General features: G+C 40.0%; 7 protein-coding genes, 1 long non-coding RNA gene and 5 pseudogenes across 8 annotated transcripts in view; 8 read left to right on the top strand and 5 right to left on the bottom strand.

Moving 5' to 3' along the window:
- The window catches only part of LOC143847833 (beta-xylosidase/alpha-L-arabinofuranosidase 2-like), a 9,681-nt gene extending 9,445 nt beyond the window's left edge, over positions 1-236 (top strand). Inside the window, exon 7 of the mRNA XM_077356620.1 lies at positions 1-236. This exon is cut by the window's left edge and continues 590 nt beyond it. The gene's annotated coding sequence lies outside the window, so the exon portion shown is untranslated.
- A 639-nt stretch (positions 237-875) lies between these two features.
- Positions 876-2,630, top strand: LOC143848926 (pentatricopeptide repeat-containing protein At5g66520 pseudogene; annotated as a pseudogene).
- A 2,867-nt stretch (positions 2,631-5,497) lies between these two features.
- Positions 5,498-8,266, top strand: LOC143848748 (putative oxidoreductase At4g09670). The gene is made up of 2 exons (XM_077357779.1): positions 5,498-6,142; positions 7,463-8,266. Exons 1-2 carry the CDS (start codon positions 5,681-5,683, stop codon positions 8,081-8,083), a joined length of 1,083 nt encoding a protein of 360 aa, XP_077213894.1. The 5' UTR covers positions 5,498-5,680; the 3' UTR covers positions 8,084-8,266.
- Positions 8,267-12,758: 4,492 nt separating this feature from the next.
- LOC143848033 (putative oxidoreductase At4g09670) lies at positions 12,759-21,200 on the top strand. The gene is made up of 2 exons (XM_077356806.1): positions 12,759-13,289; positions 20,397-21,200. Exons 1-2 carry the CDS (start codon positions 12,828-12,830, stop codon positions 21,015-21,017), a joined length of 1,083 nt encoding a protein of 360 aa, XP_077212921.1. The 5' UTR covers positions 12,759-12,827; the 3' UTR covers positions 21,018-21,200.
- Positions 21,201-38,136: 16,936 nt separating this feature from the next.
- On the bottom strand, positions 38,137-38,589 carry LOC143848927 (putative oxidoreductase At4g09670 pseudogene; annotated as a pseudogene).
- A 1,244-nt stretch (positions 38,590-39,833) lies between these two features.
- LOC143848687 (F-box/kelch-repeat protein SKIP6 pseudogene) lies at positions 39,834-41,253 on the top strand (annotated as a pseudogene).
- Positions 41,254-41,847: 594 nt separating this feature from the next.
- On the top strand, positions 41,848-45,376 carry LOC143848417 (putative oxidoreductase At4g09670). Its single transcript, XM_077357361.1, has 2 exons — positions 41,848-42,423; positions 44,573-45,376. The coding sequence occupies exons 1-2, from the start codon at positions 41,962-41,964 to the stop codon at positions 45,191-45,193; spliced, it is 1,083 nt and encodes a 360-aa protein (XP_077213476.1). The 5' UTR covers positions 41,848-41,961; the 3' UTR covers positions 45,194-45,376.
- A 2,931-nt stretch (positions 45,377-48,307) lies between these two features.
- On the bottom strand, positions 48,308-51,588 carry LOC143849076 (putative oxidoreductase At4g09670; annotated as a pseudogene).
- Positions 51,589-52,989: 1,401 nt separating this feature from the next.
- Positions 52,990-61,205, top strand: LOC143848930 (uncharacterized; annotated as a pseudogene).
- Positions 61,206-65,385: 4,180 nt separating this feature from the next.
- Positions 65,386-73,307, bottom strand: SKIP6 (SKP1 interacting partner 6). The gene is made up of 2 exons (XM_077357445.1): positions 72,049-73,307; positions 65,386-65,728 (listed from the first exon to the last, which is right to left on the bottom strand). The coding sequence occupies exon 1, from the start codon at positions 73,142-73,144 to the stop codon at positions 72,065-72,067; it is 1,080 nt and encodes a 359-aa protein (XP_077213560.1). The 5' UTR covers positions 73,145-73,307; the 3' UTR covers positions 65,386-65,728; positions 72,049-72,064.
- Positions 73,308-84,603: 11,296 nt separating this feature from the next.
- LOC143848391 (cytochrome P450 78A7-like) lies at positions 84,604-87,098 on the top strand. The gene is made up of 2 exons (XM_077357329.1): positions 84,604-85,663; positions 86,204-87,098. Exons 1-2 carry the CDS (start codon positions 84,674-84,676, stop codon positions 86,834-86,836), a joined length of 1,623 nt encoding a protein of 540 aa, XP_077213444.1. The 5' UTR covers positions 84,604-84,673; the 3' UTR covers positions 86,837-87,098.
- An 11,942-nt stretch (positions 87,099-99,040) lies between these two features.
- On the bottom strand, positions 99,041-104,939 carry SEP2 (stress enhanced protein 2). The gene is made up of 2 exons (XM_077357508.1): positions 104,568-104,939; positions 99,041-99,666 (listed from the first exon to the last, which is right to left on the bottom strand). The coding sequence occupies exons 1-2, from the start codon at positions 104,847-104,849 to the stop codon at positions 99,397-99,399; spliced, it is 552 nt and encodes a 183-aa protein (XP_077213623.1). The 5' UTR covers positions 104,850-104,939; the 3' UTR covers positions 99,041-99,396.
- Positions 104,940-119,850: 14,911 nt separating this feature from the next.
- On the bottom strand, positions 119,851-120,319 carry LOC143848765 (uncharacterized). Its single transcript, XR_013235466.1, has 2 exons — positions 120,186-120,319; positions 119,851-120,095 (listed from the first exon to the last, which is right to left on the bottom strand). It is a non-coding gene; the product is annotated as an uncharacterized LOC143848765 (long non-coding RNA).
- Between the last annotated feature and the right edge of the window lie 23,860 nt (positions 120,320-144,179).

The raw sequence follows: 144,179 nt of genomic DNA on the forward strand, positions 1-144,179 counted from the left end.
TGAAGAGATATCAAATGGGTCTCTTCAGGACTGAAGAGAAATGAAATGGGTCACTTCAGAAATTAAAAGGAATGGGGTCTGCAAGTTTTCAATGTGATAAACAATAAGAGCTCATATGGAACAAAATGTTCCAGTGAAGCTGAGAGAATTGTAACACTTTTCTCAATTGTTTCAATGGCAAATGTGATCTCAATTTTTTTTTTTTGAAATTCAATGAAGCAGTTATTTTGCGATTATCCTTGTCCATTTCATTTTAATGTGGATTAGTTTTGTTATTATCACAAAGCAAATAGTAAAACTTAACAATTTGACTTGAAACTCAGCCAAGTAAAGTCATTAAGACAAAAAGATCAACTTAACTAGTCCAGGGATGAGATCACGATCTTCCACTATGACACAAAAATAAACAAAAATTACAACATATTAACCCGAAACCTAGAAAACATAATCCTTTCGATCCCTTCTTCTCAACCAAGAGTAAGAAAAACTCTTATCTCTCCAAGAAATCCAAAGAAGACAACTCTTTCTTTTGACTCACCATATCTCCTTAGGTTCGTTGGTGGCTCACCTTCACTCCTAATTCAATATCTTAGGTAGATAAGTCTTTCTCCATTCCTAGTCCAACTAAGATGCAAAAAGGGAGTCTCCATGACCCGAATAGGCGGAATAGTCCCACTAAATTGGGAAACAAGGCATTTATTATACCAACAAGTGCATGTTTCATAGTAAACAAACTCGACGTACAAACGCGAGAGAGAATAAATAGGTCTGCAAAAGGAGGAATCGTGAGATTAGTTACATTCATGGCTTCCCTCCCTCCCAAAATGACAGCTATATCAGTTTTTAAGAGGTGAAAGGAGTTAGAAGATATCAAAATGACTACCCATCTCAAGAATCCCCTCGAGTATCAATGTTTAGTAACACTTATCAAGAGGTGCACCTCTCTCAAGGCACTAAAGCCCATTCAAGCCCACATGGTCCGAACCGGTTCGAACCATGACTCGTTCCTGGCGAGCAAGCTCATAGAATCCACGGCAATATCATTAACTGGACACGTGGCATACGCCCATCTCATCTTCTCACAAACCCACCACCCAAACACCTTCATGTGGAACACCATGATAAGAGGCTACTCACTCAGTGAATTCCCACTCAAAGCAATCTCTCTCTACCAAGAAATGCATTTCAATGGTTTTTCACCCAATAGCTTTACTTTTGGATTTGTTCTAAAGGCATGTTGCCGTTTCCTAAGGTTAAAAGAAGGGAAAGTATTCCATGGGCAGATTAAAAAGATGGGTTTTGATTTTGAACTGCCAGTTATAAATGGGTTGATAAGATTGTATGTGAGTTGTGGGTGTATTGACTTAGCTCGTTGCTTGTTTGATGAAATGCCTGAAAGAGATGGCATTTCTTGGAGTGTAATGGTTGCTGGATATGCACAGAATGGGAGCCCAAGAGAGGCATTGGCTCTCTTTAGAAACATGCAGTTTACAAATGTGGAGATTGATGGGTTTACTTTGGCTAGTGTTTTGGGGGCTTGTGGGGATTTAGGGGCATTGGACTTAGGCAAGTGGGTGCATTCATATATTGATAGGAAAGGTGTGGAAATTGATGTTGTTTTAGGCACTTCTCTTGTGGACATGTATGCAAAATGTGGGGGGTTGGAGGAGGCCTTTGAAGTTTTTCAAGGGATGGATGAAAAGGATGTTTTGGCATGGTCTACTATGATTGGAGGGTATGCCATTCATGGGTATGGAAAAGAAGCCCTTGAGGTTTTTGCCCACATGAAAAATGCCAGGGTGAAACCCAATTGTGTCACTTTCACTAGTGTCTTTTGTGCATGTAGCCACTCGGGATTGATCGATGAGGGCCGACGTAATTTCGATAGCATGCGGATAGAGTACAAAATTGAGCCACAGATCGAGCATTATGGGTGCATGGTTGATCTACTTTGCCGCGCAGGGCTCGTCCAAGATGCGCATGAGTTCATCGCGAACATGCCGATCGAGCCTAATGTTGTCCTCTGGCGAACGTTGCTCAATGCCTGTAAGATCCATGGCCATAAAGAGTTGGGGGAGCACATTAGTGAAAGGATTCTTGAGTTAGAGCCTCATAGTGGTGAGAATTATGTTCTTGTTTCTAATATGTATGCTTCACTTGGTAGATGGTCAAGTGTAAGTAAAGTAAGGAGCTTAATGAAAGATAAGAAGGCCAAGAGAATGCATGGCTGGAGTTCCATTGAGGTGAATTTCATTGTTCATGAGTTTGTGATGGGAGATGATTCCCACCCGGAGAAAAACGAGATCTATCGGATGATTGATAGGATGTCTAAGAGATTGAAGGAGGAGGGACATGTTTCGAGAACTACCGAGGTCTTACATGACATTGATGAGGAAGAGAAGGAAAATGCCTTGGGTCTCCATAGCGAAAGATTGGCTATCGCTTATGGGCTCCTCCGAACATGTGATGGATCACACATTCGTATCGTGAAGAACCTTCGTGTGTGTGTCGATTGTCATTCGGTGACGAAGCTAATCTCAAGTGCTTACAAGAGAGAGATAACCATAAGAGATCGTGTTCGTTTCCACCATTTCAAGGATGGAAAGTGTTCCTGTAACGATTATTGGTAAAAATTTATCGCTTACCCGTATGAGCCCAAGATATAAAAAAGGGGTCAGATGATTAATGTATCATTAGCCTGAAATCTCGTAGAGTTTGGGATTTAATTTGTTTTATGGAATTCAATCATGAGAACACATAAGAATTATGATCATTTCATTTCTTTTAAACTCTTTGTTTCCAGTAAGACAAGATGAAAGCTTGTATTACTTGATAGAAACCCTTCATCAGTGAAATTTTAATCACTAGAAATATGTGAAGTGTATATCTAACCCAATTGTGGAATTTCTGAACATAAGTCTCTTGAAGAAAATTTTGATTATTCGAACATAATTCAGAGCACATATACAACTTTTCAAAATTTTCACAGTAGGAAAAAACCGAGGGATCCGGGTCCCATCTTATACTTTGAGGGGAGAGCAATTTATAATTTTCTTTATTCACTTTCGTAGTTCACTCTGTTTCTATTCTATGTATAGGTTAATTTCATTATTAGTTCAAATCTTTACAAAATTCATTACATTATTTACATTTATCTAGTTAGTTAAAGGGCGCTGATATTTTCACCCCCCCCCCTGCATTACTTGCACGTAGAGGTGGACATGGTTCCGGTTCGAACCGAGGAACCGAACCAGCACATATGGTTCGGTTCGGTTCGGTTCCATATTTATATGGTTCGGTTCCGGTTCTGATATCCTGGAACCGATGGAAATTCGGTTCGGTTCTGGGTTTAGGATCCCGGAACCGAAAACCGAACCGAGAACCGACCCTCACCTTAAAACCCAATGCCTCATCGCTTTGCCTTTAAAATTTTAATTCACCCCCCAAATTTGTGCATGATTATTCCAAATCTGTGCATGTTTGTAGGTCATATATAATTTTTGCATTGCTCAAATTTGTGCAAATTTGTCCTGATTATTTCAAATCCGTGCATGTTAGTGTTTGTAGTTCATATATAAACAGGACCGAACCGATTATAAATACGATTAGGCAAAATATCTACATTTGGTGAAGGTTGGGTAAACCCAAAACCGAACCGAACCGAACCGATTATATATGGTTCTGGTTCGGTTCGGTTCCAAACATATATGGTTCGGTTCTGGTTCCAATTTCAGGGAACCGATTATATATGGTTCGGTTCTGGATATACCCCAAAACCGAATCGAACCGAACCATGTCCACCCCTACTTGCACGCTCCCTTATAACTTGATTTATAAGGAGAGTGCGACGTCAAAAAGCATTAAAGTTGCCCACTTTACACGTCAAATCAAGTTATAAGAGGAGTGCAAGCCGTGGGTGGGGTGGTGGGTTCAAAATATCATCTCTCATTTTAAATAAGCTTATTTCTAGGAAACCGAATAAATTAGTTATTGCAATCACATCGCCAGTGATCCTACAACAGTTGCTTTGGTTTGGGAAACTCACAAAAAAAGTGATTATATGTGCACATGACGTATTCTAATTGTTGGTTTCTCACCGTATCGTTTTCCTTTCCAAAAACCAAATATTATAGATGATTGTAGTAGGACAAATATAGGGCGCTGATACCCCCCCGGGACGGCTGGCTAACGTTTTCGTATTCTAATTGTTGGTTTCTCACCATTTCGTTTTCCTATCCAAAAACCAAATATTATAGATGATTGTAGTAGGACAAATATAGCCGTCCATGGTTTGGAACTTTGGATAATCCTATGGAGTTGGTCTTACAGTAACATTAAGGACCAATCGTAGGCCCCACTGATATTTTTTCAAATTGAAGCGTACCGTCCACAACATAGGATGATACAAGCCGTCCATGGTTTGGATCATTATATGGTGGGTTTGTACAGTAACATTAAGGCCCAATTTAGGCTCTACCCAAATTTTTTGAAAATGAAGTATACCGTCCAGACCATAGGATGATCCGAGCCGTTCATTTGATGGGCCACAATGTAAATAGGTTGTGCCCCAAAATTCATTTTTGTAGGATGATCACAACCCTAGAGGTTGCATAAGATGTAGTTTCTATTTAGATCGGAGGGCTAGGATCAGCCTATGGAAATAATATTTTAGGACACAACCTATTTACGTTTATGGCCCATAAAATGGACGGTTTGGATTATCCTATGGTGTGGTATGGGCGGGGCCTACGTTGTTCAAAGATGGGCCCACCATTTCACCAACGGTTTCTGTTGGGCCCACCAACTGTTCCTGTTGTGTGTGAGTGGAGAGAGAGAGGCCAAATGGTGGGAAAACGAATATATTCTAATATGTAATTCTTCCACTTTCCAACAAGGGATTTGCTAGAAGGCATTTCTTGGCAATTCTCATCTCAGGTGGCTGCTCTTTAATGCAGCAGCTGGTCTGCGAAATGCCTTCTGGGATGGTCCCTAGCAAATCCTTTCCAACAATGGTTAGATTTGTCATTTCCTATCACCCTTGAGGCCCTCTGTGGGCCAAGTGATCATGATTTGTTCAGAATAAATTTGCCCATGATTTCAGCCCCGGTGTCAATTTCAACCCCAATTCCATTTATTTATGTGAACTAAATGCCAGAATCAAGTGGACTCAGAATGGAGATGCGAATTTCGATTCTTGATTCCTCAATCCCAACAGTCTAAAATAGGCCTGTGGAAAGAAAAATAATGCTAAAATGACGGTAACTGCTACCCTCTTTACTCATTGACACTTTTCTAAGCCTGATTTTGCCATGTGTTCTGCTCTCTGATTTTGCCATGTGTATGTGATCTACCTGACCAACATGGACCTGCCACCTAAATAACCTGGGTTGGGTTTAGAAATCATGGCCTTATGGGTCTTGGGTAGGCTCAGGTTTTACGTTGAAATACCTGACCGGTTTATTTGTGTCAACTCATCTATGTGTACAATAACTTCCTTAAATATCTCTTGAATAATACGACGAATTGAGAAATTACGTCGGAATTGAGAAATTACCAAAAAAAAGCGTGTGGCAGTAACATTACCCATTTTATCCGATACTAAAACCCATAAATCTCCTTTGCCCTTTTTGTCTTCTACATTTCTACTTCAGTTCTTCTTCTTCTTCAGAAAAAAATAATAATGGCTAACAATCCGATACGTTTCGGCATACTGGGTTGCGCCGATATCGCCCGAAAAGTATCCCGAGCCATAATCCTGGCTCCCAATTCGACTCTCTACGCAATCGGCAGCCGTTCGATCGAAAAGGCGAAACGATATGCGGCTGAGAATGGATTTCCCGATTCGGTGAAGCTGTGCGGGAGCTACGAGGCCGTGCTTGACGACACGTGCGTGGATGCGGTGTACGTGCCACTCCCGACCAGCTTGCACGTGCAGTGGGCGGTATTAGCCGCGGAGAAGAAGAAGCACGTGCTTCTAGAGAAGCCCACTGCGTTAAACGTGTCGGATTTGGATTTGATCTTGGAAGCCTGCGAATCCAACGGTGTACAGTTCATGGATGGGACCATGTGGATGCATCATCCGAGGACTCAGAAGATGAGGGAGTTTCTTTCTGATTCCGCCCGTTTTGGGAAGCTTAAATCGGTAAGCTCTAATCGGTTTGTATAAAAATTTGACTCGGACAGGTTGACTCTGTGACTCGGGCTTGAATTTCATTGGTAGTAGGGCTGTCAACGGGTTTATTTAGGATCGGACCCAAATGTGTCTAGGTCACCACCTGGGTTTTTTAATTTTGATTTTGGTTTCGAATTCAGACGTCAGTTTTGGTTGGAAATTTTGGTGGAAATCCTATAAAATCACTGAAGTTTATAAATGCAGATAAATTATATGATGCCCGACCGTGAAGTCCCGTCAAGTTGGTACGTCAGAGTATCACACGTGATATTTGATCCAACAGCAGCCTCTTAAAAAGTGGTCTGCTGTTGGATCAAATATCAAGGGTGGTACTGTTTTGACGGTACTTCACGGTCAGGCATCATATAAAAACTCACATATGCAAATGATAGAATTTCAAAATGAAACTTTAGGAAATGCTAGGATAAGCACAAATACACACTTAGAAATCGTTATATAAGCAACGCAAGCTTCCATAATGGTTTAACAACATTAACACCAAGTGATATTTACTGATGTGCGTGTCTGATAACTCAGCGTACATGCCATGTTTCACATGTAATTCATATGAATATTTATACATAATATACACATGTAATTCACATATACTAATATAATATACCACTAATGAACCTACGATTTGGATTTCGATATGGAAATGGGAACTTTTGGTTCATTTCGTGTTGGTTGATGTGGAAATTCAAAACCATGGGACTACCATGTAAGGATGATGCCCCTCGATCATGGCCCAAAAATGGCGACCGTCAGCTTTTAGGAGTTGTGGATGGTATTATTTCTGGTAAAATGCTCAAGGATGTAATTCTTCTCTGCTTTTATATTTATACCACTGAACCTTTATGTTCTATATACAGAATAGTACACACATATTACATTTCTCTTTTCTGTGCTAATGTTTGGTATCCTTACATATAATTGGTTGGTTGATCTTGTGGTATTTTTTTTCCCAATGCGGTTAATTCAGCCAGTCTACTTTATCTCATTTTCATATTTTATGTTCTGATTTATATAATTTCTACTGTCAATCATCCAATTCCCTATGATATGGGTGTTTTTCTGTACTCACAATCAGTTGATTGTCTAACAAATCTAATCTGGGATGGGCATGCACCATTGTTCCTGTGCGGAGTTCCGGCATTGGAAGCATTGTTGTCGACCATAATTTTGTTAGAATTTAAATCTTTTACTCTGCACAAAATTTTAATTTCTCTGTCTTTGTTATGTACGTGATGATCTCGAAGTTGATATAATGACATTATTTTTGGGCCTCAGATGCATAGCACATTCACATTCGCTGCTGGTCGTGAATTTCTCGAGAATGACATTCGTGTGAAGCCAGATCTTGATTCTCTCGGAGCTCTTGGCGATGTTGGTTGGTATTGCATTAGGTCAATCTTGTGGGCCGCTGATTATGAACTTCCTAAGACGGTAACTGCCATTCGCGATCCTGTTCTCAACAAGTCAGGTGTAATTCTCTCTGCTGGGTCATCATTACTATGGGAAGATGGAAAATTAGCAACTTTCCATTGCTCATTTCTATCTAATTTGGCAATTGATTTATCCGTTCATGGCACAAAGGGGACCCTACATTTGCACGATTTTGTCGTTCCTTTCGAAGAGAAAACCGCATCGTTTTCCTTTGCCTCCGAGACTGGGTTTAAAGAACTAGCGACTGGCTGGGACCAATTGCCTAGCGAGCATATTGTCACCACAGATTTGCCTCAGGAGGCTCTTATGGTCAAGGAATTTGCGAGACTGGTAGGGAGTATCAAAGAGTCTGGTTCCAAACCTGATAAAAAATGGCCTACCATATCCAGAAAGACACAGTTGGTGCTGGATTCTGTGAAGGCTTCGATCGACAAGGGTTTTGAGCCCATTAATATTGCGAGTTAATTTAGTCCACTTCATCGTCTGTTCTGCACTGTGAAATAAGATATTGTTTGTCCCTCTGGTGTGATGTTAGTCTATATTATGAGTATTGCTTGTCATATCAACTATTCTGTTTATATGATGCTTAAGACCTACATACCCGCTGTTTTCTTATAAAGATTTTGATGCCATGCTATGTTTTTCACATATTTTGGGTAGCTTACATTTATCTTTATTGAACATATCTTCAATGCATCATATATGATATATCTATGGCCTCATAACTGAGAATTAATTCATGTATATTGTCATTAAATGATTTCATTTCTTGGCAGCTATTTGTGAAATCAAAGTTAGCAAAAATTGAATGCAAATGAATAAAACTTGATATGTTCTTTTGTAAGATATTCTTAGCTGGTTTTGGAGTTCCTTTTTTCTTTTTTGAATGGTTTGCTTGTTTTGGAATTCTTAATCTTATTATATATATTGTTTACTTTTTGCTCATAGAATTTTAGCTTTGCAAACACTCTAGATGGGTTGAGTTTCGGAAATCTAGGAATGGTGGTATGAGGTATGAATGTAAGGAAGTATGAAGAGGTAGAAAAATTATTATTCTCTTGGGCGGTAGGGGTGAAACATTACAATGAGTCAGAGATACTGGTTCTAGGAACAGGGACTTGTTAAGAGTCATCACCGACTCTCTACACTTGTGCCGGAGGGATTGGGCCGGCGCGGCACGATGCGGGCCCACATGAACGTTGTTGAATCCTAGTTAAACTAGGATTAGTATGTGTTTTAGTTATTTTTGGGTTATTGAGTCCTTATCAAGTAGGAGTTGCTATTATTTAGGATCATTTTTAGCTTTTGTTTATAAAAGAGAAAGCCCAAAACGTAACAGTTAGAGTTTGAGTTGAAATAGGATGACAAGTGTCTTGTTTTATAAATACAGTGAATTGCAAAAAGTGTGCATAGAGTAGAGAATACAAAAACGTCAGAGAGGGTGCAAATCTTGAGCATTGTAGACCAGAGAAGAGTCACTGACGTGAGAAGAGAAGAATAACGTAAGGGTTATTTGTGTATTGTTTTACTTTCTTGAATAGATTATCAAGAGAAAATTCTCTCTCTATTCATTCATCCCTTTTGTCCTTTGTGGGTATTGCTTCTTGCTTTATTTGCTATTTGTGTGAAGAGGTATCAAAGCCTTATTGCTTTGATCTTTTGTTTTCTACAGGACTCAGGCTTTCACAGCTTGTGATTTGTTTATTTATTGCTCCACAGTTCATTCATTCACTAACTCGTGATGTGTTATTCTGGACATGCTTTCATGAGGGAGGGAGGTTTCTTCTAAAATTCTACTGAAAAAAACCAGAGGAAGTGATGACAGTCTGCTAATCAGGCCACCTTTCTTAGACCATGATCTGTTCAAATATCTGAACCCACTTTTAGGAATTATGATCTGCATTGCCTTGTCCCTTCACTGTAATAGTTTTTGATTTTAATAAAATTGTTATCTTTAAAAAAATAAATAAATCTGCATTGCCTTTACCATATTCTCTTACTCTTCTGTACGTTTTGAAATTTCATCTGCAACATTTTTTCTGTGTGCAATAGTTCATTTACCTGACATTGATATTTGGTAATATAGATATGTTCAAAGTATAAAACAGATCGATAGATCAGGACATAAGATCTGAATGAACAGCTGTAAACATCGAATAATCTGTTTTGGGTCCCTTGGTAATTAAGGCACGGGGGAGGAAGTTGAAGATGAAAGATGAGGAGTTTGTCGAGAAAAATGAATCCCCAATGGTGGAACTTTTTCTTGCTTTCAACAATTATGTGCTTTCCAATTTTTCTTTTGAGACAAGCACAAAGGAGTTAAAAAAGGAAATTTGAAGAACACCTATGAACTGAAATCATTATGTGAATAAAACCTTACAATGTAACTCTGCAATTTGAAAATGAAATTTGGGCATCTTTTATTGGAACACCTAAACGAGTTCAGCACCCTAATCAATAAGTTGACGGCGTCCAATGGTAAAATAGTTGAACAGGTGAAGACCCACATTTTTCTTTGTTCGATGGCTGAGTTATAGGGCAGTTAGATCATAAACTTGAGCCAAATTATCTTGACATGGATACAATTGTAGCTTCGCTTATGCTCCGTTTCTTTCGACGAAAATTAGATGCAAAACAAACTTTATGCCCATTTTTAAGAGTAAAGACAGCTGTAAAATATGTTTTTACGCACAATTTATGTCGGAGTTATTAAAAAATAGTAGGGCTGCAACTCGAGCCGGGTTTTACTCGACCCGCATCGACCTGACCCAAAAATAACCTGGGTTGGGTTCAGGCTTCATGGGTTTCGGGTCGAGCCGGGTTCAGCATTCAAAAGCCCGCATGAATCTCGGGTCGAGCCGGGTTTGAAGGGGCCCGACCCGACCCGACCCGAGTTACATAAGTTATAGTATGTACATTTTTTTTCTATTGTTAGTTAAAAGTTAAAAGTGAAAGCCCACGCACCCACTGTTATTGTATGTGAGTGTAATTTCTGCTTCTATGAGTTGAGTTGATTCAAGTGTTTGATTCAGCATTGTTTGATTGTAATTACAACATTGTTTGATTACAGCATTGTTTGATTCAAGTATAATGTGAGTGTAATTACATCATTGTTTGATTCAAGTGTACTGTGAGTGTAATTTCTACTTCTATGAGTTGAGTTGCTTGCCAAACAAGAATTTTCCTTAAAAAATTGCGTCAACGTGAAAAAACCCGACCCGAGATTTATCATGGGTAGGGCCGGGTTTGGGAATCGTGGGTTTTCCAAAAAAAAACCCAACCCGACCCGCCCGACCTGAGTTGCAGCCCTAAAAAATAGGATAAATTCCCATCTGAGACAAAGTGACGCAAAGCTCACCAGGGGTAGGACCGTAGGAAGGTATGGTCAGAACGGCTGAAGCAAGAGCCAAAAAAGATGGAAGTGTTGGGGTTGCGATGAGTGGAACAATGTGAAGGACTGTTGACATTTTAAAAAAAACGCAAAGTTGTGCTTTTATTGTGAATCAAGGGTAGACATTTTAAATTCATAAAGTAGGGGCTGTCAGATACGAAAATTTTGGTTTTGGGACAACTATACCCCTTTGCTTTTCCCACCCTTTTTAGAGGCTCTAATCCCTATGTTTCTCACCTACCCATATCACCTTTTTGTTTTCTTCTTCCCTAAGCCTTCCACAAGCCTTCTAACGTGAAACTCCATTCGCAACGTTTCCAAGCCCCATTGCCATTGTAGTTTTGAAAAAAAAAACTCCATTACTAACATTTTCAAGCTCCATTGCCATTGTAGTGTTGAAAAAAAACTCCATTTGCAACGTGATAAAGCTCCATTGTCATTGTAGTTTTGAAAAAAAACTCTATTGCCAACGTGATGAAGCTCCATTTCTATTGGTCTTCGTCGGATTTCCGACGGAAAGTCCGAACCAGACTCGGAAGTCCGAACCAGCCTTCGGATTTCCGACGGAAACCAGTAGATTTGCCATTTCTACTGGTTTCCATTTGGAAGTCCGACCATTGGTTCAGACTTCCGACTCGGAGTTTAAGCCAAGGTTCTCTAATGGTTTCTGGGTAAAAATGTGGTTCCCTAGTGGTTCCGGGGTAGAAAATGTGGTTCCCTAGTGGTTACGGGGTATACAATGTGGTTCCCTAGTGGTTCCGAGGTATCAAATGTGGTTCCCTAGTGGTTCCGGGATAGAAAATGTGGTTTCCTAGTGGTTCCGGGATATAAGATGTGGTACCCTAGTGGTTCCGGGGTTTAAGATGTGGTTTCCTAGTGGTTCCGGGGTAGAAAATGTGGTTCTCTAGTGGTTCCGTGGTATAAAATGTGGTTCTCTAGTGGTTCCGGGATATTAGATGTGGTTCTCTAATGGTTCCGGGTTATAAAATGTGGTTCCCTAGTGGTTCCGAGGTATAAAATGTGGTTCCCTAGTTTGGAACAAACTTAGATGAACCACTTGTTTGATAAAGGGTCTAGGATAATCTAATCAAACTTATGGATCCCATATTTCTTAGGTAGGACACAGGTGGGGCCCAGTGAACACAAACTATTTATTTGTTTGGGCCCTGGTGTAAATAGATAGGACTTGCTTCCAAATTGGTCTCCATAGGATGATCTGAACCATTAGGATTATAGAGGGTTAGAATAAATGGATCCCATAAAAACAGCCTTAACAAATCCATCATGTAGAGAAGATTTTATGGCACCACGTGAAAGGGCCCAACTAAATGCTTTAGATCACTGAAATAAGCAGGCCCCACTATATTTTTCCCTCAGATCCCCACCGCCTGTCTAACTATAATATGGGATTTGGTAGGAACTTTCGCATGAAGGCATTTCATGGGTGGAGTTGCATGAGAGAGCAGCTAGTATGGTAATGGAGTGGGTGGAGTTGCATGAGAGAGGAGCTAGTATGGTAATGGAGCTCTTTCACTATGGCAATAGAGTTTTCACGTTGGAAAGAGGAAGGCTGAGGGAAGAAGAAAGAAAAAGTTCAAACCGTTATTTTAGGCCGAATAAGCCAAGAAAATCTAAACCGTTATTTGTAGCTCTGATCTTACGCACGGAATTGAGAAATTACCAAAAAAAGCGTGTGGCAGTAACATTACCCATTTTATCCGTTACTAAAACCCATAAACCTCCTTTGCCCTTTTTGTCTTCTACATTTCTACTTCGGTTCTTCTTCTTCTTCAGAAAAAGAAAAAAGAAAACAAAGTAATGGCTAACAATCCGATACGTTTCGGCATACTGGGTTGCGCCGATATCGCCCGAAAAGTATCCCGAGCCATAATCCTGGCTCCCAATTCGACTCTCTACGCAATCGGCAGCCGTTCGATCGAAAAGGCGAAACGATATGCGGCTGAGAATGGATTTCCCGATTCGGTGAAGCTGTACGGGAGCTACGAGGCCGTGCTTGACGACACGTGCGTGGATGCGGTGTACGTGCCACTCCCGACCAGCTTGCACGTGCAGTGGGCGGTATTAGCCGCGGAGAAGAAGAAGCACGTGCTTCTAGAGAAGCCCACTGCGTTAAACGTGTCGGATTTGGATTTGATCTTGGAAGCCTGCGAATCCAACGGTGTACAGTTCATGGATGGGACCATGTGGATGCATCATCCGAGGACTCAGAAGATGAGGGAGTTTCTTTCTGATTCCGCCCGTTTTGGGAAGCTTAAATCGGTAAAAGCTCTAATCGGTTTGTATAAAAATTTGACTCGGACAGGTTGACTCTGTGACTCGGGCTGGAATTTCATTGGTTAGTAGGGCTGTCAACGGGTCTAATTAGGATCGGACCCAAATGTGTCTAGGTCACCACCTGGGTTTTTTAATTTTGATTTTGGTTTCGAATACTGACGTCAGTTTTGGTCGGAAATTTTGGTGGAAATCCTATAAAATCACGGAAGTTTATAAATGCACAAAAGTTATATGATGCCCGACCGTGAAGTCCTGTCAAGGTGGTACATCAGAGGTATCACGCCTGATATTTGATCCAACAGCAGCATCTTAAAAAGTGGTCTGCTGTTGGATCAAATATCAAGGGTGGTACCGTTTTGACGGTACTTCACGGTCAGGCATCATATAAAAACTCACATATGCAAATGATAGAATTTCAAAATGAAAGTTTAGGAAATGCTAGAATAAGCACAAATACACACTTAGAAATCGTTATATAAGCAAGGCAAGCTTCCATAACGGTTTAACAACATTAACACCAAGTGACATTAACTGATGTGCGTGTCTGATAACTCAGCGTACATGCCATGTTTCACATGTAATTCATATGAATATTTATACATAATATATACACATGTAATTCACATATACTAATTTAATATACCACTAATGAACCTACGATTTGGATTTCGATATGGAAATGGGGACTTTTGGTTCATTTCGTGTTGGTTGATGTGGAAATTCAAAACCATGGGACTACCATGTAAGGATGATGATCCCACTGTAAATAAAACAGAGCAGAAAACAGAGACTTGAAACTAACTTTTCTTGCTTAATAAATCGAGTGAAATGAATTACAAGTAAATAGACTAGAAAACTCCTAAAAAATAGCAACAACTTTAACAAACATAAAATATCTAAAACTGCTTCACTAAAGTCTTGGTCTTCCTCTTTTTATTCTGACTGAAGATAGCAAAAGATTTCCCATGCAACAGAACCTGAAGACTCAGTCAACATTCCTTATTTCTTTGGTGAGCAGTTGGTGATGATCTTCAACACTTCCCCTCAGCACCAACTCTCTTTCTATGACACCAAACTTCTTCCTGAATTTCACAAATTTCTTCAAACACAAACCTTTTGTTAATATGTCAGCTATTTGCTCATCTGTATGAACTGACATGAGGGAAATTTCTCCACGAAGAACCTTTTCTCTTATGAAGTGATAATGTACTTCTACATGCTTTGTTCTAGCATGAAACACGGGATTCTCAGCTAGTTTAATTGCACTTTCATTATCACAATAAATACTAACCACACAACAAGTGATTTGATTCAAATCTTTCATCAATTGAACTAGCCATACGCTTTCCTGCGCTGCCATTGCTGATGCTCGATATTCTGCTTCAGTTGTAGATAGCGATACAGTGGGCTGCCTCTTGCTGCACCATGAAATAGCACCGGATCCTAGGTTGAAAATATAACCTGTTGTAGACCTTCGAGTTGATAGATCTCCAGCGTAATCCGCATCGCAGAACCCAACAATTTCACATTTCTTCCCTGCTTCATAAAGTATACCAAAATTCAATGTTCCTTGAATATACCTTAGAATTCTACGAATTGCATCGAGATGTGGCTTCCTTGGTTTTTGCATGAAACGACTTACAACCCCAACTCCTTGGGCTATGTCAGGCCTAGTTAGAGTTAAATAGATTAAACTCCCTACTAGTTGCCTGTACATGATTGGATCATCTAGTTCCTCTCCATCATCTACCTGAAGCTTTGCATTAATTTCAACTGGGGTTGTAATGGTGTTGCAGTTTGTCATTCCAAATCGATCAAGTAACCTTCTTGCATAACTTTGCTGACCGAGAAATATCCCGTGCTTGCTCTGATCGACTTCAAGTCCTAGAAAGTGTTTGAGCTCTCCTAATTCTTTCATTTGAAACCGAATTCCAAGATTTTTTCTGATTCTAGTAATTTCTGCAACATCATTCCCTGTAACTATCAAGTCATCGACATAAACGGAAATGATTGAAGTATTTCCATCAGTGATTCTTACAAATAAACTAGAATCAGATGAGGCTAGTGAATACTCATTTGCTTGCAGAAATTCAGCAATCTTACCATACCAGGCTCGTGGAGCCTGTTTTAAGCCATATAAAGCTTTTCTGAGTTTGCAGACATAGCGTGGGTCTTCTTCAAACCCCTTTGGTTGTTCCATAAAAATTTCTCTATCCAACTCGCCATGTAAAAATGCGTTCTTAACATCCAACTGCCACAATTTCCATGACTGACTTGCAGCTAGAGCGATAAGAACTCGAACAGTCGTAATTTTCGCCACGGGACTGAAAGTTTCGTCATAGTCATGACCAAACTGTTGAGAGAAACCTCGAGCCACTAGCCGAGCTTTAAATCTTTCTATTGATCCATCTGTTCTAGTCTTGATTTTGTATACCCATTTGCATGAAATGGGTGTTGCTCCTGTTGGTCGAGGCACAAGATCCCAGGTTTCATTTTCTTTGAGAGCCTGGATTTCTTCAGCCATGGCTTTCTCCCATTCTAATTTTCCTTGAGCTTCTTCGAATGAAATTGGTTCATTGATGTGAACTTCATCATCTATTGTGACTGTCCATGCTGCAGTTAAGGCTGAATTTGCATACCTTGGATTCGGCTTTGGAGTTCGAGATGGTCTTCTAGGTTCTGTATTGTCTTCTTCAACTTCTGGTTCGTTCCATTGAGATGGTCTCAACTCTTCTGCTGTTCTGGTTTGATGCACAGCTGTTTGCCATGGGCTAGATGATGTGGTTGCTTGATTTTTTTCATTTTGTATCTCCTTTTGACAAGATTCAATTGGTTCTTTGTCTATTTGTTCGAGCATAGCATCCGATCCTATCTTTTCAAGTAGCTCTACCTCGAGCTCTCTGCTGTCTGGAAGGGTTGCATGCTCTAGTGACCACCACGAAGATGCCTCATCAAAAACAACATTTCTCGAGACATGAGCACGTCCAGTAGATGGATCTACACACCTCCAACCTTTCCTTTCTGAATCGTAACCGGTAAAAATGCATCTAACAGCCTTCTTTTCTAATTTGCTGCGTAAATGATCAGGTACAAATACATAGCAAACTGAACCAAAAACACGTAAATGACTTACATTGGGCTTAACACCAGACAATTTTTCAACAGGTGAAATGAAATTGAGCTTTGGTTGAGGAAGACGATTAATAACATATGCAGCGGTCTTCATACATTCAGCCCAAAACCTGGTTGGGACATTTTTTGCATGCATCATGCTTCTACATGCTTCAGCCAAATGTCTGTTTTTCCTTTCGGCTACCCCATTTTGCTGGGGTGTATTGGGGCAAGTAAGTTGTCTGCGTATCCCATGCTCTTTCAGATAGGATGAAAACTCATTTGATGAGAATTCACCTCCATTATCAGATCTTAAACATTTGATTTTATAGCCAAGATTATTTTCTACTTGTTTGTGAAACTCCACAAACATTTTGAATACTTCCAAGTTTTTCTTTCAGAAAATATATCCAAACATATCTTGAAAAATCATCTATAAATGTTAATAGATAACTTTTACCTCCAATGGATGGAATTTTCACTTTGCCGAGGACGTCAGAATGCACTAGCTCAAGTGGCTCTTTTGCTTGGAACGCAGATTCGGTGTATGGTAGCTGATGTGCCTTCCCATATTGACATCCAGAACAGACAATGTCATGTCTAACTTCAAGTTCGGGAAGCCCTCTTACCAATTGTTTTTTCATCATAACTTTCAGCTTCATATATCCAACGTGTGCAAGATGAGAGTGCCATAAATCAACAGTCTCATTTTTTCGAGTTCTATCAACATATGCATCTTGGGCTGTCATAACATAAATTGATTCTACCCTCTTTCCTTCCATGCAAGGCGTCCCAAAAATCTGCAATTCTTTGTAGATTTTTACATCATTTGGACCAAAGATGACAAAATTACCTGAGTTAGTAATTTGAGATACTGACATCAGGTTCTTCTTCATGTTGGGAACGTGATAAACATCTTTGAGCAGGATATGCTTATTGCTGGATCTTGGAATGCAAGCGGCATCTCCTACATGAGCAATTGGCAACTTTGCATTGTTTATTGTCACTACCATCTTCTTTCCAGTGTACTCTGTCTTTGTGAGGAATTTTTGCCCATCTCCTGCCATATGGTTTGAACAGCCTGAGTCAACGATCCAATCTCTAGAATAGTCTGGTTGATCTGAGACATTTTCCTCCATAGAGCTTGTAGATACCACGTGATTAGAGGCTGTTAAAGCCATCTCAATTAACTCTTAACGGTTTTTCATCAGAGATAAGGAGATCTGCCCGTCCTTCTAACTGATCTTCATCAATGACAAGAAAATCTGCCCATTCTTCTTCATTGTCCTGAAAATTTTTCTTTTCAGCCACCAAGGATTGGTCTTCAACAATGGAGACAAAGGCGCTCCATTCGTCCTCGCTGTCATCATTCTGTTGAACATCATTCGATGTAGCAGAATTTCCTTCTTCAGATTTCTTCTTTGGTGCATGGCAATCCCTGGCAAAATGACCAGGCTTGCCACAGTTGTAGCATGTCCATGTTTTCTTTGAACTTGAGCCTGATTCACGATTTCTGTAAGCTTCCCCTCCTTGAGTGCTCCCTTGCCAAGGCTTTGATTTTGATTTGGGCTTGCTTCCCCGACCTGTGAAGAGTACTTCTTCATTTTCTTTCAAGGATATACCTGCAATTTGTTTAGCCAAACTCTCTTGATTGGCTAGAAGACTTTCCAATTCAAGTAGAGATGGATGAACTGGCCACCCTTGAATAGCTGTAATGAACCCATTGTATTCAGATTTTAAACCTCGAATAATTATCCTCCGTGTACGTGCATCGGTGATTTTGGATTCTGCATCAAGTTGGGTGATATCATGACAAATACCTTTTACTTTCATGAAGTATTAGGATATTGTCATGTTCCCTTGAGAGACTGATCCAATCTCATTCTCTAGCATCTGGAGTCTTGCATCATTTGTTTTAGAAAACAAGACGGCAAATGACTCCCAGGCTTCCTTAGGCGTCTTGACTTCACGAATATGGTCTAACATATCCTTCTGAATGGTGGCCTTCAGAACAAACAGAGCTTTCTCTGCTTTGATCTTCCACTTACGTGAAGCATCCTGGGAATCGGGTGTGCAGTTGGGAGGGACGGCATCAGCTCCATTCACAACCTCTCAAAGATCTTGACCCTGAAGATACGACTCCAGGCATGACTTCCAGTAGTCATAATTCGTGTTATTTAGCTTCTCGATTCCACCTGCTGAATTGGTGAGATCCATGATTGCAGCCAAACAGCAGGTCTTCGATCACAGCTAGACACGATCGCAGCAAACAACAGGTCTTCAAATCTCCAAAACCTCAGCAACTCTCCCAGAAAATCGCCTCAGCTTTGATACCAATTGTAAATAAAACAGAGCAGAAAACAGAGACTTGAAACTAACTTTTCTTGCTTAATAAATCGAGTGAAATGAATTACAAATAAATAGACTAGAAAACTCCTGAAAAATAGCAACAATTTAACAAACATAAAATATCTAAAACTACTTCACTAAAGTCTTGGTCTTCCTCTTTTTATTCTGACTGAAGATAGCAAAAGATTTCCCATGCAATAGAACCTGAAGACTCAGTCAACATTCCTTATTTCTTTGGTGAGCAGTTGGTGATGATCTTCAACCCCTTGATCATGACCCAAAAATGGCGACCGTCAGTTTCATCTAGAAAAATTCTAACAAGTTTATTTATGTTTTGAGGGCGTAGGGATTCAGGATCATCTTCTAGCCTTGTTGCATTGCCTATTTAGTTTGTTGGGGACCCACAAATCAATGGTTCTGATCGCTACACATACATTCAATTTGTGTTCGGCCTACAAATAGAATGAGACAAAGAAGGTGAGGTGGAGAGTAACCTGAGCATTTCTCATGAGCTTGGCGTCGGTAGAATTTTCTTGTCATTGACATTGCTTGGTTTAATGAGGGGTTGTTATCTAGGCAATTTGCTTTGTATTTGATTTCTAAAGCATTCTTTACACATAATAATGTTTTGATATTCACTTAGAATTCAATGTCATGTGCAATCTGATCGAAGCAATATTTGCTATATTTTAAAGCCTGAACTCACTCAAGGCAAAATTTGGTTGACTTGAGCTAGTCAATGATTGACCTAGTGAGTTTTTTGTTGACTTGAAGGAGTTGAATGAGCTTTTAATTGTCTTGAGTTTCTTGACTCTTGATAAGGCCGAAACTCATTTGACTTGGGCTAGTCAGTGATTGACCTAGTGAGCTTTGTGATCTTGATGTTGTCTTTTGCTGTCTCATGCCTATGTTTTCTAATTATAAGAGCATATTAATTGTAAGATCACTAAACATATTGAAGTAAACTGCAATTTCATCAGTAAAAAATTTGCATATTGGATCATTTGTCTTCCTTATTTACAGTCCTTTTTACCTACTTTGATTGGAGGGCGACATGTTTTCTTGGATGACAAGCTGTTCCTTGTCGAGCTATATATTACAGCTTTTAGGAGTTGTGGATGGGTTACTTTATTATTTCTGGTAAAATGCTCAAGGATGTAATTCTTCTCTGCTTTTATATTTATACCACTGAACCTTTATGTTCTATATACAGAATAGTACACACACATTACATTTCTCTTTTCTGTGCTAATGTTTGGTATCCCTTACATATAATTGGTCGGTTGATCTTGTGGTATTTTTTTTCCCAATGCGGTTAATTCAGCCAGTCTACTTTATCTCATTTTCATATTTTATGTTCTGATTTGTATAATTTCTACTGTCAATCATCCAATTCCCTATGATATGGGTGTTTTTCTGTACTCACAATCAGTTGATTGTCTAACAAATCTAATCTGGGATGGGCATGCACCATTGTTCCTGTGCGGAGTTCCGGCATTGGAAGCATTGTTGTCGACCATAATTTTTTTAGAATTTAAATTTTTTACTCGGCACAAATTTATCATTTCTCTGTCTTTGTTATGTACGTGATGATCTCGAAGTTGATATAATGACATTATTTTTGGGCCTCAGATGCATAGCACATTCACATTCGCTGCTGGTCCTGAATTTCTCGAGAATGACATTCGTGTGAAGCCAGATCTTGATTCTCTCGGAGCTCTTGGCGATGCTGGTTGGTATTGCATTAGGTCAATCTTGTGGGCAGCTGATTATGAACTTCCTAAGATGGTAACTGCCATTCGCGATCCTGTTCTCAACAAGTCAGGTGTAATTCTCTCTGCTGGGTCATCATTACTATGGGAAGATGGAAAATTAGCAACCTTCCATTGCTCATTTCTATCTAATTTGGCATTTGATTTATCCGTTCATGGCACAAAGGGGACCCTACATTTGCACGATTTTGTCATTCCTTTCGAAGAGAAAACCGCATCGTTTTCCTTTGCCTCCGAGACTGGGTTTAAAGAACTAGTGACTGGCTGGGACCAATTGCCTAGCGAGCATATTGTCACCACAGATTTGCCTCAGGAGGCTCTTATGGTCAAGGAATTTGCGAGACTGGTAGGGAGTATCAAAGAGTCTGGTTCCAAACCTGATAAAAAATGGCCTACTATATCCAGAAAGACACAGTTGGTGCTGGATTCTGTGAAGGCTTCGATCGACAAGGGTTTTGAGCCCATTAATATTGCGAGTTAATTTAGTCCACTTTATCCTCTGTTCTGCACTGTGAAATAAGATATTGTTTGTCCCTCTGGTGTGATGTTAGTCTATATTATGAGTATTGCTTGTCATATCAACTATTCTGTTTATATGATGCTTAAGACCTACATACCCGCTGTTTTCTTATAAAGATTTTGATGCCATGCTATGTTTTTCACATATTTTGGGTAGCTTACATTTATCTTTATTGAACATATCTTCAATGCATCATATATGATATATCTATGGCCTCATAACTGAGAATTAATTCATGTATATTGTCATTAAATGATTTCATTTCTTGGCAGCTATTTGTGAAATCAAAGTTAGCAAAAATTGAATGCAAATGAATAAAACTTGATATGTTCTTTTGTAAGATATTCTTAGCTGGTTTTGGAGTTCCTTTTTTCTTTTTTGAATGGTTTGCTTGTTTTGGAATTCTTAATCTTATTATATATATATTGTTTACTTTTTGCTCATAGAATTTTAGCTTTGCAAACACTCTAGATGGGTTGAGTTTCGGAAATCTAGGAATGGTGGTATGAGGTATGAATGTAAGGAAGTATGAAGAGGTAGAAAAATTATTATTCTCTTGGGCGGTAGGGGTGAAACATTACAATGAGTCAGAGATACTGGTTCTAGGAACAGGGACTTGTTAAGAGTCATCACCGACTCTCTACACTTGTGCCGGAGGGGCTGGGCCGGCGCGGCACGATGCGGGCTCACACGAACGTTGTTGAATCCTAGTTAAACTAGGATTAGTAGGTGTTTTAGTTATTTTTGGGTTATTGAGTCCTTATCAAGTAGGAGTTGCTATTATTTAGGATTATTTTTAGCTTTTGTTTATAAAAGAGAAAGTCCAAAACGTAACAGCTAGAGTTTGAGTTGAAATAGGATGACAAGTGTCTTGTTTTATAAATACAGTGAATTGCAAAAAGTGTGCATAGAGTAGAGATTACAAAAACGTCAGAGAGGGTGCAAATCTTGAGCATTGTAGACCAGAGAAGAGTCACTGACGTGAGAAGAGAAGAATAACGTAAGGGTTATTTGTGTGTTGTTTTACTTTCTTGAATAGAATATCAAGAGAAAATTCTCTCTCTATTCATTCATCCCTTTTGTCCTTTTTGGGTATTGCTTCTTGCTTTATTTGCTATTTGTGTGAAGAGGTATCAAAGCCTTATTGCTTTGATCTTTTGTTTTCTACAGGACTCAGGCTTTCACAGCTTGTGATTTGTTTATTTATTGCTCCACAGTTCATTCATTCACTAACTCGTGATGTGTTATTCTGGACATGCTTTCATGAGGGAGGGAGGTTTCTTCTAAAATTCTACTGAAAAAAACCAGAGGAAGTGATGACAGTCTGCTAATCAGGCCACCTTTCTTAGACCATGATCTGTTCAAATATCTGAACCCACTTTTAGGAATTATGATCTGCATTGCCTTGTCCCTTCACTGTAATAGTTTTTCATTTTAATAAATTTGTTATCTTTCAAAAAAAAAAAAAAAAAAAAAACTGCATTGCCTTTACCATATTCTCTTACTCTTCTGTATGTTTTGAAATTTCATCTGCAACATTTTTTCTGTGTGCAATAGTTCATTTACCTGACATTGATATTTGGTAATATAGATATGTTCAAAGTATAAAACAGATCGATAGATCAGGACATAAGATCTGAATGAACAGCTGTAAACATAGAATAATCTGTTTTGGGTCCCTTGGTAATTAAGGCACGGGGGAGGAAGTTGAAGATGAAAGATGAGGAGTTTGTCGAGAAAAATGAATCCCCAATTGTGGAACTTTTTCTTGCTTTCACCAATTATGTGCTTTCCAATTTTTCTTTTGAGACAAGCACAAAGGAGTTAAAAAAGGAAATTTGAAGAACACCTATGAACTGAAATCATTATGTGAATAAAACCTTACAATGTGACTCTGCAATTTGAAAATGAAATTTGGGCATCTTTTATTGGAACACCTAAACGAGTTCAGCACCCTAATCAATAAGTTGACGGCGTCCAATGCTAAAATAGTTGAACAGGAGAAGACCCACATTTTACTTTGTTCGATGGCTGAGTTATAGGGCAGTTGATTGAAACAGGGTGGAATCATGAACCTAAATTAAGTTCTCATGAAGGTAACGCTACTAACTTTTCTGAAAAGGCTGATGTGTTGTATGTATTAGAGAATTTGGATATGTCGAACCACTGGATTCTCAACTCTATGCATCTTTTCATATGACACCACATAGATAGTGGTTCAACAGTTATGTTAGGGCAATGTCGTTTACATGGCTGACAAAGGTGAGTTTCAAACGGTGGGAACTGGATGCACATGAAAGCAAATATCCCACATAAGATGACTGAGAGGATGTGGATGGGCTTATAAGGATTCGGGCATCCTCCCTTCAACAGCTAGCTTTTGAGGGCGAGTTCTATCTGGGTCCCAACATAAGGATCGTAACGTTTGATGATGTGTGCGCACCATATCTGATGTTAGACATGTTCTACCTTCTGAAGAGCGTATCAATGTGAAAATGTGATAAGCATGAGCTAAAATACTCTCCCAGAGGCACTCAATTGAAAGTAGGTAAAAAGAGATTCTTCATCGACAACCGAACACCCTACTTCACACTATTTCACTTTTACTTTATTTCACGTTTCATCTCACTTTGAATGCCATCTCATCAAGTTCTTCGGATTTCTTCCTTTTTTTTACATGGCGGCAAAACAATCAGACAGAACCTTATGATTTGATTTTGGGCTATTCATCTGGTGGAGTTAACGCCAAAAGAACGCTGGGATTAATATTTTTAACTGTCCACTTGTTGTGTTGAAAACTTGTCTGAGTTGGAATGCTCGTGACAACTCTCTGAGTTAAGCTTTGATTTTTGAATATATGATGAACATATATTTTTTCAAGGAAAAATACGAGCAGGCAAAACTACTAATGGGTCCCACTTGTTCAATGATCCAAACCGTCTATTTGTTACGCATTGGTATGGATGTGCTGTGTATCAAAATTCACTCCTACTGGATGATTTCAACCCTTGAAATGAGAGGAGAGGGATACCATTTCCCTTCATGAAAGGAAAATGATATCAGCACAACCATGCTGTAATAATTGCACCAACTCAGCTTGTCTTTTCTTATAGGACCAATTACCAATGGGGGACAAACATTAGGCAGAATTATCAACTGGACCCAGGCTTTTCAGAAATTACGAATGGGGGACGAAATATGTACGGAAGGAAAATTGGGGTCGAAAATGCCCTTTGCCTTTCTTAAAGACCACGTTGCTTTTACTTTTGTACTTTTACCTTTTCCCTCTTCTTTACTGTATCATTTTCTACTTTGGGGGTTTTTTAACGTAGCATTGGACGTGGGAAAACTCAACAAACACGTGAGTAGTATTTTTGCAATGTTTTTGTTTTCTCATATCTGTATTATCTTGTTTAGGGTTTTGTATTTTGTTGATCTCTAATGATTTGTAGTGGAAAACCCTTTTTGAGAGTTGAAAACCCGATTTCAGGTGGCTACCCTATTTTGAGGTTTTGTTTTGAGAGTTGCAAACCCTGTTTAGATATTTAGTAAGCCCCATTTAGATACTTGAAAACCCCTCTTTTATAGGCCTTAAAACCTTTAACAAACCCCTTTTGGAGAGTTAAAAACCCCTCTATTATAGACTTTAGAAGCTTTGAAAACCCTCTCCTAGAGAGTTGAAAACCCCTGTTTATATATAATCCAATTTAGATAATGGATAACTCCCTTCATAGATTTGAAAAGCCCCGTTCTATAGTCTTGAAACCCATCTAGATACTTGATACCCCCAATTAATCACATGATAAGCCTTTTTGTCCTTGAAAACCCTCCCTTAGATATCTGTTAACCCCAATTTAGGTACTTGATAATCCCTTTGGGACCTGAGAAGCCCTCTATAGACACTTGAAAACCCCAATTTAGTTACTTGATCAGCCCTATTTTAGACTTGAGCCCCCCTAGCCAACCATGTTTATTGACTTCATAACCCTCCTTCTTGAGACTTTAAAACCCCCATTTAGAGTGTTGACAACCCTGTTTAGAGATTTGAAAACTCCCTTTTTTCAACATTGTTCTTCTGACATCTTGTGTGTCTTTGCAGGTGTTTAAAAAAACCGAAACAATGGTTTCTCTTCTTTTACACTATGATGGAAAATTGAAGGATGAAGTTTCGTGGGAATATATCGGTGGGAGGAAGACATTCTTATCGATTGGACGACGAATCAATTTCCAACAATTTAAAGTTCTAATCCAGAAAAGAATCGGAACTATAGAAGGGCAGGTGATTGAATCCATAAAGTGTCGATACGTTGTTGATCCATATATATCCACTTTAATGGATGTCGATAATGATGATGCCTTCCAAACCATCATGAGGATGTTTGACAAAGATGTGTTTAATTCTATGATGATATACATATTCAAAAGCATTACTGACAATAGTAGAAATTCATTGTATTCGTCAATGCTGCCTCCAAACAATGTTTCTATTACGGGACCCTCTAATAATGTAGCCATTCCGTCTACTTCGAATCCACCCCAAAATCTTCCTCGAGAAGCAGAAAATGTCAATCATCCCCCGCGTTTTGAAGTGGATTTGCAAAGAGACTACGATGATGGACTTGATGGTACCAATATAGGAGGTAATTCAACACAACCGACTGTAAGGTATTGTCCTTCTTTACCAATGGTTTTTCCCCTTCAATATTTGAAATAAAAAATTAATCAATCTACTAGCCTGATTATATATTGTTCAACTATGCAGGTCTCGCATTGTCCTAAATGAAGAATTTACACATGATTTGACGGATCATGCCATTGAAGATATCCACGACAGACAAAGTGATGGAGACTTGGAAATGCACTTCAATAATGAATTTCAAGATGATTTTTGTGTCATGAGTGGTTATTTTGAAGAAGATAGGAATGATGATGATCATAGTGACGATGACGAGGATCATCATGATGGCATTGATGATGATCATGATGTTGATGATGGAAATCTTGGTGTCCCTCATGACAGTAGGCTGCAAATGGAAGTAGATGATATGTTTGTTGGGGCTCATGAGGTAGATGCTGATAATGTTGAGATTGAGAAGTTAACTTGTGGGGCAATGTTTGCAGATATGAAACAGTTCAAGCAGGTAGTTCGAGAGTATGCAATTCGGCAAAGATTTAAGTTTGTGAAATCAAAGTCAACACCAAAAAAATATGCCGTTCGATGTAAGGAAGAAGGTTGCAAATGGCGTATATCTGGCATTAATAATATGACTTATGTGTTAGTGAAGACGTTTGTTCCCGACCATACGTGCACAACTCAACTAAGGGGCAATGATCACCCTCTTGTAACATCAGCTTGGGTTGCTAAGACATGCTTACGCTTATTCGATCGCCCAGAAGAGATCGGGACAAGGATCATAAGAGAATATATTAAGATGCATTGGGGTATAACTATAAGCTATCGAAAAGCGTACATTGCGATGAACATCATCCTTGAAATTAAGTGTGGGAATGTTGAGGACTCTTACCGCATATTGCCTGCACTTTCAGTTGAGATGATGAGAAGAAATCCTGGCACCTATATGCGTGTTTTCCGTGGAAGAGATTTACGTCCAAGGGGAGATGATAGGTTTGTTCGGTTATTTTGGACATTTGGTCCCAGCATACGTTCCTTTAATCGAACACTCAGACCTATAGTTTTGGTCGATGGTACACATCTACGAGGAAAGTATCTAGGAATCTTATTGATTGCAGTCGGGGTTGACGGTAACAACGGATTATTTCCATTAGCGTTTGCAGTTGTCGAGACCGAGAACGAAGATAGTTGGAGGTGGTTTCTTAGGTTGGTGAGAGAAAACGTAATGTCAGCGGAGACGAACGTATTCACCATATGCTTAGATCGACAGAAGGGGTTGATGCAAGCAGTACCTATAGAATTACCTAATGCAAATCATAGTTATTGCATGCGTCACCTCGCCGCCAATTTCTATTCTGTGTTCAAAGATCTTTTACTAAAGAAATTGTTTTGGAGAGCTGCACGGGCATTGAGAGAGTGTGTTTTTAAAGAAACAATGGAGAAGATTAAGGAAATTAATGAAAATGCACACAAGTGGATAAGTGACATCCCCAAGGAACATTGGGCTAGTTTTTATTTTAAGGGGGATAGATATGATGTATTGACGACCAATAGGTCGGAGTGTTTCAATGCTGTCTTGAAGGATGCGAGAAAATTGCCGATTGCATCATTGGTAGAACACACTCGATGGAAGACTTCTGACTTCTTGCAGAAACGTCAAGAAATGGGTCAAGGTTGGCAGACAAAGTTGACCCATTACGCAGAAGAACATATGACATTGGCAAGGGAAGAAAGCCGCCAATATACAGCTTATCGAATAGGTGTTCATGATTATGAAGTAAAGTCCCTTCAAAATGTTGATGATGTGAACCTACACCTGCAAACATGAACCTGTCGTGCTTTCCAAACGATTGGACTACCGTGCGGACATGCCATGGCAGCTATTGGCATCACAGATTTTGATCCTTACGATTACTGCAAAGAATGGTATCATGTACAGAGGTATCGAGATACATACGATGAGGTGTTGCACCCTACACTTGATCGGACCCAATGGCAAGTTCCTGCAGAACCTTTAATGACACTATTACCACCACGTGCAAAGAGGCCACCTGGAAGGCCGCGTACGAGAAGAACGGATCGTGAATTGCAAAGCGGATTACATTACAATTGCACCACATGTGGACAACTTGGTCACAACAAAAGAAGTTGCAAAGAACCTCCCATCGTAAGACAACCTGTTGACGAAACTGCCATTGAACCTTCTGCACCTATTTTCAACAGGTACGTGGTACACATTATATGAATTATTCTATTTTTATAAAAAAATATTTTTCAAGAATAATTAACTGTGGTGCTGGTATTTTTTAGGTCTGGTGTACCTTGTGAACCTCCTTTCTTCTTGTAAAAGTGTGTTCCTGAGACAATGCATCGACGGCTTCACTCTCTTTTTTGAAACACAAGTGGATTAGTTGTATATGATGGATGACTTCGGTCTAATTTTTTGGAAGACAATTGGATTAGTTGCATACGATGGATGACTTCAGTCTCTTTTTTTGGAAGACAAGTGGATTACTTGTAAATGATATATTTTTGATGTACTTAACTAGACAAGGTGGGTACAAAAATATTTTTTTGTGTACTTAACCATTCTAATTTTTTTGTACTAAGTGAATTGGGATGTAATACATGAAGCACATTGAATGAATACAACATCCATTTCTTTGGATCCATATCTTTTGTTATTCCATCATGAGTAGAATTGTAATTCCATTGGAGGATTATCAAGTTACTGGTAGAGGATTATCAAGTCTACAAAAAAGGGTTATGTGAAGCTGGGGGTTTTGAAGTCCTTATTTTTGAGTTATCAAGTATAAAAATTGGGGTCACCAAAATCGAAATGGGATCATCAAGTCCATGTGTGTTGGCCAAAAGTTACTGGGCGATCCACATGGGGTTTTCAAGTCTTCGGTTTTGGGGTCATCAGGTATAAAAAATGAGGTCACCAAAATCAAAATGAGATCATCAAGTCCATGCGTGTTGGCCGAAGTTACTGGTCCATCCACATGGGGTTTTCAAATCCTCGATTTTGGGGTCATCGGGTATCAAAAATGGGGTCACCAAAATCGAAATGGGATCATCAAGTTAATGTGTCAGGCAAAAACTACTGGCCGATCCACATGGGGTTTTCAAGTCATGGGTTTTGGGGTTATCAGGTATAAAAAATGGGGTTACCAAAATCGAAATGGGATCATCAAGTCTGTGTGTGTTGGGCAAAGTTACTGGCCGATCCACATGGGGTTTTCAAGTCATGGATTTTGGGGTTATCAAGTATAAAAAATGGGGTTACCAAAATCGAAATGGGATCATCAAGTCTGTGTGTGTTGGGCAAAGTTACTGGCCGATCCACATGGGGTTTTCAAGTCATGGGTTTTGGGGTTATCAGGTATAAAAAATGGGGTTACCAAAATCGAAATGGGATCATCAAGTCTGTGTGTGTTGGGCAAAGTTACTGGCCGATCCACATGGGGTTTTCAAGTCATGGGTTTTGGGGTTATCAGGTATAAAAAAAGGGGTTACCAAAATCGAAATGGGATCATCAAGTCTGTGTGTGTTGGGCAAAGTTACTGGTCGATCCACATGGGGTTTTCAAGTCATGGGTTTTGGGGTTATCAGGTATAAAAAATGGGGTTACCAAAATCGAAATGGGATCATCAAGTCTGTGTGTGTTGGGCAAAGTTACTGGCCGATCCACATGGGGTTTTCAAGTCATGGGTTTTGGGGTTATCAGGTATAAAAAATGGGGTTACCAAAATCGAAATGGGATCATCAAGTCTGTGTGTGTTGGGCAAAGTTACTGGCCGATCCACATGGGGTTTTCAAGTCATGGGTTTTGGGGTTATCAGGTATAAAAAAAGGGGTTACCAAAATCGAAATGGGATCATCAAGTCTGTGTGTGTTGGGCAAAGTTACTGGCCGATCCACATGGGGTTTTCAAGTCATGGGTTTTGGGGTTATCAGGTATAAAAAATGGGGTTACCAAAATCGAAATGGGATCATCAAGTCTGTGTGTGTTGGGCAAAGTTACTGGCCGATCCACATGGGGTTTTCAAGTCATGGGTTTTGGGGTTATCAGGTATAAAAAAAGGGGTTACCAAAATCGAAATGGGATCATCAAGTCTGTGTGTGTTGGGCAAAGTTACTGGCCGATCCACATGGGGTTTTCAAGTCATGGGTTTTGGGGTTATCAGGTATAAAAAATGGGGTCACCATGGGGTTTTGGGATCATCAAGTCCATGCGTGTTGGCCGAAGTTACTGGTCCATCCACATGGGGTTTTCAAATCCTTGATTTTGGGGTGATCAAGTATAAAAATAGGGTTACCAACTTAGAAATGAGACCATCAAGTCTGGTGAATGTGAGCGGTGTTCTGGAGTCTAAAAATAGGGTTACCAACTTAGAAACGCAGTATACAACCTGTTTACTCAACAACCTGTTTGCAGAACAACCCATTTACACAACAACCTGTTTACACAATAACCTGTTTTGAACAACAACCTGTTTACACAATCACATCATTTCTCCTATTGAAGTTCTGAACAACACAGTATACAACCTGTTTACAGAACAACCCATTTACACAACAACCTGTTTACACAATCACATCATTTCTCCTATTGAAGTTCTGAACAACACATACACATGCCATTTAAGTTTTGAACAACGCAACAACTCAAACACAACAATCACATCCGTCCACAACATTTCTCCTATTGAAGTTCACATTTCCCAAACTCTCCTCGTATAAATCGTTGACATAGTTCCAGTCGCATCTGAGGAATGTCATCTGGACCAAAATTGAAAGCGACCCCACTATACATATGCTCCATCCCTTTGATCACAAATAGTCCACAGTCAAATCTGCAAAACAATAGGTAGTGTAAATGGAATAGGATTAAACTCTGAATAACATAAAGCATTCACATTTAAAAGGTTTATAGGCTGCCTTACCCATTATCTTGTTGTGGGAAGTCTGCCACTTGGGCATATGGAAAGTGGTCTATGTCACAACCATGGGACTTGAAATATTCTTTTATCAAGGCTACCTGGAGAAAAAATCAGAAATGAAATATAACTGTTTGACATATCTAAGAATCTTAGACTATCACTGAAAATGTTAATGTAATTACCGTATGCCTTGCTAGTTCGTCGAATTTAAGCTCTTTTGAGGAGTTGCACTCGAAGAAGGATTTTTTAACCATGTCAAGCACAAGCAGAACCCAGTGGTTGTTTTGACATAATGGGATCAAGACCATATTAATCTCTTCCCACGGGATATCTATAAGTCTAGCATTCAATATCCCTTTCGCAAGTTCATAATCTTTGACCTTTGTTTTCTCATCCGTGGTCTCATCCATGGTACGAAGTCTAGAAGTAAGATTTCCCTGTTGAAGGAAAGTCCTCGATTGAAAAAAAATGCTTCAACCACCAATGAAGGAAAACTAGCATTCTTAACGTAGAAAAATTTACTCACATGTACCAATGAAGGAACAAATATAATTTTGCTATGAAGAGTTGTTGATCTGTCCTTGTAGGAGTTCTGAAGAAACTTTCCGTATATATCCAATACCTTCAATAAAAAAAGTTGAAGAGAAGATTATTCATATCGTTATTGACTTACATATATTTTCTTAATCACCTTTAAACAAAAGTCACTTACATTATTACTGAGGTATCTTCTACGTCTCCACAGGCATACCAAGTCGTCAACAAATATCGTTATACCTTCTTCCTTCATGATACAACGACTAGAAAATGATATAATTGTTAGAAAATGACACAACTATAAACAAAATAAGGTTATACATTTTGCATCTACTTACCTTGTCTCATTCTTTAACAATTTTTTAATCAATTTAGTCCTCCTATCCTTCCCATTCTCCTCCTCTTCTTTCTCTTCTTTTTCCTCCTCTTTCTTCTCTTGTTTATTCTTCTCCTCCATCTCTTTAACTTTCTCCTCATCTTTGTCCTCCTCTCTCACCTCCTCTTTCTTCCCATTCTTCTTCTTCCTTACTAGCTTCCTCTTTTGGGGTAAAAGTGGTCCGTAGGGGCTCATCACGTTGTGGCTTGGTTTCCTAATGCGTGCCTCCATCTTCACGCATCTCTCAATGCTCCCTACTTCATTTTGTTGGTCAATGGTAACAGTACATGTTGTTTCTTTTCGCTCGTCCTCTTTTTTCTCTTCTACCTTCTCTTTCTCCTCCTCTTTGTCATCTTCTTCCTTCTCTTTCTCCTCCTCTTCGTCCTCTTCTTCCTTCTCTTTCTCCTCCACTGCCTCAAACCCTTCGAAGTGTCCTGAGCCTATTTCTTCTTCGACTTCTTCAACTTTTTCGTCTTCTTCCAAAATAAGTGTTCTTACTTTTTCTAACCTTTTTCTCCATCTCTCCTTCTCCCTTTGAAAGTCCTCCCTCTCTTTTCTGACTGCCTCCTTTGCCTTTCTTATCCTCATCCACGATCTCCTCTTCCTTTCATCCTCTCCACCCTCCTCATCCTGACTATCCCCATCTCTCTCTATGTCTTCATCCATATCAAGGTTGGGCAATGTTGAGGTTGTAGGGGAGTGACCCAATATTTCTTGGCCCTCTATTGCGGGTTCCTACCCATACAAATAAAGCAAACGATGATGAGTTTTTAAACATGGACCAATTACCAATGGGGGACAAACATTAGGCAAAATTATCAACAGGACCCATGCTTTTCAAAAATTATCAATATTTCTTGGTCTTCTCAGTGAAAGCTGGACGAAAATGCCCTTTGGCATTTACAACACGTTTTCACCTTGGTTTTTCCTTCTTCCCTCTTCTTTTACTTTTCCATTATCATCTCTTTTTTTTTTACCCTACCAGTCATCTTCCTCCTTGTTCAGCCACCATTGTTGTTGGCAAATCTATACATTATCTCTAGAACTCACCCTAAAAAAATAGTGGAAAACCCTAAAAACAAAACCTAAATACAAAGAGATAGATGGTAAGAACTTAACATTCAAGTTTTTAAGATTTGCCACCAACAATGGTGGCTGAACAAGGACGAAGATGACTGGTAGGGTAAAAAATTAAAAAGGTGATAATGGAAAAGTAAAAGAAGAGGGAAGAAGGAAAAAGCCAAGGTCAAAACGTGTTGTCAATGCCAAAGGGCATTTTCTTCCAGCTTTTATTGACAACACATCTTTTGTCCCTCTTTGATAATTTCTGAAAAGCATGGGTCCTGTTGATAATTCCACCTAATTTTTTCCCCCATTGGTAATTGTCCCTTTAAACATTAATCAATAACAAAAAATGATATGCTCTATTGGGATACCTGATCGTTTATATATTCTACTTCCTCCTCTCCTAGCGTCAGTGCGACCACCACCTGATGATTGAATAAGTTAATTCCTCAATAAGAAATTACAATTGATATAAGGACATAGGGTATCTAGTTTTATGTCTCACCTGAGATTCATCTATTTTTTTACTCTCCACAAGAGCATACTTACTCGCCTCCTTTGCTTTCCAATCCCATTTTAGCATACGAGGACGGGCATTTGGATCCTTCGGAACCCATAAGTTCGTATGCTCATATAACCACACCTGCATAGACAAGAGAAAGTTTCTTAATCATCACAAAAATTACAAAGTTTAAACTTTAACGGGTTCAATCCATCATACATGCATTGCCAACGAGCACCCTCCAAGATATGTGCCGCCATGCAAGCTGACTTTGTTAAGATATCCTATCAACCAATCATAAACAGCTTGGCTCCAGTTGTAGTTACCAATATTTTTTAAATCATCCACAAAGGGCCAGAACAACTGATCGACTCGATGGGCACTCTGAGTAAATAGGACGGTGGCAAATAGGTGTAAAAGTACATATGTCACGGTTTTATTTATGTACTCTTCCTCGATTCTCCCAACTATTTCCTTGATTTCCTGTAGAATCACAGATGCTACGACATTTGCTTTATGAAATGGCCAGCCATCAACAAGAGGAGGAGGGTTTCTCTTGTCAGTTGATATAACCCTGTTCACATTTATTGCCTCCCCTCTGACTGGTAGGCCTAACGCCAACGCTACATCGTTGACCTTAAAAGGAACTGAAATACTGCCTAATCTGAATGATTTAGTGGCAGGATCCCACTTATCATGTAGTGCTCTGATAAGGGGCTTGTGCATCACAATTTCGTCAAGGTGGATCAGATGTTTGAACGGGGTCTTCTCTAGTCTCTCGTAATGGTGTTGCTGCAACCCCATCTTAGCCAATGCACTCTTGAAACATGAAGGCGAACATCTTGCAGGGACATAAGGAGCCTGCAAATCAATTAACATCATCAAAACATTAAATGGCATATGAAAACTGAATGATATTGAAAACATAAATATGAAATACACTTACATGTTGCTTCCTCCCTTCAAATTTTCCCTTCCCCTTCCCCTTCCCCTTCCCCTTTTGCATTTTCCCCCTCCTCTTAAGAATCTTCCCCCTTTGAATCTTAGCCTTGCTCCCCCCTTTTTCTGTCACCTTTGCCATTTATCAAAACAGACACAATATATAGATCTGTGAAAAAACAAACAAGGTTATCAACTACATAATAAGGTTATCAAAACTCATATTATTTTAAATCAAAGGCAAGAGAAGAAAGAAGACAAGGTTATCAACTACCTTGTGATGACAAGAATGAACACAATTAGAAATTTTGAATTTTAGAAAAACCTATTTTTTAAGAGGTTTGCATTTCAAAAATAATCATATCATGATTAAGTTGTATCGGGGGCTATTGCTTTTGATATGACATGTATTCACTATTCTTTATCTTCTATGCTTGCAAGTGTTGGAGAGGTTGGCTCTTTTTCATTTATAACGAAATGGCAGATTGAAGCCATTTTATGACCACTACCTCAATATAACTTTCTTTCCTTTCTTATTCTTACTTTTTTTTTCAAGGTGTGTGAGCAAGATATAGTAATTTCGTGGTAATGAAGTATACAACATCAGGGACGATATGGATTCAGCTAGCCAAGACATGGCTGCTAATTTTATTCACAGAAAAAGACCAAGATGGTCAGGACAAGAGAAATAAATTTGTAGCACCCTTGAAGTATACAAGAAGTTCTTTGAACCCTTTTTTTCTTTTTTTAAAAAATTGATAGCAACTCACATATTCCTCTATAAGTTAGACAATCCTAACACCAAACATCATGAGGAGACAACTAAAGTATTTAACACTAACCAACCTTGAGAGGAAATCTTCATACAAATAACCAAAATAGAACAGGTAGACCATTCAAATAACTGAAATAAAAGATCCGAAAATAAACATTACAATTTAGGATAAAAAACACTCTCACAAAATATGAAAATCAATTTTCACATGAAAGATCATTCAATCACTTTCATAGTCATCATTTTCCAAAATTGCTTCTGGAAGCTAGTGTCCTGTTTCAAACCCCTTCTAATACAAACTGAAATTTCTTCTTTTTTTTTAACAACCATCGTAATCTAGCTTTAGTCTCTATATATATTTTCATTTCACACCTCATTTTTAAATACATTCAAATCATAGTAGGGAAAGGCACACACGCACCTTTTTTTTATATCAGTTTTCACATTTTGTTTACTAGTCTCTTATTTATACATTCGAGTATGTTCGTTACAGCTCCAACCTATCAGTTCTACACCTTAGAACCAACCTGAATCCATATAAAGGCTCTATTTACTACCTGACTAAAGAGGGGTTTTCAAGTCTCAAAACAAAACCTCAAAATATAGTTATCCACCTGAAATAGGGTTTCTAACTCAGGGTTTTCAAGTCTCTAAACAGGGTTTCCAAGTCTCTAAATGGGGCTTACCAAATATCTAAAGAGGGATTTTCAAGTCTCTAAATGGGGCTTACCAAATATTTAAAGAGGGGTTTTCAAGTCTCAAAACAAAACCTCAAAATAGGGTTTTCCACCTGAAATCGGGTTTTTAACTCTCTAGGAGGGGGTTTTCAAAGCTTTTCACCTCTCTAGGAGGGGTTTTCAAATCTCTAGAAGGGGGTTGTCAAAGGTTTTAAGGTCTATAAAAGAGGGGTTTTCGAGTATCTAAATGGGGCTTACAAAATATCTAAACAGGGTTCCCAACTCTCAAAACAAAACCTCAAAATAGGGTATCCACCTAAAATCGGATTTTCAACTCTCAAAATAGGGTAATCCATCAGAAATCATTAGAGAGGAACAAAATACAAAACCCTAAACAAGATAAAACAGATATTGGCAAAACAAAAGCATTGCAAAACCCTAAAAAAAATTGAAAAACAAAACCGAGATAGAGAAAATGGGAAAAGAAATAAAAAACTCACGTGTTCGTCGACTTTTTCCACCTCTAATGGTGGCTGCAAGTGAAGGAGATGACCGGTAGGTTAAAACCCCAAAGTAAAAATATAGAAACAGTAAAGAAGAGGGAAGAGGCAAGAGGCAAGAGTAAAAAAGTAAAAATGAATGTGGTAAGAGGGAAAAGGGCATTTTCGACCCCAATTTTCCATCCGTACTTTTTTCGTCCCCCATTAGTAATTTTTAAAAAGGCTGGGTCCAGTTGATAATTCTGCCTAATGTTTGTCCCCCTTTGGTAATTGGTCCTTTCTTATATAATTGGCTTGTGAGAGGAACTGTAACAATATTTGACAGCTCTTTACAAAATAATAAAAGACGAGAGATCAGTGCAAATATAAAAAAAATGGCTGTGCAGATATCACTTATCTCATTCATTAATAAAAGGAAAATTATTAAAAAAACGCAAAGTAGTACTTTTATTGTGAATCAAGGGTAGACATTTTAAATTCATAAAGTAGGGGCTGTGAGATACTAAAATTTTGGTTTTGTGACAACTATACCCCTTTGCTTTTCCCACCCTTTTTAGAGGCTCTAATCCCTATGTTTCTCACCTACCTATATCACCTTTTTGTTTTCTTCTTCCCTAAGCCTTCCACAAGCCTTCTAACGTGAAACTCCATTCACAACGTTTCCAAGCCCATTGCCATTGTAGTTTTGAAAAAAAACTCTATTGCTAACATTTCCAAACTCCATTGCCATTGTAGTGTTGAAAAGAAACTCCATTTGCAACGTGATAAAGCTCCATTGCCATTGTAGTTTTGAAAAAAAAATTACATTGCCAACGTGATAAGGCTCCATTTCTATTAGTCTTCGTCGGATTTCCGACGTTTGTTTCAGACTTCCGACTCGGAAGTCCGAACCAACCTTCGGATTTCCGACAGAAACCAGTAGATTTGCCATTTCTACTGGTTTCCATTCGGAAGTCCGACCATTGGTTCAGACTTCCGACTCGGAGTTTAAGGCAGGGTCCCCTAGTGGTTTCTGGGTAAAAATGTGGTTCCCTAGTGGTTCCGGGGTATCAAATGTGGTTCCCTAGTAGTTTCGGGGTAGAAAATGTGGTTTCCTAGTGGTTCCGGGGAAGAAAATGTGGTTTTCTAGTGGTTCCGGGATATAAGATGTGGTACCCTAGTGGTTCCGGGGTATAAGATGTGGTTCCCTAGTGGTTCCGGGGTAGAAAATGTGGTTCCCTAGTAGTTCTATGGTATAAGATGTGGTTCCCTAGTGGTTCCGTGGTATAAAATGTGGTTCCCTAGTGGTTCCGAGATATTAAATGTGGTTCTCTAATGGTTCTGGAGTATAAAATGTGGTTCCCTAGTGGTTCCGGGGTATAAGATGTGATCTTTGAAACAAACTTAGATGAACCACTTGTTTGATAAAGGGTCTAGGATAATCTAATCAAACTTATGGATCCCATATTTCTTAGGTGGGACACGGGTGGGGCCCAGTGAAATAAACCATTTATTTGTTTGGGCCCTGGTGTAAATAGAGAGGACTTTCTTCCGAATTGGTCTCCATAGGATGATCTGAACCATTAGGATTATAGAGGGTTAGAATAAATGGATTCCATGAAAACAGCCTTAACAAATCAGAGGGTTGTGATCATCCTGTAGAGAAGATTTTATGGCACTACATGAAAGGGCCCAGCAAGTAAATGCTTTAGATCACTGAAATAAGCAGGCCCCACTATATTTTTTCCCTCAGATCCCCACCGCCTGTCTAACTATAATATGAGATTTGGTAGGGACTTTCGCATGAAGGTATTTCGTGGGTGGAGTTGCATGAGAGAGCAGCCAGTATGGCAATGGAGCTTTTTCACTGTGGAAATAGTGTTTTCACGTTGGAAGGAGGAAGGCTCTGGGAAGAAGAAAGAAAAAGTTCAAATGGGTATCCGAATAACATCGGGATTAGAACCACAAAAAGTGGTGGGAAAGAGCAAGGGGGGTATATTTGTTCTAAAAGCCATATTCTCTAACTGACAGCCCCTTTTTTATAAAATTAAAATGTCTACCCTTTGTTTACAGTTTAACCAAAACTTTGCATTTTTTTAATAATTTTTCTTTAATAAAATTGTAAATACATCTAATACCTACCGATTTTAGCTATCCGAAAAGCCTCGAATCAGATAGGATCTCCTTCATCTTTTGGGTCCTAGGATGGTGCATCCACATGGTAGCGTCCATGAATTGTACACCGTTCGATTTACAAGCCTCCAATATCCGATCTAGATCCGTCACGTGGAGGGCCGTGGGCTTCTCAAGAAGCACGTGCTTCTTCTTCTCTGCAGCTAACACAGCCCACCGCAAATGGAGGCTCGTGGGAAGGGGCACATAAACGACATCCACGCATGTGTCATCGAGAACCTCATCGTAGCTTCCGTAGATCTTTACGGACTCTGGAAATCGATTCTCAGCCACAAATCGCTTCGCCTTTTCGATCAAACGGCTGCCGATTGTGTAGAGGGTGGAGTTGGGAGCGAGAAATATTGCTCTCGATACTTTCCGGGCGATCTCGGCGCACCCTAAAATGCCGCAACGGATCGGTTTTTCTCCCATTTTTTTTTTTTTTTAGTGTTTTTTTCTCAGTTTGTAATGAGAAGAAAGACCAAAAGTTGTAGGAGAAAGGATGAGAAGGGGAAGAGTGATTGAATTAGCTTTTGGCCACTAAGGATGGAAAATAAATGCCACTAATGTTTCTTGGAATTACAACTGTGACACTATAGTTTACTGGTTAGTCACAGGTGAGAGGGGTGTTTGTGTGAACGGATCCAATTCGGACCGGATCTTTGCTCTGTCTGGGTCACGATCCGTTTTGGTCTTAGCTAGGTTGATTGTGTTATTGGGATCTACTTTTACAATGTGAGTTTGTCAGTTTCGAATTGGAACATCCATCCGAGCGTCTAGGTCTTAGCTAGGTTGTACATAGTTAAAAAAATTTATAAAATAAAGTTTAAATATTTTATCCAATATTAGTGTGTATCGACCCTATTTGTCATCAACTACTACTAATCTTTATATTTAAATAAGTAAAATAATAGTTTGAAATAAAAAATTAAGCTGGACCACATAGAGGTGCAACTTTGGTCGAGCTTAACCCGAACCTCTCGTGTTCAACCCGATTTCAACTTGGGTTAGGTTGGCATTTTCTTATGTTGGGTTGGGAAAAGCCAACATGAATTAATTTCGAGTGGGGTCAGGGTTGAGGTCTTGGGCAGCCCAAATCCGGACGATTTCCATCCTCTATTTAATTTCATCGGGATTTTAAAAATATTTTTTTGGATTGCCATTGTGATTTTTAAAATATTATGGTTATATTTTCTATATTTTTTGCTTGAGGCTAACCCGAACCCAACTAGACTTGATTTGGAAAAAAAGCAGGTTAGATGGGTCAGTTTGGTTAGGCCGGTTGACTATTCCCAAGCCGAGGCTTGGGTTAGGTTGGGTCAGGTAAGGTTAGGGTTGCACCTCAACCCACCCAACCCAGCCCGAGTTGCACCCCTAGAGCTGCGCACACACATCTAACCTACAAGATTAGGTTAATGCCTAAGGTAGGGCTTAAGATTAGAGGAAGATCCTTAAGACATCGTTCCAATGGAGGGAAAATAGTTTTGATTATGGGTTTTATATAACAAAATGGCCTTCGTAAAAACTTTTCATTTGCAATATAAGGTTTTCAAAGGGTTAAGATCATCATGTGGAGATGATTTTTGATGCAAACTATATACATTGGGGCAAACAAATGAATGACCCTTGATTAACATAAACGACCCTTTGTGGGACAGAGAAAAATGCTATGAAGATGTTGGGCGTTTGGCTCTATAGTAACTAACAACTTTGTGAGTCCACATGTGCCATGTGGACGTTGTAAATTACGTCAGGCTCCATTGGCTTTTGTCACACCTTTTGGAATGATCCCATTGGATATAGTGTAATCAGACATACAAAAAATAGGAATCTTCTTCTCTCTCGATCTTCTGGTAGGAAGCTAAAAAAATCCCTTATGATCTCTCTTATCCTGCATTAAAACAGCTGAGAAGAGACATGGACGAGGTCTCTGATCAATCTTCTATCAATTCTACGTTGACCCTTATACCAAATCTCCCTAATGAAGTAGCTCTGCAATGCATAGCTCGAGTCCCTCGGTTCTTCCACCCCGATCTCTCCCTTGTCTGCCAATCATGGCGCTCTCTCCTTCACTCCCCTCTCTTCTTCACCACCCGATTCGATCTAAACTGCACCCAGAAATTCCTCTACGTTGACATTCCAAACCACGGCTCTTCTTCCAAATGGTTCCTCCTCGATCTATATGGTGGAAACCCCTTAAAACTCTCCCCACTGCCTCCCATCCCTTCCCTCCTTATTGGATCTACTGGGGTGGTATTGGGTCAATCTCTCTTCATTTTGGGTGGTTCAGTGGAAGGAATTCCTTCATCTAGCGTATGGGTTTTTGACGCCCGTGCCAATAGTTGGAAAACTGGCCCTAGGATGAGAATGGCTAGGGCATTTGCTACCGCGGGAGCTGTGAATGGGAAGATTTACGTTATCGGAGGCTGTTTGGTTGATCCGTGGGCCGAGGTTTTTGATCCGGATCTTGGATCGTGGATGGCTGTACCAAGCCCGGTTGAGGTCCGATCAAAATGGATGTACGGGTGTGTAGATGTGGGAGGGAAGCTTTTTGCAAAGGCAGATAGTAGAGTGGTAATTTTCGATCCGGAGCAGTTTACATGGAGTCATATTTCGATAGAGCTTGATTCGGGGTGGAGAATGAGAGGTGCTGTTGTTGACGGGATTTTGTATTGCTATGATCTTTCCGGGAAGATAAGGGGTTATGATTGGGAGGAGAATAAGTGGAAAGAGTTGAAGGGAATCGAGAAGGAATTGTCAAGGTTCTGTCATACATCTTTGGCGAATTTGGATGGGAAGTTGTGTGTGTTTACAGAGAGTATGGGGGTTTCAGTGTTGGACATTAAATGTGCAGAGGTTGAGATATGCAAAGAGAGCGATGGAGAGTTGCAGGGTTCGGCCATTTCGTCGAAGGTTATTCTGACAATTCCGAAGGGGTCTTCAATCTTTCAGTGCTATGCATTTGAATTTTGATCTTCATAGGTGATCTTCATAGGAAGATCAGTATGTTGAATTTTGAATTCTGTTTATATTGTTTGAAGACTAAAAATTTGCCCTTTTTTGTGTGTCGGAATATGTAGTTGATTATTTTGCCTAGCATGAAATTGTAGAAGCTTTTATTATTATTATTATATGGTACAATGGTTAAATTATATTAGCTATATGGAGAAACTTTTCAAGCATTTTCATCTTAATTGGAGTTTATTCCATGGCATGACCTTTCCTCTTAATTTCTGGTGTGCTGTTTCAAGTGGACTAGAATGGAGATGCGAATTTCGATTCTTGATTCCTCAATCCCAACAGTCTAAAATAGGCCTGTGGAAAGAAAAATAATGCTAAAATGACGGTAACTGCTACCCTCTTTACTCATTGACACTTTTCTAAGCCTGATTTGCCATGTGTATGTGATCTGCTCTTTGATTGTGCCATGTGTATGTGATCTGCTCTTTGATTGTGCCATGTGTATGTGATCTACCTGACCAACATGGACCTGCTACCTAAATAACCTGGGTTGGGTTTAGAAATCATGGCCTCATGGGTCTTGGGTAGGCTCAGGTTTTACGTTGAAATACCTGACCGGTTTATTTATGTCAACTCATCTATGTGTACAATAACTTCCTTAAATATCTCTTGAATAATACGACGAATTGAGAAATTACGTCGGAATTGAGAAATTACCAAAAAAAAGCGTGTGGCAGTAACATTACCCATTTTATCCGATACTAAAACCCATAAATCTCCTTTGCCCTTTTTGTCTTCTACATTTCTACTTCAGTTCTTCTTCTTCTTCAGAAAAAAATAATAATGGCTAACAATCCGATACGTTTCGGCATACTGGGTTGCGCCGATATCGCCCGAAAAGTATCCCGAGCCATAATCCTGGCTCCCAATTCGACTCTCTACGCAATCGGCAGCCGTTCGATCGAAAAGGCGAAACGATATGCGGCTGAGAATGGATTTCCCGATTCGGTGAAGCTGTACGGGAGCTACGAGGCCGTGCTTGACGACACGTGCGTGGATGCGGTGTACGTGCCACTCCCGACCAGCTTGCACGTGCAGTGGGCGGTATTAGCCGCGGAGAAGAAGAAGCACGTGCTTCTAGAGAAGCCCACTGCGTTAAACGTGTCGGATTTGGATTTGATCTTGGAAGCCTGCGAATCCAACGGTGTACAGTTCATGGATGGGACCATGTGGATGCATCATCCGAGGACTCAGAAGATGAGGGAGTTTCTTTCTGATTCCGCCCGTTTTGGGAAGCTTAAATCGGTAAAAGCTCTAATCGGTTTGTATAAAAATTTGACTCGGACAGGTTGACTCTGTGACTCGGGCTTGAATTTCATTGGTTAGTAGGGCTGTCAACGGGTTTATTTAGGATCGGACCCAAATGTGTCTAGGTCACCACCTGGGTTTTTTAATTTTGATTTTGGTTTCGAATTCAGACGTCAGTTTTGGTTGGAAATTTTGGTGGAAATCCTATAAAATCACTGAAGTTTATAAATGCAGATAAATTATATGATGCCCGACCGTGAAGTCCCGTCAAGTTGGTACGTCAGAGTATCACACGTGATATTTGATCCAACAGCAGCCTCTTAAAAAGTGGTCTGCTGTTGGATCAAATATCAAGGGTGGTACTGTTTTGACGGTACTTCACGGTCAGGCATCATATAAAAACTCACATATGCAAATGATAGAATTTCAAAATGAAACTTTAGGAAATGCTAGGATAAGCACAAATACACACTTAGAAATCGTTATATAAGCAACGCAAGCTTCCATAATGGTTTAACAACATTAACACCAAGTGATATTTACTGATGTGCGTGTCTGATAACTCAGCGTATATGCCATGTTTCACATGTAATTCATATGAATATTTATACATAATATATACACATGTAATTCACATATACTAATATAATATACCACTAATGAACCTCCGATTTGGATTTCGATATGGAAATGGGGACTTTTGGTTCATTTTGTGTTGGTTGATGTGGAAATTCAAAAGCATGGGACTACCATGTAAGGATGATGCCCCTTGATCGTGGCCCAAAAATGGCGACCGTCAGTCTCATCTAGAAAAATTCTAACAAGTTTATTTATGTTTTGAGCGGGTAGGGATTCAGGATCATCTTCTAGCCTTGTTGCATTGCCTATTTAGTCTGTTGGGGACCCACAAATCAATGGTTCTGATCGCTACACATACATTCAATTTGTGTTCGGCCTACAAATAGAATGAAACAAAGAAGGTGAGGTGGAGAGTAACCTGAGCATTTCTCATGAGCTTGGCGTCAGTAGAATTTTCTTGTCATTGACATTGCTTGGTTTAATGAGGGGTTGTTATCTAGGCAATTTGCTTTGTATTTGATTTCTAAAGCATTCTTTACACATAATAATGTTTTGATATTCACTTAGAATTCAATGTCATGTGCAATCTGATCGAAGCAGTATTTGCTATATTTTAAAGCCTGTACTCAATCAAGAACTCACTCGAGGCAAAATTTGGTTGACTTGAGCTAGTCAATGATTGACCTAGTGAGTATTTTGTTGACTTGAAGGAGTTGAATGAGCTTTTAATTGTCTTGAGTTTCTTGACTCTTGATAAGGCCGAAACTAAGTTGACTTGGGCTAGTCAGTGATTGACCTAGTGAGCTTTGTGATCTTGATGTTCTCTTGTGCTGTCTCATGCCTATGTTTTCTAATTATAAGAGCATATTAATTGTAAGATCACTAAACATATTGAAGTAAACTGCAATTTCATCAGTAAAAAATTTGCATATTGGATCATTTGTCTTCCTTATTTACAGTCCTTTTTACCTACTTTGATTGGAGGGCGACATGTTTTCTTGGATGACAAGCTGTTCCTTGTCGAGCTATATATTACAGCTTTTAGGAGTTGTGGATGGGTTACTTTATTATTCTGGTAAAATGCTCAAGGATGTAATTCTTCTCTGCTTTTATATTTATACCACTGAACCTTTATGTTCTATATACAGAATAGTACACACATATTACATTTCTCTTTTCTGTGCTAATGTTTGGTATCCCTTACATATAATTGGTTGGTTGATCTTGTGGTATTTTTTTCCCCAATGCGGTTAATTCAGCCACTCTACTTTATCTCATTTTCATATTTTATGTTCTGATTTATATAATTTCTACTGTCAATCATCCAATTCCCTATGATATGGGTGTTTTTCTGTACTCACAATCAGTTGATTGTCTAACAAATCTAATCTGGGATGGGCATGCACCATTGTTCCTGTGCGGAGTTCCGGCATTGGAAGCATTGTTGTCGACCATAATTTTGTTAGAATTTAAATTTTTTACTCTGCACAAAATTTTCATTTCTCTGTCTTTGTTATGTACGTGATGATCTCGAAGTTGATATAATGACATTATTTTTGGGCCTCAGATGCATAGCACATTCACATTCGCTGCTGGTCCTGAATTTCTCGAGAATGACATTCGTGTGAAGCCAGATCTTGATTCTCTCGGAGCTCTTGGCGATGTTGGTTGGTATTGCATTAGGTCAATCTTGTGGGCCGCTGATTATGAACTTCCTAAGACGGTAACTGCCATTCGTGATCCTGTTCTCAACAAGTCAGGTGTAATTCTCTCTGCTGGGTCATCATTACTATGGGAAGATGGAAAATTAGCAACCTTCCATTGCTCATTTCTATCTAATTTGGCAATTGATTTATCCGTTCATGGCACAAAGGGGACCCTACATTTGCACGATTTTGTCATTCCTTTCGAAGAGAAAACCGCATCGTTTTCCTTTGCCTCCGAGACTGGGTTTAAAGAACTAGTGACTGGCTGGGACCAATTGCCTAGCGAGCATATTGTCACCACAGATTTGCCTCAGGACGCTCTTATGGTCAAGGAATTTGCGAGACTGGTAGGGAGTATCAAAGAGTCTGGTTCCAAACCTGATAAAAAATGGCCTACTATATCCAGAAAGACACAGTTGGTGCTGGATTCTGTGAAGGCTTCGATCGACAAGGGTTTTGAGCCCATTAATATTGCGAGTTAATTTAGTCCACTTTATCGTCTGTTATGCACTGTGAAATAAGATATTGTTTGTCCCTCTGGTGTGATGTTAGTCTATATTATGACTATTGCTTGTCATATCAACTATTCTGTTTATATGATGCTTAAGACCTACATACCCGCTGTTTTCTTATAAAGATTTTGATGTCATGCTATGTTTTTCACATATTTTGGGTAGCTTACATTTATCTTTATTGAACATATCTTCAATGCATCATATATGATATATCTATGGCCTCATAACTGAGAATTAATTCATGTATATTGTCATTAAATGATTTCATTTCTTGGCAGCTATTTGTGAAATCAAAGTTAGCAAAAATTGAATGCAAATGAATAAAACTTGATATGTTCTTTTGTAAGATATTCTTAGCTGGTTTTGGAGTTCCTTTTTTCTTTTTTGAATGGTTTGCTTGTTTTGGAATTCTTAATCTTATTATATATATTGTTTACTTTTTGCTCATAGAATTTTAGCTTTGCAAACACTCTAGATTGGTTGAGTTTCGGAAATCTAGGAATGGTGGTGTGAGGTATCAATGTAAGGAAGTATGAAGAGGTAGAAAAATTATTATTCTCTTGGGCGGTAGGGGTGAAACATTACAATGAGTCAGAGATGCTGGTTCTAGGAACAGGGACTTGTTAAGAGTCATCACCGACTCTCTACACTTGTGCCGGAGGGGCTGGGCCGGCGCGGCACGATGCGGGCCCACATGAACGTTGTTGAATCCTAGTTAAACTAGGATTAGTAGGTGTTTTAGTTATTTTTGGGTTATTGAGTCCTTATCAAGTAGGAGTTGCTATTATTTAGGATTATTTTTAGCTTTTGTTTGTAAAAGAGAAAGCCCAAAACGTAACAGAGAGTTTGAGTTGAAATAGGATGACAAGTGTCTTGTTTTATAAATACAGTGAATTGCAAAAAGTGTGCATAGAGTAGAGAATACAAAAACGTCAGAGAGGGTGCAAATCTTGAGAGAAGAGTCACTGACGTGAGAAGAGAAGAATAACGTAAGGGTTATTTGTGTATTGTTTTACTTTCTTGAATAGAATATTAAGAGAAAATTCTCTCTATTCATTCATCCCTTTTGTCCTTTGTGGGTATTGCTTCTTGCTTTATTTGCTATTTGTGTGAACAAGAGGTATCAAAGCCTTATTGCTTTGATCTTTTGTTTTCTACAGGACTCAGGCTTTCACAGCTTGTGATTTGTTTATTTCTTTCTCCGCAGTTCATTCATTCACTAACTTGTGATGTGTTATTTTGGACATGCTTTCATGAGGGAGGGAGGTTTCTTCTAAAATTCTACTGAAAAAAACCAGAGGAAGTGATGACAGTCTGCTAATCAGGCCACCTTTCTTAGACCATGATCTGTTCAAATATCTGAACCCACTTTTAGGAATTATGATCTGCATTGCCTTGTCCCTTCACTGTAATAGTTTTTCATTTTAATAAAATTGTTATCTTTCAAAAAAGAAAAAAAAAACTGCATTGCCTTTACCATATTCTCTTACTCTTCTGTATGTTTTGAAATTTCATCTGCAACAGTTTTTCTGTGTGCAATAGTTCATTTACCTGACATTGATATTTGCTAATATAGATATGTTCAAAGTATAAAACAGATCGATAGATCAGGACATAAGATCTGAATGAACAGCTGTAAACATAGAATAATCTGTTTTGGGTCCCTTGGTAATCAAGGCACGGGGGAGGAAGTTGAAGATGAAAGATGAAGAGTTTGTCGAGAAAAATGAATCCCCAATGGTGGAACTTTTTCTTGCTTTCAACAATTATGTGCTTTCCAATTTTTCTTTTGAGACAAGCACAAAGGAGTTAAAAAAAAGGAAATTTGAAGAACACCTATGAACTGAAATCATTATGTGAATAAAACCTTACAATGTAACTCTGCAATTTGAAAATGAAATTTGGGCATCTTTTATTGGAACACCTAAACGAGTTCAGCAACCTAATCAATAAGTTGACGGCGTCCAATGCTAAAATAGTTGAACAGGAGAAGACCCACATTTTACTTTGTTCGATGGCTGAGTTATAGGGCAGTTAGATCATAAACTTGAGCCAAATTAAGTATCTTGACATGGATACAATTGTAGCTTCGCTTAGGCTCCAGGGGTAGGACCGTATGAAGGTATGGTCAGAACGGCTGAAGCAAGAGCCAAAAAAGATGGAGTGTTGGGGTTGCGATGAGTGGAACAATGTGAAGGACTGTTGATTGAAACAGGGTGGAATCATGAACCTAAATTAAGTTCTCATGAAGGTAACGCTACTAACTTTTCTGAAAATGCTGATGTGTTGTATGTATTAGAGAATTCGGATATGTCGAACCACTGGATTCTCAACTCTATGCATCTTTTCATATGACACCACATAGATAGTGGTTCAACAGTTATGTTAGGGCAATGTCGTTTACATGGCTGACAAAGGTGAGTTTCAGACGGTGGGAACTGGATGCACATGAAAGCAAATATCCCACATAAGATGAGTGAGAGGATGTGGATGGACTTATAAGGATTCGGGCACCCTCCCTTCAACAGCTAGCTTTTGAGGGCGAGTTCTATCTGGGTCCCAACACAAGGATCGTAACGTTTGATGATGTGTGCGCACCATATCTGATGTTAGACATGTTCTACCTTCTGAAGAGCGTATCAATGTGAAAATGTGATAAGCATGAGCTAAAATACTCTCCCAGAGGCACTCAATTGAAAGTAGGTAAAAAGAGGTTCTTCATCGACAACCGAACACCCTACTTCACACTATTTCACTTTTACTTTATTTCACGTTTCATCTCACTTTGAATGCCATCTCATCAAGTTCTTCGGATTTCTTCCTTTTTTTTACATGGCGGCAAAACAATCAGACAGAACCTTATGATTTGATTTTGGGCTATTCATCTGGTGGAGTTAAAGCCAAAAGAACGCTGGGATTAATATTTTTAACTGTCCACTTGTTGTGTTGAAAACTTGTCTGAGTTGGAATGCTCGTGACAACTCTCTGAGTTAAGCTTTGATTTTTGAATATTTCAAAACTATAGAAATATTTAAAAATAGTTATTCGTAAGCACAATTTACATAAAAATAACAGTTCTAATCACAATTTTACCGGCTTGAAACCGAGTTCGATCGATTGCTTCACGGCATCCACCACCAATTGAGGTTTTCTACAAACGTCGGCCCATATCGGATCTGGGTCACACCCACAATCTAGAATACTCGCAGCCAGCTTAGTGAATTCTTGAACCATAATTGCTTCTTGAGGTAGTTCCAATTCAATGCGAACCTCTTCGGGTTTCTTATTCCACCCCAAATGGAGCTCGGAGAAATGTGCGCCGGTAGAGAAGGTGAATGCAGCCGCAGTCTCCTCGTAAGGGATGATGAAATCTCCCAATCGGAGCGAGCCCATGCTCCCTTGAATTTCGAGGTCCATTGATTCATGGGCGATGAAGGAACAATGGAAAGTTGCAACCTTACCATCCTCCCAATGGAGAGAGGAGCCACATGACAAGATGATTCCCGATTTGTTTAGATCAACGGCGGGTAGAGCAGCGATTATTTTGGGTAATTGGTAATCTACGGCCCATAAGATGGCCCTTATGCAATACCAGCCAGCGTCTCCAAGGACCAAGGGCACCAAGGGAATCCAAGTCTGACTTCACTCTTATGTCATTCTCAAGGAATTCTGTTGAAGCTGCGAATGAGGATGTGCTGTGAATCTAGCATGAAAGAAAGAGTATATTTTATTGTTAGTTTTCTACTTTTCAACCCACTATATTTGGGGTTCAGATTATGATGATGAACATATATTTTTTCAAGGAAAAATACGAGCAGGCAAAACTACTAATGGGTCCCACTTGTTCAATGATCCAAACCGTCTATTTGTTACGCATTGGTATGGATGTGCTGTGTATCAAAATTCACTCCTACTGGATGATTTCAACCCTTGAAATGAGAGGAGAGGGATACCATTTCCCTTCATGAAAGGAAAATGATATCAGCACAACCATGCTGTAATAATTGCACCAACTCAGCTTGTCTTTTCTTATATAATTGGCTTGTGAGAGGAACTGTAACAATATTTGACAGCTCTTTACAAAATAATAAAAGACGAGAGATCAGTGCAAATATAAAAAAAATGGCTGTGCAGATATCACTTATCTCATTCATTAATAAAAGGAAAATTATTAAAAAAACGCAAAGTTGTACTTTTATTGTGAATCAAGGGTAGACATTTTAAATTCATAAAGTAGGGGCTGTCAGATACGAAAATTTTGGTTTTGGGACAACTATACCCCTTTGCTTTTCCCACCCTTTTTAGAGGCTCTAATCCCTATGTTTCTCACCTACCCATATCACCTTTTTGTTTTCTTCTTCCCTAAGCCTTCCAAAAGCCTTCTAACGTGAAACTCCATTCGCAATGTTTCCAAGCCCCATTGCCGTTGTAGTTTTGAAAAAAAACTCTATTGCTAACATTTCCAAGCTCCATTGCCATTGTAGTGTTGAAAAAAAACTCCATTTGCAACGTGATAAAGCTCCATTGCCATTGTAGTTTTGAAAAAAAAATTACATTGCCAACGTGATAAAGCTCCATTTCTATTGGTCTTCGTCGAATTTCCGACGTTTGTTTCAGACTTCCGACTCAGAAGTCCGAACCAACCTTCGGATTCCCGATGGAAACCAGTAGATTTGCCATTTCTACTGGTTTCCATTCGGAAGTCCGACCATTGGTTCAGACTTCCGACTCGGAGTTTAAGGCAGGGTACCCTAGTGGTTTCTGGGTAAAAATGTGGTTCCCTAGTGGTTCCGGGGTAGAAAATGTGGTTCCCTAGTGGTTACGGGGTATAAAGTGTGGTTCCCTAGTGGTTCCCGGGTATCAAATGTGGTTCCCTAGTGGTTCCCGGGTATCAAATGTGGTTCCCTAGTGGTTCCGGGATATAAGATGTGGTACCCTAGTGGTTCCGGGGTATAAAATGTGGTTCCCTAGTAGTTCCGGGGTAGAAAATGTGGTTCCCTAGTAGTTCTGTGGTATAAGATGTGGTTCCCTAGTGGTTCCGTGGTATAAAATGTGGTTCCCAAGTGGTTCCGGGATATTAGATGTGGTTCTCTAATGGTTCAGGAGTATAAAATGTGGTTCCCTAGTGGTTCCGAGATATAAGATGTGATCTTTGGAACAAACTTAGATGAACCACTTGTTTGATAAAGGGTCTAGGATAATCTAATCAAACTTATGGATCCCATTTTTCTTAGGTGGGACACAGGTGGGGCCCAGTGAAATAAACCATTTATTTGTTTGGGCCCTGGTGTAAATAGAGAGGACTTTCTTCCAAATTGGTCTCCACAGGATGATCTGAACCATTAGGATTATAGAGGGTTAGAATAAATGGATCCCATGAAAACAGCCTTAACAAATCACAGGGTTATGATCATCCTGTAGAGAAGATTTTATGGCGCTACATGAAAGGGCCCTGCAAGTAAATGCTTTAGATCACTGAAATAAGCAGGCCCCACTATATTTTTTCCCTCAGATCCCCACCGCCGTCTAACTATAATATGGGATTTGGTAGGGACTTTCGCATGAAGGTATTTCGTGGGTGGAGTTGCATGAGAGAGCAGCCAGTATGGCAATGGAGCTTTTTCACTGTGGCAATGGAGTTTTCACGTTGGAAAGAGGAAGGCTTAGGGAAGAAGAAAGAAAAAGTTCAAATGGGTATCCGAATAACATTGGGATTAGAACCACAAAAAGTGGTGGGAAAGAGCAAGGGGGGTATATTTGTTCTAAAAGCCATATTCTCTAACTGACAGCCCCTTTTTTATAAAATTAAAATGTCTACCCTTTGTTCACAGTTTAACCAAAACTTTGCATTTTTTTAATAATTTTTCTTTAATAAATTTGTAAATACACCTAATACCTACCGATTTTAGATGTCCGAAAAGCCTCGAATCAGATAGGATCTCCTTCATCTTTTGGGTCCTAGGATGGTGCATCCACATGGTAGCGTCCATGAATTGTACACCGTTCGATTTACAAGCCTCCAATATCCGATCTAGATCCGTCACGTGGAGGGCCGTGGGCTTCTCAAGAATCACGTGCTTCTTCTTCTCTGCAGCTAACACAGCCCACCGCAAATGGAGGCTCGAGGGAAGGGGCACATAAACGGCATCCACGCACGTGTCATCGAGAACCTCATCGTAGCTTCCGTAGATCTTTACGGACTCTGGAAATCGATTCTCAGCCGCAAATCGCTTCGCCTTTTCGGTCGAACGGCTGCCGATTGCGTGGAGGGTGGAGTTGGGAGCGAGAAATATCGCTCTCGATACTTTCCGGGCGATCTCGGCGCACCCTAAAATGCCGTAACGGATCGGTTTTTCTCCCATTTTTTTTTTTTAGTGTTTTTTTCTCAGTTTGTAATGAGAAGAAGACCAAAAGTTATAGGAGAAAGGATGAGAAGGTGAAGAGTGATTGAATTAGCTTTTGGCCACTAAGGATGGAAAATAAATCCCACTAATGTTTCTTGGAATTACAACTGTGACACTATAGTTTACTGGATAGTCACAGGTGAGAGGGGTGTTTGTGTGAACGGATCCAATTCGGACCGGATCTTTGCTCTGTCTGGGTTACGATCCGTTTTGGTCTTAGCTAGGTTGATAGTGTTATTGGGATCTACTTTTACAATGTGAGTTTGTCAGTTTCGAATTGGAACATCCATCCGAGCGTCTAGGTCTTAGCTAGGTTGTACATAGTTAAAAAAAAATTATAAAATAAAGTTTAAATATTTTATCCAATATTAGTGTGTATCGACCCTATTTGTCATCAACTACTACTAATCTTTATATTTAAATAAGTAAAATAATAGTTTGAAATAAAAAATTAAGCTGGACCACATAGAGGTGCAACTTGGGTCGGGCCGTGTTCAACCTGATTTCAGCTTGGGTTAGGTTGGCATTTTCTTATGTTGGGTTGGGAAAAGCCAACATGAATTAATTTCGAGTGGGGTCAGGGTTGAGGTCTTGGGCAGCCCAAATCCGGACGATTTCCATCCTCTAATTAATTTCGTCGGGATTTTAAAAATATTTTTTTGGATTGCCATTGTGATTTTTAAAATATTATGGTTATATTTTCTATATTTTTGCTTGAGGCTAACCCGAACCCAACTAGACTTGATTTGGAAAAAAAGCAGGTTAGATGGGTCAGTTTGGTTAGGCTGGTTGACTATTCTCAAGCCGAGGCTTGGGTTAGGTTGGGTCGGGTAAGGTTAGGGTTGCACCTCAACCCACCCAACCCAGCCCGAGTTGCACCCCTAGAGCGGCGGACACACATCTAACCTACAAGATTAGGTTAATGCCTAAGGTAGGGCTTAAGATTAGAGGAAGATCCTTAAGACATCGTTCCAATGGAGGTAAAATAGTTTTGATTGTGGGTTTTATATAACAAAATGCCCTGCGTAAATACTTTTCATTTGCAATATAAGGTTTTCAAAGGGTTAAGATCATCATGTGGAGATGATTTTTGATGCAAACTATATACATTGGGGCAAACAAATGAATGAGCCTTGATTAACATAAACGACCCCGTGTGGGACAGAGAAAAATGCTATGAAGATGTTGGGCGTTTGGCTCTATAGTAACTAACAACTTTGTGAGTCCACATGTGCCATGTGGACGTTGTAAATTACGTCAGGCTTCATTGGCTTTTGTCACACCTTTTGGAATGATCCCATTGGATATAGTGTAATCGGACATACAAAAAATAGGAACCTTTTCTCTCTCGATCTTCTGGTAGGAAGCTAAAAAAAATCCCTTATGATCTCTCTTATCCTGCATTAAAACAACTGAGAAGAGACATGGACGAGGTCTCTGATCAATCTTCTATCAATTCTACGCTGACCCTAATACCAAATCTCCCTAATGAAGTAGCTCTGCAATGCATAGCTCGAGTCCCTCGGTTCTTCCACCCCGATCTCTCCCTTGTCTGCCAATCATGGCGCTCTCTCCTTCACTCCCCTCTCTTCTTCACCACCCGATTCGATCTAAACTGCACCCAGAAATTCCTCTACGTTGACATTCCAAACCACGGCTCTTCTTCCAAATGGTTCCTCCTCGTTCTATATGGTGGAAACCCCTTAAAACTCTCCCCACTGCCTCCCATCCCTTCCCTCCTTATTGGATCTACTGGTGTGGTATTGGGTCAATCTCTCTTCGTTTTGGGTGGTTCAGTGGAAGGAATTCCTTCATCTAGCGTATGGGTTTTTGACGCCCGTGCCAATAGTTGGAAAACTGGCCCTAGGATGAGAATGGCTAGGGCATTTGCTACCGTCGATCCGTGGGCCGAGGTTTTTTATCCGGATCTTGGATCGTGGATGGCTGTACCAAGCCCGGTTGAGGTCCGATCAAAATGGATGTACGGGTGTGTAGATGTGGGAGGGAAGCTTTTTGCAAAGGCAGATAGTAGAGTGGTAGTTTTCGATCCGGAGCAGTTTACATGGAGTCATATTTCGATAGAGCTTGATTCGGGGTGGAGAATGAGAGGTGCTGTTGTTGACGGGATTTTGTATTGCTATGATCTTTCCGGGAAGATAAGGGGTTATGATTGGGAGGAGAATAAGTGGAAAGAGTTGAAGGGAATCGAGAAGGAATTGTCAAGGTTCTGTCATACATCTTTGGCGAATTTGGATGGGAAGTTGTGTGTGTTTACAGAGAGTATGGGGGTTTCAGTGTTGGATATTAAATGTGCAGAGGTTGAGATATGCAAAGAGAGCGATGGAGAGTTGCAGGGTTTGGCCATTTCGTCGAAGGTTATTCTGACAATTCCGAAGGGGTCTTCAATCTTTCAGTGCTATGCATTTGAATTTTGATCTTCATACGTGATCTTCATAGGAAGATCAGTATGTTGAATTTTGAATTCTGTTTATATTGTTTGAAGATTAAAAATTTGCCCCTTTTTTGTGTGTCGGAATATGTAGTTGATTATTTTGCCTAACATGAAACTGTAGAAGCTTTTATTATTATTATCATATGGTACAATGGCTAAATTATATTAGCTATATGGAGAAACTTTTCAAGCATTTTCATCTTAATTGGAGTCTATTCCATGGCATGACCTTTCCTCTTAATTTCTGGTGTGCTGTTACTTGTGTGTGTGCGCGCGCGGGTGTGTGTGCATGAGAGAGAGAGAGAGAGAGAGAGAGAGAGAGAGAGAGAGAGAGAGAGAGTTTGAACCAGCAAAATGCAGTTCTCCCAACTTGATTGGATGATTCAAACCGCTTGATCCATCAGACCTCAATTAGGGTTCCACAAATAAAAGCTACACAGCAGATTTTTTTGTCAGCATTTATCTAACGACAGGGATCTATCCGGAATGGGACAAGGCTTATCAGGACTGCTTTATGATAGTCGACAAGATCAATGGTCTTAATTAACATGTAAAGCCCGTGTGGGACAAAGAAAAATGCTATGAAGATGTTTGCCGCTGGGCGCTTTCGCAATGGACAACTTTACGGGCGAGCTCATTCAAGATCTCTTGGTAGTAAGCAAAAAACCCCTCATATCTCTTTTGCGATGGACCCTAGCAAATTCCAAAAAATAAAATTAACGAAGTTTGATTTGGGGATTGGTGGAAGTTATTTTGTAAGAACAGAGCCTAATTGGCAAATATGAAATAATTAAGGACAATTTAGCAATAATATTGTAAAGCAAGGACTTATTGGCAAAAATCCCTGGTAATTAAGATTGATATTGCAGTTAAGATTTCCAATCCTAATCACTTTCCTGATTATGTTACTCGATGCTATCTTTATCCATTTTTAGAATTCTATATAATCGCATTAAAGCTAATGGTAATCAATTCAAGAAACCAAGATTAATCAAATTCCTAATTTATGACAATCTGCAGGAAAAGACATGGACAAGGTCGATTCTCCATCGACCCTTTTGCCAAATCTCTCAAACGATGTTGCTCTGCAACGCATTGCTCGAGTCCCTCGATTCTTCTACCCTAATCTCTCCCTAGTCAGCCGATCATGGCTCTCTCTCCTTTGCGCCCCTCTCTTCTTCACCACTCGGTTCAATCTCAAATGCACCCAACAATTCCTCTACATTAACATTCCAAAGTATGCCTCTTGTTCCAAATGGTTCGTCCTCGATCTCTATGGCGGAAACACTAGGAAACTCTCCCCACTCCCTCCCATCCCTTCACTTGCCACTGGATCCGCTGTGGTTGTCTTGGGTCATTTTCTATTCGCTTTGGGAGGTTCAATGAACAGAATTCCTTCATCGAGCGTATGGGTTTTTGCCGCCCGTGCCAATAGTCGGACAACTGGCCCAGGGATGAGAATCGCGAGGGTATTTGCCACCGCAGGGGTCGTGAATTGGAAGATTTACGTTATCGGGATGTTTGTTTGATGGGGCTGAGGTTTTGATCCGGATCTTGGCTGGTGGATGGTTGTGCCAAGCCCGGTTGAAGTCCGATCGAAATGGATGTACGGTTGGGTAAATGTGGGAGGGAAGCTTTTGATCTGGAGCGGTTTTCGTGGAGTCATGATTTGACAGGGCTTGATTCGGGGTGGAGGATGATGGGTGCTGTTGTTGATGGGATTTTGTATTGTTGTAGCTAGGGGTGGACATGGTTTCGGTTCAACCCGAAGAACCGAACCGGCTTATTTGGTTCGGTTCTAGGATTTGGTGGTTCGGTTCCGGTTCAGGGTTCCTGGAACCATGAGAATGCGGTTCGGTTTTGGGTTTGGACTATGGGGGATATGATCCTACTCGGTTTGGTTCTCAGTTCTCAGTTCATATGGTGTAGGCCCGTATAGTCTAATATTTTTCACAAAGTACTGTACAGGCCTCACTATAGGATGATCCAAACCATCCATTTTATGGGCCATGGGCACAACCTAAATAGGTTGTGCTACCAAAATCATTTCAATAGGATGATCCAAACCTTATGATCGATAGAGATTTCCATAATATGCAGTACTTCTTTTATAGATCAGAGGGCTGAGAGAGAGAGAGAGATTGTGCATTCAACCATTAGACTTACTGAAAATTTTGGCCCCAGAAAGTGTTCACTTGTTGGGCCTAGAAAATCATCACCACCCTCTGATCATTAGAGCAGCACATAGAGCAGCCAGTATAGATCAGAGGGTTGGGATCATACTACGGAGCTGTTTTTCGGGACACGGCCTATTTAAGGTGGGGCCCACCAAATGAATGGTTTGGACCATCGAATAATGTGGGCCTATTGTATTTTTTTTTAAGTAAGTGCATGTAAGTGTGGGCTCCATATAAAAAGTGAACTGGTATATCTGCCCCTTTTGGTTACTTGGAACACCAAGCATCACTATACGTGGCAATCAGCCCCATTGAATACTTCTAACGTGAAGTACATCAGCCGCTCTGCAGTCATTGATACACTGCTGTTGGGTGTCCAAGTAATCGAAAAAGGGTATATATCATTTCCCTATTAAAAGGGTGCTGATAAATTCGCACCCCCTGTAGGATAATTCCCACCCCTTTAACGTTAATTGGCGTAAAAAAGCATTAAAGTCTGCCACAATACCCTCCTTTAAATGGGTGCGAATTATCCTTTTGGGGGGTGAATTTATCATTGGCATATAAAAACCCCAGACGTACATAGGGTATGGATATTGCCGTATAAAAACCCCTGACGTACATAGGCTATGGATAGGTGAACGACATCATTTGGAAAATTTGCTAGTGTTGGGTCAAATATCAAGGGTGCACCCTGATTAAGTGCAGCAATGCGCGTAGGCCATGTCAAAACTCGGATAAACGTGCCACACGGACATGATCAGGTCCATTGATCCACCAGATGTGCTCTTCTCCCTTGATTGGATGATCGTAACTGCTTGGCCCATCAGGCCCCATTTAGAATTCTACTAGGAAAAGCTACACTACAGATTTTTCCCTTTCTTTATCCAACGGCAGGGATCTATCCGGAATGGGGTAAGGTTTATCAGGACTGCTTTATGATAGTCCACAAGATCAATGGTTTTAATTAATATGAAAGAAAGGTGTGGGACCAAGAAAAATGCTACGAAGATGTTGGCTGTTATAAGCTCTTTCGTAATGGACAACTTTATGGTCCCACATGTGCCATGTGGACTTGTAAACTAGGTCCCAGCATAAGAGTCCGGCTTTTGACATATAGAGAAATTATTTGATGAATGGGCATGCAAACTTGTTAATATAAGGATGGGATGATGAGTACCAGTTTGTACGCTCGGCCCTTTCATCATATAATTTCTCTATAAATAGGAACCCTCACCGTCGTTATCTTTGGTATGTATCTCTCCAATCTGCTTACAATATCAAATCTATGCAGATCTTAAATGTGATAGATACTTTTGAATAGATTAGCAACTAAGCTAGATTTAGTAGTTAATATTTCCATTCTTATCACTTTCCTCGTTATGCTAATCACTTACTATCTTTACGAGTGTGTTCAATATAAACACCCCTCCTTTAAGGCTAATTGTAATCAAATCAAGAAACCGAGATTCATAAAATCTCTAATTCATCAACAATATGCCATTAAAACAGCAAGAAGAGACATGGACGAGGTCTCTTATCAATCCTCTATGGATTTTCATTCGACCCTTTTGCCAAATCTCCCAAACGATGTTGCTCTGCAATGCATTGTGAGAGTCCCTCCATTTTTCCACCCATATCTCTCCCTAGTCTGCAGATCATGGTGCTCTCTTCTTCACCACTCGATTCGAGCTCAACTGCACCCAGCAATTGCTCTACATTTACATTCAAAATCCTCCTTTTTCTTACAAATGGTACGTCCTCGACCCAAATGGCCGAAACTTCAAAAACTCTACCCACTGCCTCCCATCCGTAGGCTTACCATTGGATTTGCAATTGTTGTCTTGGGTCAATTTCTCTTTGTTTTGGGCGGTTTAGTGAATGGAATTCCCTCATCTAGTGTCTGGGTTTTTTATGCTCGTCACAATAGTTGGGACACAGGGCCTAGGATGAGAATGGCCAGGAAATTTGCTATCGCGGGGTCGTGAATGGGAAGATTTACATTATCGAAGGCTATTTGGTTGATCCGTGGGCTGAGGTTTTTGATTTGGATCTTGGCTCGTGGATGTATGTGCCTAGCCAGGTTGAAATCCGATCGAAATTTATGTCCGGTTGTGCTGATTTGGGAGGGAAGCTTTTCGTGAAAACGGATAGTAGAGTGGTAATTTTTTATCCGCATTCGACAGAGGTTGATCCGGTGTGGATGATGAAAGGTGCTGTTGTTGACGGGATTTTGTATTGCCCTGATTTTTCTGAGAAGATAAGGGGTTATGATTGGGAGGAGAATAAGTGGAAAGAGTTTAGGTCTACGGTCTGATTCGTTTGGAACGAATCAGACTGTCCTTGGAAGTGTTTAGGTCTACGGTCTACCTATGTTGTGCACAGTTAAAATTTGCATAGGACGATCACAACCTTCTGATGTATAGATATTTCCATAGTACGGAGTTCCTTTATAGAGAGAGAGAGAGAGAGAGAGAGAGAGAGTGGCATTTAACGATTAGGCAGATGGTTACACTTGGAGAGAGAGAGAGAACTTATGGCATTTAACGATTAGGCAGACGGTCACACTTGGGACCAGTGGTAACAGACAAAATTCTGGCCCCAGAAGCCACCATATATGTTCAATCCAAGCCGTTCATTTGTTGGGCTTCGAAAATCATCTCCATAGTATGACTAACCCTCCACTCATTAGAGCACCACCTAGAGAAGCCAGTAGCGATCAGGTGGTTGGGATCATACTATGGAGATGATTTTCGGGACACGAACTATTTAACATGGGGACCCACCAGGCCACCAAACGAATGGTTAGGATCAATTTAATAATGTGGGCGTATTGTATTTTTTTTTTCAAATAAGTGCATGTGATCAAGAACACCATACTAAAAACCCCAAACATAAATAGCCAGTGTAGATAGGCGAGCGACATCATCTGAAAATGTTTTCTATTGTTGGGTCAAATCTCAAGGGTGCACCCTGATTAAGTGCAGCAAAGAGCGTAGGCCATGTCAAAACTCTAGTAGAAAAATGGTAAGAAGATATAAATGTGCCACATGGACATTACAAGGTCCATTGATCCAGAAAAATGTGTTCCTCCTACCTTGATTGGATGATCCTAACCGCTTGATCCATTAGGCCTCATTTATTAGGATTCCACTAAGAAAAGCTACACTTTAGATTTTTTGTTGTCATTTATTCAACGGCAGAGATCCATCAGGAATGGGACAAGGTTCATCAGGGCTGCTGCATGGCAGTTCACAAGATCAATGGTCTTGATTAACACATTGATAATGTTTGCCTTTCGTAATGGACAACTTTATAGGCCCACATGTGCCAGGTGAACACAAGTCCGGTTCATTCGCTTTTGTTCATAGTCCCGACTCATATAAAAATAGAAACCTCACTCTCGATCTCTCTGGTAGTAAGCAAAAACCCCACGATATCTCTCCATTCTGTTAGAGAATATCAGATCTAAAGAGATCTGACCGTAGTATTGGGTTTGTGGTAGATTAGTTACTTTGGAATAGAATAGCAACAAACCTAGATTTAGAAGTTAAAAACATAAAATTTCCCCATCCTTGTCACTTTCCTGATTATGTTAATCTCTGACTATCTTTATACCTCTGAGTCTGTTCAATATAGACACACTTTCCTTAAGGCCAATTGTAATCAATCCAAGAAAACGAAGAAACATGAACGACAATCTGCCATTAAAACACAACAGAAGAGACATGGACGAGGTCTCTGATCAAGTTTTTGAAGATTCGCCGTCCACCCTTTTGCCAAATCTCCCAAACGATGTAGCTCTGCAATGCATTGCTTGAGTCCCTCGATTATTCCACCCCAATCTCTCCCTTGTCTGCCGATCATGGTGCTCTCTCCTTCGCTCCCCTCTCTTTTTCACCACTCGATTCGATCTCAACTGCACCCAACAATCCCTCTACATTGAAATTCAAAGCCTTGCTTCTCCTTTTGCTTCTCCCAATTGGTTCGTCCTTGATCGAAATGACGGAAACTTCAGTAAACTCTACCCACTGCCTCTCATCCCTTCCCTTGCCATTGGATCTGTAGGTGTTGTCTTGGGTCAATTTCTCTTCGTTTTGGGTGGTTTCGTTGAAGGAATTCCTTCATCGAGCGTCTGGGTTTTTGATGCGCGTCTCAATAATTGGGAAGCTGGCCCGATGATGAGAGTCGCTAGGGAATCTGCTACCGCAGGGGTCGTTAATGGAAAGATATACGTTATCGGAGGATGTTTGGTTGAGCCGTGGGCTGAGGTTTTTGATCCGGATCTTGGGTCGTGGATGGATGTGCCTAGCCCGGTTGAAATCCGACTGGAATGGATGCCCAGTTGTGTTGGTTTGGGAGGGAAGCTTTTCGTGGAGACAGATGGTAAAGTGGTAGTTTTCGATCCGAAGCGGTCTTCATGGAGTCATGTTGCGATAGAGTTTGATTCGGTGTGGATGTTGGGAGGTGCTGTTGTTGACGGGATTCTGTATTGCCCTGATTTTTTTGGGAAGATAAAGGGTTATGATTGGGAGGAGAATAAGTTGGAAGAGTTGAAGGGAATCGAGGAGGAATTTTTGATGTTCGATGATATATTGTTTGCAAATTTTGATGGGAGGTTGTGTGTTTTTACAGAGAGACCGAGGGGTTTGGTGTTGGATATTACTTGTGCAGATGTTGTGGTAAGCAAAGAGAAAGATGGAGAGTTGCAGGGTTCGGTGGTTTGGTCGAATTTTACTGTTACAGTTCCGGGGCGTTCAATCTTACATTGCTTGCCACTTGAATTGTGATCTTCATATAAATATCAGTACGCAGTACGTTGGAATTTTGAATTCTCTTAGGGCCCGTTTAGATGCCGAGAAGATTTTTTATTTGGATGTCTCATATTTGCAGCCCCTTTTTGCATTGTAATTTGGATTGGATCAAATTCTTGGATTTCTAATTCAGCAGCTGACGGTGAAAAAATTCAGATTTCCAAATATGCCGTGGAAATAAGAAAATGGAAATCCACAGATCTCTGGTAGTTTCCTTCACCCTCTTAGCTTCTCAACCTCTCCCCTCCACTAGGAAGTACCCCCTTCCCTCTTGTCTCCCTCTACATGAGCTGCGGGATCTATTCAATTTCTATTCAAAACTCAAATCCAAATCTAAATACAAAATGGGAAGTATCCAAACGGGCCCTTATATTGTTTAATGACTAAAAATTTGCCTTTTGTGTGTTACAATATATATGTTGATTGTTATGTGTTACAATCCCATTGTTTAAAAACTCCTTGACTCGGCATGGAACTCGCCCGAATCGACTCCTTTTTATCTTGGCCGCGTTCCTCGTCGCACCACATCCGCATTCCTATGTTTTGCCCCACAGAGTCAATAAGCTCCTTTGACTCTCTTGAGTTATGACCTCTTCTTTCACATGTTCTCTGCCATCTCTTTCCTGCAAAAGAGCCCAACAATATATAGTTCATTCAATCCAATGGGATATCAATTACTAAGAGAATCCAGCAACATTGTTCTATCATGTTTGGAGCGTGGCCGCATCACCGTTTTCTCGACCATTGATGCGGAAGAGTTACCCAAAGCCACTGCAATGGATTAAACCATGTATGTAAACCCATTCCATCACCTTTGATCCACTGCAATGGCTTCGAGCATCTAATCTCCATCTACTGCCTCTGGTGCTTGTACACAAACTGAAAGAATCTCTCCATTACCAAAGACCGAGTCTGGTATGTAATTCATGGTAGACCCTATGTTTTTTGAGCTCTAGATTTAATCAAGAAGGACCCAAGTACAAGTAATCTACTAGAATAAAAGCAGACTGCCATACTTCAGAGAACAAAATTAGATTGCTAAGCAGAACACCTTAAATGCAGTTTTTACTGGTGGTATAGAAATGGTTTATTTCCTTCTTAGGACAGGATGCTATAATAATAAACAAGTGATCCAGACCATTCATCTGGAAGGCTAAAGCGCAAAAAAAATAACATTGGTTTGGTGATTATTGGTCACTGCAATGCATTGGTGCTGTGGTTCCATCATTCTCTTTCATATTTTTCTCCCAAAATGGGAACTGTTATCAGCACTTACAGTATTTTGATGAGGGCACTCCTCACTATATTCAAAGTATGGTATGGCCCGCACCATAGGATGATCCAAACCGTCCATTAGATGGGCCACAGCCTAAATAGGTTGTGTACCAAAAATCATTTCCATAGGTTGTGTCGTCTTGGGTCAATTTCTCTATGTTTTGGGCGGGTCATCGGACGTCTGGGTTTTCGACCCTCGTGTTAGTTGGGGCACTAGCCTGGAGATGATAATGGGGAGGGCATTTGCCACTGCGGGGGCCATGAATGGGAAGATTTACATTATTGGAGGTTATGTGGTTCGTCCGTGGATTGTTGATCGATGGGCCGAGGTTTTTGATCCAGATCTTGGCACGTGGATGACTGTGCCTAGCCCGATAAAACTCCGATCGAGATGGATGTACGGTGGTTGTGTTGATGTGGGAGGAAAGCTTTTCACCAAGGCGGAAAGTAGAGTGGTATTTTTGGATTCGGAGCGGTCTATTTCTACTGAGTTTGGAGGATAATAGGTGCTGTTGTTGATGGGATTTTGTATTGCTGTGATCTTTCTGGGAAGATATGGGGTTAGGATTTGGAGGAGAAAACTTAGGAAAGAGTTAAAAGGAATTGTTGAGGTTCCGTCCTATATGTTTAGTGAATTTTGATGGGAGTTTGTTTGTGTTTACAGTGAGATGGAGGGGTTCAATGTTGGATCTTACGTGTGTGGAATAGTTGAGATAGAGTTATCACTTGAATTGTGATCTTCATAATAAGTTCAATATGATGAAAATTCAATTCTGTTATATTGTTTAAGAACTGAAAATTTACCCCTTCTGTGAAACTTTTCATCTAAATTGGACACTGTTCCATGGAAGGGGCTTCCCTCTGAATTTCTACTTTGCTTGTTTTTCCATACTATATCTACGTTTTTTAGCTCTCGAATTTCTAGCTTTAGTCGGCTGGTTATCCTGTTAGGCTTAAACTAATTGATGACAACTTGCTGGTAGAACGTTGAGGAGACATAAAGCTTCACCCTTATGTCCTCAAGAAATTGCACTTGGATGTGCTATCGATCTAGATGAAATATGTTATTATATGCCTCTCTCTCTCTCTCTCTCTCTCTCTCTCTCTCTCTCTCTCTCTCACACACACACACACACACTCACACACACACACACAGTCTATTTCTCCGCCCGGGCGTCTTAAGCAAATCATAAATACTAACCTACACTCTTTCTTTCATCCACAGATAAATAGTCTGTTGTGTGAAGTAAATCATAGATTAGAGAGTGTGTGTCTCTCTCTTAAACAAACCATATATACTAGCATACTTTTTCATCTAGATCGAGAGAGACTACAAGAGTATGTGTCAACACACATGGTTTGCTCTCACACACACAAACAGAGAGAGAGAGAGAGAGAGAGAGAGAGAGAGAGAGAGAGTGTTTATGGGTTAGAATCAAGGTTTTAAATTTCGGCTGAAATCCGAAATTTCAGCGGATTTCGCCCAAGACCAAAATCGGCGATATCCGAAATCGGCAAAATGTGACTTATTTCGGTCAAAATTTGGGTAATTTCGCTGAAATTTCAGGAAAAATAAATAAATTTTTAATCCTTTAACACATTTCAACTGAAATTACCGAAATTTCGGTTTCGGTGGGTCCTAAATTACCCCCGAAACCAAAATTTAAAACCTTGGTTAGTATACATGGTTTGCTCACACCGCGTACACGAGAGAGAGAGAGAGAGAGAGAGAGAGAGAGAGAGAGACTGTTAGGAACATGATTTGCTTCACACACAGCCTCCCTCTCTCTCTCCCCCTCTATCTAGATGACACAGCACATATGATTTGCATAACACACCCAGAGAGGATGATATTGACAGCCATAGAGGAGCCACAACTCCATGGTCATCTTCCTTCACTCCCATCTCTTTCCTGCAAAAGAGCCCAGAAATCTATATATCAGTCAATCCAATGGGATATCAAATACCAAGAGAATGAATCCAACGAGATTGTTCCATCTGGCTTGGAACGTGGCAATCCGATGCTCTCCTCGATCACGCTTTTTCGACCATTGATGCAGAAGAGATACCCAAAGCCACTGCAATGGATTAAACCCATTCATCCTGTGATCCATTGCAATGGCTTCGAGCATCTCATCTCCATCTGCTGCCTCTCATGAAATCACCAAAACAAACATTGGTTGTAAACAAACAGACACATCTCTTCTTCATGAACACTCTCCTCTACATGAAAGAAACTCTCCATTACTAGCGACCGAGTCTGGTATGCTATTCCATGGTAGAGATCATGTTTTATCTGCATTAGATTAAATAAAGAAGGACCCAAGTACAAGTAATCTACTAGAGTAAAAGCAGACTGCCATACTTGACAGCTTTAAATAGATTGTTAGGAAGAACACGTTATATGCAGTTTTTAATTGTGGTATGGAAATAGTTTCTTTCCTTCTTAGTACTGGATACTCTAGTTAGAAACAAGTGATCCTGAGCGTTCATCAGCTGGCCCATCTCTAAATTGAATTAAACCTTCCACTAACATGGATTTTGATTCACACCAAAAGAGAAATTTTAGATTTTTTTAATTTGCAATTTACACTTAAAGACGGCTACTAATATTGACACTACAATGTTTTGATAATGAGCGGAACTCACCATGTCCTTTTTCTTTTAATCGGCTGCTGAGAGCTTTTTGGGAAGGGCAGTGATAAATCAACCCCCAAATACCTTAAATCGACTCCCTATATGTGCCTCGAGGTTAGAGAGAGAAATAGGAGAGAGATAGACACATAGGGGGTCGATTTATCACTCCCTTTGGGAATTGTAATAGCTTTTGACAGCTGCTTACATAACAAAAGACAAGGTCAGTTCGTACCATTATCAAAACATGGTAGAGCCAATATCAGTAGCCTTAAACCACAATCTAAAAACTGCAACGAAAATTACCATTTAGGTGTACATAGAAACACACCCATAATCATGTTCTTTTTATGTAATGTCTTACTGAAATCGAGCTCTCCTTTGTGATTCGGATGTTTGAATGTTAGCTTTTTCTTATGCCAAACAAACACAGGCATGTAACAATTTGTATTAGAGAATGGTATTTTAATTGTACATAGTCATTAGCTACTCTAATATTACTGTATTAGATATATACAGTTTTTGCAACCTCTGAGTCTATTGTTTCCTCTGGCACCCAAAAAAAAATAAATTCACCTGCATTCTCTTGGCATCTTTCACAACCTTCTGGACTGTATCTCTCCATCGTCGCCTCTCTAACTTCATCCTTGCAGAAACGGGCCTCTTTAACTTCATCCTTGTAGAAACAGGCTTAGATTCCACTATGACCTGCCTCCTTTCTTGCCCCCTCGCTATTTGGCATCGACCTGTGAAATGAAGGAGACGAGATCAATAATGAGAAATCAAATTGTAAACCAAGCAAAATGAGCCACATGAAAAAAATATATATAATAACAATGTATAAATAATCTCATTCAAGGAGAACCTACAAAATTAATGCTCGGCATGGGAGAAAGGAATAAGATAAATGCTACTTATATGTGCACTACCATGTTTTGATAATCACACAAATTCACCTTGTCATTCATTATTTAACTGGCTGCTGTCAAAAGCTATTACAATTCCCAAAAAGCTCTCAGCAGCCAATGAGAAAAGAAAAGACAGGGTGAGTTTGTGTCATTATCAAAACATGGTTTTGCAAACATCAATAGCCTCAGAAACTATTCTATCATTTCAGAGGACCACTCAAAAAGAATAAAGAACTATCTAGTCAAAGTGTGGCAGGAATGATGGAAATTGCTTCAGTTAGGACCAGCTTCATATGTATTCAACGAGTTGAACTTCCCCACATCTTATCATTGCTCTGTTTGGTTGCCGGGTTTTTTTTGTTCCCGGGAGTTATGTGGGAGAAAAAAATACCCTGGGAGATAGGTGGGAAAAAAAGAGTCCTGGAAGTATCCTGGTAAAATAAAAATCCCATGTTTGGTTATGTGGGAGAAAAAAAAACCCTGGGAGATATGGTGGGAGAAAAAAAAACCTTTGTTTGGTTGCTTGAACTGTTGGGTAGAAAAAAATTCTTCTCAAGCTTATTTTTGGTTCCTGAGTTTATTTTTGTTCCTGGGGTTATCTTGGGATGGGATGAAAAGGCAATCCTTACAAAAGTGGGATTAAAAAATTCACCCCACAAGTAATCATTACAAGAGTGGGATTAAAATAAACCTAGTGCTAAAAGGCAACCAAACATGGGATGGAACCAAAATTTAACTTACTCTCCCACAAAACTCCCAGGCACAAAAAAAACCCGGCAACCAAACATAGCATCAAACTCCAAATACTATAGGATTATTTGAACTGGGAGATCAAGATTAATGTCTTTCTTGAAAGCTAATATGTGTCATCATTCAAAAGTTGTCTTGTGAAATGGTTATGCATTCATTCAAAGGAACATATATTGAAAACAATCAAAACAGCTGCTCTGTTTCTCATAGACAGAAATTCAACAAGGAAAATGACAGATACCAGGAACATAAGCTGAACAGACCTTCAATTTGTTTGTTCCAAATCCAGAATCAGATGCCACAAGGCTGCGATGGCCAAAACTAATAGACTGTTTGAATACCCAAAACAAAAAGGTTCAGAAACAGAAGAGTCCTCATAAAAGAAAAGCTAACTTGTGATTTTCAATTCACATGTCAATTCTATCAGCATCATCTGCATCTAATAGTACGTGGAACGGTGTATTATACCCCCATTGATATTTCGATTTGTAGTAAACAAATACCATAGTGTCTAATCTCTGGTACAGTAACTTGCTCTGCTTTAAGAGTGGATGTTCTCAAAAGTACTCCAATTCCCTTTGCATTTTATCATACTACAAGTCTACAAGTTTGGCTAAGCATCCTAATTGCAAAGCTTTACAATTTTGGGACATCATTACCAAATTGTGACCACCATGCAGCTGTAATGATAAAGATCTGAAAGTCGGCAATGCATGACAAAATGTCTAAATGAAATGAACTTCAAAATGTAAGATATAGACAGATTACTTGGACCCATCTTGCTTCTATTGCAGATTGGCATCTCTATGCGAAAGTGATCTGAGGCTCTGCTCTACTGCTCAACGTGAGCAGTGATGATATCTTGCGTACCTTCATTCTGTATCAATCTGCTAATGAAAAATAATGCCGGATGAAGCAACCAACTGCATTAAGGAGACTGTTATACTGATTATCTCATCTTCTATTAAGGTTTGCCCTGCATGTACTCCAACTTCTTCCTCAAACTATCCCTTATGGCTTCATTAGCGTTATTAATGGTCTCATACAAATAACTCATGACAGGTTTGCCCTGGCTATCTACTAAGCAAATTACGGAGAATGGATCTAAAGTTTGACCAAAAGGCATTATTCAACAGTGTACTAAGAACGTCATGGCTGGTCGTCATCCGAAACAAACATCTGCTGCAGACTTTCAATGCACCATAAGACTTTGTACGGTCAAGAAATTTGTTGCAAACCTTTATCGAAGTGAAATGACACAAAAATTTTCCCTTTTGTAAATGTATTCGTCATCAAATGCAGCAAGCCTTTAGTATAGATAAATATGGCTATCTTCCGAGGTTTCTTTATCGTGCTAGCAATAATTGGCAACGCTTTCGGGTTGGCCAAGTTTACTAACACAAGATCTATGTAGTGGAGCGCAAACGGGTCTGGTAGAAAGTTCCAAATTAAATCTGAAACTTATTATCTGTAGCTTTGTGCAAGCGTGGGGATCAAGCTTCCGCCTTCAATTTATGGAATGGTTGGAGAGAGGTGTGCTTAAGCGCGGAGATCAAGCATAAAATTGTGCGAGAGTGGGTTCCCCCACCGCGTGGGTTCTTAAAGCTCAACTTTGATGGATCTAGTTTTGGGAATCCCGACCCAGCTGGAGTTGGTGGTGTCTTGCGGAATGAGCTCGGGGAGGTGATTTGGGCTTTCACTGGCCCCATTGGGGGGCAAATGCTTCAAAGGCGGAGGTGAGAGCAATTCACCAAGGTATAGAACTGTTACCTAGAGGCCAAATGGATAATGTGGTGATAGACGGGGACTCCCTTAATGTTATCCATTGGCTCAAGGGTTCCCACCCCCATCCAATGAAGATTTGACCCGATTTTTTTTATGAAATGCGAGATTGGGTGGGAACATCCTCAATCATTTATCAGCAAGTTCGTCACTCTGCTAATGGGGAAGCCGATAGCCTTGCTAGAGAAGGAGTTTCCAAGGAAGCTTTGGCGCTTGTTGATTTTCTTCCCCCTTGATCTTGTATCTTATTTTGTATGTTATTTTCTTTCTCTCTTCATGATTGTGTTGCTTCTTGAATCGACCATCCCGGTCCCTCTTTTATGAATAAAATTGGCTACCATTAAAAAGAGGATCATTGGCAGTTATAAACTGCATGACATTCTTTGGAACAACATGGGTAATGATCGAATCAAAACTGGAGAGTAAAGCATTGATATTCTTTACTATGTTAGATGTATCAACAGATTTGAGAAAAACAACCACTTGGGCCAATATAACAAGAAGTTAATTAATGGGCATAGTTTTGTATCTGTCCAATTACAGGTCATAATATTGCACCTAGGGAAAATTATGACTCTGATCTCAGCTAAGTAGGGATGCATCTGATGCACTAATTTTTTTCAATATCGCCCCCCTTAGGTCATGGAAATAGGGTATCTTATACCCCATGGAAATAGAAATATTGAAAGAGAAATTGGCATTAGAGCATTCTAATAACATGCATTCTGTTATCATTTCCAATTATACGATCCGATAATTTAATAGGACAATAATAAATGGGTAATAATTTTTTACTTTGACTGGACACTAGGGATCGATGGACTTTCCCCCTCCTGTTCTAGGGAGGGACTTAATAATTGGTCAAAGCCTAGGGTTTGCAGATGAATGCTAGAGAAGAGAGCTCAAAAAGGTAGAAACAGTTTAGGTGAAACAGCGAAGGGGAAATGAATGCCTGAAAATGGCATGCAACAGACTCCGAATTAGATAAAAGTGCTCCAAAACTTGTGGAATGTGGCTTTTTTAGCCACAATTTGGATTCTATGGAAAAAAAGAAATGCCAGAGTTTTCAAAGGTGTTTCTAAAAGCGCGGTCTTCCTTTTCCTTAAAATGATAGCTTTGACAATAGCTTGGGTAAAGTCTCTCCCTTGTTTCAAATTTGTCTCAGCCTTTGCTTTATGGGAAGGCTGGAGAGATCTGTGTTTCAGCTTGGTGAGTAGACTTAAAATTGTGCAAGAGTGGGTTCCTCCTGTGGCCAGTTCTTTAAAGTTGAACTTAGATGGCTCCAACTTGGGGAATCCTATTGGAGGTGTTCTGAGAAATGAGCTTGGGAGGTAATTTGGGCCTTTGCGGGCCTCATAAGGGTGGCGGCTGCTACTGAGGCCAAGGTAAGAGTTGTTCAACAAGGTTTGAATCTTTTGGTTGGAGACGGGTTGGATAATGTGATGGATAGAAGGGGACTCACTGAATGTCAATCGATGGCTCAAGGGATCTCTTGCTCATCCTTGGAGATTTGATCTGTATTTTGATGAAATGCAAGATTGGGTTAGATCTTCCTCTTTTGCATTCCAGCATATTCGTCATTCAACCACTTCTGTAGCTAATGGGCTAGCTAGAGATGGTGTATCCAAAGAAGCTTTGGCGTTGTTTGATTCCCTCCCTCCTTGAGTCTTTCTTTTGTTTTGTTTTTTTCTTGTTGGTCTTGTTTTGTGTTTTTTGTTCTCGTGTACCGACCAACTCGGTCTTTTTTGTTTGCAATAAAATTGTCTACCATTCAAAAATAGTGCTCCAAAGCTTTCTCTAGAACCAACTTAACCACAGTACCAAATGACAGAAACTCAACTCAACTCAACAAAGCCTTTGTCCCAAACTAGTTGGGGTCGGCTAAATGAATCCTTTAGAAAAAATTCTTGAAGAAGGTAAAAGGAATCTACCTAGCTCTAATCCTAGTTCTATTTGGGTTCTTCTATATGGACCATTTTCTTCCATTCTATCCTATCCAAGGTCATGTTCTCTATTATGTTCCAAGCTATCAAGTCTTTCCCCACTGTTTCTACCCAAGTTATTTTCGGTCTGCCCCTACCTCTTTTTACTCCAGCAAGTTGGCACGAGTCGACTTTTCTTACCGAAGCATCCAAAGGCCTACGTTGGATATGTTCAAACCATCTTAAGCGGTGCTCTCTCATCTTCTCCTCAATTGGAGTCACCCCCACCTTTTTACGAATGCCTTCATTTTCAATTCTATCTAGCCTTGTATGGCCACACATCCATCTAAGCATTCGCATCTCCGCTACACTCATCTTATGCACATGCTGCTTCTTGGTGGCCCAACATTCTGAGCCGTACAGCATGGCTGGCCTCACAGCTGTCTTATAAAACTTTCCCTTCAACTTAGTAGGGACTTTACGGTCACATAGGATTCCTGAGACAAGCTTCCACTTCAACCAACCTGCTCTTATTCTATGGTTAACATCCTCTTCAATCTCTCCTTCCTACTGTAGAATTGAACCACGATAGCGAAAGATATCCCTCTTAGGTACCTTCTGTCCAGTCATATTTACTACATCCTCGTCCCGCCTCCTTACATTACTAAAGTTACATTCCATATATTCTGTCTTAGTCCTACTCAATCTAAAACCTTTAGATTCCAAAGTAGTTCTCCATAACTCTAATTTAGCATTTACTCCTGTCTTGGTTTCGTCGATTAATACTATGTCATCTGCAAGACTGCAAATAACATACACCACGGCACCTCATCCTGGATACCCTCTGTAAGCTCATCCATAACTAGTGTAAAAAGATAAGAGCTTAGAGCTGATCTTTGGTGCAGTCCTATTGTAATTGGAAACTTACTAGAAGTTCCATCCGTGGTTCTCACACTAGTTACTGTTCCATCGTACATATCCTTAATCACATCAACATATTTAGTAGGTGTTAAAGTATAAAAGATAAATAACGCCTTTCTCCAACAGCTTAAGCTTTTGGAGAAGTTGGTTAAGTTGGTTAGTTAACAATCGGCACTTTTTTCCTTTCAAGGACCCCCCCACATAACACTCCTGGGAACCCTATCATATGCTTTCTCCAATCAATGAAAATCATATGAAGGTCATTTTTATTTTCTCTAAATCTCTCCATTAACTGCCTAATCAAGAAGATAGCTTCCATAGTCGATCGTCCGGGCATGAAGCCAAACTGATTATCTGACACCTTAGTCTCTTTTCTTAGTCTAAACTCAATTACCCTCTCCCAAAGCTTCATGGTGTGACTCATTAGCTTAATTCCCCGGTAATCGGTGCAACTCTGAATATCTCCTTTATTCTTATAAATAGGTACTAATGTACTATTCCTCCACTCATCAGGCATCTTCTTAGTTTTCAAAATATTGTTAAATAATTTAGTTAACCAAACCCTATGAAATGAATCCTACCAAATGACAGAAACACTAGAACATTTTCTTCATTTACTCTTTTGATAGAACGTACATGGAAAAATGGTCTTTCAGCCCCAAGAAAGTGATAAAGGTAAACTATCATTTCATGCAACAAGGAACAATCAACAATACGTTCCCAACAAAAATAAATAAAATACAAGTTCTTCATCAATATCATAGTATTCACAATTAAACATACCCAACTTTCTATAAGATCATAACCCAATCGCCAAGCAATGAACAATTGAAGACCCGTTCGGAATCGTCAGAATAACCTCTGACCAAACAACCGAACCCCGCAACTCTCCGCCGCTCTCTTTACAAACTTCAATCATCCCACACGCAATATCAATCAATTTACCCTCACCCTTCTTCTCCCAAATCACACACAACCTCCCCTCAGCATTCGCCAACGTAGCCCCACACAAAAACCTTGGTAATTCCTTCCCAATTCCCTTCAACTCTTTCCATCTATCCTCGTCCACATCATACCCTCTTATTTTCCCCAAAAAATCATAACAATACAAAATCTCATCAACAACAACACCTCTCCCTCTCCACCCCAAATCAAGCTCAATTGGAACACAACCCCACTTCAAACCCTCTACATCAAAAACAACCCCTCCTCTATCCGCCATCGCAAAAAACTTCCCACCCAAAACTGCACTCCCATGCATCCATCTTTCCCGGACCTCAACCGGGCTCGGAACAGGAGCCCACGATCCAATCTCAGGATCCAAAACCTCAGCCCATGACAATGATCTAGTCCAAGAATCAACCAAACAACCACCAAGAACATAAATCTTCCCATTCAAAACACCAGACGCAGCGAATTCCCTATTTACCCTCATCCTAGGCCCAATTTCCCATCTATTGATCCTAGCATCGAAAATCCAGACCGTTGATTTGGGTATTTCGTTTACGGATCCGCCCAAAACAAAGAGAAGAGGACCCAATACTACACAAGAGGATCCGATTATGGGGGAGGGAAGGGGAGGGAGTGGGGAGAGTTTTTTAGGGTTTTGGGAAAGATCGAGGAGGAACCATTTGAAAGAAGAGGAGAGGTGGATTCGAATGTTAATGTAGAGGAATTGTTGGGTGAGGTTTAGATGGGAGCGAGTTGAGAAGAAGAGAGGAGAGTGGAGGAGAGAATGCCATGATTTGGAAACTAGAGAGAGATTTGGGTGGAAAGATCGAGGGACTCTTGCAATACATTGTAGAGCTACATCGTTTGGAAGATTTGGTAAAAGGGTTTGTGAGGAATCGGAGAGAGAAAGGTTTGAGAACTTGTCCATGAATCTTTGTTGTTGCTATTTCAATGGATAATTGGACAGAGACAAAGAGAGGATTTTTCTGCAACAAAAGGGTTGCAGAGAGCCGGAGAGAGAGAGAGAGAGAGGGGTTCTACTCCTTTCTGGACCTTTTGTCTTTCGAATCCGACAATGTGGACTGGAGAATGATCCGATTAGGGTGTATAAAAAAGACAATGGCCCACACGAATGGATGATCTCTAAAGCCATTCATTTTTTTAAGTGGGGACCAACGTGGCAAAACCCTTGTGGGGCCCTATCTCTATAGGTGGATACTATTTAATGAGAAGGACCACATTTTTTGGGTCATCCAAACGGTTCTATTGCTGTGCCTAGAAAATCTTCTCCATAAATATTCCTAACCCGTAGAGGTGCACAGTAAAAAAACAGATGGTTGAAGTGAAGCTCGTCCAGTCCTGAGCAGTTTTCTTTATGGATGATGAGGTTTTGGATTGGGTGGAAGGAAAGTGATGCCATGGGAATTCAGATGGCTATAGGCCATCTATCGGTAGCTGACTTCAAATCGTAACAGAACGCGGAGCCGACATCGAGGTGCCAAACCTTCCCGTCGATGACGGGAATAATATTCTACGACTGGGGCACCTTCCCTATGTGTCAGTGCCATTTTTCTCTAAGGCTAACTTTTTTTTTTATCAAGTTAAAAGATCAGCTAATAGGGCGGCCAATAGGCTAGCAAGGAATAGTAGGGGTGTGCATAAATCGGTTATAACCGACCGAACCAAATTCTGTCGGTTATTTCGGTTCGGTTAGTAGGGATTGCAGTTCGGCTTCGGTTTTATAAAACTCAGAATTTCGGTTATCGGTTTCAGTTGCGGTTTTTCTGTTGAAAAATTTCGGTTAAACTGAAAACCGATATAGGTTGGGTACTTGCCACACTATTTTAAACACTTTCACGATGATTTAAAAGGTTAGATGATTAAAAGTAGGTGCAGTGATCTTGATAATAGCACCCCCGCCTTTCTCCTCACAAGTCACATCACATGTGTCTCTATTTACAATGGCCTTGGAAAGATAAAAAGTAATAGCACCCCCACCTTTCTCCTCACAAGTCACATCACATGTGTCTCTATTTACCATGGCATTGGAAACATGTGAGAGCTCTCGTGTCATGGACGGCGTGTTAGTGTGTGACTTAACAAGGGCTGGTGAATACAACCCACTTTTTTTATTTTCATACAACCCCCACACGCTAAAGTTAAAGTGTTTAACTGTTAAAGTAAAAAAAATGTATAAAAGACTAGAGTTAAACGAAACCCACCCCCCCTCTTTTCCCCCATTAGTTCAACTGTTCTTCACTTCTTCTAGGATTTTCTTTTCGACTTAGAGATTTGAGAAACAGTTGCGCGGCTCCGCCTTGGCAAGTTGGCACCTTTCGTCTTCGAGACTCCGAGAGTCCGACTACTCACGAGATCTCCTCCTCCTCCAGTTCTCCCGTGGTATCTCCTAGGGTTTTCGACTTTGAGACTCCACCTCCCGTCTCCGAGACTCCGACTCTCCTCCTCCTCCAATTCTCCGGTGGGATCTCCTCCTCCTCCTCTAGTTCTCCGGTGGGATCTCCTCCTCGGCTCCTCCTTCTCCCGTTCTCCGACACTCTCTCTATGTCTTCCACAGCAATGGCCCGAATGGCTATAAAATATTGCAGAAATGCATTTCGGTTATAACCGAACTAACCGAAAAATCGAAACTATTATTCGGTTTCAGTTCAGTTCGGTTACCTTAACATCGGTTATCGGTTTCGGTTATGATTTTACAGAAACCAAAAATTTTCGGTTCGGTTATTTTTTGGTAATTCGGTTTAAACCGAATGAACAGCCCTAACAAAAAGAAATAGAGATTAAAGAGAAAAGCAAAACACATTATGGGGGAGGAAATCAAAGACTTCCAACTTTTAGGCTACATGAATAGTGCATGTAGCCTAAAAGTTGGAAGTCTTTGATTTCCTCCCCCATAATGTGTTGTGCTTTTCTCTTTATTCTCTGTTTCTTTCTGTTGCTTGTATTGTCTTGATTCAAAAGAGAAAAATTAACACTCCAAGTATCTATTATTTAAACTGCGAAATGACTCGGATGACAATCTTTATTGGAATAAGAGAAACAAATATTGAGGTCAACATTCTCCTTGCGCCGAGCTGTATTTTGGGCTTCACATTTGACAACCCAAAAATACATATGTTTTGGATCGACAACTTGACTCAACTCGAAGTTAGGTCTAGTCGAAGCAACTTCACTGATTAAGGGCTTGATAAAACTCAAAGGTATTTTCAGATTAATGTGTAGGAGATTAAAGGCATACGAGTGTCTACAATTACACGCAAAACCATTTAGTGGCCTCTCTTTTCCGAGAGAGAAGAGCCACCTCATATCTGACTTCTGAGCTACAAAATTATTTTTGCAAAATTGCCTACGCATTCCCAAGATATGTATACTTATACTTTGTAGTGTTTAATATGAATGCTAGCCTGAAGGGAGTGTTGTGCTTAAGTTTTTTCCTCCAAATTTAAATATGGCATACCTAATTTTTATTAAAAACAGAAAATAGATGATGTTTGGAAAACCTTTTCAATACGGCGAGATGAGGCACGGACCAGGCCTCTCCGCGAAAGAACTCTGATGTAGTAGATCCAATGCCCCTTGAAAGAACAAAGCCTTTCCCTCCCAAATCCTTCTTCTATTTATGCAAATGTTTTCTCCACTTTCCAATGTGGAACTATGTTTTTTATATAGCTGGCAATTTTACACGTGAAAACGGGGTCCACCCCGCCCCGCCGGGGAATCCTCGATTCCGATAGGGACGGGTGTTTAAGCAAATTCCCCGTGGCAGGGGCGGGGATGGAACTTGCCCCGCCCCGCTCCGCTCCCAATTACTCATGGTTATTGGTTTTACACATATAGTATACAAGTTTAGACTTTTTAGTGCTAAAATTAATTTGTTTTTACATGTTAATGACATTAGCAGGACCATGTTTTGAATTTTGATTAATCCACTAACTCATATTAACCTTTACCATCCAAACAGCTGTCAAAAGTCATAACTCAAAATTTATTATAGTTGAGTTTCCAAAATTTATTGTAGCCAATTTAAAAAGAAAGGAAAACTGGAGATTGCCCCCCCCCCACCCCCCAAACGGATAAAATCCCCCCGAAATGGATTCCGTGAGAATGGTGCACTGCTTGAGGATAAATTCACCCCCCTTAAACATTTTTTTTTGGCATCTTTGCCTTGAAAACTTAACCACTAACGTTAAAGGGGGTGAAAATATCAGTCCCCTAAATTAGTAAATTTATTTGGGTCTTTTACTTTACTTACGGCAGTTAAAATCGAGTTTCGACCTATCCTTTTTCTATTTTGTAACGAGAACAGAGAGAGGGTTTTAGAATTTGGGATCTTAGGGTTTGGGGAGAGACATAGAGGGGAAGAAGAAAGGGCCTCATCTGTGCCACCACCACCAACACCAACAACAGAGAGAGGGTTTTGACGATTTGGGATATCAGGTATGCTCTCTCAATCTATCTCCCTCTCTTTCCATCTCTCTATCTCATTCTCTCCTTCTCCATTTTAGGGTTTCACAAAATTTTTTGCTCCTCCATTTTAGTGTTAAGTGTTGCTTTCCAAAGTTTATGAGTTTTATATGGTTTTCTTTCTAGATAGATCTGAGAATCTTCATAGATCCCCACTGCTATGTGCAAAGAATAGAAAGAGTGAACTACAGCAAAAAATTGCCAAAGATTGAGAATAAGAGATTATTCTTGGGGTGGGGAATTTGGCCCCGTTTAGTGCGGGGCTGGGATGGGAATTGCAACCTTAGGAGGGGACGAGGAATGCAGCATCCGGCCCCGACCCGACCCGTTGCCAGCCCTAGGTTTTTAGGAGGTAAAAGAGCACACTTGAAAATTTGAATTTGCGTGGGAGAACTCAAATGAGGGAATCTTTTTTTGAAAAAACAAAAAAGGCTATTTCTAGGGAAGTGATATTTACGCCCTTTCGATTACTAGGGACACCCCAGCGCAGAATAATCCAGTGGATTTGATTGCCACGTACACGAGCGCTGGGTGTCCCTGGTGATCGAAAGGGGCGTAAATATCACTTCCCTATTTTTATATTAAAATACCAACAACTTTTATATTAAAATATTAACTGGGAGGCGATGCAAAAATGAGATGAAAGAGCTCCCCCATTGGCTGCGCGTCACTCCAGTGCATTAAACATTAGTTGTTGACATTTACACATTAGAGTGACGTGCCCCTAATGGGGGAGCCCTTCCATCTCTATTTTGCAAGGCTCTTTTTCAGTCTAGCATTCTTCTATTTCTTAATTATACTCTAATGCTGCAGTGATTAGTGTCATTTAACTTCTACACTAAATAGCAGGCTGCATGTTCGAATCATCAAGTGAGTTCATCTACTTTTCATGCCTGATGACACAATGGTGAATCATCTCGTTAGATTGGCACCTAGTCTTAGTACTATGGATGTTTTCATACATTCTCTCAAAAACGTATTAATTCTTCTTTTTCAATGGATGAAATTTTTTTATTAACGTTATAACAATCGAGAGTATAATAGTAACCTTACAAAGTGTAATTACATTTTTTATTTTTGAAAGTTCACGTGATTAGTCAAATGTGCACATCTATTTATTTATTTTTGCGCGTATACGATTATCACTTTTCTTGGATTTTGGAAGATACTTTGATAAATCAAACTTCTTCTTTCGGCTTCCAATAAGCATGTTTTCAATCATTTTAATTGGAGTGGTCTCTTACTTTTAAGTGAGATTAGTTGTACTTCCTTGATTATGGGTGTCATGTAGACCAGGCAAAAAGTGACCCAGACCCGTGGGTCCACCCAGCCCGCCTGTAATTTACGGGTCTGGGTCACTAAATCATGACCCGTTGATAATTTGACCCGGCCCGGCCTGGCCTGGCCCAACCCGCAAAAACTGGGCCGGGTCAGATGGACCCGCGGGTGCCCGTAAAAACCCAAATGTTCGAGATTTTATATGGTGTAAGCCCTTATTAGTAATATAATTTTCAGAGAGTACTGTATTGACCACATCATAGGATGATCAAAACTGTCCATGTGATGGAACACACCGTAAATAGGTCACCCACAAAAAATCATTTCCATAGACCCGTAAATTATCAACGGGTCATGATTTAGTAATTTTGGATACAGCCTATTTACATTATGGTGGATCACATCGACAGCTTGGATCATCCTATTATAGTGTGGGAATAAAAACAGGAAAAAAAAAGGTGACCCACGGGTGCGCCTGGCCTGTAAGGGTGGGGTCCAAGTTCACCAAATTGTGACCCGTAAAATTCCGGGTCATTTTTTACTCGACCCGGACCTGTACGGGTTGCGTGAAACATGGCCCGGCCCACCCGTTTGCCAGGTCTAGTGTCATGTATGTGCAATGGACGTCCAATACACCATTGTGATGTGTTCTTCTCTTTTGTGTGATGCAGATAATACATTTGTTAGAATATATCAGAACATATCTGGTAAGATTTCACCGAGGGAATAGGTGCTAGAGTGGGTAGTTAGGTTAGATTAGGATGAAAATTTTGAGTCTAAATTGTATGTGCCATTTTAAGGATGACTCGTGCAATTTTAGAATCCAAATTGTGATTTTGGGGATGATGGTATCATGTTCGACAATGTCTTAGTTGAATAATGTGACCTATGCTTAAAGAAACAATCAAGGACTAACGTGACCAAAAGGTAGAAACGAAGGAAATAAAAACAATCAGGCTGTGTTAGGATCTTTGGAGTCAGGAATCGGAATCATCATCCTTTCTCATTCCTATTCCAATACCTAGTAAGCAGAATAAAAAAATTAGTCAAAAAATATTCTAATAAAAAAATTCCGGCATTTCTTCTTTAATTTGCCCTCGTGTCATTTTAATTTCCTCAATGACTACATTCATTTTTTGAATTAAATGCCAGAATCGGACAAAATCAAAATAGGATGCCGATTCCAGTGCCTGATTCCGTCAATTGAAATCCACCCTCAAGAAAAAATAATGTGTAGGAGTTGAAACACTTATCTTCTTGAAAGGGGAAAGAAAATTGGGAGACCTACAATTGCACTGGCCCTTGATAGGAGTCATAGAAAGGCCTATCGTGGGATTCAATAAGAAAATTAAGTGGAACCGATCTACTCTATATCATGTGTTTAGAGTATCATAATCTAGTATTGTGGAGATAGGAAAAGTGATCTTCAATCATGCTTCTAAAAGTGAAACAGCACAAGCATGCATGCATTGATTGGGAGTTTCTTAGGAAACCCAAAAAGGCTTTTACTGGCTTCTTCTCCTCATCTATTGGATGAAATCCAACAAGAAAGCAAAGTACGAGAGAGGATACATAAAGGCAAAAGCAGTTGGAGTAAAGGAGAGATTTAAGAAGATATGGGTATGATTTGAAAATGAGTTTGTTTCATTGTTTGCCGATTCAACAAGCATTTGATGGAATTTTTCAAATGACTTCTTTAATGCTAAAAGTAACCTTAGAATGTGGAGTACAAATGCACCAAGTTTTGATGTGGATTAGGTTTGGATCATGTGATGTTTGAAAATTTAATTAAACTTCATGGTCTTGAGATTTTGAAGCTTCTCCCACCTTTTTCAAAGCAATTTGGTATGAGTTCTTTTGTTGACCAGGTATGAGTTATATTTCTCTTCATCGCACATGGCGGAAGCTCATGCATGCAGTCACATTATTGTATTCTTTGGGAGATCTCTGTATTTTAATCACATTTTCTCTGTTTTCATCTTGCCATCAAACCCTAGGAAGAATATGTTTTAGAGAAGATAATGACTCCCTAAGTATAGGTGGCCTAACATTAGTAACAAAAGTATACATGTGGCTAACATTAATTTCATATGCCTTTTGTTCCTTTCTATGTGATGCCCTCCCTTTGACGGATCAACTTAGTTTCAAGATTCAATAACTTAGTTTTAAGGTAATTAGGGTCATTTTTATATTATCATTGCGCCGCCCTCCATAGCCGGTCAAAACCTCAGGTCTAAATTTTACCTGCCTCACATTTAGCAACATATTTTAAAATGCCGGTAATCTACCAGTAGAGATTAACCCAACTGATTTTACGACTTTTACTGGCGGTTCTGACTGGGACATAAAACCCAAATTTATTGTAGTGCATTAACAATTATTTATCCGGCTAATGGTATAACAACCATTTCTTTCTATTTCTTTTTGGTCTTTTGAGTTTTTATATGGTGTAAGCCCTTATAGTCTCCTATTTTTTAAAAAGTACTGTATGGACACATCATAGGATGATCCAAACCGTTAACATAAATAGGTTGTTCCCCAATAATCATTTGCATAGGATGTCCTAGCCCTCCAATCTATAGAGGTTTCCATAATATGCAGTTCCTCTATAGATCAGAGGGTTGGGATCATCCTATAGAAATGATTTCTTGCGCACATCTTATTTACTTTGTGTCCCATCAAATGGACGGTTTGGATCATCCTATGATGTGGTTCGTACACTACATTTTGAAAAAAAGGGGACTATAAGGGCTTACACCATATACAAACTCTTGGTCTTTAATCATAAAACCAAAATTTTCCTTACATTCGTTCTAAATAAATACTGTTTTTGTTTCTTTGTTAGGGATTTAAGGGGTTTTTCTATGCCCTCCTCTTGTAACCTGTTCTTCCTTATTAATAAAATTTAAGGTACTGCCTTGGGTTCCTAGATAAATTCCAGGTTAAAAAAAATCATAAAACCATTAAGTGTGCAACCGAAGAACGCGCTATACGGATTGAAGCAGGCACTGAGAGCGTAGTATGGGAAGATCTGGGACTTTCTTCAACTCATCTATGTTTGTGAAGCCGGATCTTTAATCTCAAATAGAAATAAATAAAATGTTTTTTTATTGAGTTGGAAGAAGTTTATAGTCTCTTTTCCGAAGAGGGTCTAATCAAGTAATCATCCAAGTCCATTCTTACAAGGTCTTAGAGTAAAAAAAAATGACTCAGTGTATTACAAAAAAAATGGCATCTGGTTGTAGACGTAAATCTAAGATGATATGACAAAGGTGGTAAAAACCTAGTCGGCGATATTCACATTGATTCGGGAATAACCTATAATAACCAGACAATTAACCCTACAAAACATGGGGTATGTGCAACCAACCAGACACTTGGGATCCTGAATGTTGTACTACTTAGTCAGTTCGCTCCTCAAACCCAAGGCACGGAATTTTCACCCCAACAAAAGAGAGGAAGCTACGTTTGAAAATTGGGTAAAGTAAGATGAATACTCTTATTACACTTGTTCACCAAAGAAAAATGCTATCCTCATAAGCGAACCACGTTTAGCACGTCTATTTAATATCTGTTCATGAGATTATAAAGATCCCCGTCAACTCTTGAGTCTTGACTACAAAAAGATGTAATATTCTTTACTTATTCTATCTAGGGGAATGCTATCACGACCATCTTTTGATAATGGGGGCGAATTCACCTTGTTTTATACTGTTTGACCAGTTGTAGATTGCGATTATCACTCCTAATTAAAAAGCTCTCAACGGCCAATAAAAAAAGTGTAAAAAGGTGAAACGCCCTGTTATTAAAACATGCTCGTAAGGACTAAGGATATTAGTAGCCCTTACTTGCTATGTTTATAATAGAAGAAAAATAATCTTTCATCATTTCAAATTCCTTCATTCGCACGTTTTCTATTTGTCTTCTAAGAATATCTTTGACTTTTCTTCTATTTCTTGTTTGCCTTGATGAGCAATATTCGATAATTATTTGTATACTTACATAAGTGTCTTTCTCTTTACAAGTTACATGGAATTTCTTAAGAATTCTTGACTCTTTAGACCATGTTTGGCATCCATGAAACATGGACTTCCAGATAACTTAGAGTCTTAATTATCACTGGAGTTACATGCACTTGTCGCTAGACTACTAAGTTTTTTCATCATTCAAGCATCTTCTATGAAAGACAAATAGAAGAATACGAAAAGACACAGATTAATTAAAACCCATTTCTAGCTACACATGTTTTGAATTGCATTACATTTTAACATTTCAATGTAAAATTTCTTCTCCCAAATAAAGAAATTTGGCTCCCTTGGTTTAGGTTTCGAATGCAGAAATCATGGATAAAGACTATGTCATGTGCAATGATCGATCAGAGGTAACTGGATTCAAACTGAATAGCCTATTTGGGATTGGAGATGAGTTTTCTTGTTTCTTTCCTGTTTATGAGTAAGGGCTTATTATTTTTAATTTCTTTGTCAAGGAAGTTGGGTCTTTATTGGCAAAAAAAAAAAGTTAATGAAATTGGAAATCTCTTATTTTCTCCATCCTTATAGTTATTTCTTCCTTTTCTTTTCTCCCTCTCCCTTCTTCAATAAAGGTTGGATAAAAGAGTTGATGTGGACATCAGCCCAAGACTGCAGATAATTAAGGCACCCAAAAATGTGGAGCCTATGTAGCGGCTTAGCGTGGATCAATGGTGAAGATTTGATGCAGTTGTAGACCCAAAATATTGTGAATGTGCATCTGAGTATATTTGTACAAGTCTGTGTGTGATGATACATCACTTATGTGTAGGAATAAGTCTTTCCTTTATCTATACATCAATACCATGGGGCATAATTTAGCTTAGAAGACCGTCTACTACTGTGGCCTAGGTTTTCTCAAGCTAAAACCATCAAAGTTTCACTTAAAGAGTCTTCCCTTGTGGGACCCATGACTCAACTAATGTCTACCTTTGCTCACCACTAAAACAAACATCCTTCCATCCCCACCGTAGATCATCTGCTGAGACGAATCTGAAACTACCAAATTGTGAAGCGATGATTTAATTAATCAAAAGGCATTTAACGTATGGAAGAGTATTTTGATTATTCAAAAGACTGTTTTTTTGTGAAAGAGTGTTTTCATGACCTTTCATCATTAATAAAGGCATGCTTTGGATCTCATTTTCAAATAACACATTTTAGAATGGTCTCGGAGTATCAGAGTTGTATTCTTCTTATTAAGAATGGATGCTTTGGATCCCATTTTCCAATAACTCATTTTAGAATTGTCTCGGATTTTTAGAGCTGTATTCTCCTTTTTCTTACACTTCTATTCTAAGTGGATGCATAGGATCTCATTTTCAAATAACTCATTTTAGAATTGTCTCGGAGTATTAGAGTTGTATTCTTTCTTTTTCTTACTATTCTATCTGAGTGTGCTGGCAGATTGGTGGTTTGCTAATTAAAATTTGAGTGCAGTCTTTGATGAATAGTTGAAGGCATTATATCCCTTTTTTATGACGTAGGGTGTCCCCACCCCACTTTGTAGAGTGGGACTAACTCCCTCCGGATGCGCACAATCACCCGTAAACCACACGCATCGGGTAAGCCAGGGGGATTCGAACTCTCGTCTTTGGCGAGCGTACCCAAGACTTTAAGCCAAAGACCCACACCTGTGTGGGTTTGGCATTATATCCTTGAGAATTTATTTCCACGTACCCATATGTATAAGAGGGAAGATAAGTCTCTAAGAGGAATGCTAGAATGAAGGGAGCCTTTGCAAAAATGAGATAAAAGGGCTCTCTCATTCGCTACACATCACTAAAGTGCATTTAACACAACTCAAAAGGTTTTTTTTTTTTTTTGCAATCGGACTACGCTTCTTTGCCAAGGAGGCTACACGTTCTCATTAAACGGTTCGAAACAAAAGGTCAAAAAATATAGAATAATGATGTGGTAACCGATTTGGAGACCAACAAATAGCTTCTTAACAAATTAGAAATCTTTCCTTGCTTTTTTGCCTTTTTTTCCATTAAAATGGCAAAACTACCCCTCCCATGCCATGTGGCATGTGGGGGATTTGTTAGGTTATACTGTAGGTTCCACTCTCGGTCTCCATAGCAGTACTAAATAAACGCCCCTCTCTGGTTCTCTCAGTTGACCCTCATGAGTCATGGCCCTTGTGAGTTGTGAGTCTTGTGACTGCATTGCAGCTTTTGCTGAATTTTCCAAGCATACGAAATATTTCAACATGTCAGTTGGGCCCCACCTTCTTTAAAATAGTATGCTCGTTACTCCCTCCTCACACGGTAAAAGCTCCTATCCCAAAGCATTCCTTGGACGACAAGCTTTCACACCCCTCTCTCTCTCTCTCAAAACCCCTTTCATGGCTCGCCGTTTTCTTACTTAGAATCTGTGGATTCATTAAATGTGTATTGCATTTGCATGCACCCCACCAAATCTCATCTGGTCCATTTATAACACACGTAAATTTCTACCCCTCCTCTATTCTCTCATCAATACCCTACACATAATTTTAGCATAATTCTAGCATTTTTACCCCTCAAAATATTCTTTCTTATTTTAATCATTTCCCCCTTCCTATATAAACCCCACCCCGCTCTCCCCATTTCCTCCACATCTCTCTCTCTCTCTCTCTCTCTCTGTCTAGTATTGGTTTTAGTATTCTACCTAAAGACCTTGTCCCAATGGAGTTGGGTTTGGGTTCAAAAGACACAACATGGTGGATTTTTACACTTCCAGCCTTCTTAGGTGCAGAAACCATTTGTGATGCCTTTGTTTTGCTCTCTATCTTACTCACTTTTCTCTCTATTGCCCTTCTCTCATGGGCTTTTGCCGTTGGTGGCATTGCTTGGAAAAACGGTAGAAACCAAAAGGGTCATGTCCCAATACCTGGTCCTCGCGGGCTACCCATCTTCGGTAGTCTCTTCACACTCAGCCGCGGCTTGGCTCACCGCACCCTCTCCTCCATGGCTTCGAGCCAAGCCGCGACTAAGCTCATGGCTTTCAGCCTCGGCTCCACCCCAGTCGTCGTGGCCTCCGACCCACAAACAGCCAAAGAAATCCTCACCTCCCCTCACTTTGCAAATCGCCCCATTAAGGAATCGGCTAAGAAGCTGATGTTTAGCCGAGCCATCGGCTTCGCTCCCAACGGGACTTATTGGAGACTCCTTAGAAGAATAGCTTCATCACATCTCTTTGCACCCCGGCGCATTTTAGCCCATGAAGCCGGGCGTCAGCTAGATTGCACCATGATGCTCAAAGACATATTTAACGAGCAGTTGGAAAATGGGATGGTTGGGCTGAGGAAGCATTTACAAGGAGCAGCTCTGAATAATATCATGGGGAGTGTGTTTGGGAAACGTTACGCCCAAGCGCATTTTAGTGAGGAGACTAAGGAGCTAAGAGAGATGGTGAAGGAAGGGTTTGAGTTATTGGGTGCTTTTAACTGGTCTGATTATTTACCTTGGTTGAGCTACTTCTATGATCCTTACCGTATAAGCGAGCGATGTGATGCCCTCGTGCCACGTGTCAGGCGATTGGTTAAGGAGATTATTGAAGAGCACAAGGATAGAGAGAGTGGAAAGGTTGGAGATAATGGTGATTTTGTGGATGTGTTGCTGTCTCTTGAGGGTGAAGAGAAGCTTGAAGAGGACGACATGATAGCTGTCTTATGGGTTTGTCTTCATCTTACTGAACTCCTTTTTTGAAACATTACATACTTTTGTACTTGATTCATTTCTATTTGTTATTTGTTTTATTTCTCACACATCATTTGCATTTAGTTTTACGTGACTTTATGCTATGCTATCCTACCAAATCAATACTTTTTCGACTGACGTCTGCTTCTTGATTTCTTTCGTGGGTTTTTTTGCTATTGATTCAAATGCTTTTGTTCTTTTTTTTTTCTTTTATAGCTTGTACATCTCATATGCACGTTATCTTTTGTTCCATATGGGACTTTTCAAATCTTTTTACTCACTTTCTTGCCTTTACAACTTATGTAACCCCGATCTCCAGAGTAACAAAATTCAATAGTGGGTTTTTTTTATTTTCTTTTCGAAGCGTTTTTAATGGTGTTATCTCCTTTTTGAAATCCAACCCCATTTGTCATTTTGGTTTCTTTTATTGTTCATTTCATCAGCACCAGGCCTCTAATAGGTGTTTTTTTAATCTTGTACACGAGTTTTAGTCGACGAGTTCTTCACTTTTTGCAGGAAATGATATTCCGTGGAACTGATACAACAGCTCTCTTAACAGAGTGGGCCATGGCAGAGCTGGTAATCAACCAAGACGTCCAGGCCAAGCTTCAAGAAGAGCTCGATCTCGTCGTAGGATCCGAAAGGAGCGTTACGGACTCAGACGTTGCCAATCTTCCTTACCTTCAAGCTGTCATTAAGGAGACCCTCCGAGCCCACCCACCAGGCCCATTACTTTCCTGGGCCCGCCTCTCCACGTCAGACGTCCACCTAAGCAACGGGATGGTCGTCCCCGCACACACAACTGCCATGGTCAACATGTGGGCCATAACCCACGACCCCAACATCTGGTCCCACCCAAACGAGTTCAAACCCGAAAGATTCTTAGAGTGCGCTGGGGGTGCTGACGTGGACGTGAGGGGTAATGACCTTAGGTTGGCCCCATTTGGTGCAGGTCGTAGGGTTTGCCCTGGCAAGAACCTTGGTCTTGTAACAGTTAATCTCTGGGTGGCTAAGTTGGCCCATCACTTCAAGTGGGCCCCAGCTGAAGGGAAGGCCGTTGACCTAAGCGAAGTACTGAAGCTTTCTTGTGAAATGAAGAATCCTCTCTATGCTCTTGCTGTTCCAAGGAATGTTGGAGTACATTTCTAGGGTTTCTTAAGTTGTCTTGTCATCTTCAACAGGAAAAGTGTGTTTGAATTTCTGTGTTTTGGGTATATGATATATCATATATGTTGGTGTTCTTGTTTTTTTTTATTGTTATTAGGTGGTCTTGGTTGGTGTGTCTGGTGTGAAAGGGGAGGGCTTTGGACTTTGAATGGTCGTTTTGGGTCCTCTTTTACTACGTGTCTGCTTGAAGTTGTATAAGCTTTTTTATATGTAAATGACAGAGATTCAGGAAGAAATTGTCTTACAGCTGTTCCTTTCGTTCACAACTTCATATAATAGATAATATGATAATATGAAAATGGGGGTGTATCTATCAAAATGAACGGGTGGAAAAGAGACCGTCCTATATGCAGTGGGGATATAATGCACATGACTATCATAGATGAGTTGTGGTTTTCGACACTCAAACACTCAGCTTATGAGTTCTGTATTCGTAATGTTCTTTATTATTGCTCGTAAATGAAACGTTCAGAAGAGGATATTATATGCAAACTCTTAGAATTTGTAACTTTCCATTCCTAGTGTTCTAAATATTGCTGTCAAATTGAAAGTTTCGAAAAGAGAATCCTCGTGAACTTAGAAAATACAATGGGTTTTTGTAGCCAGCTGGGTAGAATTTACCCTTGGGGTGCCCAAATCATTATAAGCCCATCCACATTGTTTCCCATATCACTATAAGCCCATCTAGATTCTTTCACTAATCCGATGTTGGGTCTTTGCTTCCCCTCCCGTGGAAGCCTTTATATTAACCTTGCCCCTTCACAGGGAAGCAACGTGGGAACTATGGTATCTTCCCTGAATCCTGAGGTAGTTGCCATGCCTCTGGATACCACTTGTTGTGGCCTGGGTAGAACTCACCTTTAAAAGCTAGCCTCAAGGGGACGGTGACTAAGTCATTATAAGCTCATTGACATCCTTTGAGTTATTTGATGAGGGAAATTAACTTTGCAATCGTGTTTTGCTGTTAGTTTCTGTAACGTGATGAAACTTAGTAAGAGGAGATGGAATGTGAAATGTATATAGGGGTTGGGCCTGTAGATTAATTTGGGGCTTGGTTTCTTAACCTTGAGTTTGGAGGTTCGATCCCAGCTTACCAACCGAAAACATGTACAATCTAAAGCTCCCTTAATTAAGTTCAAAATAAGACTTGAAATGCATATAAAGCTCCCTAATCTCAGTTAAACCCAGGTCTTTTAAAATTTTGAAAGATAAATCCACATTACTCACATTCAAAAGATTGATATTTTTGGTGGATTTGTCTCATGTAAAGAAGGTATCACTTAAAACATTGAAAATCCATCATTAAATCGATAATATTCCTTAGGGAAGTTTCAACCGGCAAGCTAACTAGGAGGCCACGAACCCACTTTAATCCAATGAAGCATACGAATTATAGCATAGTGGGTCCCACTTTTGACTGATCCTAACCGACGAAGCACACGAATCTCAGCATACTGGGTCCTTACTTTGGATCTAGTGTGTCAAAAAAACCCTAACAAGTCACTAATCTTAACATCCAACCCTATATATTAGTTGATGGGTTTTCAAAATCCAAAAGAGGCCGACAATTAATTGAACGGTCTAGATCAATCACTAAAATGGATAATGGGTGCCTCACTGTATTACAATAAGGCCGCCCTCTAAGTAAAACGAGTGTGCATTGAAAATTTGAAATTGCACTTGGTGTAGAAACTTTTCAACTCTTAAAAATCAATAGAAAACGAAAGTTCATTAAGAAAATCACAACAGTGATACACCTCTGTCTCTCAGTGCTCAGTACTCAGTGCGTCTCCCAAATTACACCTCCAAAAATCCAAAAAATTCTTCAAAAACGATAGTCAAAGACTCAAAAGATTGCAATATCTTCCCTACTGCGTATTCCAGCCCTACGATGGAAATCAACCCACGCAATCATCATAGAGCCGTCAAATCCCTGTTCTACTGCCTCCCTCTATTATCTTCGTACAACGTATCTGTCCTTTCTCTTTCTCTAGTAGGTAGGTCATATTAGGGAGGAGTGTAGAAAGAACATAGTCTTCACTGTCTATTCAATACTGTGTTGAAAGTAAGATCTGATTTGGACTCAGTGAGGCTATCAAAACGACTAGGACTGTTTCAAGCGTTTTTTAACCAAAAAGTTAAAGCTTCTGATTGCGTACCACGTGAATTGAGCAATTATTTCTGCCTTCTCTGCAACTTTCTGATAAAAGTTGAGTCCCAATCAGAAATCGATATGTCGCAGAGAATACAAATCTTACTGCACGTTGACTCTCAATCACGCAAGAAACCTTCTTTTTATGTGGTGTCCAAATCCAAGCGAAAGTGCACATAGTTTCAAAAAATAAAAGAGTAACACCTTTTTCGAAGGCTACTAAGATTAGCCATATGATATGTAATTGCACTAACTCACCTTGTCTTTTATAATTTAAACGCTCCCAGAAAGCTATCACAAGTAAATTACAAAGAAAGAGGCAAGTTGAGTTAGTGAAATTATAGAAACATGGTAGTGCCAACGTCAGTTTCCTTTTCGAAGTTCCAAACCATTGAAGGAACTGATATCTGCACGGCCATATCTTGATAGGTGTAGGGAATAGGGACTACCTTGATTTACCCGCACTGATTTGCTGACAGAGTTCTTTTTCCGATTTGTCATAGCTTTGACAGCTGGTTTAAAGTGTAAAAAAATGGAATTCGTCCCATTATCAAATATTTGTCAATTCTTGTAGTGGGCCCACTCTTGTTCTCCAACGCCTCTCATTCCTCGTTCGTGGGCCGACTATGTTGATTCAATCTGTTTAATAGGACAGAAAGCCCATCAGTTATCAGTGCTTCTTGTACTGTGGCTCGTCATGTTCGCCAACTCTTCTTATTCTTCATGGGCCCACTGCCCACCATTGGTTTCAATCTGTTTTACAGGAAAGAAAGCCCACAAAAATGACTGGCTAGGATTATTTATTAGACTGATTTTATAGAATCATTAACCATTGATTTGCATCATTGATGTCATTTTTATAGAATCAATTACCCTTGATTTGTACATATGGTGCACTAGCATCAGTCGAACTTAACAATCTCACCACATCCACGGCACAAAAAGGCTCAGGGCCCATGATTATTTTATAGTTGATGATCATTGATAGGTCCCACATGGGATATCAGATGTCAAATGAGTGTGACGACGTTGATGATCATTGATAGGTCCCACATGGGATTTCATAAATCAGAGCCGTCTAAAGTGTAGACCATATATTATTATCCCATGCTGAACGAACATCCCACATGAACGATTAAGGCCTACAATGATCAATGCTTTGGCTTGTCTAGGCAGAACCCTAAATTGAGTCTAACAGATCAAGGGTCTAGGATCATCCAATCAAAGAGTACAAATGGAAATGGGCTAAACTTGTGTTTGACAATTGGATCATGCGGATCAGATCACGTCCACGTGGCAGGCATGATGAGCCCAAGTTGTGATCTTATTAACATATTTTGTCCATTTAATGTTCTTCGTCGACTAAATAAGAGCGGTTGATTAGTTTTGATTAAATGTATGGATGGTTAGGATCATCCAATTAGTATACTTTTGTATGTACTGACTACTGAGTACTGAGGCATATAAATAGCTGGGCCCATCATATCAATAGTTCTGGCCAAGGTAACTGTCCCTATGAGTAATGGGAAAAATGATATCGGCACTTCCTTTTCATTAAGTAGAATTGTCGGAGATGAAAATCTCGCTATATTGTTCCTATGTTTCCATTTTTACAGCAAGCAGAATGGGCAAAGTTTTAAGAGACAGCAGAACTCTTCTCTAGATGTCTTTGTTATAGAGTCACTGGTGGTTGACCGTCAGCCCAATGAAAACAACGATAGAGATGAAGAAGGGCCCACGTCCGTTGAGACTTATTGACGGACTAAAAATTCCTAACAGGCTCGGTGGGCCTTCTTTTTTTCTTTTTTTTTATACTTTTTTTGTCATTTTCCCTTTCTCTGTATATTAAAAAATTACATAGCGAGCATTATTTTGTACTGACTTTATCATGTATTAACTCATAAAATTAGGACATGCGCATGTAATAAATATTGTAATATATTGATAAATATAGGTATGCGAAGAGGGTCCAATATATTAGAAGGGGTCATAGGCAAGGTTTGAAATTTCGGTTTCGATCTCAGCCCGAAAACGAAATTTCAGTGACAATTTCAATTTTGGTGCTTATAATTTCGAAATTTTTAAATTTCGGTTTCGGTTTTAAATTTCTGTCCCGGCCGAAATCTGAAATTTTGGTTATTTCGGCTGAAATTTAAACCATAGTCACAGGTGATGGTGGGGCTCACAAATTGGGAAGAGTCTACTGAGAAAAGCCCTTCCCTAATAGCGTGTGTGCCCTAGAAAACTCCTACTCAAGAACTAACTGTGGTTGTTTTGAATTACATTGATCTTCTGTTACACTTTATGTTGCCATATTGATCGTCTAGGTGGGCGCACATCCCTTAAGACGATGGAACCATAGTTCACCTTCACACGATCATTTCACTACTATATAAGCCTACAACACAAACGAACAGTTTTACAAGATGGTTAATTAGCAGCTACTATGACCAAGATGTATTAATAGAAGAAGACAAGAATGAGAAGGGATCCTTGACATCAATACACAACTTTATCTTTTTAATCAATGGCTCATATACCGTAGTCATAATCTTGGTTTGAGTGGAGATATCATTATCAATTTTCGCTTTTAATATTTTTAAGAGTATCATTTCAATCATTTTTTATTTGTTCTATTTTATAGAAGAGGGAACATACCTCCAGTGAGTGAGAATTTCAGAGGTGGGATGGTGCTGATGTAAGTCAATAAATAACTAATGACTTGATTTACTAACTACCATTCCTCTGGGGATTGTTTTTAGCTAAACAACCACAAAGATACGCAATTTATAAGTAGGTCAGTGTATAATCCTTCCCAAAGATCGGTGCCTGAATTTTCTTGACTTGCATTTCTCTTTTCTGACTTCACATAGAAAATAGGTCCATTGGCACCGACCGATCTAATAGATGTTGCCCCCATCAAATTTCATGAAGATACTACCTGTTTTAAGAATCCACGTAGAAAAGGGTAAACATATAGTAATAAATATGTGTCCTACCTAAAAAATTTATATGGTTTTATGGGCACCGACTGATGTTACAGATGTGGGGTTTGCCTGAATTTCTTGGCCTATATTTTTCTTAGGAATCAACATGGAAAAGTGTAAGTGGGACTTACTTGAATCTCTATATATTTTAAGGGTTACTGATGGCACCGACGAATATAAAAGATTAGGGGACCAGCTGATTTTTTTTTACCGAGGAGTCCACGAGGAACAGTGATAGTTAATAATAGTAAATGTGAGAGATATCAAAAAGTTCATATTGTTTAATAGCAAATGTGAGAGCTATAAAAAATTTCATATTGTTTCATGGGCACCGACGATTCTGTGGCTTGTGCCCTTTTCACCAGAATTGAATTTTAAAATCAACTAGCTAGGTAGGCCAACGGTTCAATAAAAGAGAGACCTGTCTTCTGCTTTTCTCTCTTGCTTTTAATTTTGTTTTCTTTCTTACTATTGAAGTATAAAAGATTAAATATTGCAATCTCCATCAGCTTAAGCTTTAACACCATCTCCATCAGCTTAAGCTTTTGGAGTAATTGGTTGTTTCACATGGTATCAAAGCAAAGGTCCTGAGTTCAAACCACCCTGATGTCAAAAATCCACATGAAATGGTGAACCCAAAAGTGGGGCCACATTTGCCACGTGTAGGCCAACCCAAAGAGGGAGGGGCGACACGTGAGGCGGAGTATTAAAGTATAAAAGATTAAATAACGCCATCTCCATCAACTTAAACTTATGTGTTTAGGTTGTGTTTTATCTCACAGACCATTGTGGGTGTGTGTGTGTGTGTGTGTGAGAGAGAGAGAGAGAGAGAGAGAGAGAGAGTGAGTTTAGGTGCCGCCAATTTTTCATGCATTCATGAGGATGGGCTATCCCTTTCTTTGACTGGATTTGGATGAGTGGTCGGAGACTAGAGAAAAATGAGATGTCTCTTATTTTTCATAATGTGTATGTTGGAACTGATACATGCATCCCTTCTATTTTAAAATCTCTTTAATGGATGTTAGACTCCCTAACAAGCTGTCAACAGCCAGCTAAAGAAGGATTAACATCAAGATAGGAAACAAATTTCTGCTCCCTACAAATATAATACACCTGGATCACACCCTCTATTCAAAGGACAGAGATCTTTCCTTTGACTTAATTAGGTAGGTGACTTATAATTCTACTTGAAACAAAGAGAGTTACTTTTCTATTTTATAAGAGATAATGGGACCTTTGACACACGTGTTCCTGACCAGCCAAATATTTAATGTGCCTAGGTTGAATTTAAGGTGCAAAATAATATTCTAATAGTATGAACTCAATGTGCATAAAGATAACAAAAGTAATCCAACTGTAAAACCTTTCGTGGGTGAAATCTCAATGCAATAATCAGAAGTAGATGAGTTAGGTTACTTATCAAGTTGATGCATCTGTAGGTCAAAACTCGCTGGCTTTGAGGCATAATATCTCGATAATTAATGGTGTAAATAGGGTTACTAACACCTGTACGTGGGGGTTTACGCCATGGAAAAAGAGAGGGAAATTATTGTGGAATGTGTGTTTGCTAGCTACGTGGTGGGTGGTTTGGAAGGAAAGAAACTCTAGGGTGTTTGAGGGTTTGGCCAAATTACCTTATTATTTATACATGCGGATTATAGCATTGGTCATATCATGGGTTAGATGATGTCTTCCATTATTTCTTTTTGTATCGGCCTTTGATCTTTGGGAACATTGGAGGGAAGTGTGCTTTAGGACTGAGAGGAAAATTAACATATTCCAAAGATGGGAGCCTCCGATGCTAGGAATGTTGAAAATCAACTTTGATGGTGCTTGTTTTGGAAACCCGGGTCCAGCAGGGGTGGGCAGTCTTTGCCGTGATAAGTTTGGTGAGATTCTTTGGGCTTTTTCTGGTCCTATTGGTGTGTGTGATTCTTCTGAGGCGGAAGTTAAAGCTGCCTATTTAGAGATCAAGAAGTTGAGTAGAGAAGTATTAGACCATATCATTGTTGAAGGGGATTCATTGAATGTCATTCGGTGGTTGAAGGGTGGTGTAGCTCCTCTTGGAAATTTTTGGCGTTATTTGATGAAATTGAGGATTTTGTTGCAGGTTCGGCTATTGTCTTTAATCACGTTTGGAGGTCGGCAAACGAAAAGGCGGATGGGTTAGCCAAGCAGGGAGTTGGGAGGGAGAGTATTCTCTGGTTCGATCATCTTCCGCCGTAATATAATTTTGTTATTTTTATTGTATCTTTTCTTCTTCTTCTCTGTTTCTTCTTTCTTGTTTTTGTTCTCTGGGTTGCCCCTTCTCGGGTGCTCCCTTGTCACTTTTTCTTATTAACGCAAATCGCTATTTCAAAAAAAAAAAAAAAACACCTGTACAACAACTCTAGGGCCATGATCACTTAATAGAAGTGTGCACTCTCTCGAAACTGATAACCCTAGCAAGCACACCAATGGACCCTGATCACTTAATAGATGATAAAGAAAAAGGCACACGAAGAAGATAAGATGCTATCACATAAATAATTCTAGGGTTTTATTAATAGTATTAGTAGAAAATTCTCCATGAATGATCATATTTTTACGAGGAGTGGATTTGCATTGCTATAAGGGTCTGTTTGGATGCCGAAGAGATTTTGATTTGGATTTCTCACATTTTCAGCCCTTTTTGCATTGTAATTTGGATCGGATCAAATTCTTGAATTTCTAATTCAGCAGCTAACAGTGGAAAAAAAATCAGATTTCTAAATAAGCTGTGGTCTGTGGAAATAAGAAATTGAAAATCCACAGATCTGACAGTTTCCTTAACCCTCTTTGCTCCTTAACCTCTCCCCTCCACTAGGAAGTACCCATTTCCCTCTCTCTCTCCCTCTACATGAGCTGCCGGATCTATTCAATTTGTATTCAAAACTCAATTCGAAATCCAAATACAAAATGGGAGGTATCCAAACGGGCCCTAAGAGTTTATTAATAACAACGGCAGAGAATTCTCTATTAAAGCCCGTGGCCCTTTGAGATTGTAGTACAACACACATCTATTGGATTCCTTCTTTAGATTCCACATAGGATGAATCAAATTTCGTGGAATGGTTGTTGTATGAGAGAGCAGCCACATAGGATGAATCAAATGAATGAGAAAAAAGTGAGCCTGTGTGGCTGCTCTCTCATGCAACAGTCGGTCAGCGAAATCCCTTGGTCCTTAGCAAATCCCTTTAATTAAATTATTACTTTCTCGATGAATGAAAGGTTTGGACTTTGTAAAGGTCCAAAAGCCTATAGCTAATCTGCTTAAGAAAAGACTAGCGCGGAGGCTAGATGTTGAATCATCGAAGGAATTGGGATTGAAGCCCATAAATTAGTCAGTGTAGTAGACATCCAACCTTTGTGATTATAGATCTCATGAAGCAGGTTCAATAGGTAAAAACAATGTTGTAAGGTGATAGAGAGGAGCACTGATTATTTTGAGGGGTATTTCCTAGTCTCATTCCATTGATAACAATACTCCAATGATGACAATACTCATTACTATGACAGTGTGTAGGTTGATTTATCGCTTAATGAGCCCAAGGCAGGATCTCTCATACTGTAAGTCACGGAGTACCCAAGGAGGACTCACCTATGTGAGTGCAGTAGTGAGATTGCTGCTATGGGAAGCTAGGCCACTCTCTAATAGTACTGATAAAACAAGAAACTTGTGCGTGATCATAAATCATAAAACAGAATTAGAACTTAATTAATTGTCCAACCATTTTTGTGCTAGGATAATGTTTGAACTCAAAGACCTAATTTAAGTCTCAGTTCGCTACGACTCATTCACATACAAATTTACTAACACTAAGTGTAGGTTTAATTCTAGAAGACACCTACACCCATTGCGCAATAAAGTTACTTGCATGTTTGTTAATAAATTTTAAATCATGAGAGAGATTATTGGAGTTGATTTTAATTTTTTATTATGTTTTACCATACATTTTATAAGAAATGAATGTATATCTTCTAGGAAATGAAATAAAGGTATGTTTTTGTGGAAAAAGTAAAGGGGGACGAGTTTTAAGGAAAAGAAATGCCTATTTTTTGGAAAAGTTATTCTCTGTTTGGATGCTGGTAGATGTTGGGGGGATTTAGAGAAGAAGAAGTCAAAGGGAAATCAAAAGGAAATCAGTCAACGGAGAAATTGTGAGCAAATCTCCCCGACGTTGTTTGGTTGGGGATAGGAGATGTGCAGGAGTTTTTTTACCCTATTTTTAAAGATTTTTTTGGGCAATGTTATCAGCACTACTGTTTTTTGATGAGGGCACTCCTCACTTTATAAAAAGTACGGTATGGCCCGACCATAGGATTATCCAAACCGTCCATTAGATGGTCCATAGCCTAAATAGGTTATGCCCCAAAATTATTTCCATTGGTTGATTCTAACCCTCCGATATATAGAGGGTTAGGATCAATCCTCTAACATTCAGATTGGAGGGTTAGGATCATCCTATGAAAATGATTTTTGGAGCACAACCTATTTAGGCTATGGCCCATCTAATGGACGGTTTGGGTCATCCTATGGTGTGGGCCATACTTTACTTTTAATAAAGTGAGAGTGCCCCAAAAGCAAAAATAAGCAAAAAAATGAATCATTATAAAAAAAGAAGTAAAATAGCATAAGTTATAAAGTTTTAAATGAAAAATTACCTAGAAATGGTTATAAAGTTTAAAAATTACGAAAGAAATACCAACAAAATGTAATAAGATATGACAATTACGGAAAAAACTACAAGCAAAAGTAGAAAGTTATGACAATTACGGTGAAAAAGAATTTCCCTGATAAATTCTCCAATTTTTCCTTCGATTTGGAGAAATTCGTCGGACGAATTTCGAGGGTTCCACGTCACCCGACAAGCGCCCGACATAACCGGCGATCAAAATTCCAATTTATGCTAAATCCCTACCAAACACCCCTCGGGTAATTAGGAGAATTACATTCCCTGCTATTTTACTCAAAAAAATGTAACCAAACATAGCGTTATGGAAAATGTTAAAGTAGCATTTGGAACTTTGGAGGCGTCGGAGAGAAACCCTTTCTAGGGGAGTGTGGAAACCATTCAAAAAAGTCAGGACCTCCCTCTCTCTCTCTCTCTCTCTCTCCCTCTCTCTCTCCAGATAGCAATAGAAAGAAAAAGGAAAGCCGTCTCCTTCCTTTCATCCTATAGGTCTCTTTAAAGATAAACAACATTTTTTTAAGGGCAAAAAAAACACCATTTTAGAGAAGAAAAACACCATTTTTCTTCTCTAAACTCCATGCCTCCCCTTGTTTTATTTCTTTGGATTTTTACACATTTATGTTTTGGTGAAATGGGTGATACGAGTTTGTGGAGTTTTTTTGCTGCACATAAACTACCTAACTGATCATTGTATCATGGGGAGAATATATGGGAGCGTATTTTCTCTAAGCAAAGTATGATTTCTAAACATATCTCAATCCACATGTAGGCTATTCTAATTTTTTCTAATTCATTACTATATTAATTTTGATTTATGATTATTAGATTTGTGGTAGTAAATATCATCAGAAAATCCTATTAGATTTTTATCACATGACCAATAAGAGAGAGGGAGGGAGGGAATTGAGAGAGATTTTGCTTTTTCAAGTTAAATCTTTCTCTTTTTCAAAACAATTGATAGCCATCATAGGTTTATGGGATTTTTTTTATTAGTGTGTTTTTAGTATTTTTAGGTAAGGCATTAAGTCTACATATTATTTCATTATATAAAGTTTCGTATTTAGGATTTAAACATTAAGCAACAAACTAGGGTGAGACAAAATATGTAGGTATGTAACATGTTCGAGGATGAGAAATATCTAAGTTAGTGATTATTTTTAGAGCCGGCAAACGCGACCCGTGCCCGCGGGTCGACCCTACCCACCCGCAAATTTGCGGGCACGGGTCTGAGTTTTAGTGACCGGTCAAAACTAACCCGCGGGTGACCCAACCAGCAAAAACATGGGCACCCGCGGGTCACTTGGCTTTTTTAAGGATGGTGATTTTGTTATGCTAATCTAGTTAGATGGCTTTTTTTTCTAATGCAAACGATGATGATTTTGTCATGCTAATCTATTTTTTAAGGGTTTGATGCCTGAATAGGTTATGGCTAGCATCATAGGTTGATCCCAACCCTCCGATTTCAATGTTAGAGGGTTGATCACTTGATCCTAACCCTCTATAGATCGGAGGGTTAGGATCAACCTATTGAAATGATTTTTGCGGCAACACTTATTTAGCCTGTGGGCCATCTAATGGACGGTTTGGATCATCCCACGGTGCCGGCCATACCGCCCTCATCAAAATCCAGTGATAACATTTTCCAAAATAAACAACTGTTTGAATTTGCGGGTGACCCGCGGGTTGACCCGGCCCACCCGCGAGCTGCGCGGGTCACCTAAATTCTTACCCGCAAAAATGCGGGTCATTTCCTGACTCGACCCGTGTGACCCACACCCGCATCACCAGCGGGTTGACCCGGCCCGACCCACCCGTTTGCCGGGTCTAGTTATTTTCACTCAAATTCGGATATTTGGTTGCCCAAAAGATGGGATTCTTCACCCTTCAAGAGATTGTTGGGTAGGCCGGGAGAGGCAAACCTGAGAGAGACAGTGAGAAGAGACTAAAAACCAAGGAAAAGGGAAAACTCCACTCAAAATACAATTTAATTTTTCAGTGTTTTTCAGCCACTTCTCATCATCTCCTCACTCGTGCTCTCTCAAGTCTCTCCTCCCCATCCCCTCTCCCTAATCAAAACGTTTTTTTTTTTTTTTTTTTTAACTATCTTTTAGCTACTTCTCACCATCTCATCACTCAAGCCTCTCCCTCTCCTGCCCATCCTCAACATTGGAGTGAACTAATATTTTATGGGAAAAGAATTCATGGATGCCAAAAAGGCTACAAAATTATCCATTCTCCCCTCTACAAACAACTGTCATATCCCGTTTCTTCTTTTGCTTTTGTGGATTTTGATGCTGTTTTAAGCATTTGATGCCTTGCTCATTGCAGTTGCGAGTGTTCCAAGAGATTAATGCAAAGAAAATTACAAGATACAAGCAAGACACAATGCTAATGTGTTAATGTGTTATGTTCGTATAAGTGCCTAGGTACATACATAGATACAAGCATCCCTCAAAGCCTCCAAAAGGAATTTTCTTAGCTATTTATACATCTTTCCAGATGGAGAGCTCACTGTCCTTAAGGTGAACGAGGTGGGTCTCAAAGCTTCCAACTTGAGTTTCCTTAGCTATTTGTATATAATGCTTAGTCTTCCTTGCTCGGGAGAAGAGTAGATAAGCATTCCAGAAGAGATTCTTTGGCTAATTGTACATCATGTTCCCTCTCTTTACCACCAAGATGAGTAAGTGTTTTTTACAGTTCATCTGACCAATCACTGAGCTCATTTTCGTAGAACAAACCATCGATGAGATTGTCGATAAGGGAGTCGACAAACGTGTTGCAGCCCAAGGTGAAGATTCGACCCACTCGGGTTCGAGCACTCGAAAACCAGGCAAAAGCAGCGGCGCAGATTATAGCACCAAGGCACACTCCTCCTGCTTCAGCAATTCCTTGCAAATCCATCTTTCTGAACAAGGAATTTCCAGTCACCACCTCCACAGTCATGGCTCCGGCGAATACAACCTGTGCAGGAAGAAATTTTAATAAAAATTACTTTGCTACTTTTTTTGACAAAATTGGAATATAGTGTGAACATTATGGATTAAAGTTTTATGTTTAGATAATAATATTTCAAGTCCAATAATCGGTCGAGGCTCTCAATCGGTTGTCGTTGTCACAATCTCAAACGAACTGAGCCTAATAATAATGATGATCTTGTTAATACAATAGAAATAAGAGAACGGCTGTGTAATCAATGCTAATGATCAAATTTTTAGGATGTGGTGGTAAGTTCTATGGGTCCGCTCTCCACGATAGGGAACAAACTACGGTACATTAAACATTAGTTAAAAGAATGGAACATGGACAGACGAAGAGGGGGCAGAAAAGAAGGGAAGGTTGATGGCAAGAATCAAACCACTAGAAACGATGCAAGGGGTATAGTGAGCATGGAGGAGGTTGACGAGATGAGAGGGTTGGAAGTGGAACACAAATGGTGTTACATGAGGACATTGCTTGGAGGCAGAGGTCTAGAGTGAGATAGCTTAGGGAAGGTGACAAAAATACGACGTACTTTCATGTGATTGCAAGGGCGATGAGGTGTGGAAACCATATTACTGCAATACATGTGAATGGAAGGAGAGTAGAGGATAGAACCAGGATAGTGAAGGAGTTGGATTCATTTTATGAGGAATTGTATTCCACGAAAGGGGTGATGTGCCCTAAACCAGACAATGCCATCAATGTATTAGAAGCCACAATGCCATCAATGTATAAGAAGCCAGGGAGAAGGAGAACCTTGAAAAACCATTTAAGGAGGACATTAGCATGGCTATTTTTGCACTAGGGAGGGATAGAATGTCGAGACCGGACATATTTTGTCTAGCATTCTTCCAAAGTTGCTGGGACTTCATCAAGTCAAACATCCACAAATTCTTCAGGGAGTTCTTTCATCTTTGATAGGCTTGAGAGCAACTTATTTTGCATTGATATCAAAAGCAAAGGAAACAATAGATATTGGGGATTTCCGACTAATAAGTCTAGTGGGGTGCCTATATAAGATATTGGCTAAGGTGTTGGCGGAGAGGTTAAAGAAGGTACTACCATCTATAATCTCAACCAACCAGTGAACAATTGTTGGGGGCGACAAATCCTAGACTACGCAGTGATCACTAAAGAAGTGTTGGATTTTAACTTAAAGAGAGGGGGGGGGGGGGGGGGCATGTGATAGGGTGGATAAGATTGGTTGAATTATTTACTGCAAAGAATGGGCTTTGGAGGAAGATGGAGAGGGTGGATTCAGATATGTGTGTCATCGGCGTGGTTCTTAGTGTTGGTTAACGGCTCCCCAAATGGATTCTTCAAATCAACGAGAGGAAAAAGGAAGGGTGACCTGCTATCTCCTTTCCTATTTGTGATTGTGGCAGAGACATACAGTAGATTGATTGATAATGGTGAGGCTCTGGGGTTGATTGAAGGACTCGGGATTGGAATTCAAGGTGTCGACGTATCCCATCTTCAGTTTGCAGATGATACCTTGATCTTTAGCTCATTAGAAGTGAAAAAGGTGATCAAGCTCAAGGCCATCCTGAGATGTTATGAGGCAGTGACAGGAAAAAGGTCAAACTTTCATAAATCACAGATGCTTGGCTCTCATCTCTCCCTGGAGGAGCTAGAGGAATTGGCCGCGGTATTGGGGTGCACAGTAGACTACTTCCCTTCATCTTACCTTGGCCTTCCGCTAGGACGGGAAGACCACAAAAAAATCAGTGGAACCAAATCGTAAAAAGGGTGGAAAGAAGATGGGATACTTGGAAGCAAAATTTGGATTCTTTAGGAGGGAGAATAACAATAATCAAGGCAATCCTGGCGAATATCCCAGTTTACCAACTATCGGGGTTCAAATGCCCAATGAGTGTCGTATACAAGAAGAAGATGCATTTGTTGTGTTGGAAATAGGTATGCAAACCAAGCAAGGCAGGTGCGTTGATATCAGAGATAAAAGATTTTAATATTACACTCTTAGGCAAATGGCTATGGAGGTTTAGGGAAGAAAATCACCACCCATGGGTTAAAGTAATTGAACGGAAGCATGGAGCATTACCAAGGAAATGGGTATTAGATGATAAATTCCAACATGGAGGAGTATTATAAACCAAACGAATAAATTCAATGAAGGTGTTAGGTTTAGGGCATATTGTGGGGAATGAATTAAGTTTTGGTTCCTCACGTGATGTGGAGAGGCTCCATTGAAAGAGGTTTTCCAAGACAAAATTGATGTGGTAGAGGGCCAAGAGGCTCCATAGTGGCGCAATGATATGGGTTTTCTCAAGTCCCATTGGAATTGTGAACTCCAATGAGACGAAGATAAGAGCGGTTCATAAGGAATCGGGATATTAGATTAGAATATTCTTGATAAGGTCATAGTAGAGGGTGATTCCCTGAATGTGATAAAATCGTTAAAGGAAAGCTCTCCCCAGCCTTGGAAGTTTGCACATTGGATTGATGAGATCTTGGATAGAGTGGAAGGCACCTCCAACACATTTCATCATGTAAGAAGGTCAGCGAATAGTGAGGCAGATAGAGAAGTTAGGGAGGGTGGCTCGAGTGTAGAGTTGGAAACCTTTGATTTCCTCCCCCTGTGAGTGGATTTTGTGTTGTGTTTGTTCTTTCCCCCCCTTTTTCTGTTTTGTATTTGATCACCTCGATCATTGGGGCTATTAAAAAAATACACTATTTAGGGAAGTCATTGCCTATTATTTTCGGTTGCCAAAATCATGTCATTGAAATTTTATATTCTTTCCCCTATCATAGAAGACAGCTGTGAGACCAGCCCCATGCTATACGGCTCAAAATGTTGCGCCACCAAGAAGCGGCATATGCATAAGATGAGTGTAGCAGAGATGCGAATGCTTAGATGGAGGTGTGGTCACACAAGCTTAGATCAAATTAAAAATGAAGACATACATTAAAAGGGGGGTGGCACTAATTGAGGAGAAGATGAGAGAACACCGTTAAGATGGTTTGGGCATATCCAATGTAGGCCTTTGGATGCTCTAATGAGAAGAAGTGACTTGTGCCAAGTTGATAGAGTAAAAAGAGGTAGGGGCAAATCGAAAACAACTTTGATAGAGACAGTGAGGAAAGACTTGAGGGCTAGGAACATTACACAGAACATGATCTTGGATATGATAGAATGGAAGAAAATGATCTGTGTAGACGAACCCAACTAGTGTCAAGAGTAAATTTAGTCAATTTGAGCCGGGTAGATCCTTTCACCTTCTTCATGAAAATTTTCTGAAGGATTCATCAGCCACCCCAACTAGTTTGGTACAAAGGCTTAAATTGGGTTGAGTTTCCCCTACCATAGCATTGTAACTCATTGTAATCTTGCATTCTCTCCATTTTGGGACCCTTTTGTATCTATAAATCAATTCATTGTCAACAATAAAACATATAACAAAGGGGACTTCATCTCCCTTATTGTCAATGGCTCTCCCGTGTTCTTTTCTATATTAATACAATTCTTTGTCATTAAGGTTATATCTTACTAGAAATGAGAGTCTGGCTGGAGAAATATGGTCCACCGATTGTCCAAAAAACGATCTAATATCTAAGAAAGAACTTTGGTCGATTTCTTTGCAGTTGAAACGCCACTTTCTCCGACTCCCATGCATATTCTGGGGGAGAGCTTTCCCCGGGAATTTGACATTCTCAGCCATTAAGATCCATATAGAATTATTAAAAATTTAATCCCTTTGTAAGAATATTAACTTTATTTTTTGGGCGATGATTTTATCGCCCCCTGTAGGATTATGCGCCCACTGTTCACGTGATTTGACGTCAAAGAGCGTCAAAGTCTGCCCACAATTCAAGTGAAAAGTGGGGCGCATAATCCTGGGGGGGGGGGGAATCATTTCCCAATCTATTTGTACAAAATATACTGCTGTCTTTGTAATAGAAAGATGTTATGTAAGAATATTAACATTATTTTTTGGGCGACGATTTTATCGCCCCCTGTAGGATTATGCGCTCCTGTTCACGTGATTTGACGTCAAAGTCTGCACACAATTCACGTGAAAAGGGGGGGGCGCATAATCCTAGGGGGGATGGGGGGGGGGCGAAAAAATCATCTCCCTAATTTCTTGTCCAAAATATTGTTTTGTTCCCATCAATCTCTCTTAATTAGAATCACCAAATAATAAAAATAGAGAAATGATATCAGCACAACCATGTTTTGATATGTTCACTAACGTATCTTGTTTTTTAGTATTTAAAGAGCTGTGAAAAAGTTATTAATTTACAGTTCCCAAAAAGTTGTCAAAAGGCAATTAAAAAAACAAAAGAAGAAAAGCTGGTATGTACAATTATTAAAACATTGTTGTGCTGATATCCCTTCCCTAAAAATATCTTAAGTAAAAGAGAGGGTGGAAAGGACAAAAAACAACCATGACAGTGAGATCGTCACAGTCAATGGTCTGGTGCCAAACGGAGATACAATCTCAATCCAACGGGTTAAACACACATCTTGTTTTTATCATGCTTCATCAACCGTCTAGAATCATCTGATGAGGGTGGGACCGAAGTCAATATGGAGTGGCCCAAGGAAGTGGGGTCCATCTATAAAATAATTCGTCTTCACCTTTGGAAAAGTTTTCCTACCAACTCTCCAAATAAAAGAAAAAACTTAACACTCGCACACCCTAGTTTTGGTAACTTCCACCCCTCTCTTTCCCGAATTTCTTCTTTGGGTTAATTACGAATTATATAAGTTATAACAAAAAACCCCAAGAAAAAACTGGTTATACGTTATAACCGATGATGTGGTAGAAGCCTAAAATCCGACGGCTGAGATCAATTTGCCTCAGCAAAAAGGGCGCACGTTAGCAAAATCGGAAGCGAAGCAAAAAAAGAAAACGGCGTACCATAGCAAGACGGCCGGAGAAAATCTCAAAATCCTGGGTTTTCCTCGAGTTTTCGATGTAATCGGAGAGCGAAGCGAGGAAGGGAGACACGTCAGCATCTCTCCGGGTCCGGACCAGATCGTCGCGTCCTGAGCCGTACGATCTCAGAGTACAAAGGCGAGGCTGAAGTAAGATCTTCGCACTCTGAGTTTCAGAATCAGCCGATCTGAGCCTCGGAATCGCCGAATCTCTCTTCGAGCCCCCCTGCAACTCGCAGAAAATCGCCCGAGTTGTAGCTGCCATTGGAACAGAGAGAGCGAGAGAGAGAGATATGTTATTGTGTTATGGAGACTTCGTTGGCTTTTCCGCGGTAATTGGGAAACCACGTCACTGGAAGAAACTTGGACTTGTAACGTGTGAGGTGGGTCGTAACAAGCTACGTGTCGGTTTTTTGTTACGCTCGTGCACCTTTCTCCAATGAAGAAAGGGAAATGATATATTCACCCCCTTTTCTTCCTCATCCACCCCTTGTTGTGCATTTATCAATTATGATTTATAGGACTTCTCTTTTTGAGTGGCCCATAGAAGACGATGGGGTCCATATATCGTTTACCTTAGAACAAGGAGTTAGACTACCTAACCTTCTAGTCACCTCCATAGAAAGAGTGTTCTAGATGGGAAATGATATATTCGTAGTCATAAATACAAGATTTTATATGGTGTAAGCCCACTTAGTCCGGTATTTTTTTTTAAAAATATTGTACGGTGCTCCAAAAATCATTTGCATAGGACGATCTTAGTCCTCCGATCTATGGAGAAACTGCAAATTATGGGTACCTCTATAGATTGGAGGGTTACATTCATCCTATGGAAATGATTTTTGGGGCACGACCTATTTTTGTTGTTGCCAATCAAATCCTATTGTTGTAGGCCGTATAGTACTTTATGAAAAATACTGGCCTATACGGGCTTACACTCCGTGAAGCCTCGTATTCATGAATCTTGACTACTATTTCTGGGTGTCCCAAGGAAGAAAAGGGGGCGGATATATCATTTCCCTAAATAAATGTTCGATGGGCTATCGTAGGCACACACACTCTAGCAATTCATTCGCTCAGGAACTAGCACGTGGAGTTAGACTCATGGTTTAAATTTTTTGTTTCGGTAACGTTTTGGGCATTCGGAAAACCGAAATTTCGGTCGAACTCTAGTACTCCCGTTCGAAGAAATTTTGGACCGAAATTCCGAAATTTTGTAACGTTTTCTTTTTTTAAATAAAAATTGCATTTTCTCCCGAAATTTCAGCCGAAATTTGGTAAATGGCAAAATATTTAATTTCACCAAATACCGGTTTCGGTCCCCACCGAATTTAAAACCATTACCATCCTTCTAGTCACCTCTGCAGACAAATGTTCCAGATTGGAAATGATGTATTCACGCCCTTTCGTTCCTTGGTCCACCCACTTGTAGTGTAAAAGAGTAGTCATAAATACACCCATTTATCAAAATCCTTGGGCCAGCCTCTTCTGGTGCATTTATGACTATACGCTACAAATGGGAGACCCAAGGAAGAAAAAAGGGTGTCATTGCCCTTTTCAATCACTGAGAGATTTTTGTGACTATAGACTACACATGTAGGCCCCCATCTGTATTCCGATTCCAAATGCTTGGGCTCAGCTCTTCTTTCTCATGTAAGTAGTGAGTTCAATCTGCTAGTCTTTTAATTTTGAATAAGAGAATACGCTTAGGTTTCAGAAATTTTGTACCTTGTGGAGTGGTGATGAGTGGTTGGGAGATTGAGATTGAGACTGAGGAGTGCTTTAGCGTGGGAAACATAAGATGTTTAGAAGAAGACTACAGGGAAGGATTTTGAAAGATTGATATGGTTCTAGATTGATTGGTCTGAAATCATTGTAATCGTTATGTTTTTTCAACAATAATGTTATATTTAGAGAAGATTTCACTAAATTTGAAATGATTTACAATAGAGCTCAAGGTGTGCTTATATTGAGCACATACATGATAAACATAGAAAGAGATCAAGCAGATTATGGAAAGAGATAATGATGGAATATTCTAATCTAATCTACTTACTAATTAAATCTAGCTGCCTATTCTAGTGGGTTGCCTCATTAACCAACTTGCCTAATCTCCCACAAGAAGATCTAACGGTGAGATCTACATCTAATCCAACGGTGGATCTCACATATTCTAACAATAATTGAAACTGTTGTACACATAGTGGAATCCATATCTTATTCGCACCTATAAGCCCCTCTGACGAACCCCATTAGTTTCATGTGCATCTTATATGTGTTTCTTTACATATGTTTGTGGGGGGTGGATTGTGATTAGCTCATTTTGGATTAAATGAGCAAGATCATCCAATCAAGGCGCAGTCAACGGACCGGACCCCACCATGACAAGACCATCATGACACAACCCAGAGGGTCCAGATCCAATGCAGCAATGCTAAATTAATATCTCAAAGGGGGCAAGATCATCCAATCAACGCGCAGTCAAAGGACCGAACCCCACGCTTGGTTGTCTAATGAATCAACAGATGCTATAACTGTTGTTAGGCCCAAAATCGGTTAACAGATATGGCAGTGACGTAAGAGCCGAGCTGGAGGGAAGTAGAGTCCGGATGAGCTGTGTTCTGCACAGGAGCAAACGAGGTCAGAATGACCGACCCGGAGTGTACTCCGGACAGGCCCTTCGACACTCAAGTCAGTATGAGCCGGAGTGAAGAGGGTGTTTTTAAGAGTGGTGGGTGAGAATTCAATACCCTGATTTATGAGCTTTGAAGGCCCTTTTATAGGGAGAAATTGGGGTAGTTGGGGAGTTAATGCTCCAAGCCAGGTGTCGACCAGCTATAGGTTCAAGCTCACCTACTCTGTGTGATTACCAAACTACCGCTGCTGACGCGGGGTCTGCGGTGGGCCCCTCTCGAGACATGTGTCTGCAGCTAATAGGCTGGTCCGCGGTGGGCCCTCCTCTAGCCACGTGTCGGCAGCTAATAGGCAGCTGTGTTTTTACACCCCATCAGTTGCTCCCCAAGTTGTCTAATGAATCAACAGATGCTATAACTGTTGTTAGGCCCAAAATCGGTTAACAGATATGGCAGTGACGTAAGAGCCGAGCTGGAGGGAAGTAGAGTCCGGATGAGTTGTGTTCTGCACAGGAGCAAACGAGGTCAGAATGACCGACCCGGAGTGTACTCCGGACAGGCCCTTCGACACTCAAGTCAGTATGAGCCGGAGTGAAGAGGGTGTTTTTAAGAGTGGTGGGTGAGAATTCAATACCCTGATTTATGAGCTTTGAAGGCCCTTTTATAGGGAGAAATTGGGGTAGTTGGGGAGTTAATGCTCCAAGCCAGGTGTCGACCAGCTATAGGTTCAAGCTCACCTACTCTGTGTAATTACCAAACTACCCCTGCTGACGCGGGGTCTGCGGTGGGCCCCTCTCGAGACATGTGTCGGCAACTAATAGGCTGGTCCGCGGTGGGCCCTCCTCTAGCCACGTGTCGGCAGCTAATAGGCAGCTGTGTTTTTACACCCCATCAGTTGCTCCCCAAGTTCTCCAAGTTATTATGGTGACTTGGGGAAATGTGGTGAGTACATCTTCTGGTTGGTGGCGGCCGGGGTCCGGCCTGTGGGGCAGTCCGGAATTTGGAGCAGTCCGGAACTTGGAGCAGTCCGGATATTGAAGCAGTTCGGAACTTGGAGCAGTCCGGAAATTGGGGCAGTCCGGAGCTTATCAGTCCGGATTTTGTCAGCCCGGAGCTTGGAGCAGTCCGGATTTTGTCAATCCGGAGCTTGGAGCAGTCCGGATTTTGTCAATCCGGAGCTTAGAGCCGTCCGGATTTTGGAGCAGTCCGGAGCTTATCAGTCCGGATTTTTTCAATCCGGAGCTTGGAGCAGTCCGGATTTTGGAGCAGTCCGAAGCTTATCAGTCCGGATTTTGTCAGTCCGGAGCTTGGAGCAGTCCGGATTTTGGAGCAGTCCGGAGCTTAGGATTTTGTCAGTCCGGAGCTTGGAGCAGTCCAGATTTTGTCAATCCGGAGCTTGGAGCAGTCCGGATTTTGGAGCAGTCTGGAGCTTATCAGTCCGGATTTTGTCAGTCCGGAGCTTGGAGCAGTCCGGATTTTGTCATTCCGGAGCTTGGAGCAGTCCGGATTTTGTCACTCCGGAGCTTAGAGCAGTCCGGATTTTGGAGCAGTCCGGAGCTTATCAGTCCGGATTTTGTCAGTCCGGAGCTTGGAGCAGTCCGGATTTTGTCAATCCGGAGCTTGGAGCAGTCCGGATTTTGGAGCAGTCCGGAGCTTATCAGTCCGGATTTTGTCCTGCAGCGCTTTGCGCTATATCCAGTTCGGATTGAAATGAACTGAATATAGCGCAATCAGCTAAAAGATGAAATTGAATTTTGTCTTGTAGCGAATCTCACCGAGTCCTGATCGGCTTGAGATGAACTGGATTTTGTCCTGTAGCGCTTTGCGCCATATCCAGTTCGGCTTTAGATGAACTGGATTTTGTCCTGTAGCGCTTTGCGCCATACCCAGTTCGGCTTTTGATGAACTAGATTTTGTCCTGTAGCGCTTTGCGCCATACCCAGTTCGGCTTGAGATGAACTGGATTTTGTCCTGTAGCGCTTTGTGCCATACCCAGTTCGGCTTTTGATGAACTGGATTTTGTCCTGTAGCGCTTTGCGCCATACCCAGTTCGGCTTGAGATGAACTGGATTTTGTCCTGTAGCGCTTTGCGCCATACCCAGTTCGGCTTTTGGAGCAGTCCGGAGCTTATCAGTCCGGATTTTGTCAATCCGGAGCTTGGAGCAGTCCGGATTTTGGAGCAGTCCGGAGCTTATCAGTCCGGATTTTGTCAGTCCAGAGCTTGGAGCAGTCCGGATTTTGTCAATCCGGAGCTTGGAGCAGTCCGGATTTTGTCAATCCGGAGCTCAGAGCAGTCCGAATTTTGGAGCAGTCCGGAGCTTATCAGTCCGGATTTTGTCAGTCCGGAGCTTGGAGCAGTCCGGATTTTGTCAATCCGGAGCTTGGAGCAGTCCGGATTTTGTCAATCGGGAGCTTAGAGCAGTCCGGATTTTGGAGCAGTCCAGAGCTTATCAGTCCCGATTTTATCAGTCCGGAGCTTGGAGCAGTCCGGATTTTGTCAGTCCGGAGCTTGGAGCAGTCCGGATTTTGTCAATCCGGAGCTTAGAGCAGTCCGGATTTTGGAGCAGTCCGGAGCTTATCAGTCCGGATTTTGTCAGTCCGGAGCTTGGAGCAGTCCGGATTTTGTCAATCCGGAGCTTAGAGCAGTCCGGATTTTGGAGCAGTACGGAGCTTATCAGTCTGGATTTTGTCAGTCCGGAGCTTGGAGCAGTCCGGATTTTGTTAGTCCAGAGCTTGGAGCAGTCCGGATTTTGTCAATCCGGAGCTTAGAGCAGTCCGGATTTTGGAGCAGTCCGGAGCTTATCAGTCCGGATTTTGTCAGTCCGGAGCTTGGAGCAGTCCGGAGCTTATCAGTCCGGATTTTGTCCTGCAGCGCTTTGCGCTATATCCAGTTCGGATTGAGATGAACTGAATATAGCGCAATCAGCTAAAAGACGAAATTGAATTTTGTCTTGTAGCGAATCTCACCGAGTCCTGGTCGGCTTGAGATGAACTAGATTTTGTCCTGTAGCGCTTTGCGCCATATCCAGTTCGGCTTTAGATGAACTGGATTTTGTCCTGTAGCGCTTTGCGCCATACCCAGTTCGGCTTTTGATGAACTGGATTTTGTCCTGTAGCGCTTTGCGCCATACCCAGTTCGGCTTTTGATGAACTGGATTTTGTCCTGTAGCGCTTTGCGCCATACCCAGTTCGGCTTGAGATGAACTGGATTTTGTCCTGTAGCGCTTTGCGCCATACCCAGTTCGGCTTTTGGAGCAGTCCGGAGCTTATCAGTCCGGATTTTAGAGCAGTTCGGAGCTTATCAGTCTGGATTTTGGAGCAGTCCGGAGCTTATCAGTCCGGATTTTGTCAATCCGGAGCTTGGAGCAATCCGGATTTTGGAGCAGTCCGGATTTTGTCAGTCCGGAGCTTGGAGCAGTCCGGATTTTGTCAATCCGGAGCTTGGAGCAGTCCGGATTTTGGAGCAGTCCGGAGCTTATCAGTCCGGATTTTGTCAGTCCGGAGCTTGGAGCAGTCCGGATTTTGTCAATCTGGAGCTTGGAGCAGTCCGGATTTTGGAGCAGTCCGGATTGATTTTTTGTCGTGTAGCGAGACGCGTCATATCCAGTCCGGCTTGGGCCGGACTGATTTTTTTCGTCTAGCGAGACGCGTCGTATCCAGTCCGGCTTGGGCCGGACTGATTTTTGTCGTCTAGCGAGACGCGTCGTATCCAGTCCGGCTTGGGCCTGACTGATTTTTGTCGTGAGACGCGTCGTATCCAGTCCGGCTGGAGATGACCAAGTTTTATTGAACTTGGGTTTTTGCAAGGGTTTGGTTTTCTGCCAGGGCCCGTTTCTGACTAGAAGTGCGCTTCCGATCTTTGTGGAGACGAGCCGTGGCGAACCAAGCAGCGAGTACCCTAGTTTTAGTGAACTGGGTTTCCAAGGAGCTTTGGTTTTTGCATCCGGACTGGTCCCGGACCAGGAGTGGGCTCCCGGTCTTTGTGGAGACGAGTCGTGGCGAACCAAGTGTCGAGTACCCTAGTTTTAGTGGACTGGGTTTCAAAGGAGCTTTGGTTTTTGCATCCGGACTGGTCCCGGACCAGGAGTGGGCTCCCGGTCTTTGCGGAGACGAGTCGTGGCGAACCAAGCAGCGAGTACCCTAGTTTTAATGAACTGGGTTTCCAAGGAGCTTTGGTTTTTGCATCCGGACTGGTCCCGGACCAGGAGTGGGCTCCCGGTCTTTGCGGAGACGAGTCGTGGCGAACCAAGCAGCGAGTACCCTAGTTTTAATGAACTGGGTTTCCAAGGAGCTTTGGTTTTTGCTTCCGAACTGGTCCCGGACCAGGAGTGGGCTCCCGGTCTTTGCGGAGACGAGTCGTGGCGAACCAAGCAGCGAGTACCCTAGTTTTAATGAACTGGGTTTCCAAGGAGCTTTGGCTTTTGATCCGGACTGGTCCCGGACCAGGAGTGGGCTCCCGGTCTTTGCGGAGACGAGTCGTGGCGAACCAAGGAGTGAGTACCCTAGTTTTAATGAACTTGGCGGCAGACTTGTCTGGTGGAGCGGTGAGTTCGGTCCTCACCATGGCGCGATGACTGCCCGCGGTGGACATCTGACCTCTCTTGGGCAGGTCGTGGAGCTTCTGGAGGCGGTTGGGGAGGTGCCTGGAGTAGCTGCTGGTACTGCTCGACGAGAGTCGTCATTTGCTGGAAGAGAGCTTGAACTTGCTCTGGAGTGGGCAGGGGGTTCAGGTGCTCCGAGTGAGCAAGGCTCTGCTCGGTCGTAGCGGAGGCCGCCACTACTAGCGAGGCAATTCGCCCGCTCCAGGTCCTGCGGGGCAGCACGTCTTGGGTAGTCCGTGCAGTGGGGATGCGCGCGCTCTTGCGCCCTGCCATTTTTGTTTGTGAGGGATCTGAACAGCTTTTAGTTCTGGAGTCCCACGGATGGCGCCAATCTGTTAGGCCCAAAATCGGTTAACAGATATGGCAGTGACGTAAGAGCAGAGCTGGAGGGAAGTAGAGTCCGGATGAGCTGTGTTCTGCACAGGAGCAAACGAGGTCAGAATGACCGACCCGGAGTGTACTCCGGACAGGCCCTTCGACACTCAAGTCAGTATGAGCCGGAGTGAAGAGGGTTTTTAAGAGTGGTGGGTGAGAATTCAATACCCTGATTTATGAGCTTTGAAGGCCCTTTTATAGGGAGAAATTGGGGTAGTTGGGGAGTTAATGCTCAAAGACAGGTGTCGACCAGCTATAGGTTCAAGCTCACCTACTCTGTGTAATTACCAAACTACCCCTGCTGACGCGGGGTCTGCGGTGGGCCCTCTCGAGACATGTGTCGGCAGCTAATAGGCTGGTCCGCGGTGGGCCCTCCTCTAGCCACGTGTCGGCAGCTAATAGGCTGCTGTGTTTTTACACCCCATCAACTGTATCACATCCATGTGGGGCCCAAAAAGTTATTGAGAAGATAGATCCTAAAAATCAATCTTTCTTTGACATTCCATCTTGCAAAATGCTAAGAAAGAGGGTGGTTAGCCAACAAAAGCTGAGCTGTTGATTTTTGTAGTTCTCTCGATACATAAGGCCAGGAATATATATGTGGGTCACGTCATTGTCTTCTACGCACAAACATATACCCTAGAATTGATCGCCATCACTGATCCTGATGGTAAAGTTTGCCTCATCGTTTTATAGGCACAAATGGGCAGAAAAGAGGACTGGTGCCCCATATTGCAGGGGACTGAAATCTGCACGACAGTGTTTTGATAATGGCACATTGTTTTATACTTTTTTAGCCCGTTGTCAAAAGCTATTACAATTCCCAACGGAAATGATATCCCCCTGGACGGATAAAATCCCCATCAACGTTGTCAGTTAAGTTTTAAAGGCAAAGAAAACTGATACAGGGGTGAATTTATCCTCAAACAAACAGTGAACCATTCCCACAGAAACTGTTCCCGGGTAGGGGTGCAACTCGGGTCAGGTTGGGTTGGGTTGAGGCCAACCTGAATCCGACCCGAGCAACCGTTTGCTCAACCCGAACCCAACCTGACCCGAGTCCAACCCAACGAGGTTCAATCCAACCCGACCCGAGGAACCCTTTTTGCCAACCCGACCTGATCTGACCTGAGTTCAACCCAACACAACCCAACCCGAGATTTTAAAAAGTAAAAAAAAATTATTAAAAATGTCAGGTTCACTCGAGTCAGGTTGCCCAAGCCCTCAACCCGAACTCAACCCGGGTTGAGAAAACTCAACCTGAACCCGAACTCAACCCAACTCAACTTTTTTCGGGGTTGAACCCGTCGGGTCCGGGTTGAGCCTGCCCGAGTTGCACCTCTGTCCAGGGGGTGTTATTTTATCCGTTTAGGTGGAGGGAGAGGGTGGAAGATATCATTTCCCTTCCCAAAAACTCTTTGCAGCTAGTTAACTACAGGATTCGCCCCATTATCAAAATATGGTCGTATCGATATCGGTCCCTCACAACAGGTGGGCCGCACTACTATCTCCCTAATAGTGACAACACTATATTAATAATGCTTATGGTGGTCCTCAGTCCACCAATTCATTTCCGTTTAGAAGGGTCCCACATATCATGCCATTGCACGCGGAGACAGATCCATTAATTTGATTCCAGGTGGGCTCCAGCTGCATCATTTTGTTTTCTAGGTGACTTTTAGTAAAATGAAAAATGTGCCATTTTCATTACTTTGAACACCCAGATGCAGTGGACGTGGTAATCAGGTCGGTTGAATCCTTCCCATGTGAAGTACATCAGCCCCTCTGCAGTCATAGATACATTGCAGCTGGGTGTCGCAAGTAATGAATAGGAGCGCATTTATCACTACCCGACTTCTAACGTTTAGGGCATGTTTTGCAACGATGTAAAGTTACCAGAGCATGCGATGGGATTGGTAAGAGTTAAGAGAGGGTCAAAGATGTGTGTGTGAGAGAGAGAGAGAGAGAGAGAGAGAGATTTAAGGCTTGCTCTGGCTAATTTTGAACCTTGTTATTTGGGGGCCATATCTAGTGGTCAGAGTTTGCCTCGATTTGGCATAGGTCTTGTGACCTGCACTGCACCAAAACAGTGCTTTACTCCTATATGTGAGTCCAATAGTTTTGAGTCCAATAATTGGCATAGCTATGACTCATCATCGGTTTTTATAATCTTACACGAACAGGGCCTTAGGGAGCTGTAAGTGAGAAGAGCATACATATTCCGATTTTAAATAGAGAATTTTATTTTTTTGGTATACTAGCCCATCTCATGCTCTCCTTACTTACCGTCCTCTCAAATCTCTCTTACCACACTCATGTTGTTGAAGTATAAATGATTTAATAACACCAACTCTAACAGCATTAACTTTAGGTGTGTTTGGATCAAGGTTTTAAATTTCGGTTTCGGAGGTAATTTCAGGGTTAACCGATACCAAAATTTTAACCGAAAATCCCAAAATTTGGTAAAGACTCACGAAATGTCATATTTTTCGGCCGACATTTTGGTAATTTTGGATGAAATTTGTAAAAGAATAAAAGATTAATATTTTAGCAAAAATTTCGACTGAAATTTGGTAAATGTCGGAAATTTTGGTTTTGGTCCTTGGATTTCGGCCGAAATTTCAAACCTTGGTTTGGATTATAGGAATGAGGAATCAAATTCCAATTCCCTAGTAAAGGGAATATCATTTCCGATTCTAATGTTTGGTAAGCATTAGAATCGAAAATTGGTAAAAGGGAAAAAATTTCTCCAAAATTTTGAGAGAGATATTTTCTCATTGAGAGATAATTTCTCCCTTAATTGAGAAAGAGACATATCAGGGAGGGAGAGAATCAAAAGGGGAGAATTTTTTTTTTTTTTTTTTTATTGGTAAAAAGGGAGAGCTGACCCGAATTGAAAATACCACCTCCTCAGGCGGTTTCAAAATTCGCCTGATATTCCATAAAATATTCCGCCCAACATATCATTTTGCCCAAGCAATGTCAATCAAAACACCTGGGTTTTCAAAATAGGTGAGTTGGTTAGCCAATTTGAGTGGTGTTTTTCTCAAATAAGGAGGGTAAATATATAAGTATTATTTTAATAGTTTTTAATGATTCAAGTCCCAACAAACATTCGAAGCACGTCTACATCTGATGGGGCCAGTTAGTCAAGTAGCCCCTTAAATGATATTAGAGCTCTATGGAGTATTGGTAAGCGTAGGGCCCACACTATAGGGCAGTGGAGCCTACTTTTTAATGATCCGAACTGTTTTGCTTAGGGAGCTGATATTTACGCCCATCTTAATTCTGCGGACACCCGCTTTCACACTCTCAAACCGCCTAAAATTGGTTGCAAGTTACAATGAAAGAATTATTCCAAACATGACCAAAATGCCCTTTCAACTGAACCCCCTCCTATCTCTCTCGCGCTTCCAAATCCTGCAACCCTCAGCTTCTCCTCTGCATCACATCTCTCGCTGCAAAGCTTCAAGGTCTCTCTCTACAAAGAAATAAAATTTCAGAATCTCTCAATCCCCTATGTGATGTCTCCTGGAATCCTTCAAAGCACTTTCGATTATCCTCTCTCACACTCTCCTCGCTTTCAATCAACCCAAAGCTCCCTCTACCTTGATCAACGACTTCACAAAATTCTGTCACCCAAGGGTCCTCCCCATGGCCATCAACGCCATAAAATCCCTCCAAAACCACATAATTCATGCACACAGGCGTGATCACATTACTGGGAACTCATCAAATGTTGCATCCAAATAGTGCAATTGAACAAGGGAAACTCGTCCATCAACACCTTTTCTCACATGGGTTCAAACCAAAATCCTTTATAATCAACAATCTCATGAACATGTACATGAAGTTAGGTCTAAAAGAGGAAGGTCGCCAACTGTTTGAAAAAATGTCTGAATCGTAATGCCGTTTCTCGGAGCACAATGATTTCAACTTATACTAATCCTACTGTGGAGAAGGATGGATTGAGGACCATTCAATAGATCCGTTGCAGTATAATTGTGAGATGGAGAGATTTAATCGCTTAGAGTTTGATCACAGGAACATTTGCTAAGAACAGTAATGATGTTGGAGCTCTTGATCTCTTTAAGCATATGAGGGGGGTGGTTTTTGAGCAAATAAGGTACACTAACGAGTGTTTTAACTTTTAAGAGCTTGTACAGGTGTAGTGCTTTTGGAATTTGGCAGACAATTACATGCTCAAGTGATGAAATTTGGAAGAGAATTTATGCTTGACAATGCACTTTTGGATAGATATTGCAAATGTGAGGTTGTGGAGGCGAATTTGGCATTCGAGCAGATTCTGGAGAGAGGAGCAGCGGTTTACAGATTTAGTCATTCAGATGGTGCGAGAGAGAGGGCAACAGGGGTTTTATTGAAAGGGCATTCTTGTCATTTTAAAAGTACCCTTTTTTGTTGTAACTTGCAACCTATTAATGCCGGTCAGGGGGTTTAAATGCGGGTGTCCGCAGAATGAAAAGGGGTGTAAATATCAGCTCCCTTTGATTTATAGCCCCTTGCTAAAAAATTATCCCGATGACACAGTCATAACATCTAACATTATAATTATAATTACAAGGGAAATGATATATTCACCCTTTTTTTACTTGGGACAGCCCCCTCTAGTGTAAAAGAGTACTTATAACTCATAAGTCATAAACACACCTTGGGAGCTCTCCCAAGTAAAAAAAAGAAAAAAGGGTCGAATATATCATTTAGCTTATAAGAAATCCATTCATTGGCGATGAACAAAATGTCGGTAAAGGACCAAAATCCACCACTATATACATTTAGCGACCGAGAAATACATGTCACTTTATCTCACATCACTATATGTATTAGGTGACGTATTTTGAGACAGCTACATATCCGTCACCAATTATTGCATATAGCCACAAATAAACTCTGTGGCTAATTTAAATTTTTAAATTAAAATTAAATCTATTTTCTGTGACCAAATGTAAGTGTCATGGAATATATACGGTCGTGAAAAGTTATTTATAGCGACGGAGCCGTTTGGATACACGAATTTTAGAATCCAGGTTTTTAGTTTGAAAACGTACGGTGTAAAACAGGGTTCATGATCTGGCTGTTGTATGCTGCCCCGGTAGCGTTTCTTGGATTTTAAGTAAGAAAACTAGGTTTTAGAAATCTCATGATGGGGGAGAGGTTTCTAAAACCTGGTTTTCTTACTTAAAATCTAAGAAACACTGTCAGGACAGCATGCAGCAGCTTGATCATGAATCCTGTTTTACACTGTTTCCAAACTAACAACCTGGATTCAAGAATCTGGGTATCCAAACGGCCCCAAATTATTTTGAGTCCAAAACCAATTATTGAAATCAAAATTGCATTTAGGCCCTGCCTTTTTTGTTTTGGATTTTGAGAATTGATTTTATTTTTTGAATGGCTTTACAATTGATTTTGTGTCCTAAACTACATACAGAAACTCAACATTGTATTTATTTTTGAGTGAGGTGATCAGTTTTGGACTCAATATCGAATCTCAAAATCCCAAACGAACACATCCTCAATTTTGGACTCAAAATCCAAAACAAAGAATAATAGTTCTGGACTCAAGATCAATTCTCAAAATCCAAAACGAGCAGGGCTTTAACGTAAGCACCTGCTGACAACAGCCCTGGACAATTATAATCAAGATTATCTCATCAAAATGGGTTATGATTCAACTTAAATCACCTAACCCTGCGCACAAATTTTAATCATTAAGATTCGTTTTATAGACAATGAAAGCTACACACCTTATCCATGGTATATACAATGGGAAATTTGGACTGCTTGCCAAATTGTCCACCATATTTAAAACCATATAAAATTTAATAATTTCTATGTAGCTTTAAAATGGGAAATGATAGATTCGATCGCCACTTTTTTAACTTGGGACAACCTTCTCTAGTGTAAAGAGTAGTCATAAATACAGTAGAAGGGGGCTGTCCCAATTAAAAAAAGGCCAGGGGCGAATATCACTTCCCCTTGAATATTGCCTTTTGTATTTTTAAACCGCAAATATTAGTAAAAATATGCATTTTTTTTTTTTTTGCATTAGTCATGCTTTCTTGTTTTAATAATGGTGCTACATGCTCCTCTCTTCATTTTGTACTTTCCTCATAAGAAATAAAGGCGGTTGTAGTCTCATAAAAGCTATTAACCACCAATATTAAAAGAACTTTTTAATAAACTGATGAGCGTTATTATCAAAACAAGGAGGGTTTGTATATCATTTCACTATTTCAGTTAGTTTTAGGCCATGTTTAGCAGCCGTGAAAGTTTTTTCCATGGAATATTAGTATGGGAGAGGGCCAAGGAGGATGGGAGAAGGAGACAATTGAGAGGGGATGAGTGGGGAGAGGGTGAGAAAGGGCAGAGAAACGGGAAAAGAAAAACCTTACTCAATAGTTTTGGTGAGTTGTAAAGAGGTTTGGGTAGACCAATCAAAACTGGAGGGCTGGGAATTAGAATTACCCTTTTGTTGAAATTCTGGCTGGACCCGGAATCCTACAACTTGATTGAGTCTAATCCTGTAGTCTCGCATGTGTCTAATCCCCTATGGTATGTGCCTTTGGTTGCACGACGGCCTTAGATAAGATCCTCACTTTAGATTATCTCCGTAACCAGCATATGTAGATCATTGTGCCTATGTGTGGAGGGTTGGAGAAATAGTTGCCCACATGTTCCTTCACTGCAAATCCGCCAAGTAAATGTGGACTAACATCTTCTACGCAGGTTTGGCATATCGTGGGTTTTTCCATCTAGTTTATCAGAGATCATAACAGGATGTTCTTCAGTCCCATGGCGTAAAAGACGTACAATCCTTTGTAAGGTGATATTATTAGCTACGATATGGGTGCTCTATATGGAAAGGGAAGAACGATAGAGCAGTTTTTGAAGGCTTAGTGAAGGCCCCTCACTTCCTCTTCGTCAAGATTATCGCTCGAGCCATAACTTGGGTAAGAGCGCTGCCCAAAATTTCATTTAAATTGGGGCATGATCTTCTGCAAGGATTGGCAAGGGTCCGAAACAGTAGGAAAATGAGGCCGTCCATAAATAAGGATTGGAAGCCACGAGAAGAGGTTACCTAAAGTTGAATTTTGATGGCTCCAGTTTGGGAACCCGGGACTAGCCAGAGTAGGCGGTTTCTTAGAGATGAAAGCGGAAATATGACATGGGCCTATTCGGACCCCATTGGGATCTCTGAATCCAACGAGGCGTAGATTAGAGTGGTATACCAGGGATCAAGTTGATTGATCAAGAGCTTCTAGGCACGGTCATAGTAGAGGGTGACTCTTTGAACATGATAAGATGGTTGAAGGGAAGTGAAGCCCATTCCTGGCGGTTTGATTGGTGTATTAATGAGATCTCAAAATGGGTGGTGGGATCCTCTATTTCATGCCATCGTGTAAGAAGATTGGCACATAGTGAGGCCGATAGTCTAGCTTTAGAAGGGGTTTCAAGGGCGGAGTTGGAAGTTTTTTATTTTCACTCTTTTCGTTCTATTTTTGCTTTTTTGGTTTTTGCTTCTCCTTTTCTCCATATTGCTTTGATCATCTTGATCACCAGGGTTCTCCTCGTGTTTCTTTTCGCTATTAATTCAATTCTTAGCCATTCAAAAAAAAAATAACCATGAAACCATGGAAGTAGAATATCATCTCTTCATTTCTAGATTGTCCATACAAGGCCTAGACTTACAAAGGCCTAGATTACAGATCAAAGAACTTACAAAATAGAAGAAGAAGAAGAAGAAGAAGAAGAAATAAAAATTATGATCATCCCTTTAGTTGTGTTGAGGAGGAGAGCCTTTTGGTTTGCCCGGCACCGTAGGACCCCTTGCGACGCAAACCACTGTATCAGAACATTTGAACTTGGCTTCATCCATGTTTCCTGAACAAGATTCACAAGAAAAATGATTTAAAATACTTTTTCATTTGCAGAGGAAGACAAAGGTCTAGTTTTCTGTGTTTATTTTCTTACCTTTGTTTTGATATTTGCCATATCTGTAACTTGTGATACCCTCAATGATGCTGAGAGATCCTCTCTTCACCTTTTGCACGAAGTTCTCCATGAATCTCTTATCTTTTTTTTTTTTTATGGGTGATGAATCTCTGTACTTGGAAGAAGCTGAGTGCTCTGTTTCTATGTTTTGGACGCCCTTTTAAAGGCGAGTGGTCTGTGGTCAGCAGCTGACATGCTCTGTAGAATATTGTATTAAACTATTACGAAGTACACGCGGTGTTTGAACATGTACCTTTGAGTTTGAATTGAAGTGTACGAATTTCAGAAGTCATAGAAAGAAGTGGTCTAACTACAATAAAATCTACTATTGACCTGTTAAGAATGACTAAAATTAATGTTAGAAAAATACATGGTTGAAGTCACCCACAAGCTTAACTACGTTTTAATGGGAAATTAATGTTGAAAAGAAGGGATTTTCTAGGGACCATCGCAGAAAGGTATTTTGCGACTGGCTGTTGCATGTGAGAGAAGCCACCTCATATGAATTAAATGAATAGGACAAAATCAGCTTAAAAGTGAGCCTCTGTGGCTGCTCTCACATGCAACATGCAGCCAGTCACGAAATGACTTTCTGCTATGGTCCCTAGCAAATCCCTAAAAAAAAAGTCACTTTTAAGCTCCATGCTGAACTATATTATTAATTGGGCCATCATCTTAGATCCAAATGTGTGCCAATGTACAAAAATACGTTCAAATTTTCTTTCATTGAAGAATGACTTGAAATTGATCCAGAGTGGATCCATTGGGTCCCTTATGATCTTCAACAAGATCGACGACCTTGATTTCAAGTACATACCCCATTTCCCTATATATGACCCAGAATTTCCCTTTTACCATTGATCATGGAAGTGACTTTCTCCCATGCATTGTCATGTATGCCATATCACCTCCTTACAGATTATATTTCTCCTTCCAATATAAAACGGAGCAACTCTTTTTTGGGATTTTATGGCATTTTATGTGGCCTTGCAAGACCATTTCATTGCTAGTAATCTCATTCCCTCCAATTGTACTCAAATACATCATGTGATGGATGGGATCTTGGAAAATCCCCTTAGCCGGTTTGGACCTATATTTCAACGACAAGCCGTATCAGGAATGTGAACTAACCTAATTAGTACCTTGACAACACCATGGAATACATCACAGTGATAATAAGACCATGGGACCAACGAATGGAATATTTTTAAGCCCGAAAATGTGGTGCTTGGACTGTTCCGCTAGAGTATATGGCTTCCCTTATGAGAAATATATTAATTGGCGACGTACAAAATCTATCGGTAAGATACCAAAATCCGCCACTACAGACATTTAGCGATATGGAAAAATATCTGTCGCTTTATCAAGCGTCACCATTGAATGAATTAGGTGACGGATTTTGCAACGGTTACGCATCCATCACCAATTAGTTCAAATAGCGACAAATAAAGTATGTCGCTAATTTAAAATTTTTAAATAAACATAAAAATAATTTCTGCGACAGAAAATAAGTGTCATGAAATATATACTATCATGAAAAGTTATTTATAGCGGAGGGTTTTTCCACCGCTATAATTATTTAGGCCCTCTTTATTATGGATTTTGACAATTGATTTTGAGTTCAAAACTAATTCTTGAAATCAAAATTGCATTTAGGCCCTGTTTGTTTTCGATTTTGAGTTTAATAATCAGGCCTATTCTTTTGGATTTTGAGAATTGATTTTGTGTCCAAAACTAATTACTGGACTCAAATTTGTATTTTATTTGGGTCAAGTAATCAGTTTGAAACTCAATATCGATTCTCTGAATCCCAAACGAACTGGTCCTCAATTTTGGACTCAAAATCCAAAACGAAGAAGGGCTTAATTAATTTTGTCCAATAAATAGTTTTGGACTCAAAATCAATTCTCAAAATCCAACACGGGCCGGGCCTTTACTTGAACACCTGCTTATATTTAGTTTTGACCGTTCATGTTCAACAAGGAAAAAATTACATATTACTGGATGTTAGAAAGAATAGGATTATTGGGTCAGATTTTTTTGACATAAGAGATCCAAAGACGACCAACCAAATAGATGGTTCGGATCAATCAAATGTGGACCCACCCTGCCATAATGGGGTCTCTAAATTTTATTATGTACGATGAAGTCGTGCCCTGTGTCCTTACCTAGGCTGACAACGGCCCTGGCAATTGACAATTATGATCAAGATTAGCTCACCAAAATGGCTTATCACCCTTTAACTTTACTCACCTAACTCCGCGCACAAATTTTAATCAATGGGATTAGTTTTATGGACAATGAAGCCCACACGCCTTACACATGGTACGTATAATGGGAATACTTAGACTGACATGCAACTAGTCCAAGATATCTTAAACCATCTGGACAGTGAAGTCCACACGCCTTACACATGGTATATATAATGGGAATACTTAGACTGACATGCAACTAGTCCAAGATATTTTTAAACCATATAAAAGTTAATTTCTTGATCTGTAGCTTATAAATGGGAAATGATATGTTCGCCCCTTTTTTTAACTTGGGACAGCCCTCTCTAGTGCAAAAGAGTAGTCATAAACAAGGTTTTAAATTTCGATTTCAAACACCAAAATTTCGGTTGAAATTGGGTACTGGCACACAAAATACCGTTTTTTCCAACCAAAATTTTGGTAATTTCGGTCGAAATTTGGTAAAGTAATAAAATAATAAAAATTAAGCTTTTATTTTGCCGAAATTTCGAAATTTCGTAATTTCGGAAATTTCGGTTTCGTACCCCTTTCGTGTCGGTCCTTACCGAAATCTGAAATTTAAAACCATGGTCATAAATATTGTAGAAGGGGCTGTCCCAAGTAAAAAAGTGGGGAGAATATCACTTTCCCTTGAATATTGCCTTTTGTATTTGTAAACAAACAATTTTTAGACTGCCTTTTGTATTTTTAAACTGCAATTATTAGTTAAAAAATATTGCCTTTTGTATTTTTAAAACGCAATTATTAGTAAAAAAATGCATTTATTTTTGCATGAGTCATGGCGCTTCTTGTTTCGATAATGGTGATTATGGTGCAACCTGCTTCTCTATTCATTTTGTACTTTCCTAATACAAAATTAAGGCAGTCGTAATCGTCATCTAGTAAAAACAATCAACCACCAATAAAATAACCTTTTTTAATAAACTGAGGTATGTTATTATCAAAATAAGGAGGGTTTCTATATCATTTCCGTTAATTTTAGGCCATGTTTGGCAGCCATGAAAGTTTTTTCCGTGGAATAATAGTCTAAGAAGAGATGGGAGAGTGGCAAGGAGGGTGGGAGAAGGAGATAATTGAGAGAGCATGCGTGAGGAGAGCGTGAGAAAGGGCATAAAAAATGGGGAAAAGAAAAATCTTGTTCAGAGGTTTGTAAACCGAACAAAGCAGGAGGGGTGAAGGATGTAAATAGGAAAATAAGGAGCATTACCAGAGAGATGGATATCAGATGACAGATGTTGAGTCGGGGAAGTTTCATTAGATGGACATCCTGAGCCAAAAAGGCAAATTTGAAGAGGGTGTTAGATTCGGAGTATACTCTTGTGAGAAAATACAGTTTTGGAGTTTTGGTTTCATACGTGGAGTAGAGAGGTTCCTTTGAGAGAAGTATTTCCGGATTTGTTTGGGGTGATGAAAAACCGAGAGGGGTGGGTTAAAGATTGCTTCGAGCGAAGGGATTAGGGGTAGTGTGGAGGCTGTTCTTCAGAGGGAACCTCCTTGATAGGGAGATGGGGAGGGTAGCGAGACTATTGCTCATGTTGGCATCCTGCTACGTAGAAAGATCTGGTGACGACAAAAGGGTTTGGATCCGGTGCTCCTCTGGTAATTTCAACGTCAAATCATTTTACAACTTGATTAAATCTAATTCTGGAGTATCATCAGTGGCTAAGGTATGGACAATTCTGGCTCCCACCAAAGTATGTGCCTTTACTTGGATGGCAACCTTAGATAGATCCTCACTGTAGATCATCTCCTTAACCGGCATATGTGGATCATAGATTATTGGGTCTATGCATGGTGGAGGGAGAAATAGTCGACCACATGTTCCTTCACTGTAAAATCGCCAAGTACGTGTGGAGTACCTATTCAGGTTCAATATATCGTGGATTTTTCCATCCGGGTTATCTGAGGTCATAGAAGGATGGTCTTCTATCCCATGGTGCAAAAGAGTTAAAATCCTTTGGAAGGTGATATTATTAACTATGATCTAGATGCTATGGAAGGGTAGGAATGCCAAAGAAGTTTTTGAAGGCTTAGCAAAGTCCCCTCACTTCCTCTTCGTCAAAATTATCACTCTAACTATTGCTTGGGTAAGAGGGTTGCCCACACCTTTCAGTTTGTATTAACGCACGGTCTTTGGCAAGGATAGTAAGAGGGAATGCAACAATAGGAAAATAAGGCTGGTCATAAATCAGGATTGGGAGCCGCTGAGCAGAGGTTACCCAAATTTGAATTTTGATGGCTCTGGTTTGGGAATTCCGAGGCCAGTAAGAGTAGGTGGCCTTCTTAGAGATGAAAGCGCAAGTATGATATGGGCCTTTTCGGACCCCATTGGGATCACCGACTCCAATGAGGCAGAAATTAGAGCGGTTTACCGAGGTATCAAGTAGCTAGAGGTGCAACTCGGGTAGATTTTTGGGAATTTGGGTTGAACTTTTACCTTAAAATCGGATTCGTTCGGGTTGATTCCTATTCAATTTTTACCAAAAGCTCAACCCGACCTGACCCAAGTTGCACCCCTTGTATCAAGTTGATTGATCAAGAGCTTCTAGACCAGGTCATAGTAGAGAGTGTCTCTTTGAAGTTTGAACATGATAAGATGGTTGAAGGGCTGTGAAGTCCATTCCTAGCAATTTCCTAGCAATTTGATCAGTGGATTAATGAGATCACTGATCGAGTGGCGGGACCCTCTCAATTCTCTCCCCCCTTCCACTCTCCTAACACTTGGTAAACTAGTATTCAATGGAAAAAAAAAATTCGTGGTTGCTAGACATAGCCTGTGATGAAATTTTTTCATGATAAATCGGTGTCTCCAAATGGTGAGAAAGGGGTGGGGCAGTGGGCTAAGAAGATATATTTGAGAGGTCACAATTGAGATGATCCTGAAAAGTAGCTAAAAGTCAGGAAAAAGTCAATCGGATTTTGAGTAGAGTTTTTTGTTTCCTGATTTTTTGCAATTCCTCATCCCCGGAGACACTAGTTTCCTGTTTTTTGTTTCCTGATGTTTTAGCCACTTCAACTATCTCCACTTGGAGACACCAGTTTATCATGAAAAAAAGTCATGGTGGCCAAAACATTTATGTAACCACTAAGGTCCTGTTTTGATTGCAAGAATCTTACGGAAAGGTTGGGAAAAGAATTATTTTCCAAGAAAATCACCCTTTTCCATTGTCTAATTACACATGAAAAAAGTTGCACTACAGTTCTAGTTTTATTTATGCAGACCTTTAATTTATAAATCCCTAAAATTTATCATTTCCTTCTAAATTGTGGCAACAAAAAAAATTCCTAGGAAATTTTTTTTTCTTGCAATCCAATTAAGGCCTAAATACTATTTGCAAAAAAATTATATGGTGCCCCAGCGGGCATGCTTGTGTAAGCAGACGACTGAAGTACCGTCCTTGATATTTGATCCAACAGCAGCCTCTTGAAAACTGTGCTGCTGCTGGATCAAATATCAAGGGTGGTCCTCTCTCTGGGCAGAGAGACGGCGGGGTGGGGCGGGGGTGATGGCCGTGTTACCCAGCAGTGCAAGGCAGTGTATTAGAAAATGAAACCACGGAAGTAGGGTATCTGATCAGAAGAGAGAATGACATTTCTAGATTGTTCATACAACTATACAAGGCATAGACCAATGATGACAGATCAAAGACTATTAGCAAAATAAAAATTATGATTATGCCTTCAGTTATGCTGAGGAGGAGTGCCATGTGGTTTGCCCGGCACCTTCGAACCCCTTCCGACCCAAAATATTTTTTCAAAACGTTTGAGCTGGGTTTTTTCTCCATCCATGTTTCCTGAAAAAGATTCACAAGAAAACTTATTTAAAATACTATTTCATTTGCATAGAGGGAAAGGTCTATTTTTCTGTGTTTATTTTCTTACCTTTGTTTTCATATTTGCCATTTCTATTACTTTTTATACTCTCAATGATGTTGAGAGATCCTTTCTTCACCATCTGCACCAAGTTCTCCATGAATCTCTTATCTTTTTTTAGATGGGTGATGAATCTCTCTATCTTTGGAAGAAGCTGTGCTCAGTTTCTATGTCATGGACGCTTTTATAATGGCTAGTGGTCCGTAGCCTCACATGCTTTGCCCAATATTATATTACGTACACGGTGTGGACATGTACGTTTGAAGTTTAAATTGAAGTATATAAATTTCAGAAGTCAAAGAAAGAGTGGTCTAACCTTTGTTGCTGCTATTGACATTTTAAGAAGGATCAATTACCAATGGGGGACAAAAATTAGGTGGAATTATCAACAGGACCCATGCTTTTCAGAAATTATCAACGAGTGACAAAAGAGGTCTTGTCATTAAAAGCTGGACAAAAATGCCATTTTCTTAAGTAACAAGTTTTGCTTTTCCACTTTTCCCTGCTCTCTTCTTTCCCTCTTTTTTTTAACTTTTTTATTTTCAACTTTGTTTTTTTACCTTACCAGTCATCTTCTTCATCATTTAGCCACCATTGGAGGAGGGAAAACTCGAAAATTTGAAACGTAAGTTCATTCCCATCTCTCTCTCAATATCTAGGTTTTGTTTTTCATTTGATTTAGGGTTTTGCATTTCTCTTTCTCCCGTTCAATGGAGGATGAGGAAGATGAATCGTACGATAGAAAGTAAAAAACATGAAAATGAACGAATGAAAAAAAAAAACATGAAGTAAAAATGTGTTCATAAGGAACTTGATAAGCCCATTCGGAATTTGGTAACCCCATTTTGATACTGGATAATCCCAACCCCAGAGACTTGAAAACCCCCTTCCAAAACTCCAGTACCCTTGGGCAATTTTAAGGGTCTTGATAAGCCCATTCGTAAATTTGTAACCCCATTTTGATACTAGATAACCCCAATCCCAAATACTTGAAAATCCCCTTCCAAAACTCTAGTACCCTCGGCCAATTTTTAGGGACTTGATAAGCCCATTCGGAAATTGGTAACCCCATTTTGATACTTGATAACCCCAATCCTAGAGACTTGAAAACCCCCTTCCAAAACTCTAGTACCCTCGGCCAATTTTCAAGGACTTGATAAGCCCATTCAGAAATTGGTAACCCCATTTTTATACTAGATAACCCCAATCCTAGAGACTTGAAAACCCCCTTCCAAAACTCTAGTACCCTTGGCCAATTTTTAAGGACTTGATCACCCCATTCGGAAATTGGTGACCCCATTTTTATACTAGATAGCCCCAATCCTAGAGACTTGAAAACCCTCTTCCAAAACTCCAGTACCCTAGGCCAATTTTCAAGCACTTGATAAGCCCATTTGAAAATTAGTAACCCTACTTTTGAGAGTTACTAACCCCCTTCCAGAGAGTTGATAAACCCCTTCTGCTACAAAACCCCCTGCCTATAGCAACTCTTCTAATGGCATTATAATTCTGCTCATGATAGAAATAACAAAAAAAATGGATATTGTTTTCATTAAATGTGCTTCATGTATTACATCCCAATTTGTGTATTACAAAAAAAAAAATTTAAGTAAATCAAAAAATGTGTAGCCATCCATTCATGTATTACATCAACTTTTTCTTATACAACCACTTGTCTTCCAAAACAGTGAGTGAAGCCATCCATGCATTATCTCCAGAACTCACCGTAAAAAACAAATCGCTTAAACCCTAAACAAGATAAATCAGAAACAAAAGAATGAAAAATAGTGCAAAATCCTAAAAAAAAAGAAAAACAAAACCTAAATACAAAGAGATATTTGGTAAGAACTCAACATTCAAGTTTTCAAGATTTGCCAGTAACAATGGTGGCTGAACAAGGAGGAAGATGACTAGTAGGGTAAAAAATAAAAAAGGTGATAATAGAAAAGTAAAAGAAGAGGAAAGAAGGAGAAAACAAGGTCAAAACGTGTTGTAAATGCCAAGGGGTATTTTCGTCCAGCTTTTACTGACATGACCTCTTTTGTTCCCCGTTGATAATTTCATGTGCCCTGTTGATAATTTTGCCTAATGTTTGTCCCCCATTGGTAATTGGTCCTTTTAAGAATTACTGAAAGGGAAGTGATAAATCGACTCCCAAATATGATAAATCGACTCCCCATGTGACTTTCTCTCTCCTCTGGGTTAGAGAGAGAAAGAGGAGAGAGATAGACACATGGGGAGTCGATTTATCATTTTGGGGGGTCGATTTATCACTGCCCTTACTGAAATTCCCATAACAAAGTTACTTTTAAGCTCCTTGCTTAACTATATTAATTGGGCCATCATTGATCTTTGATCCAAATGTAATGTACAAAAATACCTTCATTGATGAAGGATTTGAAATGATCGTGACCCAGATGCAAAGGGTGGATCCACAAAACATTGTAAAATGGACCTGACCAATAAGGTGTTAGAGTTGTCGCCCACTCATATTTGTACATGGTGCTAGCCTTCGACATAGAAGAATCGTAGTTAAACTAGGACTTTAGTTGGTGGTTACTTCTAGGGGTTGTTTCAGATTAGGAATTTGTTAGAGATTTGATCTAATTTTGGTTGTTTTGTGTGTTTAGAAGTCCAACTAGAATACGAGAGTGGTCTTGTGGTTGAAGTCGTGTTAGTTTGTTTTGAGGTGTTAAATGTGTTAGGAAGAGATAGTGTTTTCGTCGTGTTTACTTCATCAATTCTTGTTTTGATTTATTCTTCAATATCAGGAATCTGAATGGGTCATGACCAAGCCATTGGTGGGTCCGATCCCAAGTGGATACTTTGGGTCGCTAATGATGTTCAAACAGATCAATGGCCTTGATTTCAAATACATTTCCCCTTTTCCCTATGTATGAGCGAGAATTTCCCTTTTACCATTGATCATAAAAGTGATTTTTTTCTTCACCTCACAAAATTTATTTATCCTTCCAAAATAAAATGGAGGAATTGCCCACATTGCTTATCAATCTGGACCCTCCACCTTGTGGGTCCTACCATTGGGCTATAACCAATACCCAAAGGAGCCGGCCAAATCAGCGGTCTCAATCATCCTAACTCGACCCACACTTTTTAATCATTAAGATTAGTTTTATGGATAATGATATCCACACGCCTTATCCATGATATATAATGGGAAAACTTGGATTGGAATGCCAACTCTTGCAAGCTATTTAAAACCATATAAAAGTTAATTTCTCTATACCTTATAAGTTCAATCTTTTGAATATTGCCTTTTGCATTTTTAAAGCCGCAAATATTAGTAAAAACGCATTTGATTTTTTTTTTTTTTTTTTTGCATGAATCCTGCTTTCTTGTTTTACTAGTGGGATTTGAAAATTGAAAGTTGATTAAACAACAAAACAGGTCGATGGAGTAACACTATGAGTATTACACCCAGGTAGGATCATGTATGATTATAAAGACCAATTTAAAACCCTGGGGTTGGGTTGGAAGTTATTTCAGAATGCCAAAAAAATGAGAGAGAGAGAGAGAGAGAGAGAGAGAGAGAGAGAGAGAGAGAGGGAGAGAGAGAGAGAGAGGTGCAAGTGTTTAAATTTCGTGGTGGCAATAGCAGCAACATAGAAATTATGCTACCACCGCACAGGTTGAACTCAAAAAAGTGTAATATAAAAAGGTTCGAAGAGAATTAGAAGAATGAGAGCATAAAATCACTAAAAAGAGCGGAAGGCAAATAGATTTAGAGGAAAAAATGAATAGAAAATAAAGGAAGAGTAGACACTGTTTAAATAATAAATCATGTATCCAATTAGGTAATAAGAATCATTGGGAAGTCTGCCATATACATGTGTTCGATTTGAGAATTTAGCAATTGTCAGCTCTATTCATCTAAAAGGAGGTCATGACACAATTCAATAGAAAGATTTCCTCTATTTTGGGGAAAATTGCATTCAATCCTATATGGATAGTTTTAAATTGATAAAATTTGAACCTAGGCTATGAAAACTATCCATCTAATCTAAGCTATATGGTCATGGCACAATGCCATGAAATTCTGAACTAGAAAATTTAATGAGATTTCATATGAATAATCAAAAAGCATGTATTTGGGATTTGAAATTGTAACTTCGCAATGGTTCTATTGTACATTCTATGTAAAACTGAGATATGAATAAAAACGAAAATGTATATGTGCATTCTATAGAATAATCAGCATGTAAGCTTTATACTGAAGAAAAGATTTGTAGGTACCAACAAATGCTTAGAATTTCTACTTGCTAAAAATCAATGGCATATGGAACTACTCCAAGCCGCAAACTTTTAAACTGGTACACCAAGAAACTTTCACATCTAAAACCAACACATTTTCCCATAAGAATATACTTCTAGATCAAACATCGAGTACAACAGGGCGAAGGAAATGGAAATATAGATGAGAGATAGAGAGATAGTTTACTATTAAGCCCATGAAAGAAAGAATGAAAAGAAGAGAAAAGGCCGGTGCAGGTGCCCCCTAAATTGCAAAATCCAAATACGAGAGAGTCAATCAGTAGAAAAGGGCACCTGCTCCTATCGGTACAATATTTTTCATATATGCAATTAAGGAGATAGAACCCATATGCTTTCAATGATATGGCTACCCATGCTAGAACAGCTGAACATCTAAGCACTTTGCCATCAACTATTCTGCATAATTGCATCAAATAAAAAAACTGGCCAATTCTCCCTGTAATGTTTTGAAGAGCATATCTAAATTCATTGAAATATTGTATATCCTTGAAAACATGAACATCTTTTAATCGGGAAAAAACATGATGTACTTGAAGCACCTTTTTCTGCACCTGTGTTTTAGCTTGTGATACGGGCTGAGACGGCTGAAGAAGGTAAAAGATGAAAGAGTGAAAAGGGTTGCATGGCTGCTGTGGTAAAAGTAAAAGATGAAATATATATATATATATATATATATATATATATCAAGGTTGCATCCGTTTGGAAAACGAAAAGAGAGGCCAGAATGTGAAAAGACATACCAATTCTAAAAGGAACTGTGCTTTAGAAACCATTTATATGGACTAAAATATCCGAATGGTGAATGAAATAAATTGGGAAACTAAGGGACTCTGCATTAGAAAGGAGCGTATGGATGGGTTGGGTTTAGAAATAAATCCAACAATAACCATTTATATGGAATGGCGTTTCGATTTTGAGAGAGAGAGTAAGTAAATACTAAATAGCGATTTAAATGGAAATACCAAATGGCGATTTCAAGGTATGGCGAAAGCGTAACATTTCAATAGGAAATTTGGAGGAAAAACTTATAGAATTGCATTGCCACGTCATAATTTATATGGCGAGAATATAGGATCCTAATTTTTTTTTCCCGTCTTGCAAGAGATAATATAGGAAACAAACGAAAGCCTTTTTTTCCGTCTTGGGGAATTAGGGTGCCATGCTGGACAGAATGCAGGATGGGGAGCTGTCCACGTGGGCGTGAACAGTGAAACCCCCATCCAGCTATATTATAATAGATTTATTTATGGTGCAACCTGCCCCGGCCCTCTCCTATTTTTGTACTGTCCTAATAAAAAATAAAGGCTCGTAATCTCAAGAGACCTACCTATCAACATATAATAAAAGAAGGTTTTAATAAACTAAGGAGTGTTATTATCAAAGAGAGATTATATTATATGGTGCCCAACCGTCAAGTCCCTTGTTGGTGGTAAGTGGTTTGTTGTTGGATCAAACATCAAGGTTGGTACCGCCACAAGGGACTTGACGGCCGGGCACCATGTAAAAACTCATTATCAAAATCAGGAGAGAGTGTATATCATTTCAGTTGGTTTTAATGATTTATGTGTACATGTTTGGCAACAGGGAAAAATTATTCCGTGGAATAATTTTGGGCCCAACTGTTAGAGATATAGACTTTAGAAGGTCGGAGCGGATGGAGCATGAAAATCCCTATAGGAAATGGTGAAAATAAATACCCTGCTAAAAATTTGGTTTTATTTTTCCAGCTTTTTAGAGGCCTTTAATGCTCCCATCACACCACACCCATACATAGCCGAACCTGATTTGGCATGGGTGGAAAAAATTATAGATTAATACGGTGCTCATGTTGACTCAATTCAACTAAGCCTTTGTCCCAAACTAGTTGGGGTTGGCTAATGAATCCTTTAGAAAATGTTCGTGAAGAAGGTGAAAGGATCTTCCCGGCTCAAATTGACTGGATTAGGTATTGGTTAAAAAAATGTTGTAAAAAATGGAAACACAAAAGATTGCATTTAAAAATGGGAGAATGGTTTCTGTGAGAATGGTTCACTGCTCCATGATAAATTCACCCCCTTTAAAAAATTTCTTTGCATTTAAAACTTAACGAATAGCGTTAAGGGGGGAAGGGATTTTATCCGTAAGAGGGGGGGAAATATAATTTCCCTTAAAATTTTGCCATTTACAAAGTATAGCAGAGTAAAGTTGGAAAGTTGGCCAAAAAATTAGGGGTGTAACTCGGGTCGGGTTTGAGGAATCCTTTTATCCAACCCGAATCCGACCCGACCCAATTTCCAACCCGACGAGGTTCAACCTGACCCGACCCGAGTAACCCTTTTTTCCAAACCGAACCTGACCTGACCCGAGTTCAACCCAACCCAACCCGAATTTTCAAGCTTTTAAAAAATTCATAAAAAATGTCGAGTTTCACTCGAGTCAGGTTGCCAAACCTGAACCCGACCCGAATTCAACCCGGGTTGGGAAAACTCAACACGAACCTGACCCAAACCGAACTGTTTTTTATTTTTATTTTTTTCGGGGAGTTGCACCCCAACCAAAAAAGCGTTTAAGAAGTTTTCCTCTACGAGGGTTGCTAAGAAAACGGAATCCCATGCTGGAAAAAGCAGGGTGACACGTGCACAAGAAGCAAAGAAAGAGCGCAAGTATCGCAGAAAAAAATCGTGGAAAGAGCCTAATCAATCGGCAAAATTGGAATGATGCAGAGAAGATCAGTGTGGCATGTGAAGACGCACAAATCGAGAAATGGAGTATTACTCCAAAAGCGTAACGTAATTTAATCTTTTTTATACTTGAACACTCCCCCTCACATGAGTCCCTTCTCTTTTTTTTGGGTTGGCCTGCACATGGCACAGGTGGCCATGCATGTGCTCTTGTACCTCGTGAAACGACCAATTACTCCAAGCCAGAGAATGCTCGTTGGTCGGGGAAAGGGGAGTATGAGTATAACAGGCATAGAATTAAGAAATAAGAGTGGAAGAAGAAGAAAGGAAATGGAGGGAAAAAATTCTCCTTATTTAATCTTTGATGAGATATCCATAATCGTTTCAACATTCACACGTTTTAAACAAGTAGCGTAACAAGATAAACATTATCATATCCTAATATAATTTCTCAACTAATAAACTCAAATCTACCTGACTAATGCATGTGCCGCTATTTACTAAAAGACAGCCATATCCTTATAAAGATAGAGATAAACTCAAATCTACCAAACTAATGCTTCATTATGACCTGGTGGTCACGGGTTCAAGTCACGAAAACAGCTTCTCTGCAAATTAGGGATAAGGCTGCTTACATCTAGCCCTCCCCAGACCCCACAATGGCAGAGCCTCGTGCAGTACTGAGCGGCCCTTTATCCCACTAGCAAATTAATAGATATTCATAAACCAATGACATAAGCTATATATGAATTTAACAGGTAGAACTCACCCTTGATAGCTAGCCATTAAGGGAGGGTGCCCATGTCCTTATAAAGCCCACCCACATCTATTACTTTTTCGGTGTGGGAACTTTGGTTTCATGTGGAACCCCAACAGGGAGGAGAGAGAGAGAGAGAGAGAGAGAGAGAGAGAGAGAGAGAGAGAGAGAGAGAGATGAGCGTGTATTCCTAGCTAGTCAGGCAATACATTCTAAAATGAAACCATGGAACTGTATAAGAAAAAAAAATTCATCTATTCATTTCTAGATTATCCATACAAGGCTTAGACCACTGATGACAGGAAAAAAATTCATCTATTCATTTCTAGATTGTCCATACAAGGCTTACACCACTGTTGACATATCAAAGCCTTACAAAATAAAAGAAGAAGAAGAAGAAGAATAAATAAAAAATGATGATAACTCCTAGATTTGTCCCTTCAGTTATGCTGAGGAGGAGAGCCTTTTGGTTTGCCAGGCAGGGTCGGACCCCTTGCTACACAACTCATTTTCTCAACACATTTGAACTTTGTTTCTTCTCCATCCATATTTCCTGAAAAAGATTCACAAGAAAAATGATTTAAAATACTTTTCATTTGCATAGCGGAAGAGAAGGTCCATTCAATTTTTTTGTGCCTCACTTCTTACCTTTGTTATGATTATTGTCACTTGTGTAACTTCTGATACCTTCAATGATGTTGAGAGATCTTCTCTTCACCTTCTGCACGAGGTTCTCCATGAATTTCAATTCTCTATCTTTGGTAGAAGCTGAAGTGCTTATTTTCTGTGTCACGGGCGTTTATAAGGGCGATGGGTCAGCAGTCTGACATAGTTTTGAGTAATATTAAATTACGTAGTACACGGCCTTTGAACAAGTTTGAAGTTTGAATTGAAGTGTACGAATTTCATAAGTCAAAGTACCCGGTCTAACCTATGTTTCAATAAAATCAGTCATTGATGTGGTTGATGTCATCTACAAAGTACAAACTATCTATGGTTCTATGGGCAGAGTTACAAATGGTAACTATATTGGAAGTCAAAACATTAGCAAAAGAAACATAGACAGATGGTTCAATAATAGAAGACTCAGGGTCGGGCCGGTACCCAAGCCATTAACCCAAAACCCTCCTGACCTAAGTCGGGGTAAAAAAAAAATGAACCCTAACCCGCCATCAAGGTTAGAAAATCCAGCCCTGACCCTGTTCGGGCTCAGGGCGAGTCAGGGCTGACCGGACCAAACTTGCACCCCTAATTGGAACTATTCGTTTAAGACTATGACATGCGATTGTGAGTGCCAAACCGAATATTAGACTTTAAATTTGAGTCTAATATTCGGTTATGCACTCACAATCGCTTGCCATAAACTTAAATGAACATGGCCTAAGTAGTATCTGACTTGGACAAGCCCTTCCAGATTAATTTAACATTAAGGCCCTGTTCAATTGAGATTATGCCTACCGATTGTGAGTCCAAAACCAATTATTGGACTCAAAATTAAACGTAATTTTGAGTCCAATAATTGGTTTTGGACTCACAATTGGTTGGCATAATCTTAAACGAACAGGGCCAAATGAAGGATACTAATTGGTAATTTACCAGCTAATTAGAAAAAACTAATACAAAGATAAGAGTGTCATTATTAAAAACAAGGGGAATGTGAACGCTGATCTAGTGCATTACCACCAACCCGTACCATTTACCCGTTCCTATGACCAATAATGCTCCAATCCAGTAAATCAAGACTTCAAATATCAACGGTCAAAATGTAACAGAAGACTTCCTAAGCCTTCATTTTTCATTCTCCTCCCTCAAGGCATTTCCATTTCACTAATCTTTGCTGAGGAAATCGAGCACTGAACATTCTAAAAAATCCTGAGTCACTTCTCCACTAATCCTCTTGAAATCAAAAAATACAGGACGCTGATTCGATCTCTTCTTCAACCTACTTTGATCTCTTTGCAGTTTTTAACTGAGTTTAGCTGATTCGACCAAGATTTAGAGCACAAACCCAGCAAATTAAATAGGTTTTTGATTTGTTTCTTCTTTTGATTTCTTAGTGATGTCAAATTAAAAAAGGGAGAAACCTTGGGAAAAGAGAATGGTCTGGTTGTTGGATTATGACTTTATTAGAGGAATAATTATTTCTTGGTGGGGAAGTAGGCATGGCTATAAGAGATTCTTTCATTTATTTGGGAGATTAATGTCAATATAATAAGCTTGCTTGGGATGCATCAGTGAAGACAGCAGAGTATTTATTCGTACTTATTTGAAGGAATCTTCATTTTGCAGGAGATCCATCTCCTTTTGTCAAACGATCAATTACTCCACAAGCTTAAGCTGTTGAAGATGACGTTTTTTAATCTTTTATTCTTCAACACTCCCTTCGCGTGTGGCCCTCTGTTTAGGGTTGGCTTACACTTGGCACATGTGGCTCCTCTTTTTGGGTTGGCCATTACATGTGGATTTTTAAAACCAAGAAGTTTTGAACCCAAAACCTTTGCTCTAATACCATGTCAAATAACCAATGACTCCAAAAGATTAAATAATGCCATCTAGAACACCTTAAGCTTTTTGAGTAATTGGTTGTTTCACACGAAGAGTTATCTTGTATTCAAATGATATTTTCTACTATCAATGAACTGTAGTGTATTAGAAACTGGAGTTTATAAAGTTGGTGCACATGTTCTTTCTTCAAAAAGTTCTGAATTTAAATTTATAGGCGGGCCAACCTATTTTATGGAGACTTTTGTTAGAATATGTAAGATCCAACCACTGAATTTGGTGTAGATCTCACATATTCTAACAACTTTCTAATGAAATAGGGAGATCTTCAAACCCTCTAAGACTATCCTCACCCTGTGCTCATGGCACAAGCTATCTGGGGTATGTTTTTTTGTTTTTGTAAAAGGGGAGATCAAAATGTGGGAGTGAGTGTCGCGCTTTTGAAATCTAATTCAGGAGAAAAGTTTATCCCTCCCCTTTTTCGTCCTGAATACTTCATCAATTCTTGTTTTGATTTATTCTTCAATATCAGGAATCTGAATGGGTCGTGACCAAGCCATTGGTGGGTCTGATCCCAAGTGGATACTTTGGGTCGCTTATGATGTTCAAACAGATCAATGGCCTTGATTTCAATTACATTTCCCCTTTTCCCTATGTATGACCAGAAATTCCCTTTTAAGATTGATCATAAAAGTGACTTTCTCCCATTGTCATGGATGCTAGATCACCTCATAAAAGTGACTTTCTCATGGAGGAATTGCCCACATTGCTTATCAATCTGGAGCCTCCACGTTGTGGGTCCTACCATTGGCTATAACCAATACCCAAAGGCAGCCGGCCAAATCAACGGTCTCAATCATCCTAACTCGACCCACACTTTTTAATCATTATGATTAGTTTTTTGGAAAATGATATCCACACTCCTAATCCATGATATATAATGGGAAAACTTGGATTTGCATGCCAACTCTTGCAAGCTATTTAAAACCATATAAAAGTTAATTTCTCTATAGCTTATAAGTTCAATCTTTTCAATATTGCATTTGGCATTTTTAAAGCCGTAAATATTAGTAAAAAACTCATATGTTTTTTTTCCCCCTCATGAATCCTGCTTTCTTGTTTCTTGTTTTACTAGTAAAAATGCACGTGCTATCCATTTAAAATTGCACAAACCACATCATCATAGGTTGAACTAAACCGTCCATGTGATGGAAAACAACATCAATAGGTTGTGCCCGTAAAATTATTTCTATAAGGTGATCCTAGCCCTCCAATCTATAGAGGTTTCCATGATTGTTGTTCCTCTTAAGGTGCCCATAATTCGTCAATATTTTTACACGTGTCATGCATTCGTAATATCAACATTTCTGTAATTTAACCCGCACATAGTGAATAAAGAAAAGTAGTTGTTTCATCATCGTTAGGGGTTCAACTTGGGTGTCAACCCGACCCAATTCGGGTTGGGTTGGGTCGGGATGACCCGATTTGATATGGTACCAATTGTTGACCACCTCAACTCAAGCCGGGTGGTTTTGGATTTTGAGAACCAATAGTGAGTCACCAATAATCAGTTTTTAACTCACAATCGGTTCTCAAAATCCAAACCAAACAGGGACTAATAATTAACAAAGGAAAATATTATCCGTACTACTATATTTTGATGATCACACTCCTCACTTTATTCAAGTACGGTATGGCCCGCACCATAAGATTATCCAAACCGTCCATTGTGGACTGTGGAGACTATTTCAATGTTGAAAAAGAAAAACACAAATATACAAAACTTCTTCAAATGGAACCCAAATTCGGATTTTGGGTCGGGTTGGGTTGCCGGATAGCCAACCCAAACCCAACCCGATTTCCAATTGGGGTTGATTTTTCGCAACCAAACCCAACCCGATTTGCGAAAAACCTTAACCCGACCCAACCCAAATTCGGGTTGAACCCAACCTGCGTGGGAACATCCAGGTAACAACGACGGTTTGAAATTATATATACTGCTAATGTCCTCACTACCATATTTTATAATGGCACTACTCACCGTATTTTGATGATCGCACTCCTCACTCTATTAAAATGTACGGTATGGCCCGTACCCTGTGTCGGTACTTTACGTACGTAGATTACGATTTTACCCTGAAATAATTTCTCATAGAGATAGATGTTAGATATCAGCAAAGGGGTTAATGGTAAAAGAGTAATGCTGACGTGTAAATCCCAGATAAGAAGAAAAGAAATTTCTTTTGGATGGGCCACTTCCTACATAGGTTGTGCCCCAAAAATAATTTTCATAGGTTGATCCGAACCCTCTGATCTATAGAGGGTTATAGGTTAATCTAAACCGTCCATGTGATGGAACTAGGGGTGTAAACGAGCTGAGCCGAGCCGAGCTTGGCCAGGCTCGGCTCGGCTCGTTAAGCTCAAAAGATCGGCTCGGGCTCGAACCAGGCTCGGTCAGGCTCGCGAGCGGCTCGTGAGCCTTACCGAGCTCGGGTTATATTATGTTCACACCCCTCATCTTCCCTGGACAGCCCTATTAGTGTAATTTGACTACTTTTTTTACACTATGGGGGGTGGTGCTAGTAACAAATGGGGTTCCAAAAATGAAGTGACATATTTTGCCCCCCACTTTCACTCCATGGACAACCCTTTTAATGCAAAAATTAATATATAATATATATATATATTTAAATATATTAAATTCTTAACGAGCCTTAACGAGCCGAGCCGAGCCGAGCCTGGCCTAAATTGGGCTCGGCTCGTTAAGCTTAACAAGCCTGGAGAGCCGGCTCGGCTCGGCTCGTTAAGGATTCGAGCCGAGCTCGAGCGAGCCTCCGAGCCTCCGAGCCCGAGCCAAAATTGACACCCTTAGATGGAACACAACATCAATCGGTTGTGCCCGTAAAGCCATTTCCATAGGTTGATCCTAGCCCTCCAATCAATATAGGCTAATCGTAGCCCTCCAATCGATAGGGGTTTCCATAATTGTTGTTCCTCTTAGGTGCCCGGAATCTATCAATATTTTACAAATGTCCTTCATGAGTAATATAAATTAGTTCTTCCGTCATTGTCATATGTCTTTGCCTATTCTTGGTAGTTTTTCCCGTAATTGTCATATGCAGGTACTCGTGTCGGTACTTCTCGTATGTAGATTACAATTTTACCCTCAAATAATTTCTCATAGAGGCAGATGTTAGATATCAGCAAAGGAAAAATAACGGCAAATGACATAAATGCCTTTACACGTGGGATACAATTGGAATTATGGCAGTGGGAAACAAGCAGAAATAACGGCAAAGGGTGGAACACATTAACCCATCATTTTGCCTTTATATATAGTAGTTAGATTAGATTAGATTTATTGTGCAAGCTGCCCCTCTACTCATTTTGTACTTTCCTAATAAAAAATAAAGGCTATCGTAATCTCAAAAGAGCTATCAACAAATAATAAAAGAAGGTTTTAATAAACTGAGTGTTATTATAAAAGAGAAATTATATTATATGGTGCCCGACCGTCTCAAAATGTTTGATCAAACATCAATGGTGGTACCGCCCACAAGCGACTTAAGGGTCGGGCACCATGTAAAAACTCATTATCAAAATCAGGAGAGGGTGTATATCATTTCAGTTGGTTTTAATGATTTATGTACATGTTTGGCAACAGTGAAAAATTATTCCATGGAATAATTTTGGGCCCAACTGTTAGAGGTAGAGACTTTAGAAGGTCGGAGCGGATGGAGCATGAAAAATCCCTATACGAAATGGTGAAAATAAATACCCTGCTAAAATTTTGGTTTTATTTTTCCTGCTTTTTAGACGCCTTTTATGCTCCCATCACACCACACCCATACATAGCCGAACCTTATTTGGCAACAAAATTGGGCAGGAAAAATTAGAGATTAATACGGTCCTCAACTCAACTCAACTCAACTAAGCCTTCCTCTCAAACTAGTTGGGGTCGGCTAATGAATCCTTTAGAAAATTTTCATGAAGAAGGTGAAAGGATCTACCCGGCTCAAGTTGACTAGAGATTAATACGATATTGGTTAAAAATTTAGGGCTGCAACTCGGGTCGGGTTGGAGGAATCCTTTTATCCAATCCTAATCCGACCCGATTTCCAACGCGACAAGGTTCGACCCGACCTGACCCGACACAAGGAACCCTTTTTTCCAACCCGAACCCCACCTGACCCGAGTTCAACCCGAGTTTTCAAGCTTAAAAAGAATCATAAAAAATGTCGGGTTTCACTCGGGTCGGGTTGCCAAACCCTGAACCCGAACCCGACCTGAATTCAACCCTGGTTGGGAAAACTCAACACGAACCAGACACAAACCAACCTGCTTTTTTTTTTCCGGGTTGATCCTGACCCAAGTTGCACCCCAATAAAAAACCCAAGTTGCACCCCAATAAAAAAAAAAGCGTTTAAGAAATTTTATTCTGTGAGGGTTGCTAAGAAAACGGAATCCCATGCTGGAAAAAAGCACGGTGACACGTGCACAAGAATCAAAGAAAGAGCGCAAGTGTCCCCACAGAAAAAAAATCTTGAAAATAGCCTAATCAGTCGGCTATTAAAGGGAGTATCGCTTCAAAGTCTCTTGGGAGATCCGGTAAAATTTGGAATGATACAGAGAAGATTAGCACGGCCTGTGAATTGACACTCAAATCGAGAAATGGAGTATTACTCCAAAAGTGTAACGTAAAGTTATTTAATCTTTTATACTTGAACACTCCCCCCTCACATGAGTCCCCTCTAGTTTTTTTGGGTTGGCTTACACATGGCACAGGTGGCCCTGCATATGCTCTTGTACCACGTGAAACGACCAATTACTCCAAAAGCTTAACACGCAAAACCTGAGAATGCTAGTTGGTGGGGCAAAGGGGGATTATAAGTATAACAGGTATAGATAATAAGAGTGGAAGAAGAAGAAAGGCAATGGAGGAAAAGATTCTCCTTATTTAATCATTGATGAGATATCGACAACATTCACACATTTTAAACAAGTAGCGTAACAAGATAAACATGATCGTATCTACTATAATTTCTCAACTAATAGGATAGAGATAAACTCAAATCTACCAATTTAATGCATGTGCCGCTATTTACAAAAAGACATCTAAGCCCTCCCCAGACCCCACAATGGCAGGAGCCTCGTGCATTGTGCGGCCCTTTATTCTACTAGCAAATTAATAGATATTCATAAACCAATGAAATAAGCTATATATGAATTTAACAGGTAGAACTCACCCTTGATAGCTAGCCATTAAGGGGGGGTGCCCATGTCCTTTATAAAGGCCACCCACATCTATTACTTTTCCGGTGTAGGAACTTTGCTTTCACGTGGAACCCCCAACAGAGAGAGAGAGAGAGAGAGAGAGAGAGAGAGAGAGAGAGAGAGAGAGAGAGAGAGAGAGAGAGAGAGAGAGAGAGAGAGAGAGAGAGAGAGAGAGAGAGAGAGAGAGAGAGAGAGAGAGAGAGAGAGAGAGAGAGAGAGAGAGAGAGAGATGAGAGATGAGCGTGTGTTAGCTAGTCAGGCAATACATTCTAAAATGAAACCATGGAACTGTATAAGAAAAAAAAAATTCATCTATTCATTTCTAGATTGTCCATACTAGGCTTAGACCACTGATGACAGGAAAAAATTTCATCTATTCATTTCTAGATTGTCCATACAAGGCTTACACCACTGTTGACATATCAAAGCCTTACAAAATAAAAGAAGAAGAAGAAGAAGAAGAAGAAATAAAAAATGATGATAACTCCTAGATTTGTCCCTTCAGTTATGCTGAGGAGGAGAGCCTTTTGGTTTGTCCGGCAGGGTCGGACCCCTTGCTACACAACTCACTTTATCACAACATTTGAACTTTGTTTCTTCTCCAATCATATTTCCTGAAAAAGATTCACAAGAAAAATGATTTAAAATACTTTTCATTTGCATAGCGGAAGAGAAGGTCCATTCAATATTTTTGTGCCTCTCTTCTTACCTTCGTTATGATTATTGTCACTTGTGTAACTTCTGATACCCTCAATGATGTTGAGAGATCTTCTCTTCACCTTCTGCACGAGGTACTCCATGAATTTCAATTCTCTATCTTTGGAAGAAGCTGAAGTGCTTATTTTCTGTGCATGGGCGTTTATAAGGGCGATGGGTCAGCAGTCTGACATAGTTTTGAGTAATATTAAATTACGTAGTACACGGTCTTTGAACAAGTTTGAAGTTTGAATTGTAGTGTACGAATTTCATAAGTCAAAGTACCCGGTCTAAGCTATGTTTCAATAAATTCAGTCATTGATATGGTCGATGTCATCTACAAACTAACTATGGTTCTATGGGCAGAGTTACAAATGTTAACTATATTGGAACTGTTCGTTTAAGATTATGACATGCGATTGTGAGTGCTGAACTGAATATTAGACTTTAAATTTGAGTCTAACATTCGGTTAGGCACTCCCGATCGCTTGTCATAGTTTTAAATGAACATGGCCTAAGTAGATTAATTAAACATTAAGGCCTTGTTCGATTGAGATTATGCCTATCGATTGTGAGTCCAAAACCAATTATTGGACTCAAAACTGTTTTGAGTCCAATAATTGGTTTTGGACTCACAATCGATGTGTTTTGAGTCCAATAATTGGTTTTGGACTCACAATCGATAGGCATAATCTTAAACAAACAGGGCCAAATGAAGGATACTAATTGGTCATTTACCAGCTAATTTGAAAAGACTAATATAAAGATAAGAGTGTCATTATTAAAAAGAAGGGGAATGTGAACGCTGATCTAGTGCATCACCACCAACCCGTACCATTTACCCGTTCCTATGACCAACAATGCTCCAATCCAGTCAATCAAGACTTCAAATATCAACGGTCAAAATGTAAGGGCACTCGTTAAGGAGCATTAAAAGCTCTATTTTTTACTCGTGTTTTAGATGGCAGCCCCTCTTTTGCCATGTTTCGTTAAAAGCCCGCTACTTTTGTCAACATCAAGAAAAGATTGAAGCTTTAGAGGGGTGTATGTATCAAAAACAGCTTTTTATTATTAGCATAGTTAAATAGTAAGAAATGTTGCTTTGATATCGACACTCCTCAAAAGCCTCTCTTTTCTTACCCCTACCTATTAAAGAGAGGAGTACCCATATCAAAACAAAAGTGGGTCTCCCACTTTGATCTCTTCTTCAACCCACTTTGATCTGTTTGCAGTTTTTAACTGAGTTTAGCTGGTTCGGCGAAGATTTAGAGGACAAACCCAGCAAATTAAGTAGGGCTTTCATGTGTTTCTTCTTTTGATTGCTTACTGATGTCAAATTAAAAAAGGGAGAAACCTTGGGAAAAGAGAATGGTCTGGTTATTGGATTATGACTGTATTAGAGGAATAATTATTTTTTGGTGGGGAAGTAGGCATGGCTATAAGTAGGGCTGCAACTTGAAACCCAACCCGAAAATAGCTTGGGTTGCGTTCATGTTTCTCGGGTTTCGGGTCGAGCCGGGTTTGAAGGGGCCTGTCCCGACCCAGCCCGCGTTACTTAAGTTATAGTATGTATTTATAAAAAAAAAACTTTGTTACTTCAAAAGTGAAAACTTAAAAGTAAAACTCACGCATGCATGCATGCAATCACAGGGGCTCTTTCCATCTT

This window comes from Tasmannia lanceolata, unplaced genomic scaffold (genome assembly GCF_043159265.1).
Source record: "Tasmannia lanceolata isolate RefF3 unplaced genomic scaffold, GAP_Taslan_0.1 ptg000016l, whole genome shotgun sequence".
NCBI classification, from domain to species: Eukaryota; Viridiplantae; Streptophyta; class Magnoliopsida; order Canellales; family Winteraceae; genus Tasmannia; species Tasmannia lanceolata.

Bases quoted from the DNA above. Each gene is read 5' to 3' on its own strand.
- SEP2 (XM_077357508.1), bottom strand. From the start codon at position 104,849: ATGGCAGCTACAACTCGGGCGATTTTCTGCGAGTTGCAGGGGGGCTCG. The intron at 99,667-104,567 runs GTACGCCGTTTT...CTTCCTGCACAG, and splicing joins TCTCCGGCCGTCTTGCTATG to GTTGTATTCGCCGGAGCCAT.
- LOC143848748 (XM_077357779.1), top strand. From the start codon at position 5,681: ATGGCTAACAATCCGATACGTTTCGGCATACTGGGTTGCGCCGATATC. The intron at 6,143-7,462 runs GTAAGCTCTAAT...TTTGGGCCTCAG, and splicing joins GTTTTGGGAAGCTTAAATCG to ATGCATAGCACATTCACATT.
- LOC143848033 (XM_077356806.1), top strand. From the start codon at position 12,828: ATGGCTAACAATCCGATACGTTTCGGCATACTGGGTTGCGCCGATATC. The intron at 13,290-20,396 runs GTAAAAGCTCTA...TTTGGGCCTCAG, and splicing joins GTTTTGGGAAGCTTAAATCG to ATGCATAGCACATTCACATT.
- LOC143848391 (XM_077357329.1), top strand. From the start codon at position 84,674: ATGGAGTTGGGTTTGGGTTCAAAAGACACAACATGGTGGATTTTTACA. The intron at 85,664-86,203 runs GTTTGTCTTCAT...CACTTTTTGCAG, and splicing joins ACATGATAGCTGTCTTATGG to GAAATGATATTCCGTGGAAC.
- SKIP6 (XM_077357445.1), bottom strand. From the start codon at position 73,144: ATGGACAAGTTCTCAAACCTTTCTCTCTCCGATTCCTCACAAACCCTT.
- LOC143848417 (XM_077357361.1), top strand. From the start codon at position 41,962: ATGGCTAACAATCCGATACGTTTCGGCATACTGGGTTGCGCCGATATC. The intron at 42,424-44,572 runs GTAAAAGCTCTA...TTTGGGCCTCAG, and splicing joins GTTTTGGGAAGCTTAAATCG to ATGCATAGCACATTCACATT.